The sequence below is a fragment of the Drosophila simulans genome, chromosome 2L (assembly GCF_016746395.2).
Source record: "Drosophila simulans strain w501 chromosome 2L, Prin_Dsim_3.1, whole genome shotgun sequence".
NCBI lineage: Eukaryota > Metazoa > Arthropoda > Insecta > Diptera > Drosophilidae > Drosophila > Drosophila simulans.
The window spans coordinates 20260201-20397038 of record NC_052520.2 but is presented as its reverse complement, the minus strand read 5'-3'; the positions used below and the strand labels follow the sequence as shown (position 1 = coordinate 20397038).

Here is a 136838-nt window from a genome sequence, read left to right as displayed (position 1 = left end):
CTGTTTACTATAATTACGATTGATATGTGTATAATAACATATGTTTGTATCAGGCAAAGAACAGTGGAGTAACGAAGCGCGCAATAATTTTTAAGCAGTGAACAGCAACCGAGTTCGAGTTAAAACGACTTGAAGCATCTTTTGTATAGCTCTTCGTTCTGTTAATCTTTAGGCGTAAAATTAGCAGTGTCCATTTCCCAGCTCTAGCAACGATTCCAAGAAAAGAAGAAATTATTAAGAAAAAAACTGAAATCCCCTTAAAAGTATTGAGCTGCAAAACGAAGTACTTTAAACCCCGTTCTCTACTTGTAATATCAAAGCCTAACAATTGTAATTAGTGGCTCGTCTTAGCCGTAATTCGAGCAGGATTGAATTCACGTGTAATATTTTAAATACTTTAGTTTAAACTATTTAAATCTAACTTGCGACTAAAGAATAAACAAAACTATAAATTACGAATCGAGCCCGCTGCGACAAACTTTTTACTATCAACAGAACCAGCTCATTCTTTCAACCCTAGACAACTGACAGTTGTCAGTGGGTTACTTCTATGGCTTCCGTGAGCTGGGCCAACCAGGCAGTGTGAGTAAACATTTCCAGCTCAGAGCTTGTCTAGCGGCGCATCCATGTCAGATATTGAGGACAACGATGGGGACGAATACGATGAACTTTCGGAGCTGCGACAACGCCACAAGCCCGAGTCCCAGCCCTCGGTGGATGTGCGTATCTGTGAGACACGCTCCTTGATCTTCTCTAGACTTGCTGTTTTCTTTCCAGGAGGCCTTCGATCTCGACGACCTTCTGCCCACCATTGGCGAATTCGGCAAATACCAGAAGCTCTTGGTTTTCGGAATTTGCCTGCCCGCCTGCATACCGTGCGGTTTTTGTGCCTTTAACCAGTTGTTTATGGCTGATACTCCGGATGACTATTGGTGTCGCATCCCGGAGCTACTCGACATGCCCCTGGAGCAGAGAAAATCGCTGTCCATACCCAAGGAACTGGTGAGTAATTGCAGCCATACGAGTGCCGAGGCTAAGGCAATCAAGTCAGCCCATTGATTGTGCGTTGCTTAAGGTGAAGGGTCGATACGAGGGTGGTTCGATGAGTAATCGAAGGGGCTAACAATGAAATGGGGGCAGAGGTAAACTTAAACATAGTGCTGAAGCTAACCTTCTATTCTATGCCTTCTATGAATATATTAAAATAACTGATGAAATAATTCTTTCAAGGATAACGACGAACTGGTCTACAGCAAATGTTATACCTACGGAGTCAACTGGACGCAGCTCCTTGAATCGGGGGAAGAGGATGACCTGACGACCATGGAGCCGAATGCCAGTTGGCCACTGATCAAGTGCCCCCAGGGATGGGAGTACAACAAAAGCGTCGTCTGGTCCTCCATTGTGATTGATGTGCGCAGTCCAGACCATCAAGCGTTCATTTAAAACTACAACGTCATTCATGTAGGAGTCGCTCGAATCATTTCCCACGCATCAGTACTTCCTTTAGCTAGGAGCGAGGGATTGGCTTACTCAAAACCTTAAATCCTTCACTTTCAGTTCGATCTAGTGTGCGATCGGGATATTTATCCTACCATTGGATTGGCTGCTCTTAATACTGGCGGTCCCGTGGGAGTCTATCTTTTCGGATTACTCAATGATCGTGGTGGACGAAGGCTCTCATATTTCGTCTGTTTGGCCACTTTGCTGGCTGGCAGCCTAATGACTTCGCTGAGCAAGGATTTCTGGACTTGGGCCGGCAGTCGAGTCATCGTAGGACTGACCATTCCAGCTGTCTACCAGATACCATTTATAATATGTGGGTATTTGATTGTTCGGTTCTACGATATGCTATTAACTTCTATGCGTCTGCAGCTTTGGAACTGGTGGGTGAGAACTATCGATCCTTCGTGACTGTGATGACGTGCACCTTTTACACTTCGGGCATCATGCTCCTGTCCGGCGTCACTTATTTGGAGCGGGATTGGGTGCGCCTCTCCTACATCACCTCCCTGCCGTTTTACGCCTATTTCCTGTACATGTTCGTCATGCCGGAATCACCGCGATGGCTTTTGATGCGCGGTCGCCTGGAGGAGGCCCTCAAGATTCTGGAGCGCATGGCGAAGGTGAATGGCAGGGAGTTTCCCGAGGCTGTGCATCTCAAGCTAGAGGCTCAGATACGACGGGATAAGCTCAAGAAGCAAAAGAAAAAGATGGCCAATGTGGGGCTGGCGGATCTCTGTCGCACCCCCAACATGCGTTTGAAGACCATTCTGATCACGCTGAGTTGGTTCGCCAATGAGACGGTTTATCTGGGACTCAGTTACTACGGACCTGCGCTGGGCACCAATCAGTATGTCAGCTTCTTTCTGTCGGCTGTTGTGGAGCTGCCGAGTTATTTGTGCTGCTGGTACTTCATGGACACCTGGGGCAGAAGATGGCCATTGAGCTTATCAATGATATTGGGGTAGGTGTTTCACCCATCATCATCGGTTTTTTGTGTAAAATTCGAGCTTCAACTTTTTTCAGTGGCGTGGCCTGTGTGATCACTGTAATGTTGCCCGATGATGCCGTGGATGAGACCCTTGTGCTGTATCTAGTATCCAAGGCCCTGCTATCCGCCTCCTTCCTGATCATATATCCCTTCGCCGGCGAACTTTATCCCACTCAGGTTCGAGGTATCGGCATTGGTGCTTCCAGTTATATCGGAGGATTGGGTCTCATTGGCATACCTTTCATTACCTACTTGGGAAAGGACAATCTTAAGCTGCCCTTGGTCATCATGGGATTCCTTTCGATGCTGGGCGGCATGACGGGATTGCGGCTGCCGGAAACACTGCATCATCGCTTGCCGCAGACCATCGAGGAGGGCGAGGAGTTCGGCAAGAACTGGCAGCTCAAAGATTGCTGTAGATGCGCTCAAAAGCCGTAAGTTCAAGATGCATATGGTGACCAAAGCAGGTATAAAACTAATATATGTTGTGTTTACTTTATGCAGGGAGATTTTATCTCAACCTGCGTCGTACGAGAACCTGGATGTCCTGGCTGGCTCCTCCACCAATGCTTCTGAAGTGGAACTGGAGCTGCGGGACAGTCGACGGGTTCGGGAGCCGGCTCCTCGGATTGACGAGCGTACGCCCCTGGACACAACGGCCAGTGGAAGTGGGCGACCTGTTCACCGGCCCTCGATGAAGCGATTGGTGCGCCAAATGAGCGTCATGGACACCCAGAGGACGCATGATGGCACCATGCAGTTGACTCATTGGATCTAAGATTTGTAGCGGAAAATCTAATTTAATGCCGCTTAACCTATGTTTAAAATGAATGCATATGAACTATTTACTAATCTATTGTTTAACGCTAAGGGATATCTATTAATTATAGATAATTATACAATTAAGACGGAGACTTCTTTAAAACAAACATACAAATATAATTAATCATAAAAGTTTACCATTTTTGCAGCACAATGTTAGCAATTGCCATTGTATAAAAAATAACCAAATGAATGTTTTAACAAGTTACTTAACATACAACAGCACTATTTAATTACTTACTAATTAATTTATAATTTAAATAATAGTACTCTAAGTAAACGCTTTTGATTCCGTGTTATAGAAGTACACATTAGAACTATGTGCAAATTTATAATTTTAATTTAACTGCTTAAAATTAAATCTATAACAATTTCCCCGTTTAAATACCAGTTTTGTTTTCCTTTTCCATTACTTTTCCATTAATAATTATAGGGCATTGCCATTATGTCTAAGTTGTTTACTTTTGTGAATTACAAAAGCTTTGTGAACAAAAACCGAAACTTAATTCTTCAAACATATCCGGTAAAAATAAATAAATAAATAAGTACGTATAGCTTATGGTGTATGGCACTTGTGCGACTTCTCAATCACCGGTAATTGATTTATGCATTTATTCAGGCAATTATGCAATTAATTGTTGTCAAACAAAAAGAAAACTTGCTCATGCGGTGAATAATAGAGGAATGCGCGAAATTGCCACCACCTGTCGACCGTAAACTGCTGGCGGTCACTGTCAACCGTAGGAAGTGCCTGGTCCCATGGGAATTCGTAATGCTGGATCAGATCACAAATGTGATGACTCCAAAGAGATCTTGGACAATGCACAGATTTTCCTACTGGCATCAGTACTCACTTCCAAGTCCTGAGATTCGTTAAGATCCTAGTCTTTTTCCCTATGGATCTCTGGTGTATTCAGATCTGGATCTTTAATTCCGGTAACCATCTACATGACAAATACTTACCCGGTTTACACAAGGTCGAGCTTGATTTTTCCTGATTTCCTATCATAACATCTGGGCAGTGTCAAAAATGAATTAATCAAAATTTACGTACAAGCAAATAATCCAAAAAATGCCTAAAGTAAAAACGCAATCGAGATCAGTGAAGACACCATCTCCAGTTCGCTCCAATCGCCCGGGCGGCGTCCAAAAAAGTGAGCCTTCGCCATCGCCATCGCCGTCATGCAAGATCAGTCTGCTGGATCTGCCGGAGGACATCATCCGGCTGGTTCTCGAGTGTCTGCCCAAGATTACCGATAAGGCTCTGCTGGCCTGTGTGGCGCCCAAGTTCCGAGAGGCCTTCGAGGGCTGGGCGAGAGTGCAACGAAATGCCTTGGACATAGTCAGCCTGGAGGTCGTGCCTCTGCCGCAATTGATCAGGTTCTTCAAGGTGGCGGGACCCTTCATCAGAGTCCTTCAAGTGGACTGTGCGTCCTACCAAAAGGAGTCCCTGCTGGTGGAGTTCGTCAAGGAATACTGCCCCAATCTGGAGGAGATCAGTTACTCGAACGCCACCGATGAGTTTCACTACCGATCGATTATGTCCAAAATGACGCACTTGAAACGGGTCACTATTGAGTGTTTGGACGCAGAGGATGTGCTCAACTTTGATCTGCAGCCCAACCAGGAGCTGGAGTTTTTTGAACTGGTCAATGGTTGCTATACAGGTAGGTGTACACTCTGTTCACGCGTTGGGGAGACCCTTCTAACTTTATTTTCGCATCAGGCCAAAATCTCTGCGGGTTTCCCAATCTCAAAACTTTGGTCCTTCGAGACTGTCTGCTATGGAACTCGATGGAGTTTGGAATTCCGCTTAAGTCGTTGCACACTTTGGATCTCGACGACTGTTGTTTCGAGGTTATGAATGTGAGCTTGTACCAGAAAATCGCCGAGAGCTGCACGAACTTGGTGGAACTGATCTTCTCCGGGTGCGACACCAACTTCGAGGTAATCGCCAACCTGCCCAATCTGGAGCGATGTACACTGAAAACCTGGATGACCTCCAACGAGCTGAATATTGGGTTCCTCACGGTTCTGGCTGAGAAACGAGGAAACAAGCTCACCCATCTGCACCTATCCGGTCAGTTCCATATCACCAATGAGCACGCCAGGTGCCTGGGACAGTTGAGTAGCCTCAGGGATCTGCGGTTCAGCAACAACGATATCCTGGACGACGATCACTTCAAGTTCTTCAACGATCTCAGCCAGCTGGAGCTATTTGGACTGACCGCGTGCGGCCGGGTGATGGACGTGGGTATGATGAGGATGGTGCGGAAGTGTCCCCAGTTGAAAGTGGTTGATTTGACCGATTGCGAGCAGATCACCGAGGAGTTTGTGATCCAGGCCATTGGATTCTGCTTGAAGGGATCGGGTCGTGATGTGGTGCTCAATGTAAAGGGAACCAATATCAGGCGGCCTATATTGACGGTGGGAAAACCCGGGCGGGAGTTTCGAAAACATATACTGACCCTTTCATGTTTTGCAGCATCCGGATTACGTGGATTCCTTGAATCGCCTAAGGGTTAATTTTATTTAAAACGACACCACTCGGATGGAAAATGGTAAGAGAATAAATGTCTATGAATTGTTGCAATAATTTGAGCAAATTGTGTGTTGCCAAGGAATCATTTCTTATTGAACATCAAATATCAAGACACTGCCCAAAAATGATTAGATTTGATTTCTATTAATAAAAACCCGTCGAAAAGGAGTGCAAGTATTATGTTTGCCATAAGCTGAGATTTCTGGATTAGGGAACAGCCGTGGTGGGGAATTCTTCCGTGAGTGGAGCATTCGATGGCCTTGGAGCGCGGATAGCTAAGACAATGGGATCCTCACCGGATCGATGAGTCATGGCCCCATGGCTGCCATAAGGAAGTGGACGATCGAAATTTATGATCATGCTCACAATGCTCCATTAGCACGCCGATGATTGCGGACAAGCGTGTGTGTGTCGCTGCACTTTGGGCCTTTGGCGAGTAACAATTGGAAGCTGTTCCGTCCGACGAGCGGCTGGCTAACAAGCCAAGCGAATGGAAACCGAAATCAAACAATACGATATTCGATACAGTTCTGAATCCGCGATTCAATTCGATCCAAGCGATCGATCGCCGGCAATAAATTTCGCATTCAATTGCTGTTCAATTGGAACTGAACTTTGTTGCTTGTTGGCCGATGATGTCTGAGTTAGCAGCAGGAAGCTAAGTGACCGCGGTTGATTACACTTGAAAAAATAGAGTACTGTTTTTAATTAAATGCAGAGCTTAAGAACTAATGTATGCTGCAGGACTCCCAGTTGGGATCAATTAAATCCGTTTAACCTGTCATTCTCCACAGGTTTCTTGAGTGATTTGGCATGACAAAATTGTTAACTAGAATTATTTGCAGTACAGATCGTAGAGCGAACTCACCTGTGGCCACTCCACTGGTTAGGTTAGTCATCGAAACGTTTTGATTGTTTTTTGCGTGTGCTATTTGTTTCACACTGACCTCGAGTGGCTCCTTAAATGGCTGTCGGCGGCTGCAATCGCCGCGACTCTCCGATCGACGGGGCTAGAAGGGGGTTAGCAGGGGGCTAGAAGGGGTTAGTAGGGGGTTCTGGTGGCCAGTGGCTCCCCGGCGAATGCCTTGACATGTTCAGGTGTCTGCCATGCTCGGCTATCTGACTAATCAGTGTACTTTAACTGGACCAGCAGAGCAGGCAGCTTGCTGACATTTGGCCACAAGTGGCGGTGGCATCTTCTGCTCATCCGGAGGAGCAGGGCTTGCATGAGTGGGGCAAATTAAGCAGGGATATTTGGCTTACCCTGCCCCTTTGCACTCGTATCTTGCAGATACATACTACTACTATTTACTCGAAGCGTGTCCAATCACGCCTGTGAATTATTTAAAAATCTCGCTGGGCTGTCGTATTTCATAAGAGAGACAAGCCTTAAAATTGTTACCCTGATGCCATAGAAATTCGTGTTGTCGTTGTCGTTGCTCGCCTGTTGTTGTTGTTTGGTGGGGGGGATTGCGATTATGGGAAATGGCTTTTGCTATCGCTTAGCACACCTCTCGATGGATGAACTTTTGGTATCGCCCAACGCCTGGGAAGAACCCAATCGAAAAGGGGCGGAATCTGGGGGTTTTCGCTTCAGTGGAGTGAGTGGAAGTAAAAGGCACTCGGTACTCGGCACTCGTCACTCTGTGGACGGTTGAGCTCTGGGAAAGTGCAGCGATTATAATTTATAACGAGTTTTCATCAATTAAGCCAAGTACCAACACTGGCAATATGCCTGACATAATATCTTGAGAAGTTATCCCATTTGCGTGTCAACTTTCTAATCAATTTATTGCATATATTGAGAAACATTGGCTCACTTTGCTGGACTAACTTTAAGATGCAAATTCCACTTACTATTACAATTTAAAAATTTGCGTTTTCAAGCCAAATCTCTCTTAATTTCTAATGCTTTTTGTGAAACACTTATTCCGCTCGATTGGAAATAAACTTTTATGAGACACCCACAGTCATGCGGCGAACGACCCACTTTGTTTTGGACTCGCAAATTATTTTGCGGCACGCCACATGCTGCAACACCATGGTGCACCAGCAACAAGAAATCAAGAGCTGCCAACATTAATTTAATATTGAAATTACAATATTCCGTTTCTTTTCTGTGTTTGGGGCAGATCCGAATTCATCTGATTCCCCGGAGATGTTTTCATGCACGATTCGGTCGCTAGTCGATGATGCAAAAGTTAATTTAGTAATGCACACTCCTTGTTCTTTGATGATGAACTTTTTGGCTGCCTGGCTGATTGGCACATTAGCAACAAATTGTTAGTACATCTTATTTAAGCCGCTTAATTAATTCCGCGCATTCTGACTGCCCGAAAAATGCGAGGGAATGAAATCAAATGGGATTTGATTGGCATTAGGCAAGCAAGTGGATGCTCTATGGTTCCTAACTAAATATGCTTTCAAATTGTATCTTTTATTATTTAACATTTATTTGGTTATACAATTATAATTAAGATTTATTACTAATATTCAGTTTCTTTTGCTTAGCACATGTATTTATGAATCACATAGGATAGGGTATTACCCGCATTTGGAGGTTCTTGGAGGTTCGTGGCACAACTGAGGGGGAAACAATCAGCCGGGCCCGACTGCGAGCATCTTTTGGCCAACATCTCTGGCCAATTGGCGGCGGAAGACGTGCCTGGGCTTGTCAAGGTGCCCCGACTTTGTGCGGCTCCCTGGAACTCCATTCGCCGGATCTCCAAGCTGTAGAGGGTCGAGTGTAGAAGCTACCTTCAATTTGACAAAAGCCGCTGGCAGACAACGCGATTGCATGTTGCCTTTCAGCTGCTGACCAAGTTCTCCGTCCTGTTCTGCTCTGTTCTGTTCTGCACTATCAATTGATACAAATCTATGCATTTTGGCATAGAAGACACATACAACATGGCCCACTGCGGCCAGGCGATTGCCTCACTGAATGTCAATAAATAATACACTGCAGCCAAGCGACTATCCAAGCATATAAACTCGCATATATTCAATATATATATTTATTTATATATATATTTATATATATCTATATAGCTTGAGACAGGTCGAGGTCACCTTTGAGCGCCGCAGGTGAGAAAATAGACAACCGCCGCCGAGAGAGACCAAAGATGCCACTTCTGAGCCTCCGAACATGCAACTGGTTGCCACTGCCACAGAGTTGGACACTGGAAAAAACAGGGGATGTTGTAAGCTGAAAGGATTCTTAGACTCACAATTGCTAACTGAATGTTAAAGATCTATTCTACGTACACAATTTGTACATTAGATAACAAATAAATTGTGAGTTCACTCACTCCAACTAGATTAGAAAAATATTATTTAGCAAATTATGTTTACTTTCAGTGCAATTTTTCGCTCAGTGTTCTTCTAGTTTGTGGTGGGCAATTAGAGAAGTCTGCACTTGCAATTGACTATGCACTGGGATTATTTCGTTTTTTATTGAAGAGCCAGTTACCGAAGTGGTTTCTTCGTGAATATTAAAATGTTTATGTTTAAATAATTAAAAAATCAAACAGTGTACGTACACATACAACATAACTATAAACTCAACTATTTATTATTTTGCGTTGTAATTGTGGCCAGAAGACCTGTGATTTTGGGACCCACAACTCGCGAATTAATTCAATATATATATAGTTTTTTTTTCAATGCCGCGGCATCTTCTTCCATCTTGGGAACTTGCAACTGGAGCTGCCTGTGGTTCTGTCTAGAACATCGTGTGCTCTTTATCACTGACATATTGCAGCGGCCATTTAATTTATGGCGATTTTCACATGCAGTGCATCTCGGAACATCTCGGAGCATCTTGGCTCCGCTGGTGGACAGCAAAAAGTGTGACGGCATCCAATGGCCGCCGGCCGCTGATGGGGCATTGGAGTTATTCAATCCACAATCCGTTCGCCGGGGCAACCTTTAGAGCCCCATCCATCTGCATAAATCAATTGTTGACGGCGCGATTTACAAATGAGCCAAGGCGGATATCTGCTGCTCCATTGCGGGAGCGGGTTACTTCCCTAATGCCATCGCATGCGGACCGAATCAATGTCAGGTGATTCTAGACTCTAGTTGAGAGGGTCTTGAGATGTCTCATTAATCAGTTTTAGTTGTCGGTTGTTATATAATCTGCATAGTAGGTGATAAAATGAATGCTAACTATTTCATAATCGTTATTTTATAGCACTACTTTTGCGATCTCTAGCCAACTCCCCTGGGCAACTCCCCCTACAACCCACTCAGTGCTACTTAATTTATTCGATATATTTTAAAATATTCCATTGTTATTTTCAGCCTTTTCCCACTCAACTTTCCATGCAACGTATGTCACGCTGCATTTTTATGGTCACTGCAAAAACTATTTTTACGGAACAAAACCAGTGGAAGGACTAAGGGCGTGGAAGGAAGCGGGGGCTGCAGCACGTGTCGTTATCCTCTGGCTATTTCCGGGCACTTTCGCTGCAGCGGAGCGGAAAGGCAGGCAGCACGACGGTGACGTCATGGGCGGGTGGTGCTGCACACTCGGAAATAAACCACCCCGTGAAGGACAAGTGACGTCAGACGAGAGCGAGACGACTGGTGTCGCAGCAAGGACGTCATCGCGCAAGCGAGATGGCCACAAAGAAGGGGAACACTGAGCCGCCGGCCGGTGTTTTTCCTCTGCCGCTCTGCCTACTCACCTGGCTATTTTCACCTGGGCGCGATAAGCAGCCCTCCCCCCTCCGCTCCCCACCCGTAAACATCCACTCATTCATTCATGCCCGAAGTCTGCTGTCTCGCTCTGCTCCGCTGCGCATGTCCTCCGACGGCAAAGTGATGACGTCTTTGTTTCGCCAATCGATTTCTCTGCTCGCGCTTTCCCCTGTGACGTCATTAGATGCGTGCCATCAGCCAGCCGTCGTGTGCTCGCTCGACTATAAATAATGCACGCCAATTAGCGCTGGAAATTGATAATCGACAAAGCCAATTGATGGGCCACCGACTGAACCTGAAACTGAAACTGAAGCCGCAACCGAAGGATAATGGGATACCGACCTAATGGGATCCTTCGCGTGCGGCGGAAAGGATGGGTGGTAGAGTTGTGATTTAACTGGGTGGATTCAAAATCGATTGCGCACTTAAAGCTATCTAATAAGGTTTTAAAACTATTTGGAAACCTATTTTTCCATAGCACAGTAAGACCAAAGACATTCGAATAATATTCTAGACAGAATTTAATAATATTCTAGACTAAGACTAATATTCTAATGTCATTGGTAAGACAATCGTTTCCTGGAACCGATTTACCTCGTAATGGAGTTAAGTACCGCTTTCAACGAACTTTTAGATACAAACTGTTTTCAATGAAATGTACAAACCCCATCAAATTACCAAATCACGGCCATCATCCATAATTTATACTAAATAGGTAAGTAATTACAGGCCGGAACAATCTGAATTATTTGGAATGCCGGGTGCCATCCTCCTTATCAACGACTCCTTCTATTGATTTTACACGCATTTCCCACTCGACCACGAGCTCATATACCTATGTGAGAGGAATACAGGACCGCGTTAAGGGGCATATCTATAATTTGGGCTTGTCCGCTGAGGTCAAAGACACACACAGACCACCGGTTCCTTACCCACACCCACCACCTACCTAATGGAGCCGAATGTTCTGTGTGTGACCGAGGTGCCTCCGACGTCATATACTCACTTTATATATCCGGAGGGCCAGCCCCTGCGTCAGTTAATTCAATTTCATTGATAACACGGCCGGGTGGAGATACCGACGGAACATATTTAATGGGACACACGGCCTGACAGAAGCACTGGAAGTGATGGAAATATGTCTACATGGAGAGAAATGGTTTATCCTGGAAATATATGGTTATTTTGTAAGCACTTCACAGCAACATGAACTCATTTCGCTTAAGAAATTCCAATTGTATTACTAGTATTCCAATTATAATTATTTTCTAAAATAATATATCAAATAATGTGCATATTCATTACGATTTTTACTTTCATTCAAAGCAACTCAAACGTTTTTTTCCCAGTGTGGAAACAGATAAGCAAAGGACAAACACGCCGCTGAAAGTGTTGCCTACTTAGGGGCGTGCGTGACGAAAATGCTAGTCAGTCAGTCAGTCAGGAAGGGGGAGGGGGGTGGTGTATATGCAGCAGTGGCAACTTGTAGACGTGACGCGGTCAAGACGCAACGGAAGCAGACCGTAAAATCAATGCCGCACTTCCGCTCATCCGCTGGATGGCTCCCTCCTCGGATTGCCGGATGGCGTGCCGATTGCTGCGTAGGGAATTCAACTGCTCGACAGCGGGACAGCTGTGCTCAAGGGGGGGATGTGGGGTTGGTTGGGTTCGAGTGCGAGCTTTCAAGGTCGCGGCTGTCAGGAATAATGGGATAAGTTGTGCGGTCGGACTGGGAAATGGCACTCAGCTAGCTGGGGCAAGTTTAATATTAAAGAAGGAGCAGAACAGAGATTTTAAGGGAAAAGATTCGACTCTCTTGAATTAAACAGAAAAGTAAGCTACAGACTTTGTATTTGTTACTCAAATCTTGCTTAGTTTGCTTACTGAAATTCCAGTAAAGTCAAAATAGCTCACATTTCTGCGGATCCAATAATCCTTTGCTTTATTAAGTCATATTTCAACATGAATTTGATCATATTTATCCAGGTGCCCGCCACAATAATTTGCCAGTGAGTCCGTAAATCATCTCCCTAACCATCGATATACCCCACTTAAAACCGCAAATGGGCATTGCCTCATTGCATTGGCCGTTTGGGAGCAAGAGATTTACCCATGCCAACTGGGCGTATACTTGATGATGTTATGACATGTTCGCCTTTAAAGCCCCCACAAAAATGTTATTTAGGTAGAAAATAGCGCAAAATTGCCAGGGCACTTGGAATACACCTATATATTTATGTGAAGTTACAAATATTAATAGTTAAACGAAGACTGAAAAAAATAATGACAATAATTCGCCACAAAATGCACCTGCAGGCTAAGCACTCAGCGGAGTTTTTGGTTTCGTTTTCCATTTGGTATTAGTTTTATTTTTGTTTTTGTTTATGTTTTTTTGTGTTTTCAGTTAGCCAGGGGAAGTCACAATTTTTTGGGCAAGGCAAAAAGTGGGCATCGAAAGTGAAGTTTATAAAAAAGGGTTGGCGAATCCCAAAATGCAATTTATGCAAATGAGCCGAGAGGCGCCGTTGCAAATGCGGCAGCAATAGAAGAAGTAAAACGGCAAGAAACAATGCAAAGTGCCGCATGCTAATTGAAATTTACAGGGGGGCGGGGAGGGGGGTGGCGAATTTTCGTTTATTTTTTTCCAGCGTTTTTCCATTTTTTTCCGCAGCAAAATCAAAGCCTAAATAGCAATCAAAAAGAGCAAAAATTCCTTAAATTAAACTCACGAACTGGCGGGCGCAACGATGCGAAAATGATACATGCATTAAGGCCCAGCCAAGTTGACTTGGCCAAAACGAAGCGAATTTGGCTCGGCACATTTAGAATATCATCGCAGTGCAACCACTACGACCACAACAATAAATAATAGACAAAAGGCAGAGAGACAAAAGCAAGGAGTGCCGATTCCGAAGTCGACTTCGACGGAGACTGCGACTTTGGTTTGGCTTGGCTTGGCTCGGCATGTCATGCTTAATGCAGCCAATAAAACCGCCAAAAACAACAACAGCAACAATGGCAATCGAATCGCTTTGGAAGCAGCCCAAGAACAACAACCAAGGCACAGCAACAACATCGGCGATAGCAGCAACAACTAGGAGACTCCAACGCTAAGCTGTTTGCATGCACTTTTTGGGGCCACCAGCAGGTCAGCCAACAGCAGCAGCGCCACTAGCCCCACTAGCACCACTAGCCCCACTAGCACCACTGGCACCACCACCACCTTAGCCACCTCCATCACCGCCAAAGGAACAGCGGCAGCACCATCGACAACAGCAAGAAAGCTGGCCCAAACCGTGGCTTAGAGCCCATTTGATTTGGAGGCGGTTTCTAGGAAGCTTAATGCGCGATGGAACTACTAAAGGGTACTAAAATTCGGAACATTTACATGCACTAATGAGTAACATGGTTATTACTCATCGAAAGGAATATAGAAATGCCACTATAGTATATAGTATACCTTCAATAGAATAATAATAGAAAATAATAGATTAAGATCGGGAATAAACGGAGTAATAACAAGGATTACTACTTCAGCTACTTATTACTCATCTAGTGGAAGTACCATAATGGCAGCACCATAATATCCTAGTAACCAAGCAGAGGCACCATCCTCTTACGAGTGATCCACAGCCACTGTGCCGAATGCACATGGTGCCTGCCACAGACCAGTTCCACTTGCGTCGCTCCCAAATCCAACTAATATATATGTACATGGGAAGCCACACCACAGAGCGGCACACTACAGCACACCGCACCCCGGAGCCACCCAGAGCCGGACAAAAGCATTATGGGAAAAAATGTAGCCGAAAACGAAAGGAAGAGCCACTGCGCCCAGAAAGCCAAGTCGCTCGGCTCTGTCGCGCTCGACGCAGCAGTCGGCCGACCCAGCGATCTCACGTTTTGTCTGCGGCTTCCACATGGAGAGGCCCAAGTGCACAGCCCGCGATCTCCGGTTCGTACGCTAACAACAGTTAGAAAACGTGGCTTGGAACCTGTCTAAAAATAGCCACAGCGAATGCAGCCCAGCGCACGAGCGGCCGAAGACAAGCCGAATGAAAACGAAACCTTAACCGCCAGAAGACGAGTCTGCGGATCGCGAAGATTTGGACTTGGGTTCGGGTGCCGAGCGCCAAGACTCTCACTCTCTGTGCAGTCGACGCTGGCAGCGCGGTCGACGCCGCGTCTTCGGGTTTACCGTTCTCTGCTCGTGTTTCGCCGATCTTGGGAGAGAAGATTTGGACTGGCTTTGCGTTATTGTTTTCCTCGTTGTTGTTTACGAGCTGCAAACGCCGGTGTCAATGGTAAAGTGCATTAATATTCCCGCTTTTCCGACGGCTCGCGGGGCGGGAAAATCGCTCGGATCGTGTTATTGCTATATTGGCCAAATGATTTGTGGTGCAGCTTATTTATACTTGGGGATGAGGAAAGAGTGATCTCGTTTATGAAGTGGCAGGATGGTATTTTGTTAAGTGGAAAAGCGAAATTGGCCTGGGATCTTGTGTGAAATCGATTTGTCTTAGCACTTGGAGTGAAATAGGGAACAAAAGCGGGTAACCGAGATAAATATGAATATAAATTCGTGCTTAAAGTTGAAAGGAAAAACAGTATCATTTCTAGTTCGTTTTGCTTATCAATTTAAATTTGAAATATTTATAGCATAATTGTGAATATATTATTAAAAAGTAGTTAATCACCATAAATAGAATATGTAAGCATTGAATTCTTGCCAGTTGATACTTGTTATTCCTTTCGAAATTTCTATCCTCCTATTTAACATGATAGCTTTACTTTTCCACCCACGCGCAACATCGTGGGATTTAGTCATATAAACATATTCCTAGAAATCTGGTCCATATTCCTTTGAATGCTTTGAATACACCCACACGAGAGCAAGGAAGTCCTTTCCACCAAAGCGACACCACAGAATGCCCACACAGACTTAGTACACTGAGAAAAACAGATTTAATCAATATACTGGTTTTGCTTTTAGTACACATGGAAAAGAGATTGATATTTAAATGCAAGTGTGTAGATGATGTACAATGTGCATAAGGGAATATTCCTACAAATTGTACGTTATATATCCTAAAATCATAAAACATATTTCCTGTGTACGATAACTGAGAAAAACGGAAGTTTTGGCAGCAGGCGAGAAGTGGATGCCCAGTGGGCGGTTGGAAAAGCGGGAAAGTGGGTGGAGGAGTGGTAGGCCAGAGCAGGTGAAACGCACCAAGCGCCCCAATCAATCTCAGATGCGAGCAAAAGAGATGGCCAACGTCGCTTTTATGACGCACATAATTTCCGCTTCCGAACTGTCCCACTGGACTGCATTCGGAAAATCGGTCGCTGAAAACGGGCGGGGATGCGGATTTTCCGGCGCAGGCGCTCTGCCAACGACGTCATCGATTTTCCTCGCACGAGCTGCGCTCAGTTGTTGGCCCCAAATGACGTAATAGCCGGGCCGCAAAGGTAGGTCGTGTCCCGCTCGCTCGCCGCCGCCGCCCCCTCTCCGTCGCACACTCACTCTCGCTCTCACTCGCTCTCGCGAGCGCTGCGCGGCGCCAGCTGAGGCAGCGCTGTCGGCGCGACGCGTTGAATATAGTCGCGTGTTACCGTAAAGATAAGTTCAGTCGCGTCACAGACGCCGCATTGTTAACAACTTTAGCCCAAACAGCCACCGCTCACGGAAAGCCAACACAAAATATAGAACTCAATCGAGGCGAGCTCGGTGGTTCTGAATTTCCGATCTTAAGTCAGCCAACTAAGACTATAATCCACACAAGTATATAGAAATCGCGTTCAGTATTAAAGAAACACAAAGCCAACGCAGGCGTGAGTGCTCAAGAGTTAAACAATTGCAACAAGTTGTTGTTCTTTATCGATTCGTGCATTCGTTCTATGCGGAAACGGAAGCCGGTCGACAACGCGGCGTATGCGTAATAACTTCCAACGGTTGACAACACGGCGTATACTTTACCTGTACCTTTCTTAAGCGAACAATGCATATATTTCGGTGTTTAATCTATCTAACGCCGCTGCGAATGTGCATTAAATAAATCTATAGAAATTCAAATTTCGTTTTACTTCTGAGAGACAAGACACAGATATTTTTGAACTGAAAGTTTTGCTAACATTTTAATGAGCACGTGAGCTGAAGAACAGTAGTAATTGTTTTTGTGTTGCCCGTTGCGCGCGTGTGTGTATCAGTGTGTAAAGTGTAAGCAACGTCCTTGTGCCTCCCACTACTGCAACTACCACAACCGAATATATATAGAGACCCCAGTTGATATAGTATAGCGTGCGTAAGTCGTTACGTCGCTCACATCGTCACTTGGCCACTGCGCAATCGCCGGAAAAAAGGAAAGGAAAAAAGAGGGAGAAGTCCAAAAAAGAAAGGAGGCAAGTTCAAGTCTAAGGACACACAACAAAAACAACAGCCGGGCAAGGCCAGGAAAATGAAGCCCGATTATAACTACTGCAATCAGAGCTACTGCGACAAAAGCTCCGGTCACAGCCAAGGAAATTGAGGCAAAATCGCAGCCCAACTCGGAACAGTCGTGCTGGATCACCAGCGCCGCTCGGGGCGCCAAACAGGTGCCTATTTAGAAACCATATAGTGTGTGATCTGTGTTGTCCCGTCCCGTGTGCGTTTTATGTTTGTGTCCCATCATCACCATCCACATCATTGTTAATTTTGGGTTCTTTAACGGAGAGTCGTGGTCTATGATGCGCGATCGGCTTGCCTCGCTGATTGTGGTGAAGCAAGAGGGCGGCAGCAACACGAGCATTAGCCACCACCAGGCAGCGGCCATCAAGTGCGAGGCCGCACTGTACACTCACTGCGAGAGCGGTTTGTTCCAGGAGATCAACAACAACTCCTGCTACAGACAGAACCTCAATGCCCCGACACACCAGCAGCAGGCACACACATCACACCTGCAACACGCACAGCAGCACCAAACACACCAGCAACATCCCCTCTTGCCGCCGCCTCTGCCGACTTTGCCTTTGATTTACCCCTGCCGCAACCTCTTCCCCGACGGTTGCGATATCAATCACCTGGCCTGCTGCAGTTCCTCCAACTCCAACTCCAACTGCAACTCAGACTCGAACTCCACCTCCAGCTCACCCGGCAACAGCCACTTTTTTGCCAATGGAAACACATGTATGTATTTGGTTTTCCCTTTCGGCTTATCGGTGTTGGTGTCTTTTTTTGTATTTGTGGTGTTTTCTTCTAATTCGCTAATAGCACACGCGGCGTATACGCAATGTGCAGTGCGCATTGCCAAATCGCCCAAGAAGCTAACTGTTTGCTCAATCCGTTTGCGAGGGCAGGTCGGGGAAAAAATCTGAAAAATGCACATTGAATAAAAAAGGGGGCGTGGCTGGTGGGGGTAGCTTGGACAACGCACAATGACGACATAAATTTGCATGAAAACTGCTCAAAATGCATCATAAAAACGGTGAAAATATTAAGCTCCTATTCGCAAAATACGAGAGCAGCCACAGTTGAGGTCAAGAAGATAGGGCAGAAAGCTCTGAATATCCTTAAGAAATTATTAAAAAGTAATTAAGTAATTAAAGCATTTGGAGAAAGGAATAAAAAGGTGTAATATCAAAAGGAGCTCTAATAATTTTCGGGATTTATTAAGCACCACATGAGAATTTTTTGTTTTTTTTTAATTATTATTTATTAAGTGAAGAATCCGTACATCATAATATTGTATCTTAACATCACAGGGTGGAGAAATATTCTTAGGAATTACCAAACACTATAGTTTCAAGTTCTCATTTGCTTTAAAATTAGTAAACTATGAAATGTTGTGCATTTGCATAAAATTAATTGAGGCAACTATCCCGAACTGTAAAGACGGGCTTAAATCGATTACCACCACTTTGACCTTAGTCGTGTGTGCAGACCCGTCTTGGCTCTTGGTGAGCATGTGCTGCTGTTTTTGGTGTCGTACACATGTTTACCAGCGTCAGCAAAGCGCCGCAGTTTCAGCAGACGGCAGCGGACGCAGCCTGACGCAAAATGATTTACAAGCTGCACAATAAACACCGCACACAGATGCAGTGCGTCCGATTTCCACACAGATACTCACTATCGACGGGCAGGGATGGCCAATGCATTTTATTAATAACCGCATAAAAAAACATCGCCGATTGAAGCTCAAATATGGGGAAGATAGATCGATCACTTAGTTGCCGAGTGGATGGTTAGGTGGGTGGTTAGGTGGGTGGTTAGGTGGGTGGTTAGGTGGGTGGTTGGTTGGGTGGTGGGGCATCCGATTATTGGGCTTACTAAACGGCTTGAAAGGCTTTGCCAATTCATTCGCTGCGGCAAAGTCGGTTAGCCACTTGTTAGCCGCTTCTTAAGCGACTGTATTTTGCGGCTAACTTAGCGCCCATTAAGTGTTTCGCAGCAATCAGCTTTTAAGCACTCTGCGGTTAGCGTTTTCCACTGCAAGTGAGTCATTAGTCTTCAACTCAGAGGAATCTACTATATGCACATTCTAAATTGAGCTACATAAGGATAGGTATCCTTTCGATAGTCTTCAAAAAGATTTTTTGGAACAACTACAACTACTTAATTAGTTTTTATGGTGAAACACCAAACCGAGGGTTGCCAATCGATTGCAGAAGTGAAAATGCAGGGCGAAATGCTCTAGACTCAGTTGACTATTAGCCGTGGCCAAACAAACATCTCTATTTATAAGTTGGTTATATAGTACCATAATGGCGATGGGCGCCAAAAGTGCCCGACATCGGATGACAAGCCAGAGCAAAACAAATCGCCGAAGAACATATGACCAGGTGAGGTGCATCCACCAGTTGGGGTATATAGTATCTAAGCCATGACGCCAGCGAGGCCATGAAATCGGCCAGTTTAACGGATTAGGCGGCACACAGTTTTCACATTACGGGTGTTTTCCCGAGGCACGAGTGCCGAAAACGTCATCGTCGCGGCGAAAACGAAAATATGTGACGAAACCGTGAAAAGATTGCACTCTCCTTGCGTCAGCTGCATCCCAAAATGTGCATCTCTATATATATATATATCTCATAATTGGTTCGATTTTATTTTCATTATATTTATGGCTGGCCACGTGCTGATGACGTCTTATTCGGGGGATGAGTTGGCTGAATGCCGCGGTATTATCACCAGTCAGCGAATTTCTTATTCCTACGACTAGTCACATTTCGAATTTTGTTTTTAGTTGTGTTTTTATTCGATGCTCACGACAGGGCGTGTGAAAACACTGTTGCCTTTACTCTCTTCTTTCCGATTTGCCTTGATTGCTCATACGCCGCCCGTTCAACATGGCAACATCTCTTGGGCGTAGCCAATTGCATTTCAACATGGCCCAAAGCGACCGGGCAAAAGGTTCGCCCGAGCCGCACATATAGAGTCGTTCGATGCACTTGGCCAGGGATCAAGATGATCTCGGCTTCCCTCGCTGATTAACCCCAGCGAAACGAGCTTGATAAATGATGCAAAACACAAAATACCTACCTGCTCACATATCTATGACACCCGAAAAAGTTAAGATACAAAATATATCGTAGCCCCTTCATTGTATAGTTTTATTCACGATCCGTCGTGCGTTGTGAGTTATCTCCGCGGCAGCTGTCGGGATAGCCATTGTTGATTGTTGCCTCTTTTGGCCATTCCTCATAGTCGTAGCGACACCCCACACCGCCACGCAAATGTAAGCCATCCCCGCACACAGCACACCGGTTTACCCGGAGCAGCTCCATCTGCCAAGACCAGTAGTCGCCTTCCAAGTTTCGTTTTCTTTGGCCAAACACACGAGCAAACATTCACAGACGGCGGCACAGGTGTATCGAAAGGCGTTAGTCGGATAGCCCACTAACATGGTTAGGATCTGAACATTTTGCCAACTCTTTGTTCTTCGGTACTGGGCTGAGCTAATGCCCAATTCGATGGGCATTTAGTTCCGCTAATAGTGGACTTAGAACAAGGGAATAAAAATAGTTTACAAAAACAATACCAATTATAATTGGAAGTATCTAAGAGGGTTTAAGAAAGCGGTTAGTAAAATGATCCATTAGATATTTAATCCAGCTCCATTAAACTGTCATCAATTCAGCTCGAAACTCTTCCAAATACTTCTGTCTGTCATAATCGCAATCTTGAAATGTAAATCCATCTGCAACCTATGTATCTCAACTATCTCTGAATCAGCTCGACTCGCACTTTTGCTATTCATTTTCGCACTGTGCGAATGAGTAAAAACCACAAAAGTGAATTTGTTAATTTGTGTTTTTGAGGTGATTTTTGCTTTGTCTAGTTTTGTTTTGCTCTGGGACTTGGGATTTTTGTTACTTCTGCTATTTCTGTTGAGGATGGGATGGGAGGCCCGCGTCTCTAGGCAGATGGATAGGAAACTCTCGATATTAGCGACTCGGGCGACTGCTTAATTATTTGCGTTGATTTATGCGAATTTTATAACGAAACGCGTCGGGGGAGGGGAGGTGCCATTATGGTCTTCATCGCTGATCGATGGCCAAGACATCCACAAAGCCGCAAAGCAACAACATCCAAATGGCCAGAAAGCATTGATGGACCAGAGACCACAGACCACAGACCCATAGACCAGCATTAGTTCCAGTTCCCCTCGTCGGATTATCGGGGAACTCGAATCAGATGCATAATGGACAACCCACCTCAATTACGTAATAATTATGGTGCGCCCGGTTTAATTGTGTTTATTATATTGATTGTGAGCGCGTTTCGTTATTAATTGCCGATCGATTCGATTCGTCCGATGGTTCACACGATGGCGGCGATTCGAAAACGAAAATAAATGCGGAAAGCGCGAATTCTTCTGCTTGTGCATTGTTAGGATAATTTCTAAATGCGTCTGCCTTGTTTTAAATTTAAACAATCGCCGCGTAATTAGCCAGCACCAATATGCCCAACTAGCCCCAGCCAGCATCGCTCTACCCTCCCAGTTCGATGTCCAAATTGCAGGTATTTCTGGCTGATCGCGAATAGAACGCATCCCGGGTCGATGAAACTATTCCAAGTGCCATTCGATTCCGCATAGTTGTCCTCAGTCGGGGCATTCGATGTAATATATAGCCAGGGCGGAAGTCATTCCAGTCTAGTTCTAGATCTAGTTCTTTTATTTGATGTTCAATGATAACATATACATATTTGGCATATTTTATATCATAGTTCTTATTATTAAATGAGAAGATGAAAGATATTTCCTTACTTGCTTAATACTTAAAATGAAATCTCATTTTAATCAAAAGGCTTTAGTAACTCTGAGATAATTTGGGGATGCTAAAGTACTTTTTTGCAATCAATCAGTACTCAGCGGTCGCGCTTCTACATTTTAGCCAACATTCCGCGGCTGGGTTTGTTTTGGTTTCGATTTCTATGCCACTTCCCTTCCCTTCCCGTCGAGTGCAATGTCCACGGATCACGAGGCGTGGTGGATGTCCCATCGGTGGCATGCCAGAGGAAGAACGTGCTGTCAGTCGGCGGATGAAGCCACTGCCAAGACGATGTCATCAGTGCACCACCACCACCACCACCAGCAGTCAGTAGCACCACTAGCACCACCAGCCAAGTCAGCAGCATCCTCATTATCATCTGCTGATCGGCGGCCTGGGAATGCAATGCTTCGGTGAGGCGTCGCCAGAGTTCATCCGACATCGGGTATTGGACAGCGGACAGGTTTTCCTTTCGGCGGGTCTTTCTTTTATTTTGGCCACTTTGTTGCCGGTTGTTGGCTGTTGGTTGTTGGTCAATTTCGACTGGCTCTCGCACATGTAAACCTTAATTTGAAACTGATTGGATTGCCTGGCCGTTGGCCTCTTGTTGTGGCGTTTTTCTATTTTTTCTTTGTGCATTTTTTGGTTATTTCTTAATTTTGCCATGCACTTGATGAGCTCGATGTGAATTTTGAGGTTTTTGGCAGTTCGACTGCCTTGAATCTGTCATAATTTACAAGACAAATTAACTATTTAAATGTGGATATGTACGAACGAAATAAATGTATAAATTTCCATTTAAACCACCACATATTTGCAAAGTTACATATGTATACCATATATGTTGCAACACATTTGAGCAGATGCTTTGTTTTATTGCCGCATAGTTTTAAATTCAACGTAATTTTGGACACCTGACACCTACGTCTCTCCTCACTTCATTCCCATTCAAATGACCTAAGATGTAATTAAATTCGGCAAAAGGCATTGCACAACGTTTAACTTTAAATTTTAGCGAGAACAGGCCCAGCCATAAATTGCAATCAAATCGAGAAAATTCCGAAAAACACGTTGAGAATTAAAACCGAATGAAAAATCCGGCAACAACACAAAAACCAAACATCAAGCATTAGTGCGTCGTCAAAAATGCAAGAAAATTTATTGTCTATAATGTTTGCTTGGTTAATTTTATTATTTTAATTATTTGCTGCTGGCTCTCCTGCCTTGACGAATGTGTTCGCCGAGTTGTGAAAAAGGCAGTAAAAAACGTTGGGAAAAAAGAAGCTGCATTTAACAAGTTTTCCCCTTGTGCGTACGTACGCCGTTGGTTTTGTAATCAAACAAAAATTGTTTGCTAACAGTCTGCATCTCTGTGGCCGGGCTAGAAGATTCGTCGACTTCGCGGCCAGTTCTTGTCCAAAAGGAAAATCCGCCAACTGCCCAGCAATCGAAAATAAAAATGGAAAAAATTAAAAAAAAATTTTAAAAATTTAAAAAAATAACCACGAACAACGATGCGGTGTACAAATTTTCGTTGTTCGCCTAAGTAAGGCTCAAATTGATGCGATTTTTGTATGTTCTCTACAATGCAATTTTCGGCATTGCAGTTTATACTTTTAGTTTGAATTAATTTAATCAAAATTGAAGAATTAACACAATTATTACAGCTCCAATTAGCCAAAACAAGGAATTATTTATCACCGCTGATTATTTTACCATTTGAAATTAAGCAACCGCTTTGCTCATAACTTGTTGGCCACTTCACGCACTTTTCGATGCAACTTAGCCTCCATACTTTGTATTTCAGCAGGAGTGCATTTGAAATTCGCCAGCAGCGTGGCCAATAATTCCATGTTTTTCCCTGCTACATTGTCAATTGGCTTGTTTATTTCATGTTTTGGCGCGCAACTTGTTTGCCAGCCAGCGTTTCGTTGTCTCGTTCGTCGTCGCACTTGAAGATGCGGCAGACACTGAAAGGCGAGATTGCAACTGCCGCATCGGTTTGATTGGCAGACGGACGGCCCACGGAAAGTCCGATCGGCCTGAAGAGTCACTGGAGGTGTTTAGGCCAACCAAAATACCAAACATAAGAAAAGATTGCCACCAAGATTGCAACTAACCGGAATACCTGTGTTTTTCAGCATTTTTGCAATTTCAGTTGACATCAAGCAATTCGATTTGGCCACCTTTTACCCATTTAACCAGATCATAAGTTGCGCTTCTTTTGCCATCCTTATCTCTGATTGATAACACGTAACATTGCTGCATTGGCCAACTATGGGGTATTTAAGCCCCTGCTTAAAGGTTATAAGCTGAAAGCGAAACTCTGCCGAGTAGAAAAACAACATCCTGTGGCTATAACTATTTTTAAACAGCCGCCTTTTTGGCCCACTGCAGAGGTGGAAGAAGAAGAAGAAGAAGGAGAGGGAGAAGAGGAGGAGCAGGAGGAGGAGCTCACGTGCAAAAATAACACCGAGCTGGGAAAAATCGAAGACCCCAACGAGCCCCTTCCAGTCGCCAGTTTGATGGCGTAATCATCGCGGGCAGTCGGGAAAGGGAAGGGAATACACCACCGGACGGACACATTGTATATATAGGCCACAGATACACCCCCTGGAAACTCTCTGTGACGTCATTGTGGAAAAGTGCTAGGTCGGGGTCGTCATTCGGCGGGTATCTCTGGCTGGGCTCTTTCTCTGTGGCTCTCTCTCTCTCTCTCATTTCCAACAGCTGCCAACGAAAGTTGAACCCAACCACCCACTCGTTTCGCCCAGAGAGTGCCTCACGACTCTCACGTGGCTCCCAAGGTCGTCCGTTGGGTGGGTGTTCGCTCTTCCCCGCTTTTGTTTTTGTTTGGCCCCCCACGATGATTTCACACTTGTAGATACCGCCAGGATACACAAAGCACACACACACACACACCCCCCGCCGAGGTCCTTGATGTAACACGCCTTCTTTTACCATCAGAACTTTGGGTTTGTTTCTTTTTATGGCTGGGTCGGTTCCAAAGGACCTTGGAAGTCGTGTGCGGAATTTAAGCAGCAGGATACGAATTTTCAGGCGAAAGTAGAGGCAGCTGATTATTTAATGGGGGCTTTACTTCATTTCGCGGGTGTCCCTGAAACTTTATACTTTAACACTTTGAACGGTGCGAAAAGTAGAACCTTATTCAAATAAATCAAATAGATACGTTTGAGAGGAATTTTGGAAATATGTTGAAATATTTCAAAACCAAAGATATGTTAATCTCATGCGATTCGCGGAAAACCTATTGGCTGGTGCCCATAACCATAAATAAACGATGAAAACTCAGCCTAGCCCAACAGGTCATAAATTAAGCGCAGGAAAACGAATAATCACAGGTGGAAGTGCGTCAAAGAACCGACTTCTGCTCCCCCGAGGCATGCAACATAAGCAATAATCGGAGACAAAAGACATGCAATTATACAACTTGAGGCGAAACAACTCAGACTTTGGGGGGCTCGTGCCAGAGGCATATAATTAAGGCCCGAAACACAAATCACAGCCAGACCAGATGTAGTGAGCATATATTCATATATATATACGCGACTTTGTGTGCGTGTGTGTGTGTGTGTGCGACACGCACTTGAAACTGATGACGTCCTTGGCTTTGGACTGGCACAATCCTCGGCTTGGGGTTCACAGGCGATCGATAAAGCCACGCAGGACTGTTTGTGGCCAGCGGCTGTTGCCATGTTCCAAATAGAACTCGTGACGTCAAGGCGGAAGCGAGACGGATGCACTCGCTGTCCCACTCTGCGTATGCGTAATATTACGTATACCACGTGTGGGAGCGAACAGTAAACAAAAAGACTGTCCAGCGAGCGCAATTAAACGGCTGATTTCGGTAGCTCGACAATTAGAAGATACTCACAATCTATATAAATAAACAAAACACAGATACAAAGATACAAATAAAATCACTGGGGAGCTGGCTGCAAGCTGGCTTCGAGCCAAGATGCCATCGCAATCAGCCGCATCGAGATTGGCTTAATTGAAGCGGCGACAGCGAGCGTGTCTCATTACCAAGTCAAACACAAGCTGGGTAGCAGACGCCGCTGGAGTTTGGCTAAAATAAAAACTCAACAACAACAAGAAGAAGAGGGCATCGATGTGACAAGATTGTCAAATAACTGGCGGCAGTGACATCAAACATTCGATGCAAAACACACTCCGAGATACGGGTATTTGGGCTATAAAACACATCTTGAATTTCCATAATTTCGACTCAGCCGGTTTTTGCATTCTTCGGACCGCTTATTGCCATAAATTCGCTGCTCGAATTTAGAACATTGCAATTAAAATAACGGATCGGTTCTCTCTGGCCGAAATGGCCAACAATTTTGCTTATTCAAGCTAATCTGCATTTTCTCTCCCACTTTTGGCAGCTTCATAAACTTGAATTCATAAATTTGCTTTGCGCATTTCCTGACCAATAGCCAAAAGCTACAAAAAAAAAAAAGAAAAAAGCGTGATTCAAACTCTTTGCTGACCTTGAGAAATTATTGACAGCTTCGCTTTTAAAATTAGAATTCGAAAGAAGAGAAAAGAATTCGTATTCCTCCCTTTTGTGCGATTCTAATTTGGACTTTCGCTTGACGATGTGCAGCTTGCAGCGGGAATATAACAAGTTCTTAAGTTCTTTATAATATTAGATTGTTATATATGGCCATAGAACTCTTTTATGATTTCAAGTTTGCAAGTTTTGTTTATTTCATTTTCGCTTTGTCAGGCATAACGAATGGGGAGTTGTGAACAAATGCAGATATAAATGAATCGATTAGCAGCGAACCAGTCGCCGAGATGAATTCCAAAAGATTTCGAATCGTTAAGCAGTTGAGATATGATCAAAGGAAAACTCTTGGACTCAGATACATTAAATTACACACTTGTTGTTCCTCAAGCTTCTTGGTAATTGATTCAAATTCTGAAGAAAGTACATCCTTACAACTATTTAAATAGCAAATACAATCGAGTGTATCCATAAGTGAATCAGACGTCATCATTATATTCGCACCTTGCTCTGAACAGGATCTAGATACTTTCTGCGGCTCCCCATTAGGCGGTTAATTTATGCGCTACTAAGAGAATACATTAAGTCGTTCTTCCCGATGAATCTCAGACAATCGGTACATCTGAATCTTCAGTTTTATGGCCCCAACTGTTTGGTGCATCATAAAAATGTTTAATTAATTTTCGTTATATTCATCATAATATCGCTTTTAATGAGTTGCTTTTAGACACAAATTAACACTGCGGGACACTCACTTGACCGAGTAAAAAAATGTAATTCAAGTTGTGCGGGGCACTGAGTTTATTTGTTTATTTGTAATGCATTTCGACAGGAGCGGCATTAAAGGGAGCTAAATTTATCAAATATAGAATCAAGCTTGCTTAATTACTTTTAAATTTCATTAAGAACTTTCTAGCAGTGCGGTAAAAGGAGTTTACTTGATTTAAATTTTAGAGTTTTAAGATTTAAAGTATAAAATATCATAAAATATCATAAAGAACCCAAACTATATAGTAGCCCCAATCCCCGCAAATCTGAGCTCCCGAGTGCCCACATTGTGTTCTAGTTACGTGATGGGGCGCCCACCATCATCGCCACTGGTCGGATGGCCAACTTCACCGTGGTTGCGCAACTAAGCCGTAAGCCGTGCTGATCCGAGATCCGAGCGGACTCTGTCCTTGAAAATCTAATATTCTCATTCTCATATACTCAATTAAAGCCGCTGCTGGTTGCGGCGAATAAAAACCGGCGCTTAGTTACAATTTGCAGATGCTTAGGAGCCGTCAACGAAACTCGATTTCGGAGTGCCAGACGGCCAGTGAGTTGCAATGATGCAGCCAGTATGCACTTATCCATGTGCATCTGCAGGTGACTTGAAAGTTCTCAGACTTCGGCTGACCAAATGGCGGTTTCATTGGATGGATGCACTTTTCGAGTCTGAGGCCAAGAGCCTTCACTTTTCTTGTGCTGCAGTACTGCAGTTCCCCCAGGGCATTGTTCTGGCACTGCGCTCGTCTTCGCCAGCTGGGAACATTTTTGGTTCAATTAACACGTTTGTTTTGCAATCGAATTAATTAACTCTCTCTAAATACGTTCATTTGGTGGCCAAGCAATGGTCGTGGCTACAGGTTTCGCCTAAGTTATGGCACTATTAAATTCTAACCAGTGACAAATCAGCGCACTCAAAATGTACAGCAAATCACATTAATCGATTAGCGATTTGGCATTTATGTATTTCGGGCTGATAAAACCGTTTTGGGTTATAAATTTCATATTTAGCGTTAATTGAAATATTACCAAATAAATGCGGAATCATTTCAGAAGAGTTGCGTACGAGAAACCAACTCATTTTTAGTGATTTTAATAAATACCTTTAATTTATTATGGTGTAAATATGAACTATTTGGAAGATCGTTTATTGAATAAGCTACCGCTCCCCTTTTGGCCAAGTAACCACCACAAGCACGTCCTTTGAGCCACTGTCAAGCGAAAGCCTTGAACCACAAACCCCAGAAACCCCAGAAATTGGTAACAAGCAGCGCTAACTAACCAAACCAATGCAAAGCAAACAAGACAAAGGCTAAGACAAATAGCTGATCCGAAACGCGCCCAGTTTCGGATTTGGGTATTCAATTTGCTGGGACCTCCTTGGCTCTGTGGGCCCAGTTGACTTGCCCAGTTAACTGTTAACGGTCTAAACGCTCCAGCTCGATCGCAATTGGATAATGAATGATGCTTTGAACTGTGGCAAATTCTTTTGTCTCTTGCCTTTAACATTGAACTTTTCGCCATCTCCAGAGCAGCGGCGACCGATACAGATGCAGATACATCTACAGCTACAGATACAGATACAGATAGCGGTAGAGATGCAGATAGAGATTCAGAGATACACTTCGATTCCCACAGCTCCGGATGATTTATGGCCGCTCAGTGGGTATGTAAGTGGTATGTGGTTGTGGTATGATCATGGCGGATCTAACGGATGAAACAAGAACCTTGTTGTGCATTTGACACGCCACGGAAAGAGGGAAAACATCGGGGCATAAAGAGTATCTCAGCACAATAAAAATAAAATGCGATGAATTATGGGGCAAGTTTTTGTAGTTGCCAATAAGCATAGTCGATGATCGGTGATCGCTGATCGGTGATCGGTGGATGGATCGCTAGATCGGCACCCATCACTTGCCGGCAATTGTGCATCGATCAAGAGACACCGATTCCGACCTTGTGCCCCAATCCGCGGCAGCGAAAGAAATGCGTGCAAAAAGCGCCACAGTCTGGTGCCTCTTACAACGATGATCTGTGACTGCGATCCAAAGAAGCGAAGGTCTAACGAATTTTGGCTTCCAATTAAGAGTAACAAATAAATGCCGATGATTTCGGCATCGCATTTGACTGCGTTTCTCGCGTGCTGTCGCCCAATTGATGTTGCCAACTCGCAGCAATTAGCATAAATTAAAATTGGTTTACGGCGCAATCCGAAGAGGAGGCGGCCAGCGGGTGCGAGAACCCAAGATGCGACCGGCAATCCGCTGGCGATGAGAGTAAAAGTGAACCAACCGGTTCGGGTCGTATCGCATCGGATCGGCTTCTATAGTTAGTCTCTGAATTTATGACCCGAGAGCCGCCCACTCCCCCACTCCCTGGCCACCAGATCCGAGCGATTCGATGCGGTCTTAGAACCAAACGCAGCATTCTCGCAAAAAAAGCAGAGCTAACAAAGTAACACAAAGAAAAGATACTATTTGAATTATGTAGCCTGAATGCCCTTTTAAAGCTAAAAATTCACAGAACTATCTTTTCATGGCTCAATTCTAACCGATTTTTAATTTTTACAATAATATATATATATATATAATGCTATCACCTTAGTGTTAGTTCTGCTTCTCTAGCTAGCTAATATACCCGCTGAAAGGGTAGAGAGTCAGAAAAAGCGTTGCGCATGCGCCGCATCATCGCAGTTCTTACTGTTTTTCTGGCCCATAACTGTGACTGGTGCTTGTGCGGTGATTTATTCTCGAGTTGGCCACTGCTCGTGCTCTTAACTTGGCCATATCTCAGCGTTAGCTTTTGCTTTCATTCGGCTGCTGGATGCGCTGGACACTGGCGATTTAGAGACATTCTGGCACAAAAGCGTTGATGTGGCTAAATTGGCAATGGCTGCAGCATTAAATTGAAATCAATTCTTGTGTCCACTGTTTTTACCTTGTTTTGTTTTGGCTCCCATGGATCGCCGACTGGTTTATCCGAGATCCATAATGAAAAAACACTATGTTCTTACAGCTCCATTCTGCGTGTCGCTGCTCAGTGAGCTGTCAACGGGCAGATTATCGTTATTTCCTTGGGCCGCATGGTGTTGTAGTTGCTTTTTGTAGCGGTGTCGGCTTACCTATTTAGATTGCGTAGCTAATCAAGGCGAACAATTAACAGATCTAAAAATGTTTGTTATAAATAAACACAAAAGGAATTTATTAGTGTTGATTCGGGATTGTGTTAAGTGCAGTCTTAATTTGCAACAGGTGTAGAATTGGCGCTTTCTGGCAATTAACAAATGGTACCTTTAACTTATTTAAATGTATGTTTCAAACATTTCACCTAGAATTAGGTACACATTTTTAAGGATCTGATCTGATTTTTCACTTTCATTTGCGGACTCCAAGAGTAAACAGTCCATGCCACTTATTTGCATGCCTCAACAAATTAATTGTGCAATTAAGATTCCCCTCGCCAAATGCAACCGATGTGGGGAAAATATACGAAACGCATTTGGAGATGGAGATTCCTCGTCGTCCTGCTGCAAAATCGTGACTCTTCTGCCTCGGCGGGGAAATCAGTTTGCGATCTTTTCACAGCAATAATGCATATTAAAATGCCACGCTAATTGTTATTGCAGCCCCCGCCATCGCCCCCTTAACCCTATACCCCAGTTGGACTGGCAATTAAGTAATAGACAAACAAACTTTGGCTTGCGTGTTGCCACTGCAACTGCAACAGCAGCAGCGGCAGATGCAGCAGCATCTGAACTGTGTGCATCCAGCGAATGGACAAATTTTTATGCCCAACCTGAGAGCCCGAAGTTGTGTGTTGGCCAAGGCGCTTCTGTTGCTGCCTTTGACTATTAATTACCACCAAAATAAAAAAGCTAAACAAACTTGGGGAAATCGAAGCCGGCATTGTTAGCACAACTACTGTTTTGCGTGGGTGAACGAGGGAAAATATGTTGCAGGCAGCCATAAATTTACTGGACAACTTCAATAAAAGCGTTCTGTTGACAAGACTTTAGTTTGTGCAGTCAATTGATTGCAGGCCATTAAATAATCGTATAAAATTTCAGTAAAGTATTTGCTTAATTTTCGTTAAGTGCAATTAAAAATTAAGGTGTAGAAGTAAAGAAGTTCGTGGCATCGAGGCTCCACTGCGAACAAGTGGCTGCAATTGAATTTAATGCCGATTGTCGGGATCAGAAGACGACTCTCCGCGGACTGTGAGAACCCCCTAAAAAATGGGATTAGGCCCAGAAAATTAAGGCAGATCTTGTAGAGCGGAGGGAGCGCAGTCACGAAGCTGGCCCCTCGGTTTGCTGCTCTGTTGGCCTGTTGGTGGGTCTAATCCCTGCGACGAGAATGAGCTTGGCCCCCCGCAAAAAGCCAAGACCCACACGACCATAATAAAACAATTATGACGAAAAATGGAAAACGGAAAACAAAACGCCAAGACTAGGGCGACCTATCGATGGCAAAAATTTATCACACCTTAGTTAACCCCGACACCTTGCCGAGCCTGAAACAGCGACAAACGTGGCTGGAATGCGCCAGAAACCGAAACCAAAACAGAAAACTGAGGAAATATGGCAAACGTCTCGACTTTGACTTACACTGACTGCAATAAGTTAATAGTTCGAATTCGATTTCTTTCGGGGAGAAGCGCCCCCAAAAAAGCAAACAAAAATGAAAAACCCAACCAGCGACCAACTTTGGTGCTGGAAAACAAAGCTTGTCTAATGCCAAAAACGAACGAAAAATCGCAGGAAAACGGAGTTTGGCTTTTGGGTGCGTTCCGTGAACTCCACGATGTTTTTTGTGTGTCAGCCGGTGTGGCAGAGAAGCCGACAACCAGCAATGGCAACAGCAACACCAACCAGCACTACCAACATCTAGTGCTAATGATGTAGCCCGATCTCCATGATGATGACGATGAGGCTCCGGGGCGATTCGTGTGCTTCATTATTGATTTAATAACAGTCTTGAAGACACGCTTTAACTGCAGCAAGTTGACTTCGGCTGAGAGTCAAGTTGTTGCCGATGATGATGCCACGAATTCCACACCACACCACACCAGAGAGCCAAAAGGCAGGCAAAGTCTGAACCTGGCCAAAAGACAGCGCCATGTCAGTATGGGCTTATATCTGTGAATGAAATGGGGATGTGCATATAGTGGCCGATCATGCTGATGATGATGTTTGCTCGTCTGACGATCGTGTTTGTGTTTCACAGTGCGCCAAATGGCCATTTTCCCTTGCTGGCGTGGGCGTTATCAAAATATGGCCAATACGGGCAATGGATATGGGCTGTGGACCGTGGACTTTGGGCTATGGGCAATGGGGGGGTAAATGCGAAAAGAAAGTGAAAGAGTCACGGTCTTGCGAGCTATTAAAAACTAATAAGGAAGCCAGGATGCGACGATGGGAGGGCCAATGATGGGCGTATGTGTAATTCGACATGTTCGCGTTTCTAGATACATGCATATCTTTTAATGCGAAGCAAGAGGTGAAGGGGAAGTCCAGCATTTGGTTACAGCACAGATGCCAAAAGTTTATGGGCTTGCAGTTTAGGGTGTTCGAAACCATTACGTACTCCTTGTGTCTTTGCAGCACTTGGAGCAACTTGGGCATAATGTCGTAGCAATCCTAATGGGCTAACAATTTGCTGTTTCGAAAAGATTTTCCCAAGAATCTCTGCTTTCCTAGCCGGCTGCCATTTCGCGATTGCTTTGTGCCGAGGCGCCGAGGGTAGGCAAGTTCCCAAATAGATAAATCTATTGTATCTGGCAGATACAAAACTCAAATTTAGATATGCAAACGTTCGTTTCGAGCAATTTTACCGTACTCACACTAAATCAAATCTTCATGAGCATCGGCCATAGCCATAGCCCCCAAACGACAAATATATGGGTTAGGCTCACTTTGCGCGGTCTGGTGGCCCAAAGGGGTTAGTGGTGGGGAGGGGGAGCTGTGTGCATCTCGCAGATACGAAGGCAAGACAAAAGGCAATATTGGCGTTTTAATGCATGTTTTGCCTTTGGTGTTTGTGGCTGCTGCAACCTGCTGGGAAAAACACGGAGCTGCCCGCTTTGTTTACGACACTTTGGAGGGGGTTGGCGGGGGCTAATCGATTTGGGAACCGATCCCCCGCATGCTCAAAGCGCCCACCTCCCCCCAGGCCACCCACCCAAATGTTTGCTCAGCGAATGAAAGCGAAACCCGAATGCAAGAAAAACCCAAAACGTGCAACAATGGGCACAAAAAGGGTAGAGAAGCCAGCTGGAAATTAACACTAATACGATTGCGAGGCGCAGGAGTTGGAAATCCGCACAGCCCCATAGCCAAAGCTATAGATACATCTACTGCCAGACGTCGCGTGTTTTGATAGCTCGCTGATATTTCGGGGATTTTGAGGGAAAACCAAAAAAACGTTCAGAAAAGCCAACAATGCAGCGAGAAAATGCCGATTTCTTCTAATGAGCAATTTTACATTTGAAGAAACGACTTGGCTTCAATTAAAATTTAATCCAGAATAAATGGTTTTAAATATAAGACTTTACCTAGATTTTTGTCACAGTAATATCTAAAATTTCAATCTTTTCTGATGAGCATTCTTTTTCTTGCCAAATTTTAGGTAGATATTTTGTTGTATCTATTTTTTTGTGTTGGCCAAGCTTCCCACCTCGAAAGCAGCTGCACCTTCTTTGGTGGCTTCGATTTTGCGAGTCGGATGCGCCTGGCAACCGCTAGAAAAAATCTCTGCCAGAAACCTAGCGAAAATCCATTCCATGCCCGTAATTATGTAAGCGGCGTTCCAAAACTGGCAGCTTATTTATCTTTGTCTCAGCCATGTCAATCAGTCGGTGGCAGAGCCAAGAAGTCGAAGAAGTCGAAGGCAATGGCAAAGGCACCACCAGCTCCGCTCCACTGGCACTGATGCACTGCAGCATCATGGGCACCTTTGACCCGCCAGAGTGAGCCGAGTTTGGTGGGGCGCCGCTCAACATGCAAATTAGGCGGCTCAATCTGTATAATAAATGTGGGGAAAACCAAGACCTTAGCGGGGTAATTCGCGTTGGTATTGGAAGTGGGATTGGAGCTGGAAATGCGACTGGAAGTGGAACTGGGAGTGGAGAATCGATCGAGGGCGAGGGTCTTCCAAATGGGCAATCACATGCCGAAATTTCGGCAGCAGGAGTCATGATTGTACAGCATTTGGTCAACATATGCAGATGTCTTTTTTGTGAAAATATAGAAATATATCCACGAATACTCGTTCATCCTCTTGAAAACAGATTTAAATTTATTGTAATATATTCAGTCTACTGAAATAATATTTAAATCACTTATATTAAGATTAGCGTGTGTCTACTTCACTTATAACATCATCATTCTTTTCATATCCAGACAAACTGTTATAGAGTTATTTTCGCTCACATTGCACCCATCTAAATCAAGCCAATTTAGCTGGGATTATCCAATACAATAAGCCACACACAAGTCGAATAAATTAATTCAGGCCATCTTAACGTACTCAGAGATACTCATATGTAGATGTATCTGTTGAGTATTAGTCATATGCTGGCCTCTGCTCGCTTTGGGCTGCGAGTGAGAAGAACTCAGACTGGCATCGATGATGATGATGAGGCCGGTGATATAACAATTCAATTAAACCAGTTTGCACAACGCGCAGGCATCTGCAACTGATCCCGGCTAACACCTTAACGGCAGAATTCCTTTATTAGAATTTCATGCTAATGCCTCACACCCATTCCAACCAGATCGGATTGCAGTGGACATCTCCTCTTCGCTGGTGTTTCACTTTGTATTTGTATTTAATTCATTTAACGAATCTGCTCTTTGCATAATGGCACAGTGGACACTGGGCTGCACGGAAAATGTTTTAGCCATCGCAGGAATTGTCTGTGCTTAGGTGCACTTACTGTACTTGATAAATTTCGCTCAGTGCACGTTGGCGACAAGTGTCGAGCACAGGTATTGGCCAACTCACAGATATAGGCATTTAGGTAGAAGCGGGCACAGATACAAATATAGATACAGATACAACTGGTTGAGATGCGCTCGAAAATGACTTCAATCCGTTCGGATGGCCGTCTCGGGTTCGTTTTGATTTGGCTTAAAATCGGAGCGAGCGGGACGGGATGGGATGGGGCTGGGGATGGGTATTGCGACTATGAAATGTCCAAGATGGCCTTCGGTGATTTTTGCAGCGATTAAAAAGCGATGACGATGTGGTCCCCGCTGGTTCACTTAGCATTCGAAGTGGCGCAAAGAGATTTATACGAATTGCTGCGACAATTCCAAGCCATTCAACCATTTTTTGTGCCCGTCGCCGATCTTGACTCACTCAATTGAAATTCTTGGACAATGTTATTGTCTTTTAATGATTTTGTCGCTGTGCATCTCGACAGTTGATAGCCAACACTTTCGACCTTTTGCCACGGACAGTTAGCTAGTTCTATATCGGCATTGGCATCAGCATCTGCATCTGCATCTGCATCTCCGAACATGGCTGACACAGTTTCGGTTTACATTTAATTGTACGGCGTTATTAGGTGCGAGTGCGACTATTTCCCCCAGTGCGGAATAGGTGAATAGGTGCTGCTAGGTGCCAGTTGGCTTTATGCCGGCCGAGATTTATGCTCGCCTCGAAGAATCCATTAAATCTGAATTAAACGACCGGCGGTTAACTGCATATTAGTTACCAATGGGCGATTTCGTTAGAGATTCAAAATAGAAGGGGCGGGCAGGCACGAAGATCATTAGGTTGAGTGTTTGGTGCTCAGGATTCCCCGCTAAGTATTTATTTTAATTAACAAACAAAGCCGTCAATAAACATCCATGTTTAACAACTCGAGAACTCTGGTCAATAAAATATTACTATTTTAGACATACATTCCCATTCAACATAATAATCCAAGAAGCATGGTCAGCAAGATCAGGTTTTATCAGTTGATTCCAGGAAATATTACAGCAGAAATTTCCCTGAATGAGAATTGAATATTTTCGTTTTTTAACTGGCATGTCAAAAGTCACGCTCAGATTTCTGTTTCTCCCACATTGGGAGTACTTCTTTTTTTATGCTTTTTCTTTGTGGTTTTTTTTATCAATAAACACACCTTTTCTGTGCGGCAGCCTACTTGGCCAGAAACAATGCCTCCGCCGGAGAGCCAACTCCTGGCCTGGCCCGTGTTCCCAGATCAATGTGAAATATCATTCCGAATATGGCCTTGGGTCATTTAGAAAGCAATTCATCGAAGACGCGGCTGCGATCTGCAAACAAAGCCAATAAAAATAGAAATATAAATAAAAGATGCTGAATAAAACTACCGTGGGCTACTGCCAAAAATGCTACCGGGAAGAGTGCGCGATAAACATTAAAGATTGCCCATTTGAGCCATTGTCTGCCGATGGCCCCAGAGCGAATAACATTAGGAGATTTGTAATTTGGGCTGGGTAGGAAATTTCCAGCATATATATATGCATTTTTCCAGCCTCTTTCCGGCAGCATCTTCCCCGAAAAGCTTGATTTTCTAATTGTTTTAGGACCGCAGAGCCGAAGATTTTCTGGCCGGCTCGTTAACAAATTTATTACAATGCAGACAGGAGGATGAGGAGGAGGAGGAGGAGGAGGAGACGTGGCCATTGCATAAGCTTGCTAATTTTTTCGTTCGTTTCTCTTCTTTTTATATAATATCGCTAATACATATTATTTGGCAAGCTCTCGGCCCAGGCTCTGTACTTTGAACTGCGAACCCACAATGGAGGCAGATGGAGAGGCATGGTAGATGAGGTGGAGGAGGCACAGGGGGACCTGATCAATGGACCTGGACATGTAGGCATCTGCCGAAATTGACAGGCGAGGGGGACGGGGGGATGGGGGAATGGGGGAGGAGGAGCTGCTTGCGCAGTGACCCAAAGAAATGGTAATGCGAGCCGGCTCGTCTCGTCTTCACTTTTTGGCCAGGTCAAAATGGCCCATGCCCGGCCACTCAGTCATTGAGTCAGTGGGTGCCACAGTCCGTCGCCGTGTGAAGATCTGTGAGAAGTATACAAATGGGTCTCGGGTTCGGATCGGTTTGGTCTATGGTCGGTCTATGGGCCAAAGGAGTTTACTCATTTTGGGGCAGGTTTTTCGCCTTTTCTTCTCGACTGCAACTGGCAACGTGGCAGCATGGCAACTTGGCAACTTGGCGGCTTCGATGCTATCGCCTTTGAAATCCACGACAGCGACAAAGCCAGACTCATGGCCTAATAGACATGGAGGAGTCCCCAGTCTGCAGTCTGCAGTCTGCAGGCCGGGTCTTCGGTCCCCGAGCAACTAACTTCCTGCAGTACCTTTGATGATGATGCTTCGTCTGGGCCTAGACTTTCACTATTAATTGTCGATTTTCATCAATTGTTGTTCATTGTTGTGCTAGCCATCTTTGTTGCTTAATGGGTAGTGGGTACTGGGTAATGGATAATGGGTAATGGGGTTGGTATTTAAAGTTGTGCAAAAGCCCAAGACCCACAAATAGAGACACAAAACTAAAACTAAAACTAAAGAAGAGAAGAAACCCCAATTTCTGTTTCATATCGAAATTGGATCTATTACTCAATGGGGCGACCGAGTGAGAGACAATTTGATTGATTTATGCAATACCCGTCGACTTTTCGGACCTTTTCTCCATTGTCAGTTAATTGCTCGATGCAAATCAGAAGATGCACTTATATCACGGGCAATTTGTGGGCCAAAACAGCCTTGCAACCCAGCAGATACTTCAGCCCATCCGCGAGTTGCAGTGCTGAGATACTTTCTTGGTTAATAAGATAATTCAGTGTACTATGCAAAATGTAAATATCTCACAGCCGAAGAATGCGGCAAATTTGGGAGCAGCAGCAGCACAACATATGTGCATCATGTTTTTTTTTTTTCTTCAACCAAATGCAGCAATTAAGCACCCAAAAGTCAAGTTATGCGTTTGGCTTGCATTTCGATCCGTTGATTGCGTTGAATGCTTGTTTCCATGTGGTTTTTATTCATGGTTGGATGGAAACTGGAAATTCTAGTAGAATCCGAAAATGGTTTCTAACTTGCAGAAGATGTTCCAGTGCTCGCATGATTTATTGCACCTACTGCCATCGCAGACTTACCTTACCTTACCTTACCTTATTTTAAAGTTTTCCAGAAAGCGAACGTTTATTGAACCGTCTTCGAACACATTTTGTGCCGTATTTCATCCAGCTATCATGTATATTTACATCTATATAAATGTATTGCCTTATCGACCACCTCTTCCATTATTTTTTTATGACTGCCCCTTTGAACTGTGTCCACGTTTATGTGTTGTTTCTCGACTCTTGGCTTTGTCCAAGACAACTGACACGACAGCCGCAGCAACATTTATTAATTTGTCAAATTCAAGCCGAGGCAGACACGTTAGGAAATATGGCGAGAAACTAAAATCTGCTGGGCTGTGATTATTATTTTCGTCATTTTGTTTCCGCTTATAACTAATTCTCGCAGATAAAAAGTGTCAGGGAGTCAGGCGGCCAGAAGTCAGCAGAGTTGGGGGAAAATCTGTGGAAAAGATTAAATGAAAAATATACGGACAAAACGCCAGTTGATTGGCAAAATATGAGCATGTGTGAATAATAGTTTTCGTTGTTGGTTGCTTAGCTTGTCTGATTGTTTTGGCCGGTTTAATTAATGGTTAATAGAACTCGCTGACAGTTTATGAGTTGCCAAAAACTCTAGCTGGCTCTGCATAGTTTAATGGGAATTAATGTAATATTGAATAGTACTATATCAAATATGATCATATCCGATCAAATATGGCTGATCTTTTTTGATTTATAACATCTTGCCAAGAACCTGGTCTCCGATTTCCAGCATAAATTATGCAAATTGTGAAAAATGATTTCGCAGGGGCGCCGCGAACTTTAGCTTGCATTTTGCAACGCGAAGCGGCCAAAATATTTATTATAATCAAAATCCGAACACCCGCAACGTGGCCAGGTTGCAGATCCGCGCCGTGCAACATCGGACAACACAATTTATTACATTTTATGTGCCGCATTAAGCGGCGATGGAGATGTGATCCTCGCTCAAGTTTGTTTCCTAAGTCTTTGCTTGCATCTTTGTTGCAAGTCGCTAGCTGCAAGTTGCTAGCTGCAGCGTGAGCGTGCCTCTTGGCCAATCCCGCCACACACAATGAGGAGGTGTCTCTCGACGACTCTGGGATGTTCAAAGTATATCCATACACATTGTGTGGCTACCTATGGGGACAGCAGAGCCTGGGACTGAGATTGAGACGGAGACCCACAGACGAAAGACCGACTGCAAGACCGAGCATTTCTAATTAAGACATTCGATACGCCGCTTGCGTGTGGAACGCGAGACAATTGGGCAACGAGCGGCGGCAACATTAGCACGGCAGCAATATGAATCTGCCCATATCAGCGCAGATTTGGCATTTCACCAGCCATTTAGCATTAAGCTCACCCCCGGGACGCCGTGTGGCATTCATGCCCACTTGACTCTGCGCATTCTAAATGGCTAAGACCTTTCCTCCGAATTATCCTTGCAGGTGCAGCGGCACTAACACCAGCACCGCCAGCCACTGAGCCGAGGAAAATAAAACCACTCGGCGCGGGCAAATTGAAAGTCGGGAAAACTGACAGCAACAGCGACAGCAACAGCAACTGCGACAGCCGAGCAGCAGCAGCTACCAGCACAGCTGCCACATCCGCGACAGCAACGACACTTGCCGCAACAGCAGCAGCAGCAGCAGCAGAAGCGGGAGGAGCAGCATCAGCAGCAGCAGCCAAAATCAGCCAAGTGAGGCTTACTAACCAAGCCACAACAAGCATGTTACTTCTGCAGCCCAATGTAAGTAGGAAGTATCTAGATACATTAGTCCTTGCAAGGGATAAAGCACTAGTATCAGTTTGAATAGTAAGATGCCAAAAGTATTTGTTTATGTTTTTTTTGCAATTAAAAAGCCAAACTCCCACTGAGATACCATTTGTGAAAAATTAAACACATAAATCCATGCAAATTTGGCGAGCCCATAAATGAATGGCCGTGCTAATTGCCAGCTGCGAGGAGGTGACTCCTCTGGAGGAAAGTCATTTGGCGAGGTGAGGAGATCAGTTGCGGCGGTATAAACAGCAATTAGCCATCTATTGTTAGGTGCGTTATGTTGGGACAACACCTCGGCATAAGCATAACCAATTAGGAAATCATCGACGAGGAGTTTTCGCAACAGGGGTTGCTTTGCCGGCCAAGGAGCCAATGGCAGTTGCTGCGGGAAATGCGCATGTCGCTCGCCGGAAAAGCTAGACTCCACCCCTAGGGCTAGGATATCTATCTAGACGGGAACCGCAAGCTCACTAACTCATTCGTGTCGCGACTGTCTTTCGTTGCAGAGCTCCTTTAGTTCATTGTCGCCCTTCGATAACTTCTCCACGCAAACCGCCTCGACGACCACCACGACGTCGGCATCGGCAGCTGGACACCACCAACACCATAACCACCTCCTCCATCAGCAGCATCACAACCAGCAGCAGCAGCAGCAGCAGCAACAGCAGCAGCAGCAGGAACATCTGCAACAGCAACACCAGCAACACCTTGTGAATCCCCAGCAACACCTGCTTAAGTCGGAGACGCTGCTCTCCCATGAGGAGGATCAGTTGATCAGCAACCTGACAGACTCGTCTGTCGTGTCGCACAGCGAACTCTTCTCGGATCTCTTCTTCCCCTCGGACTCCAACAACTCCCTGCTCTCGCCCACCACCAGCGGCTATCCGGACAATCCCGCCGAGGATCTGACCAGCTCCATTGAGAACCTCACCAAGTTGACGTGCCTGCGGGACAAGCGACTGTCCTCGATCCCCGAGCAGCAGCTCAGTTCCGAGCAGGAGCAGCAGCTCTGCCTGCTCAGCCTGCGTTCCAGCAGCGATCCGGCTATTGCACTGCATGCACAGCAGCAACAGCAGCAACAGCAGCAGCAGCAACAACAGCAGCAGCACCACCAGCAGCAGCAACACCTTCAACTCCAGCTGATCTCGCCCATCGGAGGGCCCCTGTCCTGTGGCAGCAGCTTGCCCAGCTTCCAGGAGACCTACTCCTTGAAGTACAACAGCAGCAGCGGGAGCAGCCCCCAGCAGGCGTCCTCCTCCTCCACCGCCGCCCCCACGCCCACTGACCAGGTGCTGACCCTCAAGATGGACGAGGACTGCTTCCCGCCGCTGTCCGGCGGCTGGAGTGCCAGTCCACCCGCCCCCTCCCAGCTCCAGCAGTTGCACACTCTGCAGTCCCAGGCCCAGATGTCTCACCCCGGCAGCAGCAGCAACAACAGCAGCAACAACGCGGGCAACAGCCACAACAACAGTGGGGGCTACAACTACCACGGCCACTTCAATGCCATCAATGCCAGCGCCAATCTGTCGCCCAGCTCCTCGGCCAGTTCCCTCTACGAATATAATGGTGTCTCCGCAGCGGACAACTTCTACGGACAGCAGCAGCAGCAACAGCAGAGCTACCAGCAACATGTAAGTACAATCAAAAGGGAAAAAACATTTAAATAATAATTTTTCATAGTAAAACTCTTTTGGTTTCCTTAAAAGTATAAAATTTATATAGTAGTATATTACTGACTCCTCATAAATGGTTATCTTCCCTTAGAACTACAACTCGCACAATGGCGAGCGTTACTCGCTGCCCACGTTCCCCACGATTTCGGAGCTGGCTGCGGCAACTGCGGCTGTGGAAGCTGCTGCGGCGGCCACCATCTCCTCCCCTTCGGTGGGCGGTCCGCCGCCAGTACGCCGAGCGTCGCTGCCGGTTCAGCGAACCGTTTCGCCAGCCGGCTCCACGGCGCAGAGCCCCAAGCTGGCCAAGATCACGCTGGGCCAGCGGCACTCCCATGCCCATGCCCATGCCCTGCAGCTTAACTCGGCGCCCAACTCGGCTGCCAGTTCGCCGGCGAGTGCGGATCTCCAGGCGGGCCGCCTGCTCCAGGCTCCGTCGCAGCTGTGTGCCGTTTGTGGCGACACCGCCGCCTGTCAGCATTATGGAGTGCGAACCTGCGAGGGATGCAAGGGATTCTTCAAGCGGACCGTGCAGAAGGGCTCCAAGTACGTCTGCCTGGCGGACAAGAATTGCCCGGTGGACAAGAGACGCCGCAACCGTTGCCAGTTCTGTCGGTTCCAGAAGTGCCTGGTCGTAGGCATGGTCAAGGAAGTGGTGCGCACGGACTCGTTGAAGGGTCGCCGGGGAAGACTGCCCTCTAAACCGAAATCGCCCCAGGAGTCGCCGCCATCGCCACCCATCTCGTTGATCACGGCACTGGTGCGCAGCCATGTGGACACGACTCCGGATCCCTCGTGCCTGGACTACAGCCACTACGAGGAGCAGTCGATGAGCGAGGCGGATAAGGTGCAACAGTTCTACCAGCTGCTGACCAGCTCCGTGGACGTGATCAAGCAGTTCGCCGAGAAGATTCCCGGCTACTTCGATCTCCTGCCGGAGGATCAGGAGCTGCTCTTCCAGAGCGCTTCGCTGGAACTGTTCGTCCTGCGGCTGGCCTATCGCGCCAGGATCGATGACACCAAGCTGATCTTCTGCAACGGCACCGTGCTCCACCGCACCCAGTGCCTGCGCTCCTTCGGCGAGTGGCTCAACGACATCATGGAGTTCAGCCGCAGCCTGCACAACCTGGAGATCGACATCTCCGCCTTCGCCTGCCTCTGTGCCCTCACCCTGATCACAGGTGGGTAACGTGTCCTTATACTAGGATATAGGATTATTTGCAAAACACTTTTGCTTTCTAAACTTGATCAATCCTACTAGAATTTAAATTAAACCTTCTGATTTAAGTCTTTGTTCTTGCCACTAACTTGATAAATAGTTTATAATTGATAAAAGCTAATGCTAAATTAAATCCCCTTATTATTGACTTATTGAACCTACAGAACGCCATGGCCTGCGGGAGCCGAAGAAGGTGGAGCAGCTCCAGATGAAGATCATTGGCAGTCTGCGCGACCACGTCACCTACAACGCCGAGGCCCAGAAGAAGCAGCACTACTTCAGCCGCCTGCTGGGCAAGCTGCCGGAGCTGAGATCCCTGAGCGTCCAGGGACTGCAGAGGATCTTCTACCTGAAGCTGGAGGACCTGGTGCCCGCGCCAGCTCTCATCGAGAACATGTTCGTCACCACATTGCCCTTCTAGAGGCGATCATCAAGCGTATCATCACAACTTGCTTCCTTAAACTAGCCCCTAAGTTATGCCTCCTAGGATATACAGAGAAAGGACCCCATAGGACCAGGACCCCATGGGACTAGCTTTAGTAGAACCCTGAAATAAATAAATCTCACAACAGCAAAAACAAAACCGAACCGAACAGAAATGAAGCGAATCGCAGACCCAGGCCATATCCTTAGTGTAGAGCTAGGTAGTTAGCCGGACAGCCCCGGCTCCTTCGATAATTACGGACATGAATATTTGAGAGGGGGTTTCCAGTGCACAGCCTATGGCTCCTGCGTGACTCGTCAGCACCGCGAGCTCCAACTTGTTGACGTTAATTGTTAAATTGTTTAATTTCAACTGTCAAAACCGGAATCAACGGCCGGCCACGCAATGGCAACACTTTCTATCCCCGGACTTCGAAGCCTGCTCAACATTCGGCACTACGGACGGACACACAACGGACAGGGACAGAACTCACTCTTGCTCTCTTGCCTTTTGCTAACTTCTAGTCAATTGATTTAGGCGAATCAAATAAATAAATAAATAAAATAAGGGCGCGCAGCAGTAGTGTTATATAATTTATATGCCAGACCCCGGCGGTTCTCTTCACGGAAATCCTCCAATGAGTTGCACAAATTGGGATAAAGTACGATAGCCTATTATTCTTAGATTTATTTTAAAAGCTCAAAGATAGAGGAGAACGCTGTGGAAATCCACTATCATATCATATAGTTGCTATAAGCCGTGCTTGCCCTAAACTAAGTTAGACCCGCATAAAGTTGAAAGCCCAACCAAGTATTTCGGTTTTTTCCTAGACTAAGGTCCTAATAGTTATAGACTAAGACTATTCTGTTCGATTTATCAATGCACCAAACAGTGCACAATGAGAGTATAAGTACCTTCTTGTGATGATTGTGTCTGACACAGAGAGAGTTGCACACAAGCACACAAACTAGCCGATAAGTTACTATATACGATCTAATATCTAATGCATATTCGATATAACCTGTAGCCTAAGTCCAAGTATTCGGAAATCCAAGACCCGTGTATAACCGCAGTTCGTACGTTCCAAACGAGAGAAGAACTTTATTTAATCCTAGACCACTCCATCTAAGTTCTCAAAGAATCGTATGTGGATCGTTGGATCTGTCTCTCTATATGTGTGTCTCGATAGAAAACCCCTCTATGTGATTTTGTGATAGATTGGCATTGAACTCTATATATTTATATATATATGTCTATAATATATATACACGCATAAATATATATTTTTATGTCTAACTTTTGTATGGTTTATTTTATACGTACCACTTTTCTTTGATATCAAAAAGTAAGAAGTAAGAAGTAAAAAACTCGTTAGATAGCAAATATTTCAAAGGTATGTTACGAGGACTTTTCAAAGTACCAGTCTTTAGCAACTTTCCAATTAACGTTCGTATTAACGAAAGACAGATTTTCTATGTGTTAAATTGAAGACTTCTATAACTATAACTAAATGCAAACTAAGGCAAAAACACAAATCCACAAATCCCAAAGTGAATAACATATCTCTTCAAGCTTTCGAGTGCACGGAACACGTAGAACCGAAACCCAAGTGTTACTAAATCTATTTAATATTCGGCAAGCCTGGGGCGTCGGCGTGGTTAATAAGTTCGCATTACCTATACAATTTAGATAGATCATTATTAAATTATTGTACATGTAGCACATCAAATGTTCGACAACTAGATTTTGTACCATCTTAAAGAAGAACCTAGGCCAAGCTAAACTAAGTATAAACTATGATCTGCATGCGGCTGAGCTGTAGCTAAGAGAAATATACCCGAGTGGATCCAAGTGAAATGGGGCACTTTGAAACTACATTTAGATATGAAACGTTATAAACGCGACGTACTAACTCACCCAACTGCGAACTCTTGAACATCTAACAAGCTAGAAAAGTTTCCAGCAAATGTGTCAGGATTTCAAAGCGACCCATCTCACTTGAGCCCACCAATCTCAACAAACAGAAATCCTAGGGAAGTTGCGAGGTTCAGCAACCATAGAGCAATATTTCACAAGGAAACGCACCTTAAATTACCGAAAAACATAGATTAAACATAATCTTGTAACGGAAACAGGAACAGTTAGGTGACCAAATCAGTTCGAAACGAGATGATAGATAGGTTCGGGTTCGAAACCCTCAACGCGATGCCATTTTAGCCGTTACAACATTGGATATCAATCATGCACATGAATATGAATATGAATATTATAGATATATATCTAGCTATAGGAACCTACTTTGTACCTACACGACATGGAAACATCAAACCTACATGCATATTTACACATATATTTTGAATAGAGCGACGACTTTTACAAGTTACGTACAAAGCTATAGCTATAGCTGGATATGGCCATCCCAGAGCGAGCATATACATATATTTTGGGTTATTGTTCTTTTGTAATTTTATAATGCATACATATTTACTACGTGAATGTCAAGTGTGGATTCATATTTTTGAGATACAGCTACAAAACGAAACAAAACAGAAGAGTAAACGTGAAATTTTTCGATGAAACAATTTTAAATGAGAACTTTTTAATATTGCTATTAAAGGATATATACATATACACACTAACATACATATATATTTTACTATGTAACGGATAGAATTAAGCTAGATGCAGCGCATAAAGCTTTATACAACAAATTGAAAAGCAACAGAAGAAATTGGCACAAATTAAATTTATATAGCATAATTAGACGTCTTTCGCAAGATAATGTTATTCGTATTAAGAGCGTCTATCGGTGCATCGGGCGCTATTTCCCACTACACCCCCAACCACACAATAGATAACCTAAGCTATGGATACATAAGCTATGCATATCCAGCCCAATTATGCGCCTACTACTAGAAATGCAGAAAGCAGAAAGAGAGGTGAAACCTATAGACGCTATGACAAATGTCTATCTGATAGACATCGGTACTACCAATGCTATATTGCCAGTTGTGTAATTTACTCTTATTTGATCGTTTCATTTACCAGTTAAGTACCCAAATCATATGAGTGTTATGAAGGAAAAACTATAACTTGCAATTCAATTAACTCTGCAATACGATAACAAGCAAAGCGAATCATTTCATTTCGATTTAATCTTAAATTATATACTTAAACGATGTAAGCCCAAAACAAACGTTTTTTCTATATCTGTCTTTTGAGCAAATTAGTTATACGCAAAACCAAACCGTATTTACATAAATGTATACAAAACAAATCGTATATTTTCATTGGTTTGAAATAAATACATAAAACAATTAAACTTGTTTTACTTGATATTTTGGGTGTCTGGGAATTGAAAGCTGCATTGAAATGTGTTGTCTGTTTTGGTGATTCTGCTTTGTGGGCATTGTTTAACTTGAGGAGATTAGTTGTTTTTCAATTACAAGTCTTAACCAAGGACATTTGGTTAACTTGTCAGTGGCAGATAATTACTTATAAGCTAAATTCCGATCGGCAGTCTTGTATACGAGTTAAGTGCAGCGAAGAAGAAATGATTGTATCAAACGTAAACTGACAGGAACGACGTAATGTTGTGTCTGCAGACAGGACAGCGGTCTTCCAAAAGCAGCATCAGCTGCGTGGAGCACTCTTTGCAGAGGCAGAGGTGCCGGCACGGCATGACTACCACGTTCCTGCTTTGAGCCATGCACACGACACAGGGTTCTGGACTCGCGGATCCAGCCTTTTGCGACGCATACCAAAAATTGTGCATGAAGTGTTGCAATTTGTAATGGGTCCATAGGTAAACGCTTTGCGTTTTAGTTGAGATCTCGGTGCGGGCACGTTGGCGCAGGTAGATGAGCAGCAGGTACACATAGCGACGGAACATATAGAGAATGAGGAGCAGGGCCAATCCTATCGAGGCCCGGAACGCACTGTTCAGCAAGCTCAAGCCATGGGCCACAATGGAGTGCACCACAAAGCCTAGGAGGCAGTCCCAGAGGAATAGTATGGCCCTCGGCAACAGCATCAGCAGCCACAAGATGCCATCGCCCAGATCGATGAGTAAGTTCCAGATGAACCAGTGACCAAAACCCAGTGCCTTCTTGAGCCCGCCTTTGATGCCGTCGCAGAAGGAGTTCGCCACATCTAGCGTGATGGGGGCCAAGTCGATGATAATCCTGACCGTCGAGCTCAACAGATTCCATCCTTGCCTGCTGCCCTCCACCAAACAGAAGCCGACGAAGTAGCTGATCCACAGGAAGTAGTACACGACAGCAATCACTACATCAATCACGCTGGTCAGGGGACGCAGCAGGAGCAGATCCAGAAACTTCGCTGCCTGGGCTAGAGCGCCTAGCATGGCGGGGGCCTCATACTGTCATCGAATTGAAAAAAGGAAAAAACACAAAATCAAAACGCCGGCCGCTTAGTGTGACCAGGCGGTGGTTGATAATTAAGGCCAAGCTATCGTTGCGATAAGGTAGCGACAAATAATTACTAATCTTAAATATTTTTAAAATAAATATATATATTTATTTTTAACACTCCACACATTATCAGTTGCACTTCTTAGAAATATTCTAGCTTAGATGGTATATGAATTAAATACGCCAAATTCTAAGGTGACTTAAATTAATAATGTTCAAAAAAATATTTCACTCCTATGAAACTTCACATGAATCACTAAAGAGGCATAACAATTAGGATTTATTAATTTTCTCAACTATAAATATGACTAATTATTAATATGGGTACTCGCGTATTGATCTATTATAAAATTGCATACTTTTTTTAAGGACAATGAAAGCTTAAAAATATAAATACATCTATGCATTTTGCTGGTATTTTAGAATCCAACAAGGTTTTCCCAACTTGCGTTCTGTTATATAAGAAAGGCGAGCTTAAATCATAGCCCTATCTGAACAGGAATCCCCCTAATGCGAGTAATCCTATTAAAAAATTATTTCCGGTTCTGCAAGGAAGTGCACTTCGGTTCTTTGTCTGCAGAAAGATTGTGTATAATAAAAAGCATTAATTAACTATTCGTACATGCAGTTGCGCCCAAGTACGTAGGGCTTTTTCTGCACTCGCTGCAATACCATACTTTTTGTTTTTGGGGATGAAACAGTAAAAAAGTTACTGTTGTAGCAGTTTTCCACCATTGAGAGGACATTTGCCAAGTAATTACCGTTTCAGTTTGGCTCTGCTCAGAAAGCTCTGCTGCGAAATGAACTAAAATCGATTAAATCTTTGAATTTTCGCCAGAGTTCGCATCAAGCCCAAGCTTAGAAAGGTCCAAGTCCAAGATGGAGGAATCCAATCACGGTTCGGCTGGCTGTGAAAACGTATCGCAGTTCATGCTCGATGACCTACAATTGGCAGCAGAGCTGGGGAAAACGCTCCTGGAACGCAATAAGGAGCTGGAAACCTTCATCAAGGAGTACAAGATTAAGGGGGATGAGCAGGAACTGGAGATCTTGCACCTGCGCAAGCACATAAATGCGATGACCGAGGTGAATGATTCACGGCTTAAGGTCTACGAGCAGCTGGAAGTGGGTATTCAAGATCTGGAGCGTGCCAATCAGCGGCTGAATCTGGAAAAGAACCGGGACAAGAAGCAGATCAAGACGCTGACCACCAACACGGAAGTCCTGGAAGCCCGCTGCGAGGAACTAAGTCAACTTCTGAGCGATGCCCGGCAATCCCTAAGCACCGAGCGGCGGAAGGTGGATCAATACCAGCAGGAACGCTATAGGATGCAGCACTCGACCGAGGGTTCTGTGTCCAGTCACAGCATTCAATCCCTGTGCAAGGAGCAGAGTGTGGAGTTCTCCAAACTAGATGTTATGGCCATAGCGAACTCGACAGGATTGGAGGATATCTCCTTCAGTAATGCAACCATGTGCGACAGGACCGCCGTTAAGGGTGAAGATAACGAGGAATTGGTAAAGCTGCTCAGCGAAATGGAGGTGTTGAAACGAGACTTCTTGGCCGAACAGCAGCGGTGCACCGAACTGGAGGAGCAGTTGGTGACCATAATCCAAGACAACCAAGGTCTGCAGACACGTCTGCTGGAGAACAGTGCCAACGAGGGAACAATGTCGATGCACGAGGAGTTCAGCCTCCTGGACGACGTGAGACAAGGCCAAATGTGCAGCCGCTGCCTGAGGGATATTAACGAAAGCAACACCAATATGGATGATCAATCCTCCATTGCGCCAACCGAAGAAATCTACGAAGATGACGATCGCAGCATACTAAGCGAAAGCACCTCGAAATGCGATAATAGTGCTGCGGATTATAAGGAACGCTTCCGGATTCCCGAGGACCTCAATCCCAACTCTAGCGACAAACCAAATCCCTATCGGGACCTAGTCGAGAAATATGAAGCTCTGGTGGAGGTGAAGAGAACCTCGAATGCGGTCAAGAGCAACTTCACCAGCAATCCAGATGGGAAGAACATGACCGAGTCCAGTCAAGGCAAAAAATCAGAAACAATTGTTAACAGCTCAAAGGAATCTGACCTCATGTTGGACTCAACACGTAAGCGCACTCCAACCGAGTTTTCGGAATCAGAAACTACATCGTCGGGATTCTCGGATGAAACTAGCAACAAATCTACACAAACTGACGAGCGACCTAGTTACTTCCTTTGCTCAATAAGTAATGGAAACGATTGTAAATTCAGTATTTATGACGACGTCAGTCCCATTGAATCTCACTTCCGCAATCGCCCGGAGTACAGGGAACTCTTCAAGGAGATATTTGGAGTGCTCAAGAAGGCAGCTGATAATAACGAAGAAGACAAGCTTCCGTCCCTGCATGACGACGCACAGATTACAGAAAAATTACCCTTGGTGGCGGCCAAAGTACCCCCGGTAACACCCGAGAGGGAGGAATCTCCAGACGACTTCATTGACGACACGCAGAGCGTCGTATCCTCAGTTATATCCAACCAGTCCATTGCGATGTCAGAGTGCGTTACCAAACTGGAGCGCAAAACAGCCAAAAAACACATCTTTGATGTCCGAAACCAACAGAACCAATCGTCCCTAACGCAATCCACTTTGTTAAACAGCTCCTCGAAGGAAACGACTGTCGGCGAACCTAATTATAAACCAATAAGGGAGAATGGCCAGATACTTACTCCACTCAAGCGCGAACCACTCGAATATCTAACCGTAGGTGTCGGAATCAAGAAAAAGAACCGACGAAAGCACCGAAACCAAAGCTCATCTGGAGATCGCATCGAGTTGTTTAACTCCCGGGAATTTACTCCCAGAAACAGTCCCCTGGCCATGAACCACCGTGGTGGTGGGCAAGGCAGCTCAAAGATGTGTACGGATACATTGAATGCTGAGTTCGGACGCAGTAACCGCAGACGGACAACTCCATCCTCGAGCAACTGGAACGGCTCTCCCATGGTTATCTATAACAAGAATATGAATACTCCCCAGACTTCTCGGGGCCGAGTAATAGAGCTCAATGGCGTCGAGTTTTATCATAACACGGTATCGCAAGACTTACATAAACTTAAAAAGTTAGACTTATCCTACGCCGAAGTTTTACGCCGGGCCGATGCCGGCGACCATGGACCCACTAGATCACATTCCCAGCGACAGCAACACAACGGAGCCAACATTCGCAAGAGTCATCATCATCAGTATCGTCAAAAGTAAACTTGTTTAGAGAATGTAAATAAGCAATTATACAGTGCATTCTAGCCATAGGGCATTCTACCATTTTTAAATTGTGTGTGCCATGCAGTCTAGTCCGCTTTTTCATGTATAGACAGTTAAATAACAATAACTAAATAACTATTATCGGAAATTAAATTGTATTTCAGCATGATAAAATAAATATTTTAATGACCTACAGAAATCTTACTCTTTCACGATATTCAGCCAAGTTTCAAAAGAAATATATGTATGTAGTTGCTTTGCAAGTTCAGATATAAAAAAGTAAACATTTATTGTTAACTTACAAGGTAAAGGCGAATAAAATATTCTTGCACTTTCATGATATGCCCGTCTAACTACTTTCCAGACTTCCGTTGGTAATACCCAGTTTGCTAAGCAAACTAATTATATCGCTGTTGGTTCTCATGACAGCCATAACTTCCTGTTGCTGCTGCTGCATGACCCTTAGCCGATTCCGCTCCTCAATCTTGGCCAGCTGGTTATTGTTGTTTATGGTCTTGGTGTCCACATCCAGCTTCAGCTCCGACTTAACGTGATATAACTCATCGCGTATGCCGTTCAACTTCCTTTCGCAATCGCGCACGTCCTTCTCCAAAATTTGAGTTTTAAGGTAGACGGTCTGAGCCAACTTATACCAGTCCGCCAGGCACTCTGCGATTTGTGCCACTGTCGGATTTACGTTATCCAAAAGCAAGGCCTTTATGCGTTTGCCATTGTGATCCACTTTAATCTTCTCCAGGGCATGGAACTGTTCGTCGTTGTAGGTCAGTGTGCGCGTTGCACGATCCCGGAGCAAGTGCTGCCAGGAGTCCCGCAGCCTTTCTACCAGATACTTGGCCTGGGCACTGGCTCTGGTCTTGCAAGGACACTTCTTTCCGTGCATGGAGGAGGTCCATTGATCGCTGGATGGGAAATCGATAAAGTAATTGGTATTATAACTTATTCCAAGCACATTTAAAACAAAACCTACTTAAGTTCGTCATCTATTACAAAATGTTTGTGCATCTGTGAGATCACATCCGCGGCTCCATCAAAGTCGCTTTTGACATTTTCCAAGGCAGTCAGCAGGGTCTTTATCTCCTGATCTCCTTTAGTCTAAAAGAATATGAATGCGATTATACCAAGGAGTTATCCACAGGGAGCCCTAGCCACTTACCACTCTGGCCATGCTGTGCACCACATCTGCATAATCAATCACAGTGGAGAGCAAGTTGTCAAAACTTTCAGTTTTTCTGAAATTTAAGTTAATTAGTATTTGGTAATAAAGTTTATCCACTATATTACTTACTTCAATAGTAGAGTTATTGTGGTCACTAGCATCTCTATGAAGTGCTCCACTCCCTTCTTAATAAGGATATCCATGGAGGTAAAGATGTCCACGCGTCTTTTGCATTCATGGCCCACGCTGCAAGCGGACTTGGCCAGACTGGCGTCATTCTCCACTGAAACATTGGGAGGGAACACTGGGAACTTGGGGAGATCTAATTGCTGGGGCAACTGAACATTGTTGTCGTCGTTGCTGTAGAGGAATATTGGCTGCTCTGTTGTGGTGGCAGGGAATGCTTTAGCTGGAATGTATAAATTGTTTTTCAATTACCATTATATATAAAAGGAACTGACTCACCTATCGTTCGTGGAGTAACCTTCTTCTCCAGATGCTCGTTGTTGAACAATAGGATCTGCTTCTCCAGCGGCACTTCTGTTTGCAGGAAAATACGCTCTCGGAAGTTGTCAATTTGCTCGTCTGGCTCCAGGAACACTTCCACCGAACTAGTCCGATTGGTGAAGAACACATGGATGACACGCTTGCGGAGAATGAGTGTCACCTCATGGAAGAACCGATCGAAAGACCAGGTCTTCTCCCTATTCTCCTCAAGAAGACCAGCTAGAAGAGGCGTCACCAGGGTTTTCAGTCCCTGCGAGAGATGGGCGTGCGGTGGCAACGTGGTGGACCATTCAATTGGTCCATTCTCGGACAGCTGAGTGCCGGAAATCACCCCGGAAGCCTTTTTGGTGGTGATTTGGTGCATGGTCTCTCGGTTTTTCCTTCCACCAAAAGGTCTAAAAGGCAGATTGCCGGTGGCCACATGGTAGAGCGTGACCCCAATCGACCACAAATCCACATTGGCGGTGAAGGATCGCTGGATTGACTTCCTCAGTACAGCGCGCTCGTAGAGATCGGGATGAAGATACTCTTCTGTGCCGTATAGAGAGGCAAATGGCTGATTATCCTCCAGTTCTCTGGCAGCACCGAAATCAGTAAGCTTGTAAATAGTTTGTCCGTCCTCCGAGATGAACTTCATTATGTTTCCGGGCTTGAGATCGCGATGCACCAGCTTGTTATCCCGCAAGTGCTTCATTCCGGCACACAAGTGTTCCAGGACCAGCAGAAACTCATGTTCCGGCAGACCGTACGAGTTCTCAGGATCATCTAGGATGTTAAATAGACTTCCGCCGGTGCAGAGCTCCATCACGATCACCTTGCCACGTCCCTCCTGATCCTCCTCGATCGCCAGCAGCTTTACTATATTCTCGTGGTTGACCTTCTTCAGGGCCTCGAACTCCCGCATCTGCACATCAGCCGGTCGCATGTGACTGTAGGGATTAAAGGTCTTCACCGCCACCGATTCGCCGGTGATCTTGTTGACCCCCTAAAAGACAAGGAAAATACGAAAGGAATGTGAGTCAGGTGGGAAATTCGGAACACCGTAAAGCACACTGACCTGAAACACGGAACCAGTGGCTCCCTTTCCCAGGACGCTGGTGGTGCACCACACATAGCTCACGGACCCGCGCAGGAAGGACATTTCGCGGCTGTTTTCCTCCTATTTTTTATAATTTTGATATAACTCCAAGCGCCTCCTCGATTGTGACAAGCAAAAACACTGGTACAGAAGGTCTATCGATAGCACGATAACACTGCAAAACAAGCTGTTTATTTTGGAACAATCAATAAAATATATAATAATTATTTTATTTTGCTTGTCTCTTTTACTATGTACGCACACAATTGTTTTAAACATATCTGCTAAGGTAATTATTTATTTTTATTATAATCCGTTTTAAGATCTTTGTTAACCAGTGTAGTCGATAGGAAATACTGTGACTGCTTCCCACGATAGCTGCTATTTCGATAACTGTTAATTCGATAGCTGCCTATCGCGTGCACGGGCATCTCCAGTTTTTTGTTATTTTACGTGCGCGTTGACATTTTTGCAGCGCTTTTTAATTTATTATTATTATTTAAACTAACTTACAATGGAGCTGGCTGCGTGCTAGACCCGAGATCGATATCGTGTGAAAAAAACATCACCGAATCCATGACAAAATTTCTGGCCCGACGGTACACGTACTTTTTGGCGAACGCGAGCCTCGTCTGTTTGCAAAAATAGTATAGCAAATTAGCCAATTGAGCACTAGCCACGGTTAAGTCAAAGCGACTAAAACGATGCAAATGCGGCTGCACTTGGTGCGCTTTATGTTCATAAATCTGCTGCTGAGGTGAGCTGACACAGATACCATCCATGCCTATATGGAGCGATTTCTAAGTGGATTTTCCGATTGCAGCTGCTGTTTCTGGTTGTACGACAATGTGGCAGCTGCAGACTCACAAATCCCAAGCAGCGATGGCGGCTCAGCCAAGGATGCAGCTCGGAAAACCCACATAGAGCCCGAGGAACCGGCGGCGCCTCCAAGGCCGGAACCTCCGCCCCCGCCACTCCGCGACGGAGCTGGAGTTCTGTTGCCCTCTCCACAGGAAGCCGCGCCCTTCGTTGCCACATCCTCCTCCTCCTCCGCCCCGGTGCCTCAAACTGGCAATCGGCCAATATCCGGGGACACGTCAGTGCCTGTGAAGGAGCTGCCCGCGCTATCTGACCAGCAGCGGGCCAATAGCCATAGTGAATATGTTAGTGAAATCGATTTAGCCGCTGATGTGGGTGGCTCATCCACCGCCCAAGTGCCAAATAATCAATTAAATTATAATAAGCGTAGCAGTGCCGGGAAAGTGCATAGTTTTAGTGAATCGCAGCAATTAGAGCAACCAAAGCAATTGGAGCAGGAGGGGCCGGCGACGGGGCAGCCGCAAGCGCCGGAACTGCAGGAACCAAAACAACCACCGCAGGCGGAAGAAAGGTGAGTGGTTTATTGATCCCACACTCGCGGCCAACGTAATAGTGGTTATGCAAGTGAGAGGACTTATACGAATACCTTTAGCTTAGAATTTACATAATATTATTGTGAGTTACTGAGTTATATATTTTTGGAAAATCATTATTGGAGATCCATTACATTTAGTTGGAAACCTTTTAACTTCAAAGTTCACCGCTGCTGTTTGTACACCTATGTACATGTATGTGCACACTTGACTGGGTTTTCGCTGATAAGTTCTTGTGACGCACTGACGTGCCTTTTTATTTGTGTTTCCACGGGAAGTATTTCCCGCTGGCGTAATTTTGGTCTTTAGTACGAAAGTATTTTTCGATCGACGTGACTTATTTACTTGAACTTGAACATGAATGAGGGCTACCACAAAGGCCAATCCTAACTTATTTGAAAAGGAAAGAAGGAAACTGACAAAATACAAATAAAGATAGCGAAAAATGTACTATATCGCTGATATGCAATAGCCAGCCCATGAAGGAGCACAGCCTTGAGCCAAAGAGAATAGCCACTACGGAAACTAAGAATAATAACTAAATACATGGTCATACGTAGATGAAATTCCCAGGCGAACGCAGTCATCTCCAAACTTGCGCTGTTATCAGCTGTATTAAAGCTATAGCGTTTTATATAGGGGCTCTTAGTCCCCCAATGACCCTTATCTGCACTCGGGGATTGTTGTTGTCACGTCTTGAGGTTGTGGGCACGATTTGTGTTCGCTCACATGCTGCAGCCCACCGACAGCTGGATGAGATCAAAGATACCTTTCACTCACTTGCTCGCTGGCAAGGTCACCGCGAAATGTTTAGCTGGCGCTTTGCTTTTGTTGCCTATAAATAGAACTGTCCATTAACATGATTATCGATGGGCTACGATGCTACCCACCACAGCAGCAACGTGAGACATCCGAGCCTTTTCCACATTTTCCCCGGCATTTCCCAGAGTTTTGTTTACTTACTTGCACGCGAGTGTGCCACGTCGTTAATCTTCGTGGCTGCGACTGCAAATTGTTTTGCTCGTACGCCATGCATAGTATAACGTAGTAACCACATTCACTTGATTGCGTTTCATTGATAGAGCTGGCTTCCTATTGATTAAGTGCAGTAATTGCAGCGAGCTACGTAACTGGCATCTATTCTTAGATGTTCTCTGGCGCCACGCACGTAGGTGCTATCTTATCAAGTTTCAGATCTCGATCTAGTTTGGGTTTACGTGCATCCTCGTCGTTGGATTGTTGACTTTGAAAGGTGCTAAACGATTTCTCATATTTGCTTAGTAATTACTTTGCAGTGCTGGAATGCTTTTCCTCAAGATATATGATTGATTTTGTCTCGAGACGATTGGTTTATCAACGGAATGCGCTATTGGTTTATACATATGTAATGACTGCCCAAAACGTTGTCTCTGGAAATTCCTTTCGCCAATTTAGGTGCTTATATAGCCCTGTGCTTATTGCGTTTTAGCAGTTAAACCGACATGTGCTAAAGTATTTCAATATAACTCATTCGCGGCCATTTCGTAACCGGGGGCCAAACTATATGTGAATTATATACGAAACTGTCGCTGTCCAGACCCAACGCCACTTCCATACCGACCGAAACCGATTCCAATTGCAATCCCAATCCAACTACAGCTCCAGCTCCAGCGCCGTTGCTCCGGCGATCTCCCACGCGTTGTCTTGTCACAATGCCTTTTGCCGGTAATTTGCTTTACAGTTTTTCAATTTATTTTCCCCTCCGTGAGTGTATGTACTTTCTAAATGCCTCCTCCGCCAGTCAGTCTGGGCCTATCTACTGCTGGCCGGCCGGCCGGCCATTTCATTCATCCCAAAAAGTGGAAAAAATGAGTTGCACAAGTGGCAAACAAACTTAAGATTGGACGAAGGCCACCTCTTCAATTTGGAGACTGAAATATACCCGCCATTTAGTGTACTTTAGTGCCTTCAAATAATAATGATGTACAAAAACAAAAGTTGCACCTCCTTATGGTTTATCACAATTTGTATATGAAAGAGGTCGCAGGAGTTCTCCATTTCCACCACAGTTTCCTTCGAGTGTAGCGTTTCTCCACCACTACGTGGCGTCCAGTCGCGAACAGATCCTTTAAAGGCCTCGTTGGACACATTTGCATATCGTTGGCCACTCGGATTTTAGTGCGCCGCTCTATCGCGGGTGGTAAAAGTGTTAAATGGCATCGAATCAGAGCCTGGCTTCGATTTGATGTCATGTTTGTGTCTGGCTGGCCCCGTAAATGGCTTTATCAGTATGAAGTTACTTTCATTTTTTGCATTTTCCGCGAACAATTTTCGCCAGCACCTCCTGACAGACAGACAGACCGACATAAATATGTTTTCCAGCCGCGGCGGTAGCACGCAGCCGACAGAATCAAAATCCATTTTGGCCTTCCAGACATCTCACACATTTGCTGCTGGAGACGGTAGATACACACATATAGTGTGTGCACTTGTGCATGGTTTGCATTTGGCAGGTGATCGGCGGCGAATCTTTCGCCGGCCGGGGAATTACTTTCACTTTCGACGCGAAGGACTCTCTAAAGAGATTTTACCATTTGGGCTTTCAAATGCATCATGATCTCGTTGAGCGTAATCACACTTGGCAAACCCATTATCATGTGTGTACACCATATGTACGCCCAGTTACACAGCGGGAAGTTGCCCATCATCATCATCATCATCATCCCGGGATCAAAGACACATGTTCATAAGTTTCAATAGCCTGTTCTCATGCTGTTTGATAGTTGTGTTTCAATTATGCCATTTTACCAGTTGGAAATACATGTAATTTCCGAATTTTACATTCGCCAGAGCCTCTATTTTCTCCCTGTGTTCCGTGGACTTGCCCATAAAGTTCGCAGATCGTTCACGGCGATCAATTGGCACTTATGCAAATGTCGCGGACTTACAGCTCCGGAGGATTATATTATATATATTGCATAGATAAAACCGCCGATCCGCTGTCAATGATCGCTCAACGATCCGCACGATCGGTCCTCTCCCACGACAAAATGAAATGCGATGATCGATCTTATCGCCTCGCCTCAATGTCCAAATACTTAATTGATTGTGAGCGTGCGCCCATTGACTTTCGTCAATCAATTTGATCGCGATCGCTGATCGCTGATCGCCAGGCGATCGCCAGGTGACCGCCGATTACTGATCTCGTCCAGCTGCATTGATTAGGCCGCCGTCGTACGCCTTCACCTGTCTTTCGTGGGCATTCCTCTCGCATTTTTCCCTCTTGTTTTTATGTTTCACTTTGTTTCATTTATTTGGGCGCCTCTCTAATGAAAATCGGAAAAACAAAAACTCGCGATCGACGCAGAGAGAGAGGGCTCGTGAAAAGCCGGTTTCTGCCGGCGTTTTTCTCTCATCTCCTGCCTCTTGCATTTGTTATTTGTTACTGATTATCTGGCGAAAAAGCCGGGTGGAAGAGGAGGCGGTGGCGGAGTAGGGACCCCAGACGTAGACGTAGACGTGTAGACGTTTTGGCATCGTGCGGAGTGAAAAATGCTCGAGACGCGTAGGTGTCCAACTGGGAAGTGGGTGGTGGCAAAGGGAAGGGGCAAGGCAGCTGCCGCCGCTACTTTGAGTTATTATGCGTTTTTTGTTGTTAAACAAATTAATTCGAAATTCTTCAGTGGAAACTGAGTAACTGTTTGTTTGGCTGCACATTTGATGGGGGTTTATTGAGTTGTGGGGGATTTGCTGGAGAAATATTCCTGCGAGTGGGAGTTACATAATTGAAATTCCCCAATAGTTGAATTGGAAAAATGAAATGATGTTTGATCTTATCCACTTTAAATTTATAACGTGCTTTAGGTGCTCTTTAAATGTTTTTCCATTTGGTTTTAGGCAGCAAGGCTCCCAATTCATTGTGCGATTACTTATTTACCTAACCTGACAGTTTCCAAGATACAAACATCTACATTGCCACAAACAAGCATTACTATCTTAACTGCCGATCGAGGATCTTGCCAGCAAATCCTTGCACAGAGTTCAATTGCTTCGCTGTGACCCAAACTCTGAACTGGAATCCGCCCTCGGAGGCACCTAGAGAAAATCCTCGTTTGGTCCCCAGCTGCCATTCCAACTTTCTTCTGCAGCTTAGAGACGTCTCCCGATTATCCCCCTGCTCCGCCTCCAATGGCCACCCACTCGACGGACTGATGGCTCTGCCAATACTTCAACCACTTAACAACTCGTGTGTGTGTCTAGCGTCTTAAAGTACACGAAAAGAAAATATCAGAGAAAATATCTTATATTTAAAAATATTTTGAATGCCTACCGATATGGTATAGCATGGTTAATACTGTATTTTGTTTTGCAATTAAATGCCAGCTGCATATATTGCTTATTTTGATTCATTTGTTCGGATCAATCATAAAAATGTTATGAGCTATAAAACAAAGCGCCTTCGGATGGCACTCGTGTGCAATCTCAAACGGAGATGCGTTCCAGGATAGGATAATAGGCCAACTAATCGTTTACTTTTACTTTAAGGATGATCGTCAACTTGATGTTTTTGAAACATCTATCATATGACATTTGTTTTCCAGCCCATACATTTTAATGAATCACTCTGTACGCTTGTGAATCAATGTGCGCGGCAGTCAGCGTAATGACGAAACGCACCAGGCGCGTGTTTGAAGGCGACTCCTATATGTTCACCAATCGATTATAATGCGTAATCACTCAATGAAAAGCTAGCACAAAAACTAATGGGATTGCATACCAAGACTTTACAAAATTGATGCGGCTAGTGAGGGTAACGTTCAGACACAAAAAAATATGTTTAAAGTACAATATTGAAAATATACACTATAGAAAATGTAGGAAATATAAAATGGCTACCCTGCCAAGTTAATATTTTAGTAAAACACGCCGAAGAAGTAAATTTGAAGTGAAGTGATTTTTTGTTACCTATATCAGAACTTCTGTGTGTTGCAGGTGCGATCGTCACTAGTTTTGACCTCGCTTAAAGGGGTTTTTGATTAACTTAATTAAATTGAATCGTTTGTATATTTCTTTCCGTGCATAGTTTCTGGCATAGTTATTGCTGCAGTTAGTTTTGCATTTGCCGCTGTTATGGGTGATGTTGCTGCCGCCGTTGCCATGGATCATTGTGTAAGCGCCGTGGGTTCAAAAGCACTTTCGCATTACAAGTGTTTATCTTTCAATGGCTTTGCTGCGGCAAGTGCAGCAGCAGCAGCGGCAGCAGCAGCAATAAGGCAACTGGCTGCAATTTCAGTTGCAACTGCAACATGGACAGCCGATGCTGCTGCAGTTGGCATCGTTCGATTCAATTGACACTTTTGGCCCGCGTAGTAACCTTTTTGCCGTGTTGCACAAAAGGAGTCAAAACAAATTGCTAAACACACACGCATCAAAGACAATCGGCGGCACTGAGTCGGCTGTGTCTTTCACCCAGGCAAATTTGATTTTATAGACCTTATTTGCCTGGCCAACAGTGCAATCTGTCTGTGCCCACGTCGCCGCCCGTTTACGATTAACAATTTCACTTTCCGTTGCACTTGCAATTGCAATTATGCTCGGCCAAATATTTGCTCATATTTATTGGCCCGATGTCTCTGTCCATCCAGCCATCGATCGCTATCGCCGATCGTAAACTATATGGCCCAGACTCACGGGCACACCGTAAACATTTTACATTCATATCGCGCTTTGCATGAGGACATATGCCAGATCTGGGCCTGGCCCACGCCGCATGCTAATGCTCCTGGCTGGCCAACAGATTTAGACATAAACCTGCCACATGGCGGGGCCAAACCCCCGGCCGGCGGGCTTCCTGTGCAGGAGGCACTGGGATCGGTGGACCGGAGGATCGGGGCGTCATTGTGGGGGCTAAAGCCGTTTCCGACACCTTGTGCCACCCAAATGCAGCTGTGCCCCGGGCAAGGAACACACGGCACCATCCATTCGGCCCACAAAAATGGTTTGGGAAAACTGCTTGGCGCAGAAAATCTATTTTCCCCCGCTGCCGCCTGGTGGGTGGGTGGATAGCCTGCGCCCAAGCCTGAGAGCCTGGCTAGGAAAATGGGTATAAAATAAAATTGAAATGACTTTCCTGGTCGGTATTTTTATTGTACCGAATAAGATATAATTATTTTATAGCTCCTTATACTGCCTATTTGAATCCAGCCAACATGTGTCGTTGGAAAGTGAGCCGATTGCTTTCTGGTGTAATTCATTAAAACCAAAATGGCACAAATATAATGCCTATTAATTAGTTTGGTTTATGTGACACGGTCTTCCTTTTCCACATTTTGATTTGCAATTTAATCCCTCGAATGTTGAAGTACATTTTACTTGTGGATTGAATGTGGATTTGAGTTTCAAAAGTAATTCATTTACAATAATCGAAAGTATTCAGATGCTCAATTGTGATTTATTCTTCTTACATGCAACTTCCTCGAGAAGCGGGCTTTGAAAAATGATCTGCTCGCACCTGAGCGCTTTTGAAGCACTGCCACTTTAGGGGCTTTCCTTTCTGACCATCTATTGGGTGTTTTGGAGGCAACACACACACACAGGATGGAGGGGGCAACCTGGGCGACAAGTTTGCCGGCAAAATGCAGCCGCTGCTTCTCACCTGCAAGTGCAGGCCGATCCGAGATGATTGCGAGATGTCGAAGTGGATGTGGCTGTGGATTCGGATTCGGATGTGCTGAGGTAATGCTCTCTGCCCGACTCACTCTCTCTCACTGTGAGCATGGTAGTAGTCGCTCTGGGAGTCGGAGCTTGTTGGCCCGGTGCGCCGCTCTCCGAGATGTGGCGGCAAATATATCTGCGCACTTGGACCACAATTACCTAGAGCCGACTCCGTAATACGTTCAGTTCTCATTTCGATTTCCAGTGGTGCGATCGTGTGCACCGCTACCACGCCGGTGGTGCCACCTCATCCTCATCCTCCCGTCGCTGGGTGTTTGGGTTCGCGAGTCGGAGTCGGATTCACTATCTAGTATCCTATCTAGTTATCCTTGTGAGCGATCGCGTTCGCGTTGTGCGCGTCCTCGTAGATGTGCCTGCAGTGCACTTTACCCAAGACCCTTGATTTAGTTCGGAACCTACACGTAATTGCCGACACGCAGAGAAAACCAATCGATATGCGGATTCGACTTACAATTTTGTACATTCAGTTGACACTTTTCTAACCAATTACCAATTGTAGCTCATAAAGCAGGGCAAACCAGTCCCACAAATCGTGTACAAAATACTTTGTTGAGTGAGATGCATTTCATTAAGATAAACATGTAATCTGCGCGTATTTATGAATTTTCTCTGTGCGTGGCATAGGAAAGTCCTTGAAAGGACTTCAAACTATCGAAAATCACAGCTGAGATCCTTGTTAAATAGTCGCCATTTATCCTGAGAGCGAGTTGAGGCCAAATTGATTTCGCATGTCGATCGAGTAAACATGAATAATAGCTCTTAATTGCAATTATTTCCGCCAACACCTTCAGTTTGCCGAGTGGCAATATTGATTGAGTTAATGTCTGTTTGATCTGCCAACCGGATACCCATTAGGCCAAGCTGGCTCCAAATGTTTATAATTCGGTTAGTTCATCAAATCACTATTTGTAGCCACTCTGAGTTGTGCAAATTTTGGCGCAGAGCAAACAGAAGTCGTCGATTTGGGAGGAACAAACACTAGATGCTCGATCTATATTAATTGTAAATGGGTAAACACACCCACTATACACAGAAGTATTCAGAAGTTTTTATTGTGCACAATATTTTATGTGCGTGCGACATTTCAATGTTGTCCCAGAATAAGTGCAAAAGATATTAAAGCTATTTCAACGCATAATTCTTGGCCGCAGTCCAGACAAGATACTATGTTCATGGTGAAACTGCAATTAAGATGCATTTTTCATGCTCACAGCTTTGTTTTGATTAAGCTTCACACATTGTTGGCTTACAATAATTTACATAATAATGAGTAAACATTTAGATAAGATTAAGGTATGCCATCGCTAGTATCAATCTGTTTTCAACGAGATTTCGGCCTGGAATCATAAAATATTTTCACTTTTCGCACTCCTTAAAACTGCAGCACTTTTCACGTCGTTGCTTGGAACATGTTGCGTTTAATAATTTATTCAAAACTGAGCAGAAAAGAAAAGCCTGAAATTCCCGACCAACGTGTAGACAAGTTGGTTAAAAAGTATCAAGAAAACGCAACTGCCGGAACGGCGGGGCTAACCCAAAATGGCTCACATGGCTCGACTTGACTTACTGCCCAGGCAGACAGTTTGAATACCCAACTCGGCGCTGTTGTTCAGACAAGTCATAAATATGTGTACATATGTGTAGCCAGCTGGGGAGTTTTCCTTCTCGAGACCTGGCAGTTTTTGGGCGATTGCGGTGGGCGTTGCGCTGTTGACAAGACTCGCGGCGCAGGCCAATAATTATTACAGAATACCTGGCAATAGGAGGTGAATTTGCATACATGTGTTGGGCCAACTCGAATGGAGCCTTTGGAGCTGGCGGATCGGAGGCATTTAACACCTCTCGCAGCGCCCATTTGATGCACTTTTCCGAAAAGTCGAGAGAAAGAGGAACTAACAGTTGCCCATTTCGGTTAATTAGCTTGGGACCTTTAAACGAAAACGCTGCAAAGAGCTAAGTGAACTGCTCCGGCGATGGACACTCTCGGCATCGGCTTTATTATGCAATAAAAATGCATTCAAATGAGCGCTAATTGTTGCATGCTGCCCCTCGAATGGCCCTTTTTCTCACTTTTCTCGAACCACTTTGTTCGTGACGCCTCGAGAGATTCGAGGTGGGCCAAGTCCACTCGAATACTTCGTTTTCCCATCCCGACTGTCATCTTGAGGTTCCGGTTTGAGGCATTGAAGATGAGCCGTTCCTGCAACAATGATTTATTTACTTGGATTCATTTTTAATAGATATAGTAGATATACATAATACCCAATTGAGATAAAAAAAATCAGTGCAGCTCAACACTTTTTATTTGCTCAGGTCAGTTACTTGCGTTTCAACTGCACTTGCTTCGTTTTTCAGCCTTATTTGTATTTGCTTTTGATTATGTCAAAAGCGCATTGTTGAATTATTTTCAGTTTACTCGGGAATTGTATTTTTGGGCATAATACCTGTTGTTGCTCACATTGTGACGGCCGATTCCTTGACAAGACAATGCTGTATTAGCCACGTTTTGGATTCATTTAAACGGGTAAATGGGACCTTTAAATGAAATAAAGTTAAGGGACGGAAATAAAGGGTTATTCTTGGCTCATTTAGCTCAAAAAAGAAAGCATAAATCAAAATGCGAATGTCTGTCTTTAAAATAAACAAAAGTTTATACATCTGATCAAGATAAAAAACAGACTAGGCAAACAGGGATATATTTGTACGTATTATCGAATCGAAATCCATATTTAATTCTTGTGACGCGAAACTGGGAAATCCCAACGAAATGAGGAAAAGTTATCATCTGCGACTTAATCTCGTGGATAAAGGAGCAGGAAATGCGCACTCTGATGGGAACCAAAGTGTATAAAAATTTATTAAAAATGTATCCAGCACCAGTAAATTCGCAATTTTGTTTTTCTTTTTCATTGTGAAAAGCGGCCAGTGACAAAGAAATACCATATAAAATCCGACTATATATCCATCAAATATAATACCTCTTATCGCGTTCTCAACTTGACATAGTTTGATCCCATTTATGTGCAAACTGTCAACGCCCCCAAATATATTTTTAAATTGGCGCTTTGACACAATTTCTATTTTCACGCACATTTCCTTGAAAGGCATATATAATATATACATTTATATAATGAGCCATATATGAGTATATTATATAGCTTTTCAGTCTGCTTAATTAGTTTTATGGCTACTGCATTCGCCCTGTCAGATTTTCTTTGACACAGGCATCCCGAAATCATTTTTAGCCAAACATTCAACATAATTGCAAAACTGCATTGAATATTTTACGCAAAAGTGCAGCCACAAAAGTGAGTAGAGAAAAAAGATGTGTATATTTATAAACTGGTGCTTTCGAAATTTGATTTGACTCTGAGATTCGAAAGCAGTTTAAACTGTGAATTTCCCAGAGTGATTTCAATATTTCTCGGCAAGATCATGTCAAGTAATAAACAAGCGATTCTTATCGAGCCCGCTTTTAAATGTAGATCATTGAATTCGCTTTGCGACGCTTTGGGTTTTTTCACCAACCTTTTTAAGTTCGCCTGACGTTGTTCACAGCTGCTGGGGTTTCGCTTCCACAAAGTCAAAGTGAAGTGAAACAAAACGTTCGCATTGTGAGCTAGAGTACTTGTTTTCATATTTACATACTCTGCACCTCCGTCAGTCGGTTGTGTTATGGTTGCTCCAGATACTCACTTCGCGGCTATCAGCTGGAAGAGATTCCAACGTGGCTTCTAGCTGGGTTCTCGGCTCGCGGATGCAGACGGATGGGGGCGTTAGAATACAGCAGGGTCACAGCTGTGGTTGTCGATTGAGGCTCAAGCCGATACGAATGTATGTATTTGAGCAAATAAATTATCACCCGCAATTAGAGACCCGAAAATGAATGTAAGAAAAATGCTGCTACAGTTCGTTATGAAGTTCATTTGTTGTGAGTTGAAAAAGCTGAAAACCAACCTGACCATGTTTCTGATATTCTTCTGGATCATATGGTTCTCCCAAATAATAGCCATATCAACGGTGTTCATGAGGTGCGATATTGGCCGAATGGCCCCAAAAATACCCAAACAGATTCTCAATCAATACTGATCTCCCAATTATCATCCATCTTTCAGCTTTCCCGAGATCATTACGGAGCTGCCAACTGTCACAATAACTGAACTCCCGCTGGATCGAGTTAAGAACCGCCTGGATTCGGTTATCCTGGACGGGTCCCCGGCCACAGCCGGAAACCATAGCGATGAGGAGCAGCATCAGCAGCAGCAACCTCATGAAGACCAGCACATGCAAGTGCTGGAGGCTGACGAGGAAGTTCCTCAAAAAGGCAAGACATCTCTATTCTCTTACCGCTTTCAGAGCCAAATTTTAACTTTTCAACTTGTCTCATTCTAGATGAGCAAATGCCGAAGATAAACGATCCCGGCGGAGGCATTCAAGTGGATGGAATGGTCGCACAAGAAGCTGCGACAGTGGGCGAAACCCAAGAGAGCAGCGAGGAGTTGCAGCCCGGATCAGCTGCATTCAATGAGACAGAGGGTACTGCTAACCTGACGAATGCCAACGAGGAAGTGCCCATGCCAGTGTTTTCCGAGTGGGCGCAGAAGCAAATGGAGGCGGAGGCCAGCAGGGAGCAGGCCATGGAGCTGGAGCAGCAGGTGGTAAATAAGTCCGCCCAACGCAAGAACAACACTGGATCTTCCAGTGGAAAGCCGCCGACACTGAAGCTGCGCTCCAAGAACTACGCCTCGCCGGACTGCGGAGCCAAGATCATCGCACACAACTCGGAGTCCAAGCATACGGAGGCTGTGCTAACCCAATCCACCGATGAGTACATGCTGAGTACTTGCGAAAGTCGGATTTGGTTCGTAGTGGAGCTATGCGAGGCCATTCAGGCGCAGAAGGTGGACGTGGCCAACTATGAGCTGTTCAGTTCGTCCCCCAAAAACTTTACGGTGGCCGTCTCGAAGCGATTCCCCACCCGAGACTGGAGCAATGTGGGACGCTTCGCGGCGGAGGACAAGCGAACAATCCAGACTTTTGAGCTCCATCCCCACTTATTTGGAAAATTCGTGCGCGTCGATATCACCTCGCACTACTCCAATGAGCACTTTTGTCCGCTTTCGTTGTTCCGAGTGTTTGGCACCTCCGAGTACGAGGCTTTCGAAACGGAAATCCGACCAAGCGATGACCTGGACGATTTCTACGATGACTACGGCGCTCAAGAACAGAAGGCAGCCGTGGGCAGTGGTGGCAACATCTTTCAAAGCGCCTCGGATGCAGTGATGCAAATGGTCAAGAAGGCCGCAGAGGTTCTTGTAAAGCCCACAAAGGCTCTGAAGTGGTCAGAGGAATCGGTGCTCTGTCAAACGCCAGCATTTGAAGCCTACAGCTGTAGCAATTGCAATGCCACCCTGGTAGAGAGGATTAACAGTCTTTTGTCCTGCCAGTTCCAGCAGCTGCAGGCGCTCCTCAGTCTTAGTCGCTTGCGGTCAGATCTTTTGAACAGTCGCGTATGCCACGAGGAGTTCGGCATAAGCCTAACGGGCTCGGAGTTCGCAAGTAAAATGGGCAAGGAGCAGAGCTATTTCCTCAGTATCTTGCCAGCGGAGCACGTGGGAGCCATGTGTAAACTGATTCAGGCGGAGCAGAATGTGACTGACCAAAACCATACAAAGGCGCCTTCTCTGAAGCAACACGTCAGCTCACCAGAACCAGTGCAGGATAACGCCACAGCTACGGGTGTTCGTCAGGATTGTGAGAACAGTAAGGAACGCCAGCCGAGAAAAACGCCCACAAAGGACCCGCTAACACCAAGTCTTGAGGTTGTGGTGCCCGAGGTAAGCCAAGAAGTGCCTTCATTGGAAGACCAGTCGTCGACCTCCAGCGAAACAGTCTCCACAACGAACTCCACGCCTGCCGACGTAAATATATTCAATATGCCGTCGGAATCTGAGGAAGTGGTTAAAGTGCAGCTTTCTCCGGAGCCAACACTTCCAACAACCTTGCAGCCCAGCGATGTGGAATCGTTCACTGACGCTCCTAGCACAAATGCACTCCCTGCCTCTAGTGAAGCGAACGGAGATCTGGGTATGGAGGAGGGTAATCCGGCTAACTGGGACGGCATTGACAACCTACTGACCACGACGGTGGCTTCGATAACCGCTGGCGGAGGTGCAGCTGCCGCTGCAGCCGCCGTGGTGAACGGAAACGGCAACATCGGAGGAGCCGGCGTTGTCGGAGCAGGAGGACCAGCCAGTGTGTCCAGTGTTAACATGCAGCAGAAACTGACAAATGGAGCCCAGTCGGAGAGTGTGTTCATCAGGCTCTCCAATCGCATAAAGGTGAGTGGCTCGAGCTCCCTGTTTTAAGTGGGTTTTCGCCCATTGATGTGCGTCATCTGTTGAAGAGGCAAATAATACAGAAATAAACAAACAATGAAACTAGAAACCAGCTAGACAACCACCAACGCAGGAAATGGTGGAACATGGACGAAGCGTGGCAGGGTGGGAAGTCAAAAGCAAAATGATACCCTTGCAAGGAGTTAATTAATTACAGTGACAAACCAAGCGCGAAGTGGTTTCTTTCAAAATTATCAAAATAACTTTTTCATTCTTTGTTTTTTCCTCATTCCGGTTTATAAATTTTAAACCGTTTGGCATAGAAATCGTATTAAGAAATTATGACTTCCTTGCACAGGGCTAAAACCAGAACTTACTTGGTAACCCGACTAAGGTAACCCATATTCGGTTTCCTGCTCCCTAATCTCTTCTGACTTGTTTATAGTCGAGTTGCGTGCCGGCTGCTCATTACCAGCGGCAGCTACTTCCCGTTTTGGACTCCGTCCAAGGACTGTGCGGGGTTCATCCTTGTAACAATTCTGCCAGCCAACTCGCTACCTTGCCGACCGACGTCATCAATATACATATGCGAATCCATTTGAACCTCGCCTCAGCTACACATAAAAAATTCATATGAAATGCTGAAGAGTGCCCTTTTTTCAAATTTTTGATCATTTATAAGAGTCTCTTAAATTCCGGTTGATTCTTTTTTTAAATGGCTGCACAGCTTTGCTAATTTAGTTTGAAATATTTGTTTACTTGATGGAATAGTATCTGCTTCAAACTAACTATTTCTCTCCGTGTTCCTCCCACAACATTCGCTCACCACTGACGTTCACTGGTATTCTGTCTTCCGTAGGCGCTCGAACGAAACATGTCGCTTTCTGGACAATACCTGGAGGAGCTCTCGAGGCGCTACAAGAAGCAAGTGGAGGAGCTGCAGCAGACGCTGACACAACAGACGCTCACGGTGCGCCAACTGGAGGATCAAAGCAGGCGGTACGTAGAGCAGGAGCAGCTGTACCAGCAGCACAGCGCGGAGTTGGCCGGCGAGGTGAGGGCATTGTCGTACCAGGTGCAGGCCTGCATCCTGGTCATCATCATTGTGGGCACCTGCATCGTCCTGATGCTCGTCCTGGGCACTGTATACTATCGCAAGCTGCGACGCCAGCAACAACAGCTACTGAAGAAGGACCAGGCGGACCATCCACCTGTGGCTGCAAAACCGAAACTGGATCGCCGTAAGTCCTATGAACAGATGCCAAATCAAAGCACACCCAAGCAACGGCGCCCAAGTGAGGAGGCCATGCTCATTCTGAAGGAGTGCGGGGACAGCAACATGCAGGAGCTGGATCCACCAAGCCGACAGCGCAAAATTTCCGTTTGCTATGGCAGCAACAATAACATAGCCGCCAATATGGCGATTGCCAACACAAATGGCGGTGCAAGTGTTCGAAATTCTCTGCACAGGCGAAAGGGAGCCAAGCACTCGTGGCACAACAGTCTGGATACCACGGAGACGATCTGCGGCGAGCAAACGGACAAGTTCTTCGATGTGGGTAAGTACTGGCTTGAAGAATCCTGAAACGAATTCAAATGTAATCGAGAAATCCCCTTTTCAGACACGCTTAAAAGCATAAAGCAAAGCTGCGGTAAGCCGGGCAAGAAGAAATCCCATCAGCAACTGAAACCATTGGGCCTTAAGCGCCAGGAATCCGCGCCAGCCACCTATACGCCGGATTTGCAAGCTGAAGAACCAGCCACGCAGAGCGACTTCGACGAGAGCCTGATGCTTGACGATGATGATCTAGCTAACTTTATACCCACCAGCGATTTGGCCTACAATGAGTTTATGCCAGAAGGACCCTCGGGCTACCAGATTGTGGACACAGTAGACGGAAAACCTGGCAAAGAGCCAGGCACCAAGAAATCGAGACGCCTGTCCTCGCCGGCATTCTTTAAGTCGCCCTTTAGCAAGAGCAAAAACAAGGGCTACAGCTTTAATGGCGTCAAAAACAGTCATTCGGTGCACGAGCCCACATCCTGGGAGTGGTACCGCCTCAAGCGAAGCGAAAAGCACCAGCAGCAACAGCAGGCGAAGCTGGCCAGCAAGAGTCTGCCCAGCGCTAGCCTGGACAGCTCGTCGCTGTCGGAGGTAAACTTTCCACTTAACTCCAGCACCGCACAGAATTCGTTTCGCATACTGGGCGAGGCCATTCTGTCCTCCGGGGAGGGACGCATCACCCCGAATGGGAATGGCAACGCAATGTCTGGTGGTCTGGCAAGCAGCAGTAGTGGAAGTGGCAGTGGTGGCAGCACCACCTCATCCACCACCAAGAAGAAGCAGCGCGCCCTTAACAACCTCTTTCGCAAGGCCTTCGATTTTTAACTAGAACCCAGTGTTTCGACTTGATAGCGTTTTTAGATTTGCGCATTTGTACATTTTTGATTTTGTATTCGGATTGAACCTTTTGGGCTTATATTTTGATAAATTTTAGTAAATAAAAAATAGTAATTTTTTGCAGATTATAGAAAGGTCTGTGAAGTGAAGTGAAGAAAAGTGAGTTCCTTTTGTGTTGCAGTGAAATGCAAATGACTGTTAAGCGAAAAACAACAAATTTAAGTAATGTACTTATATATTTTGTAGAATGCTTGCATGCGTAAAGTAAACGATATACCAGCCTAGGTTAATTATGTACGTATATTCCAAGCCTCGTCATTCTTGCTACATTCACCCAATCCCACAGTTATATACTTTAAGTGATGAACGAAACATTTGCAAGTTGTTGCCACACATTTAGTTTGTTATTCTTAGCAATTTCTACATACAATTAGTTAATAGTTTAGTCTTTATTTATAACTAAATACAATTAACATTTATTTAAAAACGTAAATTGTCCTTGCTAATTGTTCTATGTTAAAGATTATATTTTTAACTCGCTGAGGAACTCTGCCACCTCAAGGGCGTCTTCACTAGCCAGCTTTGTCTCCTTGACGGCACTGTTTAAACCTCGACCAGCGGTACCCATGTTCTTCTTCCACTGCTCGACAGTTTTGTACTTTTCATCGTTGGCACAATATATTATCTCGTTGATGTCTTCCTCTAGTTTGTAGCTACACACAGCGGGAAAGACTTGGTGCAGATTGTGGAGGGCTTCTGCACGAAGGCTCTCATCGCGACACACGAGATTTAGCATAAAGAGACCTTTCGGACCGATAATCTCCTTTATGTGCTGCAGGATCTTCGTGGCTAGGAAGCTTTGGGGCGGACAACTCATTCCGAGACTGAGATCCTTGCTGTCAACATCGAACAACACGGCATCGAAGTGGATATCTAAACGAAAATTCATTAGAATAATAACAATTTTTGTATAATACGAGATTGTATCGTGGGTTCTCACCTTCATTACGACATCGCTCAACGAAATCCAAGCCATCGTCGATAACCACATGAAAGCGTTTGTCCTGCTTGAGCTCAAAGTACTGCTCAGCCACCTCCAACATTATAGGATCGATTTCCACGGCCGTAATTCTAGCTTGCCTGAAAGGAAAATTGCATTTCAAAAGGAGTATAGTGGTTAAACTAAATAAGACCTACGGCAATGCGGCGTGAAGAAAGCTGCACAGACCGCCGCCTCCCAAGCCGACGACGAGAACATCCTTTTCCACATCCCTTTTGGGGTTCTGCACCGTTGTGGCCAGTTGGACACCCACGGACATGTACAAGTGATGCTGGCAGGCTAGGTAGCCGAAGTCAATCTTCTTTCGATCCTTTTTGCCTTTGATTTTGACTGCAACACAATATGTGCATTAACAAAATTGCAATTTGATAGTAAGCTATATTTACCTGTTTTAACTAAGGCTTCCGACTGCACAACAAACTGATTGCTGAGAAAAATAAGGCGTCGCAGGGTCTTGCCATTGGCCTCCACTTCCTCAATGCGGAAATCTCCAGATATCTTAGAGAACCCACAAATGAGAGTCTCCCTTTTGCCCACATCGGATCCAAGACTTAGATACGGTATCTGCTCAGTGAGTCCAGCTGGCGATAGATTCTTTATGCTGTCGGCCAACTCTTGCTTCACTTCGTCCAAGGTACTGTAAACCTGATCCCGATGAAGGGTAACCACAGCCAGTCGCTGGAAGTTGGCGGAGTCCTGGAGTTTTTTCCGCCCAGCAGGCGTGGAAAAAAGCCACTCTACCTCTCTTCCCTGAGGAACAATAAACGCCGCGTATTTGCCCAGGCCGCGAGCTGGCGGCTTATCCAGTATGTGGATAGTATAGCGAGGGGTTTGCTCTGATGGTCGATGCAGATCCATGATCACCTCATTGTGACCAGCTATGTTGGATCTGGCTAGACCGTTGCAAACCAAAGCGGCCTTTTGGACTGATGAAACTGCGTTATTCAATTCGGAGACCGTGGAGAATCTTTGCATCTTGTCGTTGCCGAAACCGAATTCGAGTACCTACAAGTAAATCAAATAGTAATATGAATGCAAAAAGTTAATTGGCTAGGGGTCTACTCACTGGCATTGGAAGGCTCTTAAATTTAGTAGCGACGACTACGAAAACAGGCAGCGTCAAGGCATCATCGGCATTCTTCTCTTTGTTGGCCTGTTCCACCCCCAAGCAGTGAACAATCCTCAGCATGCAATTCTGCTTGGGCAGGAAGTCCAGTAGGAAATTGAGGATGTGCTCTTGCAGCAGTGAGATACCCACATAGCGACCACCGTTTCTGATGTACAAATAGAGAAATTTAATACCTTCGATCTGAGGCTGTGCACATTACCCACCTCATGGTTCTAAGAATTTCCTTGAAATAGTTTTCCACCACCGCTTTCGTTTCAGGTTCGTCGTCGGCAAATAGAGCATCCAGCGTTCCCTTGTCCAACGACACTGAAAAGCTTTCATCCGGAAACGTCATTGCTGTCGCGTCCATTTGCAGGAACTTCATATCTGGACGGGATTTGGCATTCAGTTCCACCATTTTCTTCACAGCGATGGGAGATATATCTATGTTTGTGATATCCCTGAGGGGAAAATGTAAAATATGAGTACCAAGCGAAAGTTATTTATAGGGCCAAGTTCTAGATCTGATACGTATTGGAAAGGAAAGTTATATGTAAGGAGGCACATGCTACTTACATATAAAGCTTATTACAGAAGATTCCTTACCGAAATCCCGTGTCGTACATATCCATGCTCAATTTGGAGTTACCGCAGCCCAGCATCAGAATCCTATCCGCCGGCTTGATGTATTTGTGGATCTGATCGCACAACTCCAAGTATTCGCCGTACCTTCGCAGTTAAAGGAACTTTTAGTTGGCGAAGAAAACACATGTTGCTCGAGTGCTTCCCTTCCCCAAGAAGTCATCTCGAGCTTAGCGGGTGCCATATACGTACCATTCGAAGGCCTTCTCGCCGCGCTTCTTGAAGAACTCGTTCCAGTAATCGGTCTGTGCGAACTCCTCGCGGGTTTTGGGCAGTAAATTCATGGTTTCAACAACTACAAAAAGGATGCAAAATATAAACAATAATGCGGCAAAATGTGATTGTTCGGGGCATTGCCATTCGACTGGATGGGCGCACAGCAGTGTGGCCGGAGCCAAAAAGTATCGGTAAATTAGCAAAGGCTAATTTGCAAAATATTCAAGAGCTTACTTCGCTAAATCTACACAAAGTAATACAATTTAAGTTTTGTTAAGTAGCATTATAAGAAAAATAGGTTTTGCATTTTTTAATTGGTACTAATATTTTATCTGATTGTCAACACCATCGATTCGATTAGTGTGACCTTTCTGCCGTCAATCTGTGCGATGTGCCATTCACAGCGACTAGTCGACAGGCACTGATTGGACAATTTCTTTGCCAAAGCAAACGGCTAAACGTTTATCTTCGCTTAAAAAGCAATTTAGACATTTATTTGCTGGAATTTTCGCCTTCCTCCGAGTGCCCAGCATCGGTACCCATGTGAAGAAGTCCAGCGGATTCGTAAACAGCCGAGAAACCAGGCGAAAAGCGTGGTGAAAGCAGGCGCTACTGCCCACGAAAAGGGGGAGGAGGTGGCTCCTCTGAAGAAATCGAATCCAATCGAGAGCTTATCCACTTGACTGCGGTATGGAACGCCTGTGAAGCACTTGGCAAATGCAAAGGAAACTGGCGCTCGCATCCTCCGGACTGGGACAGGGATTGGATTTGAGAGCCGCGGCGCGGTGTAAATGCGTGCGGCCGTTGGCCTGATGCTGTCGCACGGTGCTGGTGGCATGGAGCCAGCGTTGTCACGCCCGGACTACGAGCAGAGCGCCCTGCACCACAGCTGCCTGCTGGTGCTGCTCCGCGGCGTGGGTCCATCGCGCGCTCGCGTCCTTCAGCGGGCGTTCGAGAAAGTGCGACGTGTCAATCACATCCGGGTCAATGGTGTGTGGTGCTCATCCTGCTTTCTTGCTATCTTTTTGATTACAAATCATTCCATCTGCCTTACAGACTCCTCTGGCCATCCCCGCTCCATTTGGATCCGCTTCGTTCACGATCATCCTGTTGAGCACAACGATTGGGGAGACTTTCAGACCCATCGCCGACTGCTGGGACTTGTCACCATTGGCAAATTCGATAGCCAAATCGAGCTAAATGAGCTGTGCCGTCAGCACGAGTCCTTGAAAGTTCGCTACGGGTCTACTCTGTACGAGTCCCGTGCCATTTTCTTTGGACCCGATGAGCCGCCACTGGAAATTATTGGGGAGGTGCTGGGACCACCAGCAGCTGGTGGACGACGCCTCCAAGATGAATTCACAACGCCATCGAATTTCAAAGCGCAGGCCTTCTTCTATCGCGAACAGGATTCGTGTGCTGATCTCGAAGCTCGAATTGGAGACTTTGCCAGCGCGTTGTTTTGGGTCCTGGAATCGCGACGATTAGAGCGATCTCGCGAGAAGGCAGACAAGGTGAGCCTGTTGCTGGCTCCCTTTGAAAAGCGAGACTTTGTGGGCCTAGACATGGAGTCGAGAAACAATAGGAAAAGGTGCGTGGGTCGTGTGATGAAGAACCTGGCTGATCTTTCGCTGCAAGCCGGCCTGGTTGACGACGCCTTGAGTTTGTACCACAATGCCAATGAGACCTTGAGGTCGGTGGGTGATTCCCTGTGGGTTGGCGCAACCGAAGAGGGTTTGTGTGCCGCTTCCGCAATGCTGTTGTATCCCCAAATGCGAGAAACCGAGACACTGCACAGAAACTCGTCGCTTCAGGAGGCGGGTAAGTAGCTAAAACCTAATTGAATAGGCCTTCCTAATTCCTCATCCTTTCTAGGCACCTCTCCCCTAAAAAACACCCCTGAAAAGTGGCGTGCTAGCGACGCCACCAAGAAGATTAGCGCCAGTGACGCCACCGCGAACAATGTGGATTCCAGCCAGCCACAGCAGCGCGTAACCTCGAACTCATCTTCCTGCTCGTCCGTGTCTTCCCTGGTGACAACGGCCACCAATTCCTCCGCCTCGGACACGCCCACTACATCGTCTTCCTCCACTTCGACTATATCGGCAGCACCGATACCAGGACACCAGAGAAACGGCGATCTGCCGGGCAACATCCTCAAGGCGGAGGAGATCACCAACTACTATCGCAAGGCCATCATTAACTACAGCAAGTATAGGCATGCAGCCACTATAGAGACGGAGGCGGCACTAAAGGCCTCGCGGATTTGCATCGAGCAGAATCGTCCCCTGGACGTGGCCATGTTTCTGCAGAATATACTCTACATAAACCTGAGCATGAGCGAAGCCGAGCGGGTAAAGAGATTCGAGGTCATTACGGATCTGTATCAGCAGATCGGATACCAAAGGAAGGCGGCATTTTTCCAAAGACTTGCTGCACTCAAGCACGTTCAGCAGGGCAGCCAAGCGCCGGACTGGAACCAAAGTTACCGCCTCATGTTGGGCAGTTTTACGGGATACCGGCTTTGCCTCGACCCCTTGGAAGTAATAGAAAATGCCGCCGGCTGGCCGGCGTTGCAAATCGATCTGGTCCAGACCCTTATAACTGCCGCCAGGCGTTTGGGACACTCCGCTTTGGCCACGCGGCACATGACCTTTTTGCTGCAGACTCAGTGGGACAACATGTCGCCAACGGAGCAAAGCGAGATGGCTGTGCAACTGCAGGTAGGTTATCAAAATAAGATGCTAATTCATTCACACTAATATCGGTACATTTTCTAAAGAATTTAAGCGCTCAGTGCGAGGGCTCTCCTGTGCCCTTGGTGCTGGAAAATGGCACTGTGATACCACCCGCCAATCTCACGGATCTGCCCTACTGCCTCGATCTTCAGGTTAAAGATTTGCCCGCTCACTTGCGACCGCAAAGAATAAAGGTGGCCAAAGCGGACAGTGGGCCTTTCTTATTCACGCCCATACACTTCAATTCTGTCGACAGAAGGGACAAGAAAAAGGACAAAAATAAAATAGGTAAGACCTGGCTAAGATCTCTGCATGATAATATACACATACATAACTAATTTTCATATTAGCTTTCCAGTGGGTGCAAAATGATCTAAGTGAAGTGACTGTGCGCCTGCGGAATCCCCTGCCCTTCGAGCTGCCCGTCACGGACATGAGATTGCTGACAAACGGCGTGGTGTTTGAGTCTTTGCCCCAGTCTCTTGTACTCCAGCCACATGTGCCCACGTATGTGGCACTACATGGAACGCCAATTGAGACGGGGCAACTCGATCTGCAGGGCTACAGCACGCACACGCTGGGTGTGAAGTCCAACTGTCGGCTGAAGCACATGCGTGGACGCAGCTTTCCGCCCAACTACGTGGTTGATGTTATCCCCGCCCTTCCTAGGATATCTGTGAAAACTTCGCTACCACAGACAGCGACGTTTAGCAACATGAACAGTGCGGATATCGTGGTGACCTCTGCCAGCTTGACGCTGTACAACGGAGAATCTTCCAGCTGCACGATAACTATTACCAATGAGAGTGCCACGCTGCCACTGGAGCACCTAGAGTTCAGCATCAACTCAAATGTGGAGCAGGAGCTGCAGCAGAAGATCTTCCGAATAGATGAAGAAGCCATCAAGGTAAGATTTATAATCTTATGTTGAGTAAATGAATAATCCTTCCTTTGCAGGCCCAGTTGCCAGTGCCTCCCCAGGGCACCATTGAAATTATAGTGGATGTTTATGCAGAAGCGGACTTCGTTTGCCCTCAACCACCGGCTTCATTACATTCTGCCGCTGCTCCTGGGGACTACGGTGCAGCGTCACTAACGCACTACTCGAGCGTGTCCACCTCTGGGCACGCCAGCTTACCCTCGAGAGTCGGTTCACCGCATCATCGTCGAAATGAGCCACAGAATTCCAGTTTCCGGTCGACCATTTCTGGCGGTCCACCATCGCTGGCTGCCTTAACCCTGCAGCCTGGCGGCGGTGGAGGAGTAGGACCTCCCAGCCTTGGGTCACAATATAACCAGCACATAGAGGCGCAAGTCAGATTCAAGTACTCCGGCGGAGATGCTTTGACGGCGGGCTACTGCCGCCAATGTGCGGTGTCCTTTAATCTAGAATTGTTGCCTAGCGCACAGATTACAAGCTGGGATGTGCTTCCCGCAGAGGTGTAAGTGCAATCTCCTCGTTTTTCAAAGCAACTCCTTCTACCATTGTCTATACCATTTACAGAGCCTCCCAATTTTACCTGGTACTTGACATCTCCAACCTAACCGCTCAAGAGATGTCGCTCAACTATACGGACACCAAGAATATACTCATCGAGGCCAAAGAGAGCTGCCGAGTGCCCATACCTGTGGATCGGTGCTCCTTGGAGAAAGTGGTGGCTGCTCGGGCAGCCGAGGTAGCTGAGAATCTGGAGAGGGGTATGATGAGTCCCACTTAATATGAGCTCATTAACTATTTGTGCTTATCTTTTAACTAGAACTCTGCTTTCGGACGCAGCTGCTGTCGTTTAACGATGCTCTGAGTAAGCTCTGCTCAATTCACATAGCAGAAAGGGTGAAAATCAAGTGGCTGTTAACGGGGACGGACATTCAGGGAATCGCCTCACTGCGAGGAATAGTTCTCTCCCAGTCTATGGTGGATTTGACAGCTGTGTCGCCCTTGGAGTGGGGTAAGTTGTTTGGAATCTTCCTTACCGACTTTGTAATGACAATTGTATTACACTTTCAGCTATAAGCTTCCAAGACACGCTCGTGCAGCCGCACAATGAGATTGTGTGTACGGTGGGCCAGCGGTCGCTGCTAAGCATCCAGCTGGCCAATCAATCCCTGCAACCACTTAGAAATCTGGTCCTGAGCATAAAGTTCTATCAGGATTACCTGAACGGAATGGAAAATTACAATTTAGAGACACGCGTGGCCATTTCAGGACCAAATAGGTGAGAGCTGAAGAAAAATATTGAAACGAAGCAGTTAAATATTTAGACCATATCAACCCTCTTAGAATCGCAATACCACTACTGGAGAAGCAGGAGCAGAAACAGCACACTTGCTCTGTGATATTCTTTACCCCCGGACGTTTCAAGGCCAGCATCGAATGCACCAGCAATCCGCAGAAGCAGGCGGAGCAGCCGGCAGCATTGCTAACCCGCTCCTGTCCGGCGGAAGCGGAGAGTGCCGGCCAATCGGTCATGTTCTCCTCCAGCTACGATGAGCAGCAGGCGCATGTGTGGAAGTTCATTCCGCCCATCGAGGTGACCGTCGTGGAGCAGTGAAATGTTACCTGTCGCTAGTTTAATTTCGTTACAATGTTTGTGTATGTATTGTGTATACACCCCATACTAATCCCCTACTCTCGTTAAAGTATTTGATTCCCACGCGCCCTGTTATATCCGTAAACACGAAAAGCAATTGTTTGTAAAGAATTCTTACCTACATATTTACAACATGTAACGCATAACACTGTATATAATTAAGCTGAAACACAAAGTAATACTGTGCCCTAAGCTTGATAGAGAAAATGGCCATAACATAAATCGTATAACCTATAGTTCATGCCTGTAAAGCATATACATATTTAAGCCAGCGATGAGCTATTTAAATAGATAGCAAATGTTCCGCGCACTAGAAGCCACGCCAAGCATTATACATTTTGATAACAAGCTCGTGTTTACAAAATATTTTTATACAATTACCGGGGCAATACATATGTATCATAATGAACTACATATTAAGATTGTTGCTAAAGAAATTATGCCAATGAAATGTGTGAATAACTGTAGTGTAAAAGCAATAAACTCTATTTGACGAAACATTTGGTCTCTTTGGTCTCTCCTCCTCAGCCGAGTCTTCGTATCTCGTCCATGGTGAATCCGTTGCGATTGAGCATTATGCAGAAGAGCACGTACACATAGTAGCTTCCCGGAATGAAGGTCAATGCCCCGATGATACCCAACGCCCACACCCGATCCGATCGCTCCCGGCTCGTGTCCGTCACCCAGTTTAAGGTGGCGAAGGCGATGCAAACCTGAAGACAATGACATCAGATAAGAAGTCCGAAGGGACAGTGCATGCATGTGTGGGCACCAGCAATTATTACTCACAATGCCACCGATAAACAGCAGTAGAATGATAATGATGGTCTTCCAGGGCACTGGACCTGGCATCGCCGGTTCCGTCCACTGTTCATTAACGAATCCATCGGTCTCGCATTGGGACTCCACCACCTTGATGTATTCTCCGGAGCCTGCTGGCGCGGAACTCCTGCCCCCTCCATTTAGGCGATGCCGCGACTCCGATTCGGTGGGCTCCATATCTGGTCTTTACCTACTGGCAGTCGATCTTGACCAGATGCCAATTTCAGACTACACAAACATTTTGCGGCGCGTCAATGTTATCAGGAAAACAGCTGACGAGACTGCCAACCTGGAAAAATCAGCAAGCACAGTAGATACCAAATAAAACAAAAAACATATTGCATAAAGAAATCTAAAGTATTTGCTTTTTAATTTGGACAATTTTCTTGCATGCCTAAACTATACTCGAATGAATTCGAATTTTAAATTTTTCATCGCACCGGCAATTTGGAAAACACAGAGAATGTATACAATAATTTAGCCATCCTTGATGGTTGTTTCTGAGCACGGATCTGCCACACGTTCGTTTTCTGTATCCAAATCAAATCCGTCGTGGTCCAGCTGGCTGGGAACGAATCCGGAGATCCAGGTCCACCTCATTCGCCTGCCCAAGAAGGTCTTGAAGTTCCGGCGCAGTTTTCGGTCAAAAGGAAAGTTGTGATGTTCAAAATCATAGCAAAAACAGCCACGAGACCACTGATCATAAACCACATAAGTAGCTACGCATACCCCAATCCACAGCAGGACGAATACCACAAAGAACACCAGCTCGTATATATCGGGCAACTTAAAGTAGATTATCCTCATAATAAGCGAGTTAGAATAGGCAGAGTTCGGTGCGGGATGAGGCAGCATAAAGAGCTGGTATCTGCCCCCATGCAGCACATAAATAAATATCGAGGATGACGTTAGTGAAATCATGCAGCTTAGAAAAAAGTAGATAAGAAAATAGAAAAAGTATCTATAGTTCTCATGACCAATGCAGCAGCCCGTAAAGAAGCAGTGATGATCTCGCATCAGGACACAGACACCACACTTCCTGCAGTGACGTGACCGGGGTGGAGCAAGAATCCCGCACTTGTCGCACTCGTGCCAGTCCTCACTGTGCTGTCCGCGCTCCATCTGAGTCTTCATTAGCTTGGGATCGATGCTGGGGTCCACCAGGATGCACATGACATAGTTGGACATCACATTCGAAAAGAGAAACAGTCCCAGCAGCAGCTGAAATACGTAGGCAGGTGACCAGCAATCCGACAACTCCGGCAGCATAATCTCCATTAGAACATAGTATATGGCGGGCAAGCCACATAATATGAACAAAAATAGGAATTGCTCCAACTTCTCTTTTGGCCAGATGTTCTTCAGCGACCGAAACCTCATTATAACAAAAATGATTTGATCAAGTTGTAAAAACTTTACTGCAAACTGGTTTGGAAAAAGTATTGGTGTGACTTTGAATTTGTTACTCCAGCCTACACGATGTATCAATGTTTTTTCGGTTTTATTTTTCCATTCCTTTTTTTTTTTTTTGGAAAAATCATTTATTATCCATTAACCTTGAAGTCACTATGAATCGTTCAGTTCCTTCTGAGCTTAACCTAATGCTTAATGTGGAAGTTTATTTGGTGTCCCAGTGGTACAACATTTAGCCCAGATGCATGTCGTGCCGCTCGCGATTGTATTACTCTAAGCCTATTGGGCTGAGTCTTGGAAGCAGTTCCCCAATCTTGGATGGCGTAGGTCAGTGTTAGACCTAATATTGCGTTTATTAAGAGAGCCTTGGTAATTCAAACACTTCCTCAAAAATATTTAAAAATTCAAATTGTCGCAAAACACAAATTGCATTCTATGTTCGTAAACCTAATTTTATTATTATTCTTTTTCCGTACGTCCGTTCACTTTGTTGGCATCATGAAAGGGTGCCCTGTAAAATAAATAAAAATATTGCATAAGTATGTAATCATTATTCAAGGGATGCACTAAATATATATTTTACAGACATCTAAAGATTTCCACAAAAAAATGTTTACACATAGTATATACAGTGACCCCATCGCATATTGGTTAGACAAATGTCACTTAACACTGAAAAATGTGCAAATTACTTTTATTTGTGGATCATTTTCATAGATTTAGAAAATACAAACAAAGTTCAAGTTGTTTTAAGGAATACCCTTAGATTCGTTTCCGTATTTGTTGTTTAGAGATTATTCGGAAAGCCAAAATTGATCGAGATTACCAGTTTCCTAGACAATAGCTTCATATTTGGCCTCAAATTCTCCCATATACATACATATTAAAATTATTAAACTTACAAGTGTACAAATCCTCCTTTCGTGGGTTTCCTTTTCAGTCAGCGACATCAGGTTTTTCGCATTATCTAAAAAGAGGTTCTTTAGTGTTGTTTAACATAAAAGTACGTAGGCTAGCAACATTTTTCAATAATCAGATCTACTATCGAGATAAATCAGTCACAGACATCAGAAGTCCCTATCTAACGATTTCATCACAAAATACACCATTAATCTTTGGCAATCATTACACTTATACTTACAAGTGTGGAAATCCTTCTTTTGTCGGTTTTCAGTCAGAGACATCAGGTTATTCTGCATTATCTAAAAAGAAAGAGTTTCTTTATTGTTGTTGAACATAAAAGCACGTAAGCTAGCAACATTTTTAAAATCAGATCTACTATCGAGATAAATCAGTCACAGACATCAGAAGTCCCTATCTATCAATTTCATCACAAAATACAGCATAAATCTTTAGCAATCATTATACTTATACTTACAAGTGTGGAAATCCAAATCCTTCTTTATTCGATTTTCACTCAGAGACATCAGGTTTTTCTGCATTATCTAAAAAGAAAGAGTTACTTTAGTGTTGTTGAACATAAAAGCACGTAAGCTAGCAACATTTTTAAAATCAGATCTACTATCGAGATAAATCAGTCACAGACATCAGAAGTCCCTATCTAACGATTTCATCACAAAATACATCATGAATCTTAGCAACCATTACACTTATACTTACAAGTGTGGAAATCCTTCTTTTGTCGGTTTTCAGTCAGAGACATCAGGTTATTCTGCATTATCTAAAAAGAAAGAGTTTCTTTATTGTTGTTGAACATAAAAGCACGTAAGCTAGCAACATTTTTAAAATCAGATCTACTATCGAGATAAATCAGTCACAGACATCAGAAGTCCCTATCTATCAATTTCATCACAAAATACAGCATAAATCTTTAGCAATCATTATACTTATACTTACAAGTGTGGAAATCCAAATCCTTCTTTATTCGATTTTCACTCAGAGACATCAGGTTTTTCTGCATTATCTAAAAAGAAAGAGTTACTTTAGTGTTGTTGAACATAAAAGCACGTAAGCTAGCAACATTTTTAAAATCAGATCTACTATCGAGATAAATCAGTCACAGACATCAGAAGTCCCTATCTAACGATTTCATCACAAAATACATCATGAATCTTAGCAACCATTACACTTATACTTACAAGTGTGGAAATCCTTCTTTTGTCGGTTTTCAGTCAGAGACATCAGGTTATTCTGCATTATCTAAAAAGAAAGAGTTTCTTTATTGTTGTTGAACATAAAAGCACGTAAGCTAGCAACATTTTTAAAATCAGATCTACTATCGAGATAAATCAGTCACAGACATCAGAAGTCCCTATCTATCAATTTCATCACAAAATACAGCATAAATCTTTAGCAATCATTATACTTATACTTACAAGTGTGGAAATCCAAATCCTTCTTTATTCGGTTTTCACTCAGAGACATCAGGTTTTTCTGCATTATCTAAAAAGAAAGAGTTTCTTTATTGTTGTTGAACATAAAAGCACGTAAGCTAGCAACATTTTTAAAATCAGATCTACTATCGAGATAAATCAGTCACAGACATCAGAAGTCCCTATCTAACGATTTCATCACAAAATACAGCATAAATCTTTAGCAATAATTATACTTATACTTACAAGTGTGGAAATCCAAATCCTTCTTTATTCGGTTTTCACTCAGAGACATCAGGTTTTTCAGCATTATCTAAAAATAAAGAGTTATAGTAGTGTTGTTGAACATAAAAGCACGTAAGCTAGCAACATTTTTAAAATCAGATCTACTATCGAGATAAATCAGTCACAGACATCAGAAGTCCCTATCTAACGATTTCATCATGGTTGTGGAGATCTTCTTTCTGAATTATTCTTACCGCGTAAACTTCCCATGCTGGTTGGTCCCCAGAAGTCTCAAAGTGAGACTCTTTGGGTCACAGCTGCCGGGCTGTCAAAGGGAATTGCTCGTTTCTCGTAATCCGCACATCTTTCAGTTACTATATAACTTTCACCTATTAGACATATTTTTATTTATGGTTTTTTGCGAAATTTTGTAGCGTTTTCTATCAGCCATCGTCCCTAATTTAGTTTATATTTCTTTAACTGGGCAACACGTGGTTTTGTGGCTCTCGGCTGGCATCAAACTGTGACTGCTTCACCACCGTGACAAGAAAGAAGTGACGAGCAAAAAAATACTGGAATGGAAATATTCTGTATTTTTTTGTGACTTTTGAGTGGCGCCCCGTTTTTAAGATTTATTTGAACCATGCGACGTTTTTTTTTTTTTAGGTTTTTATTATATAAATAGATATTGCGATTCGGACTCTGCTACGGACACATAACTTGCTTAAAACATTTACAACTTTCGGATCTTAATTGGCCAACAAATGAAATTGCTTATTACTTATGATTTACATGGCAGTCAGAGACCTTTCATGTGACTAATCTGAATCAACAAAACTAATCTCACTCGATACAAGGCTGTCATTACTCAAAAAAAGGGCATTTAATTTAATGGAGCTAACCTATGATAAAAATTAGTATCAAGCCTATTTCCTTTTACCAAATACGAATAATGTGAGCAAAAAGATGGTATAAATACACAAATTTATAAATCTTTGGCCCTCTAAAAATGAATGCTCTGTTTTGTTAAATATTATCGATGTTATCGAGCAGGAGTTAGCGAACAAGACGAGCATGTCATGTCTGATTCTGATTTATGAACTATAATCCTTTTTTTTGGTTGCGACAGTCTTGCATTAAGTGAGCTATCTGTATACTAATTGGTTTCCAGGCGACTCATGGGTCCTCTGTGGATGTGGTTGCCTCTTGCGGTTGCTGCTCTTGCTCCAGCTCCTGCTGCTGAGCCAATCGCAGACGCTTTTTGGCCTGGATGTCGGCCAAAGTTTGTTCGATGGAGCGCACATCTTTCTTGTTCTTGCTGGGCACGAATCCGTAACTTTGGTTGGTCTCCGTCTTACGGGCCGCCTGCAATGCGGCCGACTCTCCGATGAGGTGGGCATACTTGGCCTTGTAGTTGGTCGTGGGCTTAACTTCGCCGGAGTCCTGATCCGCGGCTGCGGACGTGGATGAGGCTGAACTTGCTGCTTCGGATGTGGAGGCTTCTTTGTCACTTTGCTCCTGCGCCAATCGTTCCCGTCGTCGCTCCGCGTACTCCTTGGCTATCTCCTCGTTCCAGCCGTCTCCGTTCCGACGGGCCGTGACCTCATCCTCGCCAGGAGCGTGCTCCTTTTTGTACACAACCGAATGTCGGTCCACATCCTCGCGGCCAAAGCTCATGGCAATGAAGCCGCCATTTTCGGCTACTTCGTGGATCACCGAGCGATGCACTTTATCCAGCGGCTGGAACTCGATGCATCGCCTGTCGTCCTTGGCGAAACGCCCCATCCGTTCGTCTACATACTTTCGGAATCGGAGGAGCTCCTCCTTCTGTTTGTTCTGCATCCGCTCCAACATTTCGCGCTGTTTCTTTATCAGCGTCTTCTGTTGCTCGTTGTTGGCAGGCGGCGCATCCATGGCGTTGAGTATTGAGTCGAGCAGATCCATTTTTCCGCCGTGTTTTCCTCGCTTGATGTTGAGCAATTGGCGGATGTGCGCCTGCGATGCCATCGAAAGATATACGAGGGAATCTCAGTTAATCGAGCTGTTCGCTCTTTGTGGCCGAATTGCTAGGGACTTACCACTCTCTGGCGTTTATTATTAGCCTGTTGAGATGTTTGATTGCGGTTGATCAGCTTGTTTTAGGTGGTTTAATGTAATTATAATTATATTGACTACCGGTGCTTGTGCACCAAATAAATTCTGCAAAAAATACTGAATGTGAGGATGGCCAACTTGGTCGCTATTGCCGCACTTCGGTATTTTCGAATTGTAAAACAGCTGTTTACACTCGTCGGACGACTTAAAACCTAAATTCTTGAAAGATTTACAAAAATATTTTAACAATATTTTGATAAAACCATGTATTAAGAGGGAAGACATATTGTTTATTTTTTTATAATTTTATTAAAGCATTTAGAGCATGAACTTTTGAAATGTACAACGTTTTTATATCATACAATATTATTGTGAACATATTTAAATTTCATAATAAGCAATGAAATTTGTCTTCATTTTATTTGCACTTGCTTCATCTATGTATGTGAACAAAATTAACCGCCCACCAGAACACTATACAATTTCCTCGCAGCGCAGTGTAAGAAGGTTCAGAAAACGTGTTGGCAGGTTCGTTAGAACGCTCTTGGTTTTGAATTATATTTTGTGCGATAAATCCGCATAGATACCGTTTGAAATCGGGGACACGTGCCAAAATGGATGCACAAAGGTCCACGCTGGTCCACTGGTTCCGTAAAGGCCTCCGGGTGCACGACAACCCCGCATTATCGCACATTTTTACCGCCGCTAACGCTGCTCCAGGAAAATACTTTGTCCGTCCGATTTTCATCCTGGATCCAGGAATCCTCGATTGGATGCAAGTGGGCGCCAATCGATGGCGATTCCTGCAGCAAACGCTGGAGGACTTGGATAACCAGCTTCGGAAACTTGATTCCCGTCTGTTTGTGGTGCGTGGGAAGCCCGCAGAGGTTTTCCCCCGTATTTTTAAGAGTTGGCGCGTGGAAATGCTGACTTTTGAGACAGATATCGAGCCGTACTCCCTGACCCGGGATGCTGCCGTCCAGAAGTTGGCCAAGGCAGAGGGTGTAAAAGTGGAGACTCACTGCTCCCACACGATTTATAATCCGGAATTGGTAATAGCGAAGAATCTTGGTAAGGCTCCAATTACCTATCAAAAGTTCCTGGGCATTGTGGACCAACTGAAGGTACCCAAGGTTCTAGGGGTTCCTGAAAAGCTTAAAAAGATGCATACACCACCAAAAGATGAAGTGGAACAGAAGGATTCGGCGGCCTATGATTGTCCTACGATGGAGCAATTAGTGAAGCGACCGGAGGAACTAGGACCTAATAAGTTTCCGGGAGGTAAAAATACAGTTAAAGTCTTGATCACTACTATAACAATGTGACATTCTTTTTTATCAAACAGGTGAAACGGAGGCACTGCGCCGCATGGAGGAATCCCTAAAGGATGAAATTTGGGTTGCCCGCTTTGAGAAGCCCAACACGGCGCCCAACTCGCTGGAGCCTAGCACAACCGTACTGAGTCCTTACCTCAAATTTGGATGTCTTAGTGCCCGACTGTTCAACCAAAAGCTCAAGGAAATTATCAAGCGCCAGCCGAAGCACTCGCAGCCGCCCGTTTCACTCATTGGACAACTCATGTGGAGGGAATTTTACTACACGGTGGCGGCTGCGGAACCCAACTTTGATCGAATGTTGGGCAATGTATACTGCATGCAGATTCCGTGGCAGGAGCATCCTGATCACTTGGAGGCCTGGACTCACGGACGCACCGGATATCCTTTCATCGACGCCATCATGCGTCAACTGCGGCAGGAGGGTTGGATCCATCATCTGGCCCGGCATGCGGTGGCATGTTTCCTAACGCGCGGAGACCTCTGGATCAGCTGGGAGGAGGGACAGCGGGTGTTCGAGCAGCTGCTGCTGGATCAGGACTGGGCACTAAACGCTGGCAACTGGATGTGGCTATCTGCGTCCGCCTTCTTTCACCAGTACTTTCGCGTCTACAGTCCGGTGGCGTTTGGCAAGAAAACGGACCCCCAAGGGCACTATATCAGGAAGTATGTGCCGGAACTCTCAAAATATCCAGCTGGCTGTATTTATGAGCCCTGGAAGGCGTCGCTGGCGGATCAGCGGGCATACGGCTGCGTCCTCGGCACGGATTATCCCCACCGGATTGTTAAACACGAAGTGGTGCACAAGGAGAACATTAAGAGAATGGGCGCCGCCTACAAAGTAAATCGGGAGGTGCGCACGGGCAAGGAGGAGGAGTCGTCTTTCGAGGAGAAATCAGAATCCTCCACTTCAGGCAAGCGGAAGGTGCGAAGGGCAGCCGGAAGTGCCCCTAAGCGAAAACGTTAAAACCTATAATATGTTCGCTACCTTATGTAAGAGGTAGTTAGATCTGCGGAGTGAGTTCATATGAATTTAAGATGGAACAATTGTTTGATGTACTATTTTAGGTATAAGTCTATTAACTTCTTGATTGTTACCTTAACAAATTTTAGGTATATATCGAGTATATAGTATTTGTTATGCATTGGAATACTCAAGTTGTCAATAGGTATAGGAGAGTGACTAAAGAATATGTTTAGGCGCTTGTGTACTTGACATAAAATGCACCAATAAAGGTATTAATACGAGGATGGGGATTTCATTTATATTTCAATGAAATTATTAGGAACCACTGTAGCCTGGACTTTAACTTCCTTCACAATCGAGATTTGTCAGTTGTCGGGCTCAGCTGGGAGTTTTAGTCTTATCTCAAATTTCGGCAACATAAGACCTTCCAATTTTTGTTCGTAAATAAGTACATTTTTTAAATTTAACTTCGGTTTCTGGTCTGATAGGTAGTTAGTTTCCGGACTCGATATACCTACAAAAACCATGTTTCGCAATCTGTCGATGCTGAGGAATCAGTTGGCGCTGCACCGAGTCCTTGTGGCCCGCTCGACCTTGCACTCAAAAATGTCCACTGGTCTTACTTGCCTCACCATTGACCGTCCGCGGAACATCGATGGCGTGACCGTGATAGATATAAATATTAATGAGATGGCCAAGAATGACGTGGAGTTTAATCGCAATTTCGTCAATTCGCTGACATTGATGGACCGTTCCCCGTTCAACGCAGTGGATGCGGCGGATGCAGTTGAGTCGCCACCAGCAGAGAATTCGATTCCCGGAGATACCGTCGAGATCCTGCCTACTGGCGCACCCAGTTCCGTTATAGGCGTCGACGGAAGCCCCATTGTCCCCATCGAGATAGATGGCTGGAACCAGGACGAGGAGGATCCCACCGTGCAAAAGAACGTCCAGGACGTGGACATTGGCAACGATGACGAGTACAAGGCCGAGATGGAGCTGCGCGTGCCAGAGGTCAGGGAAGGTCGAACCGAGTACAAGGGCATCAAGGTGACGCTGCCGGAATCGGCCAACCAGGATGTGGGCACTTATCGCTTCCGCCGCGATCCAAAGGATCTGAAGGAGGTCGGCGACGACACGCGTCTCGTTCGATACGACAAGTAGAAGAACTGGTTCCTCAAATAGTAAGGATCTTTTGGCCGACTTCCGCTTGCGAATTTTCCAATTTTCTAGTGTATTCATTAGGGTTTCGGGAGTAGGCAGCCTAGCATTGATGTAATAAAACTTAAATATGTGTTCAGTTAAGGGAAATATGTATCATATGTGTCCTTGCTCCACTCGTTAACTATAATCTGGCCTATTGCCTGATCTAGAGGGAAATGCGGCCATATGGACTCGCATCCGCAATCTGCAAAATTGCAAATTTGTTCGGAGTTCGATTGATGATTATGATGCGGACATGGCCACTAAGAACTGTCAGTTGGCAACCGGTCATGCTTTAATGAAAATCCAACTAGAGACCACGACCACTATTTTAACTCACCCATGCCGCATGCCCCATGCCCCATGCCCCCGCCCACATCCGCATCCACATCCACTCTCCATATCACAAAAGATCGCTTTGTGGTCAGTGGCAACCGAATCCGGGGCAAACACTTCCCATAAATTGCATTAAAAGCGGGCCAGGAGCGAAAACTACTCGCAACAATGCAGCCGGACATAAACACGCTGCAAAATGTTTGTAGGCTCTAAACCAAAATTGAATTTGCGGTTTTGCCTGCGGGGCGTGGCTGTGGGCGTGGGCGTGGGCGAGGGCGTGGCTGTTGGCGTGGGCATCAAGTGGGCGGCCGGTGGTATGACACTACGAGTGCAGGTGGGGGCCGGCAAATAACTGTAAATGAAGCTAAAATGTGGTCAGCCGAATTGTGGATGCAATAAAAATGGCCACGGGCTCTGCGAAATGAAAGTATGGTCAACAAGATTGATTATAATCAATATCAACAGTGCCGGAAACTCGTTGCTGGAAACTCTCGGAAGATATAAATGTATATATTGATAAAATGCACTATCTACTAGCTTAGTAATAACTATACTCATCAGGATTTTCAGAGCTTTCACTTAACTCACTAGACTGCACCTTAGTTGTATCATCGCATTGCTTCGAGTTGCGTAAGAGGTTTGTCTGCTTAGTTAAATTCGAAAAATTGTGGGCCATTCTTAGGGATCTCCTCTGGCGTTGGTAATACTGAAGACACCCTTTATCCTTATTCGGGGCTTTGGCCATAATATCGGAAATGAGGTCATCGATCGCCCTAATGCGTTCCTTAATTTTATTTTCCAATTTCTGGCGACGTTCGTCGTAGTTCATAAATTCAGCTTTGACCTTCATTTTGTCTAGCAATCTGCTCGACCTGCTGGTTTTCTCAAGTTTTCCAATCCACTGAGAGAATTCGGGATTGCTAAGAGCTTGCAGTTTATATTTTTCCACAAGTCCCCTTAGCCGAATTGTGGCTTCGTCATTAAGCTGGCTCATTGTAGTGCCAAGTACTGGATATATATATTAATTAAATGAGTGCCTGTCTTGGGATATCTGTACATATGTACAATGAACTTACTGCAGCCAATATTTGCCAACAGGCATATTGCCATAAACTTCATATTGGCAGTTCGAAATGCTAACTGAAATGAATAGCTAATATGGGAAAGTCTAAAAGGGCAAACCAAATCGATGGATATGCATATTAAGCATATTAAATAGATTAAACTTAAATACTTAAGCCATGCAAAGAAACTGCGGGTAAAAACACTTTATCACATAAATTCAAATAAATATTCAACAGGTTAGCCCATAATCAATTACCCTTGAATTATTACAATTGTAGAAGTTGAATAGGAGTTCAAAGTATGTCAAGCAAAAGCGAGATTTTATTTGATTTCTTTGAAAATGTTTATCATAAATAGTCTACAAAGTAAGGGTCACCCAGCCTGCCGTCATCCACTCCATGAGTGCATGCTACACTATTTTGGTAGAGGACCTGCCGTTTTCTTTCGTTGGAGGACTTGTAGGCACTTTCAAGTTCAGCTTCCTGATGCAGGTAGAATCGCAGACATCTCTTGCTTGCGTTCCTAATGGCAATTATGGATCTGATCGTTATCAAGCGCTCAGTAATCTCATCCTCAAGTCTTTGGCGATGCTTGTTGTAGTGATTGAATTCATCGGCCACAGTGTTTACCCTTTCTATCCACTGGTAGAACTCGGGGTTTCCGGTGGACAGGAATTTGTACTTGTTTGAAATATTTCGAAGCCTCCACGTCGCCAGCCTGTCCATTTCTGCTAAGGATTCACTGAGGGCTGTGGAATATATTGGAATTCCCTGTCATATTAGAGGCTGATATCTCAATCTGGATCTGTGATGAACTCACCAAAGCCCAGCTTTGCCAATACTAAGAGTGCTATTATCTTCATTCCGCTGACCAACAAATGCTTCTGATACGGATATTTTAAATACTGTTAATTTATAAAGCTAAAATAATAGATAAAGTAGTGTAACAAACCCGTTTCGTCAAGCTATTCAATTGACTTTTTACACTCTTGGAAAATATGTATAGAAAATGCTAAGTAAACAAGACTTGAAGGCATATGATTTTTTAACCCAATTCGATACAAACATGTTATGTTAATGCTCGTTTAATATCTTTGGAAAACCGATGGAGAACGGACAGCTAGGAGAACTTATAGATATAAAAGTGTTCGTCGTAGAGACTACTGGCTGCCGGGAAAACTTAATTCATGACCAAGTCTTAACCATAAATGTAACTACCGCAGTTAAAGCTAGTTTCGCCGGTAGTAGATCAAACATCCGTCGCCAAAAAAGGAGTGCGGTTTTAAATGAAACAATATTACATGCTCCAATCCAGTTCCTCGACTATCAGATACCCATTTGTCAGCTGGTCGGAGTGCGAACAAGAATTTTAATATTTTGGTATATTGGTAGAATAGGTGTTTGATACAGGTTAACCAAAAGCGAGCTTTTATTTGATTTCATTGCACATATTTATAATCAATAGTCTCCATAGTAATCGTAATCATATCTTTGTATCACCGGTCGTGTAGGGCATTCCATCCCATTATTTATATACAGCTCTTGCTTTCTCTGATTGGAGAGCTTGTAGGCATTTTTAAGTTCGTTTTCCTGATGCTGGTAGAATCGAACACATCTCTTGCCTCCTTTTCTTAATGATATTAGAGATCTGAGCGTGTTCAAGCGCTGAGTAATGTTATCTTCAAGCATTTGGCGTTGCCTATCGTATGATTTGAAGTCACTTTCTGTTAGCATCCTTAGGCTAAAGCTACTGTGGGTAGCAGCGTTGTTTACTTTTTCAATCCACTGGGAGAACTCAGCATTTCCGGTGGCCAAGTATTTATACTTGTTTACAATATTTCGAAGCCTCCACGTCACCAGCCTGTCGTGTTCTTCATATAACTTGTTACTTAGGGCTGTGGAATGTATTGTAATTTCCTGTTACATCAGAGGCTGATATCTGAATATCTGCAATGAACTCACCAATACCGAGATTAGCCAATACTAAGAGTGCTATAGTCTTCATTCCGCTATCTAGTAAAGCCTACTGATACGGTTATTTTGAATATTGTTTATTTATAGAGCTAAAAAAATTAATTATAAAGAAGTGTAGCAAACCGATTCGGCAAGCTGGACAATTGAATACAATTGACTTTTTACACTCTTAGAAGAAATCTGTGACGCGGCCCGCGCACATTAAGGACACAATATATATAAATAAAAATATGAGATATGAATAATGAAGAAAAGAACTAAGAAAGGAAAATAATAAAGTACACATAAAGAACAAACGGAAGCAATTCAAATTTAAATATTTGAGAGCGCGCGCCAACAAGCATGGGCGGATGGTCACACTGGACCGAGCAGGCTGGCCACGCTAATCAAGGCAAAAGCCACTCAGGCGACGGGCACACTAAGCCCAACCGGAGCCTATATAAAGCGGCTGCGTGTTCATTTTGGTGGGCCCGATCAGTGGATCAGGTCGTCTCGCTCTCGATTGCGGCGGACCTTAAAAGGGCTCCCAAGTGGTCTTTCTTTTCCGTCCCTTTGCCAAGTAAATTTTAAATTAGAGACGGCATTTGTTGATTTTTATACGTTTTTCAATGTCTTAATCTAATTAATAAAAACAAAGTGGGTTTAAAAAGTAATATAATACATAAAAAGGTAATGTCTATTGCGAGTTGTTTAAGTTTTTGTAATAAGAATGCAAACGAAGGAGGCTATCTACAGATTTTGGCCATAATATATTTCGTTTTTCAGTTATTATATTACCTGCTAGGGAAAACACTATCTCAGCTGCTGGGTACTGGCTGGTATTTTTTTTTTTTTTTTGTGTATTTATTTAAAACTGTCCTTCGCGGACAATTTTGAGGACTGGATTACATAATTTGTTGCGAAAACTTTACAATAACTGTAGATATTTTATGTATGATGTATATCATCATGTATGTATATAATTTTAATTTTAATGTGCGTGTCTAATCCCCAGGGAGGACCAAAGGGTGGGATCGGTGCAGCCTCCTGGTGCGTTGACTGGAGTCCAGCAGGTTTTGTGCCAGGTTGTTTGGGTGGTCTTGAAGCTTCTGCATGTACTGCCTGCTGCTTTTCGTGATCTCATCCTCCACCCAGGGGAAGCTGAGGGAACCTCGTTGATAGTGGCATTATCGAGGGTGAGCGTTGGAGGCGGTGCGGTTTCGGTTATCCGCCTGTTTCCCCTTCTTTAGCAGGTGGCTGGTATTGATAGTAGTTTTAAAGCTAACTTTGACAAATGAGGGTAACAGTTTACGTTATTTTTCCACTATTCGATTGCTTCAAAATTTCGGGAGAATGGAACTCTTTGTCTACAATATCTTTCAATTTCATCAGATGGAGTTTCAATACAGTTGGAATTAGACGCAGTTACCAGCTTTGGGGAGAAAAATTCGGTTTTAGAATATGTTGGTTTTTTGTTTTTTTTTTGGAAATAAACTTTGACTTTCTGGAGTTTCTGAGCTTAATGTGAATTGAATTGGGAAACCTGAATTTCAGGTTGAAATGGTATCTAAAATTTGAATTTCAGAAATACAAAACACCTAAATTTCAAAAATATTTTCTTCCTGCAAATGTGTAGCGGGTGGTTATAAAAAAACGCCACCTTATGCCATATGCTTAGATTTGCCATCCAAATCTCACGAATATTTTTCAAAATTCTTTCTTTAAGCAATGCTACTACCAGGTCTAAAATATTTGGCATAATTCTAAAATTTTAGAAATGGAAGGCAATACAAAGCATATAGATGGTGAGCTAGATGTTTGCAACTCCTTAAATATTCTCTCAAAATCTTCCAGAAGATCTACCATGCTGACTTATTTACATCTATATGGATTTCAGTCTCACTTAATATTTCATCCACACTACCCCAGTTATCCAGAATGGACTTCATCATTTTGTAATTGGAGTTCCATCTAGTCGGACATGCGCTTTTCAAAGTCGTTTCTGAAGTATGCTGCAAATTTGACTTTTTGAAATACTTTACGATTTTTTTAATGGCCTCGTCTAAGAGATCCTCGTTTAAGATCTGTCCGAGAGGACAATAATTAAATGGTTTGGCGGGTGATTTACTTAAGGTATACTACGTGTATTTGAGGCGGGTGACTTAACTAAAGGTATACTACATATATTTGAGGCGGGTTTTAAATTTATTTGTAATTGTTGTGGTACGTCAAGGGGATGTCTCCGCATTAGTCGTCTGCTGGTTTGGCTGTTGTCCAATAAGTTTACGGCGGGGTGGTTGGGGCGATTCTCAAGCACCTGTTCTGGAACCGCTATATTATCTGGCGACTCGAGTGGCTTCCCGTGCCCGGCAAATCGCTATTCACGACACAAACAACGGACAGAAAGATTCTTTTACCCTACAAGGTTAGGACCAAGTCTACATCGCCGTGCGGCGACGTCTTATGTTAACGCTGCGCAAAATATTCGTAATTTTCGGAGGTGAGTCGTCCGGTGCGTGCGGCAAACTGGCATAAACACACGGTGGAGTCGTGCCATAGTTTTGCGCGGCAATCACGCGAGTTAAATGTAAGTCTGTTGCAGGTTAATAGAAAAACTACAAGTTAGCGATTTCCCGCAGGGGATAAAATCTGGAGAGGGAAGAGTTGCCAGATCAACGGTGCGATCAGTGTTGTGTTGCGACAGTAGGGATCGCAATTCAAAATTAAATTTAAAATTAAACCGTTAAAATTTAATTTTGATACTGGTTCCTTGGGATCGCACCATTCGCTAAAAAAAAGGGGCTAAGGCACAAAGGTCGCGGATCACCATGCTGGTGGGGGGCAGGGGCTCCTCAAGGCGGATCAAACCTCCAACTGTAAAAGCCAGGGGAGATCCGTGGCCTACGTGGGAACCCCTTTCTAAAGGTGTGCCTCACCTAGGTAACCGTAGGCCGTAATTGATGGACAGTGCAGTGAGGGCAGTCTCCCTGATAGCAACGACCCGTTCAGGAGGAGCTCCAGACTCGCGAGATCCCCCACTAGAGGAGTCGGTAGACGACTCAGGGTGACGGAATCTCGGTTCAGGCAGTGTCGAGGGGTGAGCAATCAGCCCCCCATCCACGGCTCTCCAGAATGAGGACCTGAAGGGAATACTCACCATGATGAATGGGAAGATTAACATCCTGCTATCCCCATTCGAGACCCAACGGCACGTCACAAGAGAGGCAAAGGGTGTAGCTTCTGAACTCTCAGCCCTTAACAACAGCTGTGCTACTAGCGAGCACCGCGTGTCGAGCAGTGCTTTTACCCTACAAACTCCTGCTCGATCCTCAGATAAGGTGGAGGATCATTACACGATCCTCCCTACCTTGTCTATTCTTTACCAAAAATCACAAACAGTTATCATCCTGAATGGCCCCTTTTGGTCGCTAACCGCGGCTCACACGGAATACATCCTAGTCATAGGCAAACAAATTAGTTTTTTCAAAACAATATAAAAAGGAGTATATTAAAATGAATAAAATTTCTTTCAGCTATCATACATGTTAATTGAGACTTAAATAAAATTCAGACCGCAAAAAAATAATCTTTCCATTTACAGCTTTCGATTTCCCTTTAAAATAAATACTTAATTTAGATGAAATAATTCCAGGGGGGAGCGACAATTTTGTACCTCAAAAATCAATTAAAAATGAACCAACATTTCTTTTCGGACATATGTGCGTGTGCACGGCCGGCAGCCAAAAATTAAACGTTACAAAAAGAAACAAAGAAGCGCTCTAGTTACAATTCTGTGGCCGAGGGAGTAAAGCTTTCACCAAAACAACTGAGCATCATGGGGTATGAGTCAGGACTGTTTGCAGAATTTCAGGATTCCAAATTTTCCAAAAAACCAAAGTTGCAACTAAATTCTTATGACATTGAAATCGAAAAATATGAGTCCGACTCCTGACTTCTTTTCATCTGGGCTTGCAGTTCTTAATCCTATAAACTCATTTGATGATAACTACTCAACACTACTCATCACAAAAATCTAGTCCCGATATGCGATTGAGCTCATTTCTTTCTAATAAAATTACTTTAATTTCTTCTTTCACTGATTTAATGCTGTCTAACATAATAAACACCGAGTTCCAACGCGTACGTATTTCTTGCTTTAACGTCTTAGACAGTTTGTTATTCAAATGCGAATGTTTAAAATATTTTACAAGATTCTTGCAACATTCTTTTAAAGACTTAATTGGAGGAGAAAGAGGATTTTTTTTCGAATATGTCATCCATAGCCAGGTTTAAATTGTGGCATGCACACGATAATCTTTTGTAGCTTTTAAAGGCAGCTACCACATGTGCCCCATTGTCCGTAACAAAAATACATTTATCGATATTAGAATCCAAACTGTACGCTTCCATAATTTCCTTAACGTTATTGAGGATGTTCTTGCCTGTGTTCTTATCATCTGTGAACTCCTTTGTTCCTAGCAAATCCACTTGCAGCTTAAGTGACTCATCCACGTAGTGAGCCGTCAGCGAAATGAAGTTTCTTCGCGTGTAGTCGTCCGTCCACATATCTGTCGTAAATGCCAACTGTTGACCTTTTATTTTGGACCGCACCTCACTTTATAGGCTTTCATACTCTCGGCTCATAATTGTAGATGACAACGCTTTGCGCGATGTGACTAAATCAGCGAAATCCTGTTTGCCATACTGTGATCCAATATCCAAAAGCGCTTGGCAATACTCGCGATAGCCATTGCCTGCCAATTGAAACAATTCACAACATCTGAATATTTTTGTGGTTAGTACAACAAAAATCGGTTACGAAAAACGATTGTAGATCTTTTGCAAACAATGCAAGCTGTTTTCTCTCAAGATTTTCCATCACACGATAAGGCACCGTTTTTTTGGCAAATAATGAAGCGAATTAATTTTTGGTTGGTTGGCATTCTCATTTGCCGCCAAAACACATCTATGTCGGTCGAGCGTGCGTGTTCCCTGTTTACACGTGCTTGCACTCGCGGCAGCATACAAATTCAACTATTTCTTTGTTGAATTCGATTGAGTCGAATTAATTGGAATTAATTTTGGTTCAATTGAATTTTGTATTTCTTGTCGCGACATTGTATGCATTGCTTTCACTTCACAGATATTTTTTATAAGTAATGTGCAATTTGGTAGCAAAAGTGATGAGCAAAATGCGATAAATATCTGAAACTCTGAAAACTATCGATTGTGACAAATTCGATTTAACAAGTTAGATTGTGACAAACAAGTTCAACTTTCGGTTCTGTTTTCGGGCTTTTCGGGCCACGATAAAAAGCCCGGCCCGCGCCCACCTCTACTATGAAATAATAATCCTCTGGTGGTGAGCGGAGGAGAGGGCAATTTCCCCTTTGGGATGCTACTTTTGGCGCCACCCGTGACTGCATCAGTATTGGTGAGCGATGGAGGGTCTCTTTGGGCATTTTTGGTGTTTAATTTCTCTTTCTTATTGTGTGAAAGGGAAATAAAGATTTTTAATGCTGCCTCAGAAGAGTTATTTGGACTTTTCTTTGTTTGAATTGGAGGCAATTTCTTCTAGTTAATAATGACGGTATTAACCAGGGAATTGTCAGACCCGTGGGACATTGGCGATATATTTAAATAAAAAGGGGAAGATCGCTCTTCTGGACTAGAGGTAATTGAGAGTACCTCATCTTCAGAAAAAAGGTTTTCGGAACTGGACATGTTGATTTTTAATTATATTTAAAGATTTTAACGATACATGTAGAGGATTATGGTGTATTCTTCAGTTTATCGTGTCTATAGTAACTTATGTAGTTACCGCTTTATTTAATTACTCAGTACAATATATTATTGTTTTATGCCGTAAGCTTGTTGCGCGGCGGAGCTGAAGTTCAAGTGTGTCCAGTCTGACGATATCAGAAGATATCGTCCTCCAGGAAAGGTCTTGGCGTTAGTACCTGTTTTCGCCGTGATGCCAGACTGGGCTTCAGTCTGGGCGCCACATGTCTTTGGTATGAATTTCCTCCTTCTCTTCTTGGCTTTCTCCTGAATTACTGTCTTCCTTTCGTCTTTATATTTCTTCTTCTTTTTCCTTTTGGTTATAGCGGCGTCTTTTCCAAATTGCACAAATAGTTCACTGTTATTCGCTATTCGTTTGACTAAATGTTTATTCTTGTCGCGGATTTAAACTTTGCGGCCGGAAGACAATTTTAAACTATTAATTTGTCTACTAGAAGAACGATTTTAGTTGATTTGTGCGTGAGGGAATTTGGCAAGCAATCGCGTTTATTATTATTAAATAAGTTTAATTTAATTATTTATTTAATTGTTTAATTTATTATATTTATTTATTTAATATATTTATTTACAAAAGTTGTATGGTTCTCCCAAATGCTGCGTCTTCGTCCGAGTTCGTATTGGCGATATTCGTTGATTTTTTGCTTTTTTCGGTGTTGGTTCCCTGTAGCCGGAGAGAGGGGGCATGTTAACTCTTCCTCCTCCTCCTCCTTCTTGCAGTGTGTGGTGTGCAAAAAGAATTAAACCGTGTACGAACACGGCGTCAAGCGTCGCGCGGCCACTCTGGCACGACATCAGCTCTTGGCGGTAGCCAATTTACAGTGATGCGTCGACGTCGCAAGGGTTTTACAACCGGCGAAACACAAACACATACACTACTTAATTTTGCCGAAGGAAACCTGTGTACTGTGTACAAATTTTAATTTTAGTTTTTATTTATTTTTTTTTTCTTCAAGACTTCACATTTAATTATTTAGACTTATGACGCAATTTATTATTAAACTTTACTTCCCCCAAGATTATTCACAAAGTTTCAAGTGATTTGGTCAACTTTCATATAGCTGCCATATAAACGATCTGGCCGATATGCCATAAAAATATTTACCTCTTTATCTATATTTAATTACATGTTTTATTGATATTATATACAGAAAATCAAATAAAATAAAATCATATTAAGATGTATATGATGGTCCAAATCATTTTGTCCTAAAATAAAAAAAATTTTATCATATGTCATTGTTATGCTATTATACTTACAAAAAAATTAAACTTATTATTTATTAATTTAAAAAAACTCTTCGTCTGAGGCTATTACATCAAGTTCATGATCTTTCTGTAGAAGTTCTCATTCATCGTCCTTCTCGCCCTCGTCGATGTCCTGGAAATCACCATGGTCATCATGATCGCTTCCAACGCATGGTGATTTAAGTAGAGAAATTACCTCTTGCGGCATATTTTTGTTTTTATTTTTCCTTTGTCTTTCTTTTAAATAAATACTAGACAACAAGGATCAGACGTATCTAGAGCTCTGTTAAAAATATCGGTCATAGTATCTAGGCGACTGCATTTTCTTGCATTTCTTCTCCGATCGCTCTTATATAATTTGTTCCTCGATTCGGACGCATGCTCACCAAGACAGCCAACAGGCACCAAACAATTATCTATAATTTGATGCCCATGAACTAACACCTTGTGAACAGTAGGTTATAACTGTAACGAACACACTCATAGAGCGTTGTCCACCTCAACACACTCTGTCTACTATTTTGACCGGCATGCTCAGGGAGAATGGGCGTGGGTTTTGTGTTGAGATGAACAAGAGTGTCACAGCTACAATACTGTGGACAGAGATACGATAGATGCAAAACGATAACCAAACGGCTAAGACCCAGACAAGAAAGTGTACCTATTGAAGATGAGGCCCAGATGTTATTGGCCTTACCTGTAAAATACATTCGGACTCCACCCTTTTACAACCGCTGCTTTACATACCCTTTGGTGCCCAACAAGACATCAGATTAGTTCATTTTCGACCCCATATAATTGAAGATAAAGATAATATTTCGATACATTTTCCTAAACCTAATCCTTAAACTAAAAATTACGTTATTTACGTTAAGGAAATCTCTTATTGAGTAATTTTGCTTATCCACGACAAAATAAAGGAAAAATAATTATGATAGGAATGCAAATATTGGTATTTAAGTTTACATTACTACTTATGTTTGTTTGGCTTACTTTACAATAGAATTATGTATGATTAATGTATATTTAAACTTTAAACTTCTTTAAATTAAGAGATCTAGATATATGATTAATTAAGGCAAGGTATTTTAAGCACACTATTTAGGAATATCTGACTTTTTATATATACGTGTGTGTTTTTATTATTTTTGTTCCGTACTCACGCACTTTCCATCGATGTCAGCAGGCCTGATGACTGTTGATGATTTGCTGTAGGTATTAATATAAATCGGGAAAATCACATATATATACTTGTCAGATCTCCCACAAGTTAAGCTAAATTAGAATCGTAGAAATTTATAAGTAAATATTTTTAGGTAAAATTAACACAATTATGAAAAAACTATTCTAAAGATACTTAATACTGGACACGATCATTCGTGTTGCGGCTGCTTCACGTTCGCAGCATACGCAGCGACAAGGCCAACAGCCTGGGGCTCGTGTTGTGCACAAATATTCTTGGAATGCGCACGGATGAAGAAGACACCAAGCTGACTTGTGCATAAAATGGATGCACGGCGATCTGCTTCCTGCGTGCGGCGATGAAGAGTAGAAAAAAAGAACGCCAACTCTGGGGTGGTGGGTTGACCTGCGATCTGTCGGCAGTAGAAGAGGACAAGCCCAGCTTTCCGCTGCACGCGGTGGGTGCTCCTGATGCAAGCAGTTGTAAATATTTCTGCGATCGATGAAGCCACAGTAAGTTTCACGCGTGGTCAAAAGTTTGGCGAAAAACAATACAAACCGCCTTGGCGACGCAGCCACTAAGAATTCTATCTCCAAATGTGGGACCGGCAGCGACGCAGTTAAAGGAAACTATCACTTGGCAGTATTTGCCTTGAAAAACTATTATCCAAACCACACGATGCTCGTGGATTTTTAATCATGGATTTTGCATAAAGTTAAACTGCACTCGATCACGCCTTCACGAAAAGAGAACGGAAGTATGCAAATCAAGTGTGACCGTAGCTTGATACAATCCTACTCGGGAATTTTGTGGTATTTTATAGGGCAATATTCAATTTTGCCAGGATTTGAAGTTGGCTATAATGGTTCGTTAACAAATGAGTGCGATAGCACATATAAGGTTGCCATTTTGGCTCGACTCCCACAAGGGACATAGTATACCAAGGATATTTGTTCTGATAGGCCAAAAATACATTTTTACAAAATGTTTTAAATTTTTCTGAGTCAATTTCGTATTCTGAGGAAATCGTTATTAAAATAATATAAAAGATATAAAGAATGTCGTAATCAAAATTTTATATTGACGACAGTAAGGATGTATTAGAAAATGCCCTTCTGGCTGTATTGCCATCATTTGAATTTCCGCTTCCATTCGGTAACGGCTTGTCCACATTGAGACCCATTTTCTCCATCATATTTAACAAATATATTAATGTTGTTTATTTTATGCAAATATATGTGCAGATTACGAATCTGGGTATCCAAGTTTTCTTTTTCTGTTAATATAAGCTCTCGAGTTTCCTTAATAAATTCAATTTTAAAAGGACGACAAAACCGTATAGATTGTGGCGATCTGTTGATCCAAATTATTTTTTGTTTATTGCCTACTAATTTTTATGGCACAATTATAGTAACAAACAGTGATCCATCATATACAGCACCGATTTCCTCATAACGTTGCTTATAAATACTCTGACCAGTTGATCCATCATATCCATAGCTAAATATTAATTGTCATTCTATCGAGTTGGTATTTGCTTTGAAAGTTTCATACTGCATTTCAAGAATCCGCGAAGTTGTGTGGTTTAAGAGTTGTTGTAACTCAACTTGCGCTTTATTCTCAAAATACTCGATGCCATTTGGTCTAAGCTTTAGTTTAGCATTAAGAACATCAGGATATGATTGGTAAATATCAAAGCCGTGTACTTTTGTATTCCGTTTTAAATTGATGTATTGGCTTTTTGTAAATCCGTTTTCAAATAAAAAGGCTAATGCATTGTCGACGGACACTTGTGTGGGCTCAGAAGAGAACATTTTTCCTTTTATATTATTGATATTATCGCTGTTACCAGCTGCTTTTAATACAACTGACATGTCCTTTTCATTTCCTTTTTTAGCCGAAACTGAGGCAGCATGCAAGAGTAATGGTACAGAATTATTATTTTCATCCGCAAGGTCCGAAGCTAATTTTCTTTTAAGTCGGTCACTAGGCTTTTCATAAACTAGTTTTGGACGACCAACTTTGTTTGGAGTTTTCCAATCAGCGATTATACAAATACTAGATGCACGCCATTTGAAGTGTTTTTTCTTCAACCTGTCCAACGATCTATTGCAACCTGGCAAATGTTTCCTTATGTAATCAAAGAAGGATTTAACTTTTTTATTTACCAATGAAAGAGCGACTATTGTTGCTCCAAATGTCTAGCAGCTCTGCATGCCCAAACAAGTATTCATCTACAAAAACATAATTTTTTCAAAAAGGAACAAAAAGGAGCATATCAGACTAGTTGTATAATATTATACACATGTTACTTAATAACTTGCCGTTAAAATTCTTTTGAAGTGGTTTGCCTTACAAATGTTATATTCCACGAAACACAGCTACATTTGTTAAGTTGACTGTAAAAAAGGCACATAAACAAAACACGATACAACTACACAAAAACATATAACATACACAAAAATGTTAGTGAACTACAAATCTACATACCTGTGCTACTGTTTTCCATGACAACACTGTAAACTTTTTTAATTTTTTGAGAAAAAAAGGAAAATTATTTGCCGCCAATTTTCTCTTACGCATGTTATCGACAATCAGCTGGCTTTGAGAGGTGGGCGATAAGCCAGTGTTGCATAAAAAAGTAAAAATCGACTTTTTTATCTAATTAGACTTTCCTAAATATAAAGAAACCATAAACTTTTTTATTCCGTTAAACATTTTTTTTGACTTTCTGCCAAAAAAAACACATAAAAAACTAGTGTGGGCTGGTAAAGATGCTTCTTCCCGGGATACCGCCACCCAGACGGAGGCTCTGCAGACGAAGGACCGTATAGCAGTGGCGGCAAAAAACGTCCCAGTGAAGCCAGATTCAGAGTTGCCAACCAAGCCTACCAAAACGGCTAATTCTAAGGTAAAGGAGCCAAAAACGGTCAGCTACGCGACTGGTGAAGCTTCGTACGCCGACATGCTCCGTACGCTGAAAGCCGATCCCAATCTAAGCGACTTTGGCAAACAGGTCAAAAAGATACGAAGGACCCAACAGGGGGAGCTAGTGCTCTATATAGAGGGCAAAGCCTCTGCCAGCGTTCCCTCATATAGAGGAGTGATAGAGGAGGACCTCAAAGAAGAGACTGCTGTACGCATGGGTGCACAGAGAATGGCACTAACATGCAGTTGAATGGAAGAGGCAACAACAGCTGAGGAGCTCCACAGAAGTCTAACCTCCCAATACCAAGGCATACTGGTGAAACCAGAGGATGTTCGTGGCTGGCGCAAAATGCGGGATGGAACGCAGTCAGCGACAGTGACGCTAGGTGTGAACGACGCGATCACGGTTCTAACACGTGGTTCGGTAACTGTAGGATGGTCACGGTGTCGCATAGTCCAGGACATTCGTCCAACAAAATGCTTCAGGTGGCTGCGATGCGGCCACCGGGCTTCCAGCTGCAAGTCAGTCGATCGCTCGGACTGTTGTCTACGGTGCGGCAGGCATGGACACAAGGCAAAGAGCTGCACATCGCCGCAAATTTAGCTTAACTTTCAAAGTGTTAAAATTTAAAAAGAAGAAGAGTATAATTTCTAATGGATAATCAATCTTTAGGCTTTTATTATGTGTTTCTATTAATATATTGTTTTTTGTGTGCGTCTATTTTTAACAATTTGTACATTCAGCAAGTGGTGTCAACATGTAGTTGTTTGAAAAAAGTTTAAACTTTGAAAAGAGCTACAACAATTTGTTCAGTAAGTGTTTATATCCATGTTGTAGTGTGTTCAATTCCTAACTCATATCATGTAGTCTCTATGTGGGTTTTTTTGCGGTTTTTTGAGAAATTTCATTTTTTAGGGAACAATATCTCGATTGCCAATACTGCCCTGCTGGATTTGTGGCGCAAGAAAAGGGTGCTCGTCAAAAGGTTGAATTGAATTATCAGTGGACATTTTTCTGATAGCAAACTAGACTTTAATGAACGATTAACGAATAATAATAATAACGAAAAAAAAACGAGAAATGGAGAAAATGCAATCAAAAAATAAATGAACTTTATTCAAAGTGGTTAGAAGAACACCTAGTCCTGAAGGAAAAAGAGAATAATAAAAAGGAAAGGAAATTAGCTGGACGTCATATTATCAAAAGTTTGAGTGGCGGAAGACAGCAAGTAGATGAACTCGTAAGGGCGCAGAATCACAACGAACGTCTTTTGGTTCAAGCTGCAATGCTGGCTCCACTGAAGCGCGGCCTGCTGGATCTTGCAGACATACTTAAAACTCTTTTGTTTAACCCAGCCAAGGCAAATATAAATAATATCCCGTAATATCATATCAATATCAATAAATTTAAAGAGGCGCGTTCGAAAACATAAGCGACTATCTCTTCCACTAGAAGTCATTCAAATGTTAGCTTGCGAATTTGAACCTGACACTGATTCTTCAGACTCTACTGATTGTGAAGAGGACGACGATTATGAATTTTTATACAATATTGAAATGAAAATGAACTTTAGAAATATATAATATAATATAAAAAAAAAATTGGGGCGAAGTATTCCTGGAGGCATGTTTAACACATAAAAAAAATTCATCCAAATATCTCCCGTAGTTTAGGAGTTATTAATTTTTGTAAAAAAAAAAACAGACCAAATGCCCCATAGTGCATTGCATACGCGAAAATTAAAGGAGCCCACTTCTACAGCTGCTACGCTCCTCCTAGTGACAGTCCAGAGCAATTCGAGGACATGGTTGGAAAGCTTGTTGACCATGCAAGTGGACGCAGACCAGCAGTCATAGGAGGTGACTTCAATGCCTGGGCTACGGAATGGGGCAGTCGGACTTCGAACCAAAGAGGACGAGCAGTAATCGAAGCCATGAACTTGCTAGAGCTCGTATTGCTTAATGACGGGCTCAAGCCGACGTTTAATAACGACAGAGGACTTTTATCGATGTCACCTTTGTCAGCAGAGTCTTAGTGGCGAACGCAAAGACGTATCGCTGAGCGATCATAACCTGATCTCGTTCAATGTCCAAACGACGAGAACCATGCCCGGACTGAGGAGAAGAGCACTAGTGGTTAGTATGCGACATTAGTCATGTAAGGATCATCAAATTCCTTAGACCACCTTTTTTATAAAACCAAGCACACCCCTGGCCTTATTGACAATAGCCGAAATATGGTCAGAAAACCGGATGTGACTCGGAAAATACAAGAAAGAGTATTTTAAAAGATGACTTTTTGCGTCCTGCCATTCAGATAGCTTGAAATCCAATTAAGAAGATATAAGATGGTATAAAACATATTAGTCGCATCAGCCATTATGTTGCAGGAGTAAAGATCGGACCAATTAAAGCCAGCTATAAAATTGTTTAGCCTCCGAAAATTTGCCTTGCGAAAACAGGGAATTCACTTTGTTGACTTCTGAATTTACTTTTAATACCGTACCTATGTCGATTGCCACCTCGAAAGTAGGATGATATGGATCTTCAGGTTGAGTAAGAGGTACTACCCTGGACAGAAACACACTTTCAGGAATTGTTACAAGACATAGATCCAACAGTCGACCAAGAGAGTTTCGAATATAATTAACTTGCGACAGCGATAAGTCGAGCAAGCCGTCAATAAAGTCATGTTGTGCTAAAGGGAGAAGGATATTCGATTGTTTTTCTGGGGACCACATTGTACCAGGTATATTAAAATCACCTAGAACTACCAATTGGTCCCTGTCAGAAAGTTTATTCAAGGTGGACTGGATAGCGGACATATGATTCTGATATTCTGGGAATTCAGAAGATGGCGGAATATACGAGCACGTAATATAAACTGATCTGTCCGAAAAAGACAGCTTTACACATAAGAATTCCGAGTTACGGGAATCGGCCAAAAGTAATTCCTCCAACGCGAGGGTAGATCTAACCGCAATTAAGACTCCACCTCCCCGTCTGGAGGGACGGTCAAACCTATATATAGTGTACATACCTGGGAAGACTTCGGAGTTAAGTATCTCCAGCTTTTACCAAGTCTCTGTGAGCACTATAATATGGGATGCAAATGAAAGACTATCACAATAGAATTTTCTTAATTTGCTACGCAAGCCTCTAACATTTTGATAGGAAATAGTAAGATTCGTTTTTTTTTTTTTTTTTTTTTTAATTTGTTTATTGAACATTTAAGATTAAGATTAATTATTTAACAATGTAACAGTAAGGACGGCAAATCCAGGACCCCTCGCGGTATGCCGTGAAGCATTGCTTCGCGAGGACGATCAGTATTTGCTCACTCGTGGACCCTCCTGGCTCTGTCGGCTCTTCTGAGCTCGGTGGTTATCGCTGCGGCTAAGCTGTTGACCGCTTGCCATTCCGCCTCCCCCTGCAGCATGAATGGGACTAGGTTATCCGCATTCAGTCTGCTGCCAAGTACGGTTTCCAGAGAGCTCCGTTCCCTTGCATATTTATCGCACGAGAAGAGAACGTGCTCTGCTGTTTCGCTCCGTCCACTTCCGCACCATGGGCAATCATCCGCCTCCTCATGTCCAAAGCGCTTCAGATAGCTGCGAAAGCAACCGTGCCCGCTGATCAGCTGCGTTAGGTGGAACGTTATTTCGCCATACTTCCGTTCTATCCACGGTTTGAGGTTGGGAATCAGCTGCTGCGTCCAGCGACCCTTAAGCTCGATGTTCCACCTGTGCTGCCACGTCTCCAGGGTGTGCTGCCTTGCTTCTGCTCGTATTGCCCTCTTGACACCGGGGGAGAGGCTTCTACCGTGGGTTTGTTTTCCTGTGCTAACAGGTCTAAAGGCGGTATTCGTGCGATCACCAATGCCGCCGTGTTGGACACCGTTCTGAAGGCGCAGCAAATACGTAGTGCCGACAGTCTGTGGGTAGCATTTAGGCTCTGTTCCAAGCGCTTTTGCCCACACCGGGACTCCGCCTGTTTTGGGCCTCGGGTGTTCAACATTATGGTTGATAGCGCCCAATTTACTCCTGCTGCTTTCGAGCTAGCGTAGGCTAGGTGTTCATGGAACGAAAGCCTGGTGTCTATCATGACTCCCAAGTACTTAATTGCCCGAGAGGAGGACACCGTGGTACTGCCTACTTCGACAGTGGCCGTCTCCACTGCCTTCCTGGAGCTAATCAGGACAGCCTCCGTCTTCTTCAGAGCCAGCTCTAGCCCCATTGAGCTGAGCCAATGTTCAATGGCCCTGATGTTTTGGTTACACTTTTCCTCCGCCTTTCCGGGATGCTTGTCAACAACGAGCAAGGCCACGTCATTCGCGAAGCCTACGATCTCGCTCCTCCCAACCAGCGGTAGGCGAAGTATCCCGTCATACATGGTGTTACACAGTAGCGGGCCGAGAACCGAGCCTTGCGGGACTCCACCGGTGACCTGGTGCCTGAAGACTCCTTCCGACGACTCGCACAGTAGGACCCGATCAAAAAAAAATAGCTGCGGATGATCCTGACTAGGTAGGCTGGGACGCTGAAGCCAATTAGTGATTTTAGAATCCGGTCCCACCTCGCTGTGTTGAAGGCGTTCCTGATGTCTAGTGTGACCATGAGGCAGTACTCTTTGCTACCCCCCTTCCTTCTGGTGCCCTCGATTGCTTGGGCCGCTACTTCGACCACTCTGTTGACAGCGTCGACGGTGGACCGCGCACTCCTGAAGCTAAACTGGGACCGTGAGAGGTTACCCGCGTCGGCGATAGCCCTCTCTAGCCGAATGCACACCAGTTTCTCCAGGAGCTTGGCAGTTCCATCGATGAGGCATATTGGCCGGAACGATGAAGGCTTCTCGTGTGGTTTCCCTGGTTTTGGGAGGAGCAACAGCTTTTGTATTTTCCAGCAAATCGGGAAGACTCATTCCGTCAGGCACTTGGTGAATGCGTTCGCGAAGGAGTATGGCTGGAGGTAGAGAGCAAGCCGAAGCGCCCTGATCGGGATGCCGTCGGGTCCGGCGGCCTTGCCGTCCTTCAGCAGTTTTGCCAGCTCAAGGATCTCCTCACTGCTGACCGTGACGTCGGTTTCGACGTGGTCCCCTGTGGCTGGGTCGGATGGGCGTAACCCATCCATCAAAGGAAACAGATGTTCCGCTACACTGCGGAGCATCGCTGGGTCCAGTAGGTTGGGACTCCTAGTGTGAGCCTTCTTGACCACCACCTTGTAGGCACTTCCCCATGGGTCGCTGTCGGCAGAATCGCATAGGTCGAGGAAGCATTTCCGCTTGCTCTCCCTTATGGCTATCTTGAGTGCTTTTCTGCGGGCTCTGTACTCGGATTGGCGTTCGGCAAAGGACTCCGCACCTCTAGCGCGTTGATAGCGACGTCTGGCGGAGAGGCACTCACGACGAGCCGTCTCTATCTCCTGGTTTCACCAGTAGACAGGGGCTCTTTGTCGGCAATGCGTCCTGCTCGTTTGCATGCTGGCGTCGCACGCGGCCTTCAGCCGCCTCATCAGCTCCACTGCCGTATTTTGTATCTTGTATTTTATCCTGGCTCTGGCTGTTATCTGGGCTTGGGACGAGGGAGGGCATCCCAGGTCGCAGATGATGGCCAAGTGGTCACTGCCAGTGTAGTCCTCGCTGAGTCTCCACCCCGTTAGCCTGAACGACGAGCCGCTAGTGAAGGTGAGGTCCACCACAGAGCCCAGTCCGGCGCGTCTGAACGTGTGCCGGTTTCCATGGTTTAGAAGAGCCAGGTCCAACGTCGCAAATGCCTCCAGCACTATCCTGCCTCTCGCGTTGGTGGTTGAACTGCCCAGCTCTCTGACTGATGGGTTGTTGGGGGTTTCTGTCCTGGAATTTTCCAAATATGCTGAAAAGAAAACGCTCGAAGAAAAGCGAACACTAGACTTTTCATTTGAACATTCCGCCCCCCTTGCAATCACTGGGGTTGCAACACAGCCATCCTACGGCAGGCAGCAGGCACCGGACACGATCCACCCAAAAACAGTTTTCTGAGCGACCGGCATTCCCTCGTCGAAGGTCAGGAATCCGGATTGGATAACCTTTGGATAAACATCTGCTCCTAAGACCATGGAGACGGTAGCAGGCCGATGGAACTGGTCATCAGCCAGCATGATGTCCCGGAACTTGGACACCACGGTGTATCTCAATGCCCGGACAGGTGAGGTACGACCTCCAGCTTAGTGTTCGCGTCGATCCTGGAGCGAATCGTCGTCGTGCAGACCGTCGCCAACATTGGTCATCGGAAGCGTAAAGGCTGACGCCAACGAAGCGTCAATGCAGCTCATGAGGGTGCACGGATCGATAAGTGCTACGGTCTCGAAGGTCTTCGTCCCGGTCCCCAACTTGACCAGCGCTGTCGGAAGGATGTTCACGCTGTGGCGTTGCAGCAGCGACGAGAGCGATGGGCCTGGCGTGTGGTGGGATCGGTCGCACTTCTTGCAACGATCACTGCTTCGGCAGTCTCCCGTGGAATGCGCAGTATTTGTTAATGAGGACTGCTCGCAAACGCTTTTCAGCGCTGAGCTTTTGGAACCTCGCGCACTTCCGAAGAGGATGGATACCGCGGCAGACTCGGCATCGGTAGGATTGAATACCTCGGGTACGTCTGCTCTCCACGGCACGAGCACTGCGTGCGTTTTGTTGACGAGGAGCCATGCTGCGCGTAGTCGAATGTCGAAAGGAGATCGAAAACGAAATGAAAAATAACGGATGATTAGTGCTAGTGAAATACAACTAAGGACGAGAGGAGCGCCTATTATTGTGGAGATTTGGAAGACTCCGTCGGCAAAAGCACCACTTTTGCCACTGGACGTTTAACAACTCCACGTGCAGTACGGATATTTACTACACGGACGTTGGCGTCGGCTCCTGGGAAAACAGACTCAATTCTGCCGAGCCGCCACTCATTAGAGGGTAAGTTGTCGTCCTTGATGACGACCATGTCATCGATGCGGAGATTTTTTGACGGGGCCTGCCATTTAGAGCGCTTGTGGAGTTCTTTGAGGTACTTTTCTTTCCATCGCACACGGAACTGCTGATGGAGAGCTTTCAAATGCTGCCACCGATTAAGAATGGATTTCGTTTCCCCCTTTACTTCGGGTTCCAGCGTGGACATAAGGGGTCCCCCGACCAGGAAATGACCTGGCGTCAGAGCCAGCAAATCTGTCGGATCCTCAGACATAGGAGAGAGCGGCCTGGAGTTAAGGCACGCTTTTATTTTTGCCAAGAGCGTGGAGAGCTCTTCGAACGTGTATTTTCGTGTGGCAGTGCATTTGTAAAATAGCGTCTTAAAACTTTTTACGCCTGCTTCCCAAAGGACTCCCATATGGGGTGCCCTCGGAGGAATAAATTGCCATTGCATCTCTTGATGAATATAGGCATTCGCCACCGACTCTTTTACGGCTTGAAGGAAATCGCGGGAAAGCAGGGTGGCAGCTCCAACAAAGGTTTTGCCATTGTCTGACTGGACTTGACGTGGACACCCTCTTCTGGATACAAAACGAGAGAAAGCGGCAAGAAACTTTTCGGTCGTTAAGTCAGATGTAGGCTCTAAATGGATGGCCTTGGTGGAGAAACAAACAAAAACTAACACATACCCCTTTGTAATAAGACATGCTCTTCCCGTATAGTTCTTTATATCGAACGGACCGGCGTAATCCATGCCAGTATACGTGAATGGTCGGGAGAACGATGCTCTTTCTTTGGGCAGGACACCCATCAGTTGGCTTTGCAACCGCTTTTTGTGGATCACACATACTTTTTTTACTTTACTACTGCTTTCATCAGGTTCTTAATTCTCGGAATCCAGTATTTCGGACGGATGAGGCGCACCATTAACTGGTTACCACCATGGAGAGTTATGCGATGAGTGAAATTCGCAAGGAGGCGAGAAAGCAGGCAGTTATACGGAAGAATCACTGGATGCCGTTTATTGCATTGAAGGCTTTCGGAAGCCGCCACACGGCCGCACGCCCTGATCAGTCCTTGCGGATCTAGAAACGGGTTCATGCTTAGGATGGCACTTGAACTTGGCACTGGACGCTTTTCACTTAGGCAGTGATATTCCACAGGGAATTCTCTGCGCTGAGTGTTCGAAATTACAGACACATCAGATAGAGATGTCTGCTTCCTGCACCGCTGAATGAAGCGATGAACATAAGCAAGGACCCGTAGAGCTTTCTCTAGCTTGGAGAAACGTGCCAACAACTCTTCAGAAGGAGCTTTTGCGAGATGGACTTTTAGAGCACCCTTCTTCAGGTCGGTCACCGGAGCGTTGTCGACCTGAGTTGGCCATTGGTTGCGTGGATTTTGCAAACAAGTCGGTCCGTGCCACCATAACTGGCTATCGGCTAGATCTTGGAGGGAAACTCCTCTACTTGTCAGGTATGCTGGATTATGCTCAGATTGAACATGAGACCAATTCTCTGTTTTTGGGGCCTGGGCGATCTTCGTCACACTATTGGCTACAAATGTGGTCCACTGGCAATATGCCAGCATATTCATGAGGCCTGCCGCCATGCTCTCTGCGTCCCCATTAGGGATTTCCAGGGAATTGATCTGATAGGCCAGCATGGCCTCATTCATCTTCCTTGTGTCCCATGCTTGCCCGGCTGTTCTACTCTGCCGTCTCCTGGGCATGCCCTCCGGGGGGAGACTGAAGGAGATCAGAGCGTGGTGGTGCTGGGATTCCTTCAATGATGTTTTCCAGGAGCTCCTCTAGATCGATGTTGATGTCGTTGGCCAGCATCACCTTGTCCTCGAAGTAAACAGCAAATTTCTCATCCGGATCCCATTCGCGTTTTTGAAATGCGTTCCTCAGTTCCCCTTTTGACATCTTGACCTCGAATGTCAAGATTAACTGTTCGCACAGCTGGTCGGTCGATTCTAGGATGCGTGTGGCGCTTGCGTGCAGCCAGCGCTGTGCGTTTCCTTTTAGTTTGGCAATTAGCAGCATGTGCATGCATCCGTCGTCCAAATTGTAAATCTTTCCGATGTTCTGAAACTGCGTGACCCAATTGCGCGCACATAAGCTGCCGTCAAACTCCATCGTTACCTCTTTTGCCAAGGCAAGCGATGTTGCAGGAGATTCCAGAAGCTTGTTTACATTTCGACTCTGGTGCTGAACAACACTACCAGCGGTTTCTTTTCCAACACTGGTATGTCCCATATCGATGTTATCGGCGGCGATAGTCACCTTGGTGCTGTTAACATTGGCGTCGGTGCTGTTAACATTGGCGTCGGTGCTGTTAACATTGGCGTCGGTGCTGTTAGCGCATATGTTAACATTGCCGTGTTTTCCGTTGCTGTTGTTCTCGATGACGTCATTGATCTGGCGAGCATGAGCAGACTTGCTCTTGTTCGCGTCGTCGATATCCGCTTGGATCCTCTGCAGCACAGCCATGTTTGCCTCTATCTCGTCCCGAAGCTTTTTTAGAGTGGCTCTCTCTGCATCCACCAACGATAGCTGATCCAGATCGAGGTTCTCCGGGGATTCTGACTGCAATGACTGCTCGTCGAACGGGATCGTGCGTGTGTCTCCACCCTGTGGCTCTCTCTGCTTTGGCCAGGCTGCAGCTCCATCCAATTGATTCCATTTAGTGTCAGGCATAGTGGGTAATGACCACTTCTGATGTTGTGGACGCCGAAAAATGAATATATGTACTCAATTCTTTAAATAATTTCACAATGCCTTTATTCGACTTTCCCCTTTAAGCACACGCCATCGAATGCCCCGTCTCGCGTTTTACTCTTTTCTTATGCTCTCTGAAGTGTGTATGCTTTTGTGAGTGAGCTAGGTATACATTTTTATCTCTTAATGCTAGCTTATAAGTAAGAGCGAGATAACAATAATATTCTTATTCCTAACGGGGATATGATCGTATGCTTCTCTCTGCCACTATGGGCTTTATACCTAAGACTATGCTACTACATGGTACAGTGGGCCTTATGAGTGTTCATCCTACCACAAAGTGACGCTGATTCGATGTGTGCGATGAAAACGAAGAAAAGATGCACACAAAGCTGATGTGTGCATAAAATGGGTGCACGGCGATCTGCTCCTTGCTTGCGGCGATTAAGAGTAGAAAAAGAACGCCAACTCGGGGGGTGACCTGCGATCTGCATTTGGTTGGCAGCAGAAAAGGACAAGCCCAGCTTTCCGCTGCACGCGGTGGGTGCTCCTGATGCAAGCAGTTGTGAATCTTTCTGCGATCGATGAAGCCACTGTAAATTTCACACGTGGTCAAAAGTTGAGGGCGAAAAACAATGCAAGCCGCCTTGGCGACGCGGCCACTAAGACTTCTACTTCCAAATGTGGGACCGGCAGCGGCGCACTTAAAGTTAGATCACGATTTAAACTATCACTTGGCAGTATTTGCCTTGAAAAACTCTTATCCGGTCTACACGATGCTCATGGATTTATAATCAGGGACTTTGCATCAAGTTAAACTGCCCTCGATCACGCCTTCCCGAAAAGGGAACGGAAGTATGCAAATCAAGTGTGACCGTAGCTTGCTACAATCCTACTCGGGAATTTTGTGGTATTTTATAAGGCAATATTAAATTTTGCCAGGATTTGAATTTGGCTATAATGGTTCGTTACCAAATGATACGATAGCACATATAAGGTTGCCATTTCGGCTCGACTCCCACAACCACAGATTTGTTTTTTAGTCCCTGTGACTAACAATAAAAACTGAAATAGGAGTCAAAAGCAATTACCAAATGTCCTTGGCATGAAATCTACCAAGTTCCTTGCCGTTCATGTCCTCTAAGAGATATATTGACTGACCAATCCTTTCTTTGACTCGGGCCTTAATACCGACAGGAGCGAGTTTCGCGTTAAAATTATTCGCTGCACTACTTAGTACGAAATTTCAGCTCTCAGCTCCGTTGGATTGTGGAGCATATGCACCAGTAAACATATGACAAACGCCATATTTTGAAAGAAAGTCAGAGAGATCACGGCTTTTAAATTGAGTTACGTTGTCACTCACGACTGTTTCGGGTACACCAAAGCATGCAAATATTTCATCCCGCAATATACTGATGATCACTTTAGTGTTGAACTTTTTCACAGCTTTTAAAAAGGTAAATTTGGAAAAGTGATCCAGAATAATCAATATACCAATGTTGCCGGATTTCGATCTGCGAAATGGGCCGACAAAATCAAGATAAAGTCTTTGAAAAATTGTATCGCATTGCACTTGTACTCCCATTGGTGGTTTTAAAGAACGATTGGGATATTTAGTGGTCTGACACGTCTCGCAATTTCGAATGTAATCACGAACGTTGATAACCATGTTTGGCCAGTAAAAACGCCGTCTAACACGCTCTAAGCACTTAGCCATTCCACAATGTGCAGATGTTGGTTGATCATGAGCCGAACTCATTACGCTATGACGCAACGACTCAGGTAAAAGCAATTTCCAGCAATCGTCTGGTGAAACGTCAGTACAATTGGGGAATGTTGCACGATGATAAATCACTGACTTGAAAATCAGGTAATTTTAGAGACACTAATTTATCTCTTCCGATTGAAATGCACTGGAAGATAAATCAATTTCGGGATGGACTTCAAGGTCTATTGCAGCAATATCGTCAACATCCTCGAACGATCGAGACAAAGCGTCCGCAACCACATTTTCTGTTCCCTTGCGATGCTCGATTTCGAAGGAATAACCCTGAAGTTTGATAGCCCATCTTGCCAATCTCCCGCTTAAATCTGATTGGTTCATTAGCCATCGAAGACTTGAGTGGTCGGTGACTACTTTGAAGCTATGACCGTCGATGTACATTCTGAACTTCTTAATTGCCAGAACTACAGCCATGCATTCGAGTTCTGTAACTGTATAGTTACGTTGGGCTTTATTCAGCTTCTTAGACATGAATGCTATCGGACGTTCACAACCGGAATCATCACATTGAGCTAGAACTGCACCCACTCCATGTAGTGAAGCATCACATTGCAGGATAAATGGTTTGTCATAATTGGGGTGAATGAGACAAGGATCAGAGCATAACTTGTCTTTGATATTGCCAAAAGCTTCTTGAGCATGATTGTTCCAACTGAAGGATTTGCCACGCAACAGTTCTGTAAGATTGAAAATGACTGTGGAGTAATTAGATATGAATCGCTGGTACCAACCAGTCATACCAAGAAATCGTCTTAGTTGTTTTTGGGTCTGTGGAACCGGAAATTCGCTCACAGCAGCGATTTTGTTTGGATTTACTTGTAGTGTGCCCACCAGGTAACCGAGATAGTCTACTGTTTTCAGGCAGAACTGACTTTTCTGGACATTAATTGTCAATCCAGCGCTTTAAGCAATTGGGTGGCTACTTCGGACAAATGCAAAAGATGGTCTTCGAAATTGTTTGACAAAACCAGCAAATCGTCGAGGTAAACTAATACATGCGATTTTAATTGATAGGGTATAACGAGGTCCATCAAACGGCACATGGTTTGTGGAGCGTTTGACAATCCAAAAGGCATTCTCTTGAACTGATAAAGGGGCCTATTTGGAACGGTGAAAGCCGTCTTGATCTAAACAGATCTGCCAAAAGGCATCTTTGAGGTCAATTTTGGAGATGCAATGTACCGGTGGAAGACGACTTAGCAGTCCATCCATAATTGGGATTGGGTATGCGTCCTTTACTGTGACTGCATTTAATTTTCTTGCATCGAGACAAAATCGCACCTTGCCTGGTTTGATATGCAAGGTGACTGGAGATGACCAAGGCGATGAAGGTGCCTCTTCAATGACATCCATCTTAATCATGCGATCGATTTCTATGCACAAAAGTTTTTCTTTGGCAGGCGAAAGTGGATAAAATCGTTGTTTGATTGGTTTCGCATTGGATGTATCGATATTGTGCTCTATCAGGTTAGTCAATCCTAAGCCCTCGTTCTCGAACGATGGGAAAAAGTCTATTACTTTTTTATTACTGCAATTTTGATTTTTGTGAATCAGACAATCGTACGCGAGTAGAGTCGTCTTCGGTTTCAAAGTTGATTTCGTTGATCGAAACTGTTTGCTTAATAGAAATTCCAAACGTATACCAGAAATCCATTCCGCATATTACGCTTTGCTCTATGGAAGGAACTATTAAGAATTCGAAGTTATTATCAACTGAGTTGTAGGTCAAGGGAATTTGTATAGTGCCTGCAACATTTTGCGTTTGGCCATCAGCAGTTCGCACAACCGATTTAAATTTATTAAATGGCTTGGTTGATATTAATTGTTGTGCTAGCTCACCACCTATAACACTTTTGTTGGCGCCACTGTCTAGGAGAGCTAAATGCGATTGACCAAATATGTCAATGTGTGTGAAAGGAACTAATATCGTTCTTATTGTGAACGATTGGTGAAATCGTAAAACGGTTGAATGATCGTTTGCGAATCCAAAATTTGCGAATTCGCCGTGATGATCGATTTTTTCGATGATGAAGTAAATTTCCCCTAAATATTTGCAATTTACGATTTGCATACTCCAGCAATTGCAAATGATATGGATTAAAAGTTTGGGTTAATGTTACGTCAGGTTGAGTTGAAGGCCGAATGGAATGAACATCATTTGCCACAGAATTTGGCTCTGTATTTTCGAGGCTAACGGCGGACATCCGTTTTGTTCGCACAACGAATGCCCTGCTGAGAGTTTTCCGATGCCGATTTAAATTTGGCGCAGTTGGGTTGCTTCCGCAACCATAACAAAAAATACGGCGTGTCTTAAGGCAATTCTGCTAACCGTGACCTGATTCATCGCAGTTCCAGCACTTCATTTTCTCAGAAGTCCTAACGACACAAATCTCGTCCTCGACATCCTGTTCTTCCTCAGACTGATCTTCGAAATCATCTTCATGCAGAATTGCGTTAACAAAACGCTTGCTTGTGTTCGGACGTTGTATTGGCTTTGTCCGGGTGCTTCGAAAGAAATCTTCGTGACGATGACATTCCTTACGCAACGTTGCTAAGTTTGGGGTGTCTATGTGCAGTAATTCGTGCTTGATCTCCGGTTTGAGATTATGACGAACTTCTACAGTAATCTCACTGTCCTGCATTGGTTCACGAAGGGAATCTGCAATGGAAAGCATTGCATCCAAAAAGTCATCAAAATTTTCTGTGCTACCCTGTTTGCGGCGACGCATAGCAATTTTAATTTCACGATCAGATCTCTGATCTTGATATCTTTCCTTTAAACGCCTGCATAATACGTTCCAATTCATGTTATCCACCGATCTGTGAACACGCCAATAAAATGCTAAGGCCGGACCTGCAAACAGTAAATTAGCGAATTGGGAAAGAAGTTCGAAGTTTCCGTTCAGGCTTTGCGAAGTGAGACAATTTACACGGTAAATAAAATCCTCAATGGCAACGTCGTTGGCTGAACCGCTGAATTTAATACGCCAATTTGATATATAAGTCCTGAAAATAAGACCTGAAATCCTTTCAGGTCTATCCAAAGAAAGATCACTTCGATCGCTACGAAAGTCTGGTGAAGTCCTAACATGTGAATTGTTATTTCTTTCTGAGTTTATTTCGGGAGCGTCTCGACCGAAATTATTTTGTATGTCTTGCTGCAGCTCACTCTGTCCATTATTTACAAGTGTGGATTTATTCAATTGAGTGAACGCCATAGTGATTTGTTCTGTCATTGATTGTAGCATGCCTGCTTGAAAGGCCTGCATTGAACTTTGGACTATTTGCTGAACGCGGTCTTCTGTCACAACTCTGGAATCTGAACTATCCCCGCTACAAATTTCCTGTTGGGAATTTGGATCAGACTTCTCATTCTGTTTGGCTGTATCCCGAGAACCTGAACGGGTCATCATCTTGTTACCTTGAGATTTAGTTGACAAAAGCAAATGAGATCCTAACTCGGATTGAGAACATGGCTGGCCACATATGGGGCATATGTCATGGTTCTTAAGGTAATTGTCAAGGCAATGTTTGTGAAAAGAATGTTTACAACGGGTTTCAACCAAATCCAGATTACGTACTGGCCCGTTGCAGATGGTGCATGTCACCGACGCATCAGTCTCTACGTCAACTAAATTTTCATTACTTCGCATCATCATTTTCGAAGCTTCTAGAAGAATATAGAAAGTCTAACAATTCCTCCCGTTAGAACAAGAAAAATAAGCGATAAGATCAAACGATCAATAGTAGGCAAAAACGGTAAGATCCAACGATCAAAAATAAGCGAAAAAAGACAATGAGTAAGCGCTAAGATCCAACGATCAACGCTAAGCGACAAAAAGATAAAAGTTAAGCGACCAAAAAAAGTACCTGTGGGTCTTACCCTGAGTAGCAAAGCATTAGGTTGAATAATTCAATAGGTACGAAAGATACGTCCCCACAACTCGTCCTTGCAGATCTTCCAGCTCGTTATACGCATAGCCGATCTGCTTACGAACTCGAGATTTTACGAACGTAGGTCCGAACTTGGCTTTATAACCGGTTTGAAAGCAGCTTTGCTTGAAACTACGCCGATAAACTTCTTGTCCTTCGACAAACGATACCATACGAGAACGGAGATTATATCATTTATATCATTTCTCGTTCTCGTGTGCTTAATTCTCATCTGGTCAGCAGCTTGCTTCCGCATTATCTCGAAAGAATCGTGCCTGTCGAACTTCAGAGAACGGTCGTCCAAAAGATTTAATCGTCTAATCAACGAGTACTTCGACCCTGAAGTGATCATGTGTTGCCCAAATACCATATAATAAGGACGGGTACCAATGCTAGAATGTACTGCCGACCTGAATGCACAACATATTCGGCTGAGGAAATCGAGGCGCAGATAGGCCCTGATTGCAGCAATTACTGATCGGTTTACGTGCTCAGAAGCATTTGCCTGAGGCGAGTGAACAGCGGTCAGCGTGTGCTTAACGCCGTACTGCTCCATACGTTTCTGGAACGTCCTAGCTCGAAATTGAGAACCATTGTCAGACAGTATCACTTCGGGGACTCCGAACGTCATGAACAATTCGTCTTCCAGATACTTTATGACGACACTAGAATCGAATTCGAAAAGTGATCCAGGACAATGAAGATACCTATGTTGCCGCTCCTTGATCTAGGATACGGTCCAAAAAAATCGATGAATAAGCGCTGGAAGAATCGCATTCTTAACGGCGTTCTGAGAATGAAATTTGGTGCTTTAGTACTCTTACAATATAATATAAGCCCTGACGTCAGAAACGAGACCGGGCCAGAAATAATATCGTCGTATTCTTTCTATGGTTTTGTAAATGCCGCCATGCGCAGCCAAAGGACTTTCGTGAGCGCGAGAAAGAATCTTCGCCACTAATTCTTTGGGGACCCAAAGTTTCCAGGCGTATTCGTCATGCATTTCGGTATAAAAACCCGTTCTTCACTTTAAGATCAGATAAATTTGCAGTCCTTCACGGTCTCTACTAATCTTACGTACTCACTGGACTGGAAAAATTCTGACTCTAAATCAACAATCAAGTCATCTTGCAAGTCCACAGCGGCCACAATCTCTTCGTTTACACGAGACAATGTATCCGGGACAACATTTAAAGAACCCTTACGGTGTTCAATCTCAAAATTGAATCTTTGCAAAGCTAATGCCCATCGCGCTAGTCGTGAATTTAAGTCATGATTGGACATTAACCACGATATGCATGGTCGGTTAATATCTCCTTCGTTAAGCCAAAATTTCGCTTCGTAGTCATTAAGTCAGTCAATGGTGCAGAAAGTTTTGCGAAGTTTGCGACGAATTTCCGGTACCATCCACCAATCCCATGAAGATCCGCAAACTTTTCAAACTCTTCGGCATTGGAAAATCGGTGATCGCGGCTACCTTTTCAAGGTCCGTTCGTATTCCCCCGCCTCCGATAATGTGGCCCAAATAGCGTTCTCGTCGCATACAAACGCGTTAAGCCCGCGCGCTTCATCTGCAGGGCTAACTCCCTCAGTACATTCAAATGGCCCCTTAAAACAGGAAGATACTATCAGTAGGTCGTCTAAATAGATAAAAACCTCGTTTCTCAAATGAGCCGGCACTACTTTGTCCATTAACCGTGACATAGTGCTCGTGGCGTTACACAACCCGAAAGGCATGACTTTAAATTGATATAACGGTCTACCCGGGACGGTAAAAGCTGTTTTGTCCCGAGATTTAGGATCCAAAGGGACCTGCCAATATGCATCCTTCAGATCCAGGCTCGAAAACAGTTGATTACATTGGCCAACTTGGCTTTGTCACCTTCACATAATTCGTGCTGATCCACCACCGTTTGCTAGTTGGGCTCAGGCGACAATATCTCGGCTATTTTCAAATTAGCGGGAAGGAGGTCATATAATTTCCAAAAGTCAATACCCAAATAGAGATCCTGTTTCAACGATGGCACGACATACAACTTCAAAAGCTTTTTGATGTCACCGTATTCCACTTCTATTTTTAGCAGTCCTACTATACGTTGAGAATTCCCGTCTGCTGTCGCAGCTTCTCCTATCAACGACTTAAACCTCTCGTTTTCCATCGCAGCTTTCACTAACCCTCCTCCAATACAACTAATCGACGCGCCTGAATCCAACAGTCCATAGACCAGGTGATTCAATAAGCGAATCGGTAAGAACGGTCGAGGGTCTCGAGGTCCTGTCGGAATAGAACTGATGTAATCCAAACTGGCTTTACATTTTTTGACATCCTTCCAGAACAATTTCAAGCGTCGAGCACTACGAGATTTCCGTTTATAAATTGCAGGAGATTTTCTGGAATCCGAAATCCAGACGTTCCGTAATTCCGAAATTTTGCTGTGAAGCAGTCTAATAGCCGGTTTAATTGGTACGTCAGACACACTTTTATCGGTGTTCTCTACTGATCGGTCATTGTTGACTGATTCCGTGCGGCATTCGAAGTCTTCGGTTTGACTGGCAACTTCGACATGCCGACCTTGAAGTTTTTTGAGCATTTTTTTCAACTTGGTTTGTAAGTGTTTGCTGCACCACACCCGTAACAAAATACTCGTCTTTCGGCTATACATTCTTGATATCGGTGCCCTTCGACTCGGCAATTCCAACACACTAGGGAAAAAGCTTAAATGTCGTTCTCACCTCCGTATGTTGACCTCACCTCATCTTCACTCTCCTGACAGACCTCGGAGATCTCACGTTTAAACGGAGTATCTTTCGCGTAGCTACTACATCTTCTGACGTCAGCCAGGAATGCCTCCCTTCGCTTAGAAATCTCTCTCAACTCCGACACCGTTCGAACATCTTTAGTTTAAAATTTCGTGGCGAATCTCAGGACGAAGGTTACTTCTTAGCACGCGGACAAGTTTGTTGGCTGTCCAAGGCTGCTCTAACTGGTCGACTTACTCGGATACTGTGTCGTAGAAACTATCAAAAGTTTAATTTGGTTTTTGTTTGGTATTCCTAATCAGCTCTTCTATGTCCCCATCGTCGCGACTCTGTCGATTGCAGTCGTAGGGCTGTACAAAACCTCTCCCACAGAATTTCACCGTTGGCTTTATGATAGCGCCAAAAGAAGTCATTAGCCTTGCCTTCAAACAATACGCTTATGTTCCTACATAACAAGTTGAAATTTCCATTCAACGTCTGCCTTGTAAGCGCTTCGACTCTGTATATAAAGTTGTCCACTGACACTCCTACACCAGAATATTTTATTTTCCAACCATTTAATATGTGGACGACTTTATCTGGCCGATCAAACAAATCGGAAGAAGCGCTTCGTGGAGAAGGAACAGGATTTGGCGATGCTAAATACTGCCTCTCATAGGCATTTGGGTGATCAGCGGACATTTCACTAGCTGTAACGACTACCGCCGGACTCGGAGTGGACATTATTCGCTGCATGCTTGAGGTGATAGCGTTTTGTACTAAATCAGCCATCTTCACTGACAACGTTGCTAGAAGCCTACGCTCCATGGCTAACAAAGCTACTGCATTAGCACTTACAGCGCTTGAACTAGCTTCATTTGCGTTAGCACCGCTGGCTGATGTCGAAGGACCTCCGTCTACTGTTGCGGGTGGAAGATTTTTAGTTTTACTACGAGTTTCTCTCCCTACCCTTTCGGTCGCTTCGGCTGGAGGCCTACAGGTTAGTTTGCACCTCGGACAGATCTCACTTTTTTTTAAAATGATTCCCAATGCATTCCCTATGAAATTCATGCTGCCATGTTGTTACGTACAAGTCTGGTGTGCTGATCTCGTCTGCACATAGGAGACACTAGAAGATTTCCTAGTTGGCGAGCTGTCTAACCCCAACATACTTTAGAAAAATTTTCCGTTCCAAAATAGAGAGCAAAATAAAATAAAATTGTATATATATACATATACATATATATATATCAACGATAAGGTGCGAGAAAAGATAATAAAACTGAGCTCCTAGCTTGATGTTCTCATATCATAGGGCTGTCTACTATTTAAGCTTAAAATTCTCAAGACGACGTAGTAGGTGTTTTTTTTAAAAGAAGATATTCCATTTGTTAGACTAAATTTCAAAACAAAACTTGGACCGTGCACTCTTCCTCTGCACGAATATTCCAACCTAGAACTTATTCCAGAACAATAGTGAAGAAGAAGAAAATCGTCAACTATATGAGGATATGGCATTTATCACGAGTGATACCAAGATTTTCCTTCATGTTACATTAATGATCCTTTTTTTTTTAGAATAGCGGTTAGTTAGGTCAAGAAATTGGATTAAACCGGGACAGAAACCAAACCGGAGTTAGTTGTTACTCTGTTTTCCTCAACAAAATACACCTTTCCGTTTGCTACACTTATGAAAATTTTTGGGATAAGTCTTAGATATGGCCAGTCAGCAATACTAGTATTAACTTGACGTGGACTCCACAACTAATTCTGAACACAAAAATGTTGGAAGTAGGAAACTGAGACGGAAAATTTAAAGGAAAGGATTTAAAATATTAATTCGCGAGTCTTAATGAATTGAAAAACTCACTAAGGCCCCACACGTTGGGCGGCACTTTATCTTATTTATTATTATGTTTAACTAAACTGTAACGTGTTACGAAATAAAGGGATGGAAGACGAGAGTACCTGTACTTGCTGGTGCACGCTTTAGAGGCCGGCTCTAGCTCATGGCGTTGGGTGTGGTGGTCTTGCTTGTACAGATATATTTTCGTTACATACATTCATGAATAAGATCAAAAAATTGAGCGTGCTTACAACAACAAAATAGAGGAGCTAGTAGAAAGCAAATTAATATATTCGGAAGGGTACAGTTCTAGAACAGGAGGAAAAGCTTGAGAACTTTTTGTCCTGCGAAAAGCCGGTGCAATCGTGTACGCGGATTGCCCTACCCTACCTATGACCACTTTCCTCAAGATCATGGCTCTAGTGGCCACTTTGGTACCCTACGTCCGGAGAAACATCAGCCGAGTCAGTAATTAAGTTATTAGAAACTCATATTTTCTGTATTCATGGTTGATTAATAATTAATAACAATATTTATAGCTAAAAATAAGTACATAATAAAGTAAACGAGTACATAAATAAATACGAACTAAAGTAAGTGGGAATTTAAGGCAAAGGGTTTTTCTTTTGATTTTGATTGCAAATTCAGAAAAAAAAGAAGTGTGAGAGTGTGTCGCGAGTAAAATTCGGTTAGGTTTTTCCTTTTATATTCAATCGGCTACTTTCGCCACTCCATTAGGAACAAATAATTTATTCGCAGTGTTCATTAGAATTCTTTATTTTCTTTTAAAACAAATTAATTAATAAAAATTTTTGTAAATAAAACTCACTCAAATTTTCACTCCTCGGCGAAAGATCGACCTCCCGGCGCAGATGAGCTGAAATGAAAGCGTGGCATTTTCCACGAAAACTTTGAGAATGTATGAACTCACGGATACTCTCACTCAAATTTCGAATCAAACGACTGCAAGCAAACTTTTATAAATTTTACCAGAAAATTTAAACGCGCACTTTCTGAAAACGAACTCATCTTAGAAAAATAATTAGATTAGGTTAGCTTACATAATTTAAAAAATATTAAATACTAAAAGGAATTCAATTCACGATATTATTAGAAAAAAAGTAAATCGGAAACTCAAGCCGAGGTGTAGGCCAGAGAACTGCAAGGGTGGCATTTTTTACCACTCGACTCACACCCAACAATTTTGTGTGCGGGTGCTACCCGCCACGCACATCGCGGGTACTTACAAACACACAGTATACATCTGCACATGTAGACAAGACACCCCGTTGTGCCCGCACTCGAATCAATACGGTGACCTGCGTCGCGGGTGCCGATCATACTCGGCACCCATAACGGAGGGTAGAGAAGACAAACAGTCAGAAAAAGACAAATGCCTAAAAAGGGATGAGTGACAAAAGCACTTGTGGGTTTACCGTTAAACACATGGGTGTTTCCAAAAATACTCGGGTGTTTCGAAAAATACTCGGGTAATAGTCTCTATCAGTCTATCTACTCTTGTAGATAGTCGAGTCACAGACAAGATGCGTAACTCCATACGTTTTACACTCCATACGTTTATACACTATTCTTTCGGCGTGGCTCTAGACTTTGTCGAATACTTTGTAAAATATGCCCTTCATCTTATTATTATATTTTATTATAATTATATATATTATATTATATTTATTATATTATATATTATAAATATATATATATATGTAATTTAATTATAATATATATATATATAATATATATATATATATATATTATATATATTATTAACGTTTTTATTATTTAAATGTAAATTATAGTAAAAATAATAGTAATAGTAATAATGCTAATAGCCGAATCTATGTACATAATGTCACAAAATTCATTTCAAAAATGAATTTATGCAAGAATATTTGTCATTAGAGTATTCAGCTAGCGACTTGTGAAAAATTAGTAAGGCAATGATTCGAAACGGGTGGCACCCGACATGAGCACGAAATTTTTCTTGGGTATTCCCTTTTACCCTTCATTTCTTATACCCGTCGCGCTTCCACCCATACAAATTTTAGGCGTACAAAAAATGACCTGCGGCCGATCGTTGACTGTGCGTCCACTCACCCATACGGCTCTTGCGCAGCAGGCCTCGGGTGGTTTTTTTACTCGTAACAAAAACACAACGTTGGTAAAACACCCGAATATTTTCTGTTGCCGCAAGTAGGGTGTCAAAAAAGACGGGGTGCCTAGAGACCGAGTGTTTATCGGGTGGACGTAGAGTGCCAGTGGCGGGCTGCAGTTCTCTGGTGTAGGCCATCGGCGGAAATCACGATCAGCTTAAACTCACTCTATTTGCTGATAAGGGTTGCATCCCGTCTAGTATATTCCCGCTGCATAATACTGCATCTAGTATGACCCTAAATTAGTGTGTCACAGCTGACCGCAAGCTCGCTAAAGTTTGTTTATCGGAAACTATATTATTTTACTGCTTCAGTCGCCTCTACAAGGGGCGCTAATCCGACCCACTACTTCTTGTTTTCGAGCATCCGCAGTGCCTAACGAAGTCAACCCCCTATGACACTTACAGTCGCTCCAGTATTTAACAGTCCCATTACTATCCGATCTAAGACACGCACTTCAGCGCACGGACGCTTGTCCTTCGTTTTATGTCGAATCGTGTTGATTGTTTTCAAAGCCATCCAGTAGTTTCTCATCCGCTGGACATTTCTGGAGTAAGATTTCTCACGTACTAGTGATTGTGAGGCCAGAGAGAAATTATTATTGGGATTGATAAAACCAGACCACACAGATGTTGGGTTGGGATCGGCTTCGGGTTCTGGAGCAAAATGGGAGATAACTAAGGGTGTGTCACTGGATTCGTCGACCGTTGACATTGAACACACACCGGCTGACGAGACTGTTAGTTCATCTTCGAGTTTTTTTTGACACTTTACACAAGATGGTTTGTAGGTATTTGGCTAGCCACAACCATAGCAAAAGATTTTACGCTTCCCTGTGCAATCTTGATATCGATGACCTTTTTGGTGGCAGTTCCAACAAAGTAAAGACATGGCCCCAATTTCCGAGTCCTTTTCTGCCTCGGATTCGGACTCCGCCTAACATCATCTAAGAAGCTTTCTCTCCGCCTGCAAATTTCCCTTAGTATCTGCACATATTAAAGTTCGTTACGGAATTCAGGCCTTAAATTCCTACGCAGAATTTCGACTGTTGATTTTTCCGAAAGCGGCATCTCTAATTCATCCATAAGCACGACGATAGCATAGTAGAAAGTGTCGGAACTTTCCTCCTCTCTCTGCTTCCTATCACGTATCGCTTCCCTAATGTCGACATCCGCGTTGTGGTCTCTCTGAACTGCTGCCTCAGAGCCAGACAAGGGAGATCCCACCGTAACTCTGAAGATGTTTTGTGAAATCGCCAGTAGAACTCTCTAGCCTCGCCATCAAACAGCAGACTGGCACTTCCACACAAAACGGCAAAATCCCCTTCTAAGGTTTGATGAGTCAACGCTTCCACGCGATAAATAAAATTGTCTAAACTTATGCCTTCAGTGCTGCCATTAAAACGAATTTTCCAACTGTTCAGTATATGACTGGCTTTATCCGGTCTATTCATCAAATCAGAGCCTATACTGAGTGGAGTTCATCTTGGATTCGCCGGGAACCCAACGGAATTTCGGCTGCTTGGCCTTCACGTTCGGGTGTTGGCATCAGGAACTTGGGTGTTATCATAATTTTATCAAATTTTGTAAATTTCTACCGATTTGTCATAACACTTTTTTCCACGCCCACTAACGCCCTAAAGCCGCCAAAATGGTCACGTCCACACGTTCAAATAATTTTTAAAGTTTTTCTCATTTTATTCCCCAATGTCTTGAATCAGGGAAAAGCCGAGAAACGAAAACTTGATTCTTTAGTGTAACCCCCGTGAGGTGTTTTGGCACTACACAGATTAGATTGTTTTTCTGAAGGGCCAACTTGTGCAGGTTGTCTGGACTCAATATACCCTCGAGGTGGTAAACTAATCGGGACAGGTGGACAAATCTGAATCTTAAGAAATCAAGCTGGACTCCCTCAACAACCGATTGGTTGGATTACTCCGATTTTTTTTAGCTGCCGACCTCAGCAACATTTGAGGATTTGTTGCGATTGACAGCTGATCTGCTGTGGAGTCCTGTTGGTCACTTGCCAGTAGTTGGTGGGCGTTCCTCTTAGGCATAACAATTAATATATCTACCGCAGTTAAGCCTAGGCCCCCTGGTTGTAGGTCAAAAATCTGACATCAGACATCCCATCCAAAACCAGTGCGGTTTTAAATGAAACAATATAACATGCTCCAGTCGAGTTTCTCGACTATCAGATACCCATTTGTCAGCTGGTCGGAGTGCGAACAAGAATTTTCAAAAATATTTTGGTATATTGGTAGAATAGGTGTTCGATATAGGTTAACCAAAAGCGAGCTTTTATTTGATTTCATTGGACATATTTATAATCAATAGTCTCCATAGTAATCGTAATCATATCTTTGTATCACCGGTCGTGCAGGGCATTCCATCCCATTATTTATATACAGCTCTTGCTTTCTCTGATTGGAGAGCTTGTAGGCATTTTTAAGTTCGTTTTCCTGATGCTGGTAGAATTGAACACATCTCTTGCCTCCTTTTCTTAATGATATTAGGGATCTAAGCGTATTCAAGCGCTGAGTAATGTTATCTTCAAGCATTTGGCGTTGCCTATCGTATTGTTTGAATTCACTTTCTGTGTCCAACCTTGCTTCTAAGCTTTTTTGGGCAGCAACGTTGTTTATTTTTTCAATCCACTGGGAGAACTCGGCGTTTCCGGTGGCCAAGTATTTATACTTTTCTACAATATTTCGAAGCCTCCACGTCGCGAGCCTGTCGTGTTCTTCATATAACTTGTTACTTAGGGCTGTGGAATGTATTGTAATTTCCTGTTACATTAGAGGCTGATATCTGAATACCTGCAATGAACTCACCAATACCGAGATTAGCCAATACTAAGAGTGCTATTATCTTCATTCCGCTAACTAGTAAAGCCTACTGATACGGTTATTTTGAATATTGTTTATTTATAGAGCTAAAATAATTTATAAAAAAGTGTAGCAAACCAATTCGGCAAGCCTGATAATTGTATACAATTGATTTTTTACACTCTTCGAGGATATGCAAAGAAAATGCTAAGTAAAGAAGTCTTGAAGATATTTGACCCAACTAATAAATTCTAAAAAAACATGTTATGTTTATGATAGCATTCATTCAATTCGGATTCGGACATTCAATTCGGACGAATGTGGAAAGCTGCTTCGCGCTATATTGGTGGACTTTACATAACGATGACAATTCAACAATTCAACAATTCATATACATTCATCAAACATTTTTCAAAAGTGATTCCGTTCTCATTAGAAACGAATTGAATTTCTCATTTGTTCATGGTTTATTTAATTAGTCTTACGCTCTGTTCAAATATGTTATAGATTCATTTATTTTCAATTGATTCGCGCGATTACAGTATTTTCTAAATAAGAACTATTTGGTAAGTAATTAGCAAGTTAGTTAAACTAATTAGTGTGCTAAAATAACAAAGCCCATGTAACGAGTGCCCCAAAAACCATACATTTCATTAACTTAAAAAAGAAAAAATGCCATCATCAAATAGCAAAAGTTATCTTTTTTAGTCTTTTCTACCAGTTTTTTTTTTTTCAAATGACAAGGACTAACAGTGGGACCGACAGAGGGACCGACTGTCTCGCTGTCGGTCCCGCTCTCGGTCCCGTTGTTGGTCCCGTTGTTGGTCCCGTGGTTGGTCCCGTTGTTGGTTCCGTTGTCGGTCCCGCTCTCGGTCCCGTTGTTGGTCCCGTTGTCGGTCCCGCTTTCGGTCCCGCTCTCGGACCCGATCTTTGTCGGGAAAAAATTGTTGCCACGCTCACTCTCACTCTACGAGTAAAGGGTATACTTATTTTAAAACGTTTGTAAGTACATTAATGAAGGATTTTCTAATTTGTATAGCCACATTTTTTTTACTTTTATTACTTTTACTTAATATTAAACTGCATTAAAAAAAATCGATGTCACCCAGCCAAGATGCGTTCAGAGCAATCAGCCTTAAATGGATCGCTCAGCTGCCACGCCCCGATCGGCCACTATCCTTTCCGCCACGACCCCAAACCGGGGGCCATCAACATCATCATTATCATTACCGTTATCATCGTTGGTCGGCTGGCATTTCCGCTGGGCTCGAGAGTTGGCCAAGGGCCATTACAGAAGTTGACCAACTTTTAATACCCGCACTGGCCATGTTGCGCATGTGTAATCCCATTAAAATCCAATAAGTTAAATTATTTCCATTATTATTATGTGAACGCACTTTGTCGCCGTCCGTCCATCAGCTTATCCGCCCGCTCCCCCTGCTCCCACTCTTTTGTGTCCTGCGTGATAACTGTTCATGTGGGCGTTTATCTCTCCTGTGGCTTTTGTCCTCCGCTGCCGTTTTCCTCCTCACCTCTACACTTGAAAAGTTTTTAGAGAACTTCCCAATTTCATTTCGAATTTGAACGCTATTTTTGTTATTTTCGAGGTATATTAGAAGTCGGTTAGTGCGCCTTCGATATTGAGAGAGATGGACACATAGTTCTCTTGGTTCCCGGTTTTTTAGACTCCTATATCTATTTATGATGTACTCTTATTAGCCAAATTCTTAGTATATATTTCATACACATTTCCATAATTTTTGCCCACGCGAGTTGAAGAGTTAAATTTCAGTGTATTGATGGTTTTAAATCCAACGGCAGCACTTTTGACCAATATCTGCAACACTTCAAATTGTGCTGGCTGATTCTGTTTCATCTGCTGGTCGTTGTCCGAGTGTGGTCACGCCCCTCAATTCCCGCCCCCGTCGTTGGTCCCGTGTTTGTTGGCCATTAAATTGCATTACGTTCGTGCAATCATAATGATTGCCATTGCCATTGCCGTTGTTGTTTCCATTGTGTCGAGTAATTTGCGTATATTTTTTAATTACTTGGATGCTGGCTTCGAAGCTTAAGTGCGGCTGGGGTTTTGATGGGACTTAACTAAGATAATAGATTTTTCCGATGAGGCATCTTCAGAAGATTCTGGGTATCAAGAAATGCATCATATGTTAAGCTGAAAATAGGATGAAGCCTAAAATAGTTTAAATAGCAAAAACCTAAAGTTTAGTTTGTGAACTAAGAGTTGGTTTTGCTTTTGTTTTAATACCAGCAACTATTTTGACCGACATACCAAATAATCCAGATATAAGCCAGTAATTCCTTCTTGAAATATTCCAATAAATGAGTATTACATGATATTGAGAACCTGGCCGGAACCGGCCCTTTCATAACTCGCTTTCAATGGCATCGTTAATGGCCAGATCCACTGGACGGATGCAATCACCATCAATATCAGGCAATCAATACTCGATGAGCCAATCGAAGGCAAACCAGACCATAAATGCCTGTGAGCCACTTGAAAGCCATCAAAGCTGTTATCTAATGGCATTCTTAAACTTTTGCTGGTTATTTTCCTTTCTTTGACCATTTCTGCAACCAAAAGGGTCCATAATTAAAGATGCAACGCATAATGGAGCTCTAATGGCTAATGAATGTGGGACTGGGTTGTTTTGGGTGGCTTGGGAGGATTGGGAGGATTGGAAAGCGGAAGGAGATGGAATGCAAGATGCCAGACGGTGTAAAATTTGCATTTTTCTCCGCCGCGGCAATGGAATTCAAAATTAACTCATTAAACTTGACGGCGGCCAACGCGTCGTATACGTAATGGGCCAAGATCTCGCCAAAGATTAATGATTTTCCCAGTGACAGCGAGCGGTGGAGAGATGGAGAACGTGCGATATACATCTCCGGGCTGGCGAGAATTTCCATGCAATTATTTCCATATCAACTTCAATGCGCCGTGAAAAGTCTCGCGATGAGCAGGAGCAATGAAAAACCGATTTGCTGTTGTGACAATAGTAATTTTTCACTCGCTTGCCTTCATTGTCCGAGTTAAACTGATGGTGCCACTGGCACTGCCATTGACACGGCCACAGCCACTTCCTCAGCTCCAGCTCCTCAGTTCCTGAGATAATCAGAGGTTCGTCGCCGGGGCTTTCCTCCTCTGAATTTCATTTAAATGATTACGGTTTTCCATTTCCCTTTTCGCTGCTGGCGCTTGTGTGTTTATTTTCGTGTCTACGGCTGGCGACCATCACGTGAGGCATACATTTTTCATCAGCCGCCCGTCTTTCGGGCATATTTTGCACTCCATTGGCAACTGGACCGGGGGATGACCAATTGGCTTGATGACCCATTCCGACACACTTACTTCCTGCCGTTTATGTTGGTTTCCTTTTACGAGCCTCTTTCATTTTGTTAATCAATTTCTGTTTGCGTATTGCGTGGCGAACAGGCCTAAAACAACATTTTCGCAGCACTCAATAGTAACTTTCAGCTTTTACTGCACACTTCTTACATCCTAAACCGAATTTTCGATTCAGGCGAACTGCTTAATAGTTTTGAGCCTAAACTTACAAATTTGACATCTCAGAACTACGTTTGGATTTGCCTTTTCAAATGCATTTTTGGTCAGGCTAAAAAAAACTGCTTGAATTAACTAGAAATTCAATAAGACACAAAACCCTTTAATGCAATATGTCTTCTCTATTATTTCTATTCTATTCTATTCTAGCATTCTATCATACATAAATACTCCAAAGTTTGGTTTAAAATCTAGCTCATATGAATATAGTTTTTCTTGCGGTTTGACTAAAAACTTGGCACGCATCAATTATGCAAATTCATTTTTCGCTTTTTTGGCCTCAACGCAATGCCTCCAAGTGTTTCGAAACGTTTTTATAAATTCATTAGAAAATAAGTTTCGTGTAGACCCAATGTCCTTTGCATCCTTCACCTCCCGCATAAAATGGTTAGAAACTACAAAATGGTGAGTTGGAAGTTTAGTTAAATTAGGCTAAAGTGGTGTGGGGGACAAAAAAGGCAAATAGTTGTGCAAAAGTTGCCACTTGAATAAATTTAAAATTTAAATGTTAAATGTAGCTAAAATTGAAAACTGCGTCAGCCGAACAAAATATATATTAAATCTAGATACCACTGATAACAAACATTGACCAAATGTGAAATATAGCTTAAAACTAAATTTCAATTACCGAATGATGGGCACTTATGAAATATAAATAATATAATATATAAATTGGATTCGTGACCGCACCGCAGACATGATACAAAAGTAAGTGCAACATTTTTGAAATATCCGCAGCTCTTTTGTTGCCCGTCCAGAGCGACCGCAGCCAGTCCCTAAACATTGGACCAAAAGCCAAGGATCGAGGAGCGAAGGACCAAAGGAGTACAGGACCAAGGACAGAGGACCGGTCTCTGTCCCGGTGATGGGGCACTGAGTAATATTTATTATCACAAAACATTTGTGCAAATGTCCTGCTCGCATAAGCAACGGCGCTGTCGGCCAGTCCTTGGAGAACATTTATCTTATTATCTTTGCATATAGCGGCGGCAGCAGCAACAAAGTCGCATAAATAAGACTCAGCGCGGCAACAACAATGCGATGATGAGCAACATTAGGCAAGGACAAACAGCGCAGGACGAAGGATTCAGCAGGGCTCAGGGAAAACCAAAAGTCAAGTCAAGCCAACAGACCGCAGAGACAACAATACAGGGGCGGAAAGTTGAAATTTTTGGCAAGGCCTTGCCCACATGGCAGTTGGTGGGAGGGGGCAGGCGACAGGGGAGCAGCCGCAAAAGTTGCTCATACGCCTCGTGGCCCCCATTTTGTATTTGATTTGGTTTGCTTTTGCCATAGCACACACTTGCACACTCGCACACATGGCAACTTTCTGCCTGTGGAAATTTTTTAATTGATTAAAGCCGCATTTGCATTGCAGCTTACAAGAAGCTTAACAATTTGCGTGTTCCCCCATATTATTTTTGGGGCTTTGGCGTTTATTTGGTTTTATTTTTGCTGGTTGTTTACTTTTAAAAGCTGCAGCTGCATTTGTTGTTGCGCTTTCCTTCTGCATTTGCCATTTCTGGCCAATGCAACTACTGTAATTAAAAATATACCCCAAGCTAATGGAACTCGTTGGAATGTACATTTTGTATGAAATATTTACACAATTCCCCAATTCCTCGACAAATTTGTTGGCCTTGGAAATATAACAAAATACCTATATTTAATGTGGAATATTGCAAAATGTTTTTCCAGCTGTGGCAAATGTGTGAAAAATATATTTTTTTGCTGCCCTGGTATTGCACCACAACTTATACAGTTTAGTTTGTTCTCATCGCATGATATAACTATTACAATTGTAAAGAACGCTACTCATTTACTGCATGTTTGCATTACTTTCCAAACTAATTTTTTCTTTTGATTTAAATACTATAACTAGAGAAGTAATATTTATGGGCTAAGCAAATTTTTTATCAGTTTCTGTGACATTTTTTGAGCCAAAGCATCAAGAACGGGAAAAGGTGAAAACGGAATAAACAAATGGCTTCCAAATTGCCCACGGGGATTGCAGCTCTCCTGGGTTCCTTGGCTGGGCCTAAGCCAATCTGCTGCAAATGGAAAAATAATAAAATCAAAAGGTCAAAAAGGAAGGCAGGCCGTAACAAACCGAAACACCAAAAACCCAGCCGCAATAAGCCAAACGAAAAACTTGGATTCATAATCAGGTCGAGCATTTCCTTGTGGCTGGCAGTGATTTTAGACCACGGAAAGAAGTATCCGAATCTAAAAGGTTGTTTAAGGTGTTTCCCACGAGTGTTTGCATTGATTTTTGAACCATTTGTCATGTACAGCGACTTCAAGTCGCTATGTTATAGATGCATTTACCTATGTTTTGAGTTTATTTTGCGCAGATTCAAAAATGCATGATGGTAGCATCCTAGCCATATTTATGCAGTCCCAAAACCTCGGGCCACCAACAAAAACACCATCAACTGTGGAAAAACCAGCAAAAACAGGGGACAGGTCGGTCGCATGTTGAACATGCAAAACATTTGGCCATTTTATCAGCGCTTCTGCTTACATTATTATCATTGTTGTTATTGCGCCATTTTGCCAGATACGTTTTCGGCATTTGTTGTTTTTCAATATTTTCAATGCTGTGGTCGCTGCAGTAATATTATAATATTCACAAAGCCTTTCGTTATAACTGAGAGTAGAATCAGCAAAGTACTACTTTATATTCATTTAGCTACATTTCTTAAAAGATGAAATATTCAATATGTTTGAGGAGTTATAGTAAAATCAAATGCTTATTACTATTATCATTCCTGTTGCATTTGAAACTATGCATTACTTTGATTGGATAACAAGGCTCTTTCGCTTAACCTCAACACGAAGAGAATAAAGAGAACACCTCGAATTTTCCTCAATTTTCTTGACTCTGCAGATTTCCATTTTCGCTAATACTGCGTCGATTTTTCCAGCGCCATTCGAACGATTTCCATTGTCAGTTGTGTGTTTTGTGTTTGCTGCGCTTCGCTACTAATTTTTGCCGCATGTTCATGAACCAAAAAATTGCTGTTCCCATTGGCAATCCCGAATGCCACGCCCCCTGCATCGCAGCCCCTTTGCTGGCGTACGCGGCGTATGCGTGTTGGCCAACTTGTCGCTTTTGTTGTTGTGGGTTTTGTTGTCTGACAGTTGGCAGGAAAAATATTAACGATGCCACAGCGCTTTTAAAACACACATACCTACATCCACACAGTTCCTGTTTTTTTTCGGGTTTGCTGGAAAATATTTACTGTGCTTTAACCGGTATTCTCGGTTGGTTATGTTCCTGTTTTTTCCGTTGTCGTTCGCACAGTTTTCAACTATTTTCGTAATTGCGGCGCATTGTCGCTGCCATTAGTTTTCCCTTACTGTTTTTCCCTTTTCACTCGGTGTTTATGGATCTTTTTTCCATTTATTTATGTTTGAAGTTGGTACTAACTATGTTTGAGGATTTATGAATTTATTTTCGGCGCTGTATAATTGAATTATTTTTTGACTGCTTCCCAACGCAGTTTTCCAGTACTATTGCCATCTTTTTATCTTTTAAAAATGGCAGCCATTCAATGGCCCACGAAATCGATGATGAAATATAGCAGGTTCTCGATTTTGGCTTGTGGGATCCATCCTCAGGGAGTAATTGAAATTCCATCGTTCTACCGATAAGGGAGAACTGAACCATCAACGGACGTTGGGGAAATGCACGATAAGTTCTTCTGACGTGGCCAATCATTTGGCTCGAATCCCCCCCTCGCCTCTCTTGGGCCACCGCCGCTTTTCTACGTGTTTCGCGTTGCAATTTTCAGCTGAGCTCATGTGCAAACGAGCAATTTTCGTCAGCCCGAAAGAAGAAACTCCGATGCAGCCTGAGTTTGATTTTGAGCTGCAGATGCTGCTTGCATTCAATCAGCAAAGCTGATCGACAATTGAATGAAATGCGATTTGCGCCGACAGGACGATGCAGGACCCTCAATATTCTGTCCTCACTTGCGTATTCATTTTCCAATTTGGGGAAGGGCAGCGCGGACTAATTGGTCTCGTTTTAATGGGAGCTAGTGAACTAGTCTGTCCACTTCTGAGCTGCACAGGAAGGAATGTTGGTAAATAAGAAGATGATATTTTTCATAAAAATTAAATAATAGTAATAAACACTATCATCGATTTTAATTATAATGAACTTAGGCCAAAAACCTAAATCCTGATAAATATAAAGAGCTTTTTCATTTTCTGCCTGTGTAATTCCTAGTGTAACCCGCTTTCAGAATTTGTATGGAGCCCTCGCCTCGCCACATTCGACTGCCATCTTACTGGGGATCATTTGAAGTTCTTCTGGTCACTCCGATGGAGTGCACTCCACCCAACGGCTGTTCATCCTGCTCTGCGGCGTCAAGGAA

General features: G+C 44.0%; 19 protein-coding genes, 2 long non-coding RNA genes and 8 other non-coding genes across 32 annotated transcripts in view; 9 read left to right on the top strand and 20 right to left on the bottom strand.

Annotated features, from left to right (window-relative positions):
* The window catches only part of LOC6732988 (transmembrane 9 superfamily member 2), a 3942-nt gene extending 3483 nt beyond the window's left edge, over window positions 1–459 (top strand). The window contains exon 5 of the mRNA XM_002080031.4: window positions 1–459. This exon is cut by the window's left edge and continues 622 nt beyond it. The gene's annotated coding sequence lies outside the window, so the exon portion shown is untranslated.
* A 122-nt stretch (window positions 460–581) lies between these two features.
* LOC6732987 (carcinine transporter) lies at window positions 582–3782 on the top strand. Its single transcript, XM_016178021.3, has 7 exons — window positions 582–719; window positions 778–1002; window positions 1231–1413; window positions 1561–1819; window positions 1876–2467; window positions 2530–2928; window positions 2999–3782. The coding sequence occupies exons 1-7, from the start codon at window positions 627–629 to the stop codon at window positions 3270–3272; spliced, it is 2025 nt and encodes a 674-aa protein (XP_016025666.1). The 5' UTR covers window positions 582–626; the 3' UTR covers window positions 3273–3782.
* Window positions 3783–4297: 515 nt separating this feature from the next.
* On the top strand, window positions 4298–6590 carry LOC6732986. Its single transcript, XM_016178022.3, has 4 exons — window positions 4298–4983; window positions 5043–5743; window positions 5802–5877; window positions 5938–6590. Exons 1-3 carry the CDS (start codon window positions 4389–4391, stop codon window positions 5850–5852), a joined length of 1347 nt encoding a protein of 448 aa, XP_016025664.1. The 5' UTR covers window positions 4298–4388; the 3' UTR covers window positions 5853–5877; window positions 5938–6590.
* Window positions 6591–17196: 10606 nt separating this feature from the next.
* LOC6732982 (probable nuclear hormone receptor HR38) lies at window positions 17197–46669 on the top strand. Its single transcript, XM_039295675.2, has 5 exons — window positions 17197–17727; window positions 39700–40001; window positions 40541–41665; window positions 41799–42885; window positions 43088–46669. The coding sequence occupies exons 1-5, from the start codon at window positions 17286–17288 to the stop codon at window positions 43342–43344; spliced, it is 3213 nt and encodes a 1070-aa protein (XP_039151609.1). The 5' UTR covers window positions 17197–17285; the 3' UTR covers window positions 43345–46669.
* On the bottom strand, window positions 18515–18790 carry LOC123327275. The gene is made up of 2 exons (XR_006541891.1): window positions 18668–18790; window positions 18515–18587 (listed from the first exon to the last, which is right to left on the bottom strand). It is a non-coding gene; the product is annotated as an uncharacterized LOC123327275 (long non-coding RNA).
* On the bottom strand, window positions 46606–47851 carry LOC6732981. The gene has a single exon (XM_002080024.3). The coding sequence runs from the start codon at window positions 47711–47713 to the stop codon at window positions 46910–46912; it is 804 nt and encodes a 267-aa protein (XP_002080060.2). The 5' UTR covers window positions 47714–47851; the 3' UTR covers window positions 46606–46909.
* A 443-nt stretch (window positions 47852–48294) lies between these two features.
* LOC6732980 (cerebellar degeneration-related protein 2-like) lies at window positions 48295–51375 on the top strand. The gene is made up of 2 exons (XM_016178025.3): window positions 48295–48533; window positions 48619–51375. The coding sequence occupies exon 2, from the start codon at window positions 48660–48662 to the stop codon at window positions 51030–51032; it is 2373 nt and encodes a 790-aa protein (XP_016025662.1). The 5' UTR covers window positions 48295–48533; window positions 48619–48659; the 3' UTR covers window positions 51033–51375.
* LOC6732979 (serine/threonine-protein kinase TBK1) lies at window positions 51300–53967 on the bottom strand. 2 transcript variants are annotated; one of them, XM_016180448.2, is made up of 6 exons: window positions 53777–53966; window positions 52678–53704; window positions 52342–52621; window positions 52210–52285; window positions 52024–52148; window positions 51300–51955 (listed from the first exon to the last, which is right to left on the bottom strand). In XM_016180448.2, the coding sequence occupies exons 1-6, from the start codon at window positions 53858–53860 to the stop codon at window positions 51385–51387; spliced, it is 2163 nt and encodes a 720-aa protein (XP_016025661.1). In that variant the 5' UTR covers window positions 53861–53966; the 3' UTR covers window positions 51300–51384. The 2 variants fall into 2 exon arrangements, with proteins under 2 accessions (XP_016025661.1, XP_039151616.1); XM_039295682.2 differs by lacking the exons at window positions 51300–51955; window positions 52024–52148 and having other exon boundaries at window positions 52228–52285; window positions 52338–52621; window positions 53777–53967.
* A 230-nt stretch (window positions 53968–54197) lies between these two features.
* Window positions 54198–71155, top strand: LOC6732978. Of its 2 annotated transcripts, none has more exons than XM_002080021.4 (6): window positions 54198–54554; window positions 54621–55187; window positions 66039–66247; window positions 66316–68264; window positions 69121–69820; window positions 69884–71155. In XM_002080021.4, exons 1-6 carry the CDS (start codon window positions 54502–54504, stop codon window positions 70648–70650), a joined length of 4245 nt encoding a protein of 1414 aa, XP_002080057.1. In that variant the 5' UTR covers window positions 54198–54501; the 3' UTR covers window positions 70651–71155. The 2 variants fall into 2 exon arrangements, with proteins under 2 accessions (XP_002080057.1, XP_039151601.1); XM_039295667.2 differs by lacking the exons at window positions 54198–54554; window positions 54621–55187 and adding exons at window positions 62111–62324; window positions 65796–65954.
* LOC6732977 (eEF1A lysine and N-terminal methyltransferase homolog) lies at window positions 71093–73854 on the bottom strand. Its single transcript, XM_002080020.4, has 8 exons — window positions 73665–73854; window positions 73437–73559; window positions 73055–73291; window positions 72789–72996; window positions 72109–72727; window positions 71860–72052; window positions 71663–71802; window positions 71093–71595 (listed from the first exon to the last, which is right to left on the bottom strand). Exons 1-8 carry the CDS (start codon window positions 73754–73756, stop codon window positions 71186–71188), a joined length of 2022 nt encoding a protein of 673 aa, XP_002080056.1. The 5' UTR covers window positions 73757–73854; the 3' UTR covers window positions 71093–71185.
* Window positions 73855–74075: 221 nt separating this feature from the next.
* On the top strand, window positions 74076–79515 carry LOC6732976 (protein brunelleschi). The gene is made up of 10 exons (XM_016178028.3): window positions 74076–74678; window positions 74745–75509; window positions 75564–76411; window positions 76471–76714; window positions 76777–77333; window positions 77384–77868; window positions 77931–78124; window positions 78184–78375; window positions 78435–78642; window positions 78708–79515. Exons 1-10 carry the CDS (start codon window positions 74480–74482, stop codon window positions 78976–78978), a joined length of 3963 nt encoding a protein of 1320 aa, XP_016025658.1. The 5' UTR covers window positions 74076–74479; the 3' UTR covers window positions 78979–79515.
* LOC6732975 lies at window positions 79368–80143 on the bottom strand. Its single transcript, XM_002080018.4, has 2 exons — window positions 79807–80143; window positions 79368–79730 (listed from the first exon to the last, which is right to left on the bottom strand). The coding sequence occupies exons 1-2, from the start codon at window positions 80014–80016 to the stop codon at window positions 79542–79544; spliced, it is 399 nt and encodes a 132-aa protein (XP_002080054.1). The 5' UTR covers window positions 80017–80143; the 3' UTR covers window positions 79368–79541.
* A 34-nt stretch (window positions 80144–80177) lies between these two features.
* Window positions 80178–81294, bottom strand: LOC6732974 (probable palmitoyltransferase ZDHHC24). Its single transcript, XM_002080017.3, has one exon. It carries the CDS (start codon window positions 81217–81219, stop codon window positions 80317–80319), a length of 903 nt encoding a protein of 300 aa, XP_002080053.1. The 5' UTR covers window positions 81220–81294; the 3' UTR covers window positions 80178–80316.
* Window positions 81295–81566: 272 nt separating this feature from the next.
* On the bottom strand, window positions 81567–86051 carry LOC27206567 (sperm-associated antigen 7). The gene is made up of 11 exons (XM_016180446.3): window positions 85889–86051; window positions 84065–85805; window positions 83832–83898; window positions 83589–83655; window positions 83352–83412; window positions 83110–83176; window positions 82873–82933; window positions 82631–82697; window positions 82394–82454; window positions 82155–82219; window positions 81567–81763 (listed from the first exon to the last, which is right to left on the bottom strand). Exon 2 carries the CDS (start codon window positions 85752–85754, stop codon window positions 84987–84989), a length of 768 nt encoding a protein of 255 aa, XP_016025656.1. The 5' UTR covers window positions 85755–85805; window positions 85889–86051; the 3' UTR covers window positions 81567–81763; window positions 82155–82219; window positions 82394–82454; window positions 82631–82697; window positions 82873–82933; window positions 83110–83176; window positions 83352–83412; window positions 83589–83655; window positions 83832–83898; window positions 84065–84986.
* On the bottom strand, window positions 82282–82355 carry LOC120284275. Its single transcript, XR_005543508.1, has one exon. It is a non-coding gene; the product is annotated as a small nucleolar RNA Me28S-Cm2645 (small nucleolar RNA).
* Window positions 82518–82592, bottom strand: LOC120284278. The gene has a single exon (XR_005543512.1). It is a non-coding gene; the product is annotated as a small nucleolar RNA Me28S-Cm2645 (small nucleolar RNA).
* On the bottom strand, window positions 82761–82835 carry LOC120284274. Its single transcript, XR_005543507.1, has one exon. It is a non-coding gene; the product is annotated as a small nucleolar RNA Me28S-Cm2645 (small nucleolar RNA).
* LOC120284277 lies at window positions 82997–83071 on the bottom strand. Its single transcript, XR_005543511.1, has one exon. It is a non-coding gene; the product is annotated as a small nucleolar RNA Me28S-Cm2645 (small nucleolar RNA).
* LOC120284273 lies at window positions 83240–83314 on the bottom strand. Its single transcript, XR_005543506.1, has one exon. It is a non-coding gene; the product is annotated as a small nucleolar RNA Me28S-Cm2645 (small nucleolar RNA).
* LOC120284276 lies at window positions 83476–83550 on the bottom strand. Its single transcript, XR_005543509.1, has one exon. It is a non-coding gene; the product is annotated as a small nucleolar RNA Me28S-Cm2645 (small nucleolar RNA).
* LOC120284272 lies at window positions 83719–83793 on the bottom strand. Its single transcript, XR_005543505.1, has one exon. It is a non-coding gene; the product is annotated as a small nucleolar RNA Me28S-Cm2645 (small nucleolar RNA).
* LOC120284271 lies at window positions 83962–84036 on the bottom strand. The gene has a single exon (XR_005543504.1). It is a non-coding gene; the product is annotated as a small nucleolar RNA Me28S-Cm2645 (small nucleolar RNA).
* A 322-nt stretch (window positions 86052–86373) lies between the features above and the next one.
* Window positions 86374–88486, top strand: LOC6732969 ((6-4)DNA photolyase). 2 transcript variants are annotated; one of them, XM_016178029.2, is made up of 3 exons: window positions 86836–86975; window positions 87038–87185; window positions 87250–88486. In XM_016178029.2, exons 2-3 carry the CDS (start codon window positions 87068–87070, stop codon window positions 88203–88205), a joined length of 1074 nt encoding a protein of 357 aa, XP_016025654.1. In that variant the 5' UTR covers window positions 86836–86975; window positions 87038–87067; the 3' UTR covers window positions 88206–88486. The 2 variants fall into 2 exon arrangements, with proteins under 2 accessions (XP_002080051.1, XP_016025654.1); XM_002080015.4 differs by having other exon boundaries at window positions 86374–87185.
* A 91-nt stretch (window positions 88487–88577) lies between these two features.
* Window positions 88578–89516, top strand: LOC6732968. Its single transcript, XM_002080014.2, has one exon. It carries the CDS (start codon window positions 88731–88733, stop codon window positions 89367–89369), a length of 639 nt encoding a protein of 212 aa, XP_002080050.1. The 5' UTR covers window positions 88578–88730; the 3' UTR covers window positions 89370–89516.
* A 717-nt stretch (window positions 89517–90233) lies between these two features.
* Window positions 90234–90928, bottom strand: LOC27208808. The gene is made up of 2 exons (XM_016184358.3): window positions 90821–90928; window positions 90234–90752 (listed from the first exon to the last, which is right to left on the bottom strand). Exons 1-2 carry the CDS (start codon window positions 90861–90863, stop codon window positions 90283–90285), a joined length of 513 nt encoding a protein of 170 aa, XP_016025653.1. The 5' UTR covers window positions 90864–90928; the 3' UTR covers window positions 90234–90282.
* A 173-nt stretch (window positions 90929–91101) lies between these two features.
* On the bottom strand, window positions 91102–91788 carry LOC27209094. The gene is made up of 2 exons (XM_016184602.3): window positions 91629–91788; window positions 91102–91557 (listed from the first exon to the last, which is right to left on the bottom strand). Exons 1-2 carry the CDS (start codon window positions 91669–91671, stop codon window positions 91157–91159), a joined length of 444 nt encoding a protein of 147 aa, XP_016025652.1. The 5' UTR covers window positions 91672–91788; the 3' UTR covers window positions 91102–91156.
* A 425-nt stretch (window positions 91789–92213) lies between these two features.
* LOC6732966 lies at window positions 92214–92860 on the bottom strand. Its single transcript, XM_002080012.3, has 2 exons — window positions 92771–92860; window positions 92214–92703 (listed from the first exon to the last, which is right to left on the bottom strand). Exons 1-2 carry the CDS (start codon window positions 92811–92813, stop codon window positions 92267–92269), a joined length of 480 nt encoding a protein of 159 aa, XP_002080048.1. The 5' UTR covers window positions 92814–92860; the 3' UTR covers window positions 92214–92266.
* Window positions 92861–99819: 6959 nt separating this feature from the next.
* Window positions 99820–101891, bottom strand: LOC120285062. The gene is made up of 2 exons (XR_005544318.2): window positions 101550–101891; window positions 99820–101483 (listed from the first exon to the last, which is right to left on the bottom strand). It is a non-coding gene; the product is annotated as an uncharacterized LOC120285062 (long non-coding RNA).
* Window positions 101892–128321: 26430 nt separating this feature from the next.
* Window positions 128322–128964, bottom strand: LOC6732963. The gene is made up of 2 exons (XM_002080009.4): window positions 128877–128964; window positions 128322–128809 (listed from the first exon to the last, which is right to left on the bottom strand). Exons 1-2 carry the CDS (start codon window positions 128917–128919, stop codon window positions 128373–128375), a joined length of 480 nt encoding a protein of 159 aa, XP_002080045.1. The 5' UTR covers window positions 128920–128964; the 3' UTR covers window positions 128322–128372.
* Window positions 128965–136838: the final 7874 nt, after the last annotated feature.

What these genes read in the sequence shown, in the direction of transcription:
- LOC6732987 (XM_016178021.3), top strand. Translation starts at nt 627, where the DNA reads ATGTCAGATATTGAGGACAACGATGGGGACGAATACGATGAACTTTCG. An exon ending in AGTCCCAGCCCTCGGTGGAT is followed by an intron (nt 720 to 777) that starts GTGCGTATCTGT and finishes TTTTCTTTCCAG; the next exon opens with GAGGCCTTCGATCTCGACGA. An exon ending in GGTCCTCCATTGTGATTGAT is followed by an intron (nt 1,414 to 1,560) that starts GTGCGCAGTCCA and finishes CTTCACTTTCAG; the next exon opens with TTCGATCTAGTGTGCGATCG.
- LOC6732986 (XM_016178022.3), top strand. Translation starts at nt 4,389, where the DNA reads ATGCCTAAAGTAAAAACGCAATCGAGATCAGTGAAGACACCATCTCCA. An exon ending in GGTCAATGGTTGCTATACAG is followed by an intron (nt 4,984 to 5,042) that starts GTAGGTGTACAC and finishes TTTTCGCATCAG; the next exon opens with GCCAAAATCTCTGCGGGTTT. An exon ending in TCAGGCGGCCTATATTGACG is followed by an intron (nt 5,744 to 5,801) that starts GTGGGAAAACCC and finishes CATGTTTTGCAG; the next exon opens with CATCCGGATTACGTGGATTC.
- LOC6732982 (XM_039295675.2), top strand. Translation starts at nt 17,286, where the DNA reads ATGATGCGCGATCGGCTTGCCTCGCTGATTGTGGTGAAGCAAGAGGGC. An exon ending in TTTTGCCAATGGAAACACAT is followed by an intron (nt 17,728 to 39,699) that starts GTATGTATTTGG and finishes TTATCCTTGCAG; the next exon opens with GTGCAGCGGCACTAACACCA. An exon ending in TGTTACTTCTGCAGCCCAAT is followed by an intron (nt 40,002 to 40,540) that starts GTAAGTAGGAAG and finishes CTTTCGTTGCAG; the next exon opens with AGCTCCTTTAGTTCATTGTC.
- LOC6732981 (XM_002080024.3), bottom strand. Translation starts at nt 47,713, where the DNA reads ATGCTAGGCGCTCTAGCCCAGGCAGCGAAGTTTCTGGATCTGCTCCTG.
- LOC6732980 (XM_016178025.3), top strand. Translation starts at nt 48,660, where the DNA reads ATGGAGGAATCCAATCACGGTTCGGCTGGCTGTGAAAACGTATCGCAG.
- LOC6732979 (XM_016180448.2), bottom strand. Translation starts at nt 53,860, where the DNA reads ATGTCCTTCCTGCGCGGGTCCGTGAGCTATGTGTGGTGCACCACCAGC. An exon ending in TGCACAGCATGGCCAGAGTG is followed by an intron (nt 52,149 to 52,209) that starts GTAAGTGGCTAG and finishes ATATTCTTTTAG; the next exon opens with ACTAAAGGAGATCAGGAGAT. An exon ending in GTAATAGATGACGAACTTAA is followed by an intron (nt 51,956 to 52,023) that starts GTAGGTTTTGTT and finishes TTTCCCATCCAG; the next exon opens with CGATCAATGGACCTCCTCCA.
- LOC6732978 (XM_002080021.4), top strand. Translation starts at nt 54,502, where the DNA reads ATGCAAATGCGGCTGCACTTGGTGCGCTTTATGTTCATAAATCTGCTG. An exon ending in GGCTCTCCAATCGCATAAAG is followed by an intron (nt 68,265 to 69,120) that starts GTGAGTGGCTCG and finishes TGTCTTCCGTAG; the next exon opens with GCGCTCGAACGAAACATGTC. An exon ending in GGACAAGTTCTTCGATGTGG is followed by an intron (nt 69,821 to 69,883) that starts GTAAGTACTGGC and finishes TCCCCTTTTCAG; the next exon opens with ACACGCTTAAAAGCATAAAG.
- LOC6732977 (XM_002080020.4), bottom strand. Translation starts at nt 73,756, where the DNA reads ATGAATTTACTGCCCAAAACCCGCGAGGAGTTCGCACAGACCGATTAC. An exon ending in ATGTACGACACGGGATTTCG is followed by an intron (nt 73,292 to 73,436) that starts GTAAGGAATCTT and finishes TTTTCCCCTCAG; the next exon opens with GGATATCACAAACATAGATA. An exon ending in GGAAGCCTTAGTTAAAACAG is followed by an intron (nt 72,053 to 72,108) that starts GTAAATATAGCT and finishes ATTGTGTTGCAG; the next exon opens with TCAAAATCAAAGGCAAAAAG.
- LOC6732976 (XM_016178028.3), top strand. Translation starts at nt 74,480, where the DNA reads ATGCGTGCGGCCGTTGGCCTGATGCTGTCGCACGGTGCTGGTGGCATG. An exon ending in CTCGTCGCTTCAGGAGGCGG is followed by an intron (nt 75,510 to 75,563) that starts GTAAGTAGCTAA and finishes CATCCTTTCTAG; the next exon opens with GCACCTCTCCCCTAAAAAAC. An exon ending in GATGTGCTTCCCGCAGAGGT is followed by an intron (nt 77,869 to 77,930) that starts GTAAGTGCAATC and finishes TACCATTTACAG; the next exon opens with AGCCTCCCAATTTTACCTGG.
- LOC6732975 (XM_002080018.4), bottom strand. Translation starts at nt 80,016, where the DNA reads ATGGAGCCCACCGAATCGGAGTCGCGGCATCGCCTAAATGGAGGGGGC. An exon ending in TGCTGTTTATCGGTGGCATT is followed by an intron (nt 79,731 to 79,806) that starts GTGAGTAATAAT and finishes CATTGTCTTCAG; the next exon opens with GTTTGCATCGCCTTCGCCAC.
- LOC6732974 (XM_002080017.3), bottom strand. Translation starts at nt 81,219, where the DNA reads ATGAGGTTTCGGTCGCTGAAGAACATCTGGCCAAAAGAGAAGTTGGAG.
- LOC27206567 (XM_016180446.3), bottom strand. Translation starts at nt 85,754, where the DNA reads ATGGATCTGCTCGACTCAATACTCAACGCCATGGATGCGCCGCCTGCC.
- LOC6732969 (XM_002080015.4), top strand. Translation starts at nt 86,519, where the DNA reads ATGGATGCACAAAGGTCCACGCTGGTCCACTGGTTCCGTAAAGGCCTC. An exon ending in ACCTAATAAGTTTCCGGGAG is followed by an intron (nt 87,186 to 87,249) that starts GTAAAAATACAG and finishes TTTATCAAACAG; the next exon opens with GTGAAACGGAGGCACTGCGC.
- LOC6732968 (XM_002080014.2), top strand. Translation starts at nt 88,731, where the DNA reads ATGTTTCGCAATCTGTCGATGCTGAGGAATCAGTTGGCGCTGCACCGA.
- LOC27208808 (XM_016184358.3), bottom strand. Translation starts at nt 90,863, where the DNA reads ATGAAGTTTATGGCAATATGCCTGTTGGCAAATATTGGCTGCA. An exon ending in GTTGGCAAATATTGGCTGCA is followed by an intron (nt 90,753 to 90,820) that starts GTAAGTTCATTG and finishes ATATATATCCAG; the next exon opens with TACTTGGCACTACAATGAGC.
- LOC27209094 (XM_016184602.3), bottom strand. Translation starts at nt 91,671, where the DNA reads ATGAAGATAATAGCACTCTTAGTATTGGCAAAGCTGGGCTTTG. An exon ending in ATTGGCAAAGCTGGGCTTTG is followed by an intron (nt 91,558 to 91,628) that starts GTGAGTTCATCA and finishes TATATTCCACAG; the next exon opens with CCCTCAGTGAATCCTTAGCA.
- LOC6732966 (XM_002080012.3), bottom strand. Translation starts at nt 92,813, where the DNA reads ATGAAGACTATAGCACTCTTAGTATTGGCTAATCTCGGTATTG. An exon ending in ATTGGCTAATCTCGGTATTG is followed by an intron (nt 92,704 to 92,770) that starts GTGAGTTCATTG and finishes TACATTCCACAG; the next exon opens with CCCTAAGTAACAAGTTATAT.
- LOC6732963 (XM_002080009.4), bottom strand. Translation starts at nt 128,919, where the DNA reads ATGAAGATAATAGCACTCTTAGTATTGGCTAATCTCGGTATTG. An exon ending in ATTGGCTAATCTCGGTATTG is followed by an intron (nt 128,810 to 128,876) that starts GTGAGTTCATTG and finishes TACATTCCACAG; the next exon opens with CCCTAAGTAACAAGTTATAT.